We start from the raw sequence: 144179 nt of genomic DNA on the forward strand, positions 1-144179 counted from the left end.
CAATTCCTGGTTGGGGAACTAAGCGTGGTATGGCCAAAAAAATAAATAAATAAGATTAAAAGGTGGCACTGGGCTTCCCTGGTGGCACAGTGGTTGAGAGTCCGCCTGCCGATGCAGGGGACACGGGTTCGTGCCCTGGTCCAGGAGGATCCCACATGCCGCGGAGCGGCTGGGCCCGTGAGCCATGGCCGCTGAGCCTGCGCGTCCGGAGCCTGTGCTCCGCAACGGGAGAGGCCACAACAGTGAGAGGCCCGTGTACCGCAAAAAAAAAAAAAAAAAAAGGGTGGCCCTGATTTAGACTGTTGTGAAGGTCTGTAGGGTGTACTGGGCCAACTTTGGACATGGACATGGAGGACTTGGAGCGCCTGAGTGGCAAAAAAAAAAAAAGCTTAGGTAAAAGGGAGAAGACAAATTAATTACTTAACAAATCCTTACTCTCAGATGCCACAATGCAATAGATTCTTGCATAATGCAGTGTCCTTTCCCAGTAGCGCTGAGCATCCCTTCCTTTGCTTCTCTCTTGGTATTCCAACTTGTAGTTCCTCATACATTAGCACTGTGTTTGCAGCAGATAAATATAGTAGCTGAGGAACATTTGTAATAATGAACAATTCATATTACTAAATGTGTGGTTTAGACATAACATGTGTAAAACAGAAAACTGATTCTTTACATTGGCAACTAAATGGACACCGAATATTAGAATTATGAATAGTTTTATTTTTATAAAAATATGTTAAAAGATTTAAAGTTTTAGAAAACTGAATTGAAAATTCAGCTTTATTTAAACTTTTTTTTTTTTTTGTGGTACGCAAGCCTGTCACTGTTGTGGCCTCTCCCGTTGCGGAGCACAGGCTCCGGACGCGCAGGCTCAGCGGCCATGGCTCACGGGCCCAGCCGCTCCGCGGCATGTGGGATCTTCCCGGACCGGGGCACGAACCCGTGTCCCCTGCATCGGCAGGCGGACTCTCAACCACTGCGCCACCAGGGAAGCCCTATTTAAACATTTTTTGACTGAATACTCTGATATCCATTAATTGTAATTTATATATTGCCTTTTAATGTACTAAATACTTCTGAATATTTTAGTAGAAAAATACTTTTTTGAAAAACATACGTGAAATTTCATTTCAATTTTTCCTTTTACATGTATTTTAGTTTACTTTTAAAAAGAAAATACATTTAAGTTGTGTAAAGTCAATATATTACAGATTATTTTAAAATCTGGATCATTGAGAATGAATATAAGTCAAGGTCATTATAAATATAGAAAATATAAAAGTGGAGTTCGAAAACAAAAAAAAAGAGCTGAAAAGAAAAGAAAGTCTTTGAAAGAGGGAGTCTTCTTAAATTTTTTAAAATTGGAAACAATGAAAGCAGGAAGACTTCTATTGAAAATGACCCCCATGAGATTCTTGAATAGGAGATTACAATTTTTTATTTAATGGAGATTTGATAACTGATCCATGCAGTGCGCCTAGGAAGAAAATTATTCTCTTCAGATTCACAGCTTAAACAGGCCAAATGAATCTCTGAAATTTCACATTCTTTATTAATAAAGATTTAATGACTAGCTAAAGCAATTCAAATGAATAGAGAAAAATCAACAGGCTGAATGATCAAGAAAAAAGCCTGAGGCTTTTCAGTGTTTATTGAGCAATGATCCTGAAAAATGATCCTAGATAATCACACTCTTCTGTTTGAAATGAATGGTTATAATTTTTCATTTCTATTTTCACTTAGCAGAAAATGTAGTAATTCATTTTATACCAAAATGCTTTCAATTGAAATTTAGAAACTCTAGAAATAGTATTTTATATTTTAAGTTTAAAGAGTTAAGCTTTTTTTAAAAATTTATTTAGGCTGCACCGGGTCTTAGTTGTTGGAAGCAGGATCTTCATTGCGGCTTGTGGCATGTATGCGAGATGTAGTTCCCCGACCAGGGGTCGAACCTGGGCCGCCTGCATTGGGAACACGGAGTCTTACCCACTGGACCACCAGGGAAGTCCCTGTGTTTTATGTTTAAAGGCTATGTGTGTTTTTATACTGTAAGGCATCTCACAACCAATTTTCAAGGTCAGCTTTGACTAATGAAGGTATTTGTGACTGGAAATATTTAGGTTCCTGAATAAAAGAACAGAAATGTCACTGGCACATACAAAAACACACATGCTATTACTGGAACTGGAAAAAAAAAAAGGCTGAATAAACAGCAAATGGTGATAGCTTCACCATCAGAAGTAAACGCTGATGTAGGACGTTATTATAATACTCTTAAAGTAACATTATTTTAACAGCATAACATATCAGAGAATAGTGGAACATTTCTAGATTTAGAATAAATGATTTTGAAAGTTGAAGCTAGAATGGCTCAACATTTAAGACAGATAATGATCACTATCTAGGGTGGAAAATTAAATATAAGGTTATTAATATGGTGGTTAGCAAAGCGAGAGAAGAAAAAATATGTAAAAAACCCCGAATCTTTGTATTATCAACTTCAACTAGGTTGTACAAAGTCATGTTGAATAATTTTATATGCACGCACATTTGAACTACCAAAAAAAAAGTGGAAAATTAAGGAATGTTCCATTAGTATTACCCCGATATAAAAAAGTATAGGCTTTTGGCTTAAGTAAAGAACTAAAAAAAGATTTTATAATTTTTAGCACTGATTGAAAAGATTGCTGAAGGCAAGTCTTCTAAAAAACAAATCTGGCAGAAACTAACACAACAATGTAAAGCAAAGCAATTATACTACAATAAAGATGTTAAAAAAAAAAGAGCAAGTTAAAAAAAAAAGAAACAAATCTGGATGGTCCTGGAGGCATGTTTCTTTCCCTCATTTGGTAGGTTAGCAGAGGGCTGGCTCAGAGACACTGAGCCTGTTTGCAGAGGGACGGTTAGGCTGCCGCTGGTGCCAGTGTTCCTACAGGTAGAGCTTCAAGGCTCTTCTCAAGGCCGTCAGTATAACACCTCAGCCTTAGGTTTACACACTCCTTGTCACTCTTCCTGGGCTCCAAATCCCTTGTTATATTCTTGTTTCTTGGAGAAACTAGATATTCCCTACACTCTCTTAGTCCACTTGATAAATATGTAACGCAGAGAGGGGGCAGAGTCCTTTCTCCTTGAGTTCTGTTTGTGGCGTTTGTGCTGACTAACCCCTTGCCTCAGACAGGTGCCAGGGACTTTGACCAAGGTACATTGAGAACACCTATGCCAGGCCTGTGCTGTGGGGTAGTGAGAGTTCAGGGGACTGTGTATGCTCTACCAGTAAATCCTATGTTAATAGATGTACCATGTGGCACTAGTGGTGTAAGTCTATGACTGTGATCCCCTCCATGCATGATAAAGCCTATGATAAAGGTCCTGTAAAAATAAAGTGCACATGCCATAACTTAGCCCCAATCTGGAAACATTCATGAAACCACTTCTGAACTTTGTTCAAATCTGTTAGACTTAATCATGTCAACAGCAGTCATATTCTTTGGAACATATCAAAGATCACCTACAACGTTCTGGATCTGCCCAAACATTGAACATCTTGATGAAGCATATACAAAATCACTCTTGACCATGTGAGGAAAATGCTTCCTAAATTTTGTCAAACTAAATGCATTTAATTTAGACAAGATACAGATGCATTAGAAAAGTTAAACAAAATAATAGGTTTTGAGCAAAGAGCAACTTGTGGCCTTTGCAGGAAAATGAAATTTATTTTGAAGTTGCACTGGCCACAGTGATTTGGTATAAACTGTTCATTGTTATTACTAATATTAGCAAAAGCTTTACAAAAAACCCCTTACTTAGCTAAGTTTCACTTTTGAAAATAATAAATTTTTTAATTTTAGAGAAAATAGTTTTTCTAAATCAAAAGGTTTTTGACAAAGATGTCATTCAATAAAATATAAAGAAATTAGAGCAAAGAAACAAAGGTTTTACATAAATTTCATAAATAAGAAGATTCCTGTACAAATAAACATCAAACTAATTTCCATAGAACATGTTTTCTGGCCATGATAGATTAAGATATAGTTCAAGTGAAGAGCGATCTGAACAAATTGATTAGCATACTTCCAGTTTTGGTTTTCTTTGTAATATCCGAGCATTGAAAATTTGGAAGAAAAACTTAAGGAATATTCTAGGGACCTATGTTTCTCTAGAAATGTAGATAATGAAAATGGCAATATAACTGACAACTATTTATATGGTAAAATGAAAAATTTTGTAATATTTTTTGTTATAATAATTTATCATATGCATTATAATTTTTGAACATGATGGTATATCATTATAATGGTATATGAGGATAGAGATAAGAATAATGGTTACTCATAATGGAAAATAATATGAAAAAGAATATGTATATATATATAACTGAATATATATGTGTTTATGTATAACTGAATCACTTGGCTGTGTACCAGAAACTAACACAACATTGCAAATTAACTATACTACTTAGGTTTCCATCTAAATCTTCCAGACTCTATCCTTGAGGCTGCCTAACATTTTTGTCAGTTGCCTGGCTTAAGAAATTTAGGGCTGGCCCATTGGGATGCCATATAGATTTTTAAAAGTCTAAGGAGAGTACAGGAATATTTATATGAATTTATGACTAATACCTTTAAATTCTGCCATCATCATCTTTCAAGCAGAACTTGAGAACACAGATTCTAGAAATAGAAGGTCTGGATTCAAATGCTGATCTGCCACTTTTTAGCTGTAGGACACTGGGAAAGTTATTGGACTGATCTCTATGAGTTTTCTCATCTGTAAAATGGGAATAATTATAAACTTTATGTCTTAGGGTTACTTTGAAGATTAGTTGATTTAATACATGCAGAGTGCTTAGAACAGTGCCTGGCAGAAAGTAATTGGTCACTTATTCTTTGCTTAATGATGCAGAAATCTAGGACTTTGAGCCAAACCTTTTGAGCAAATCCAAAGCTATTATTTTACCCCCACCTGGAGTGAAGTACAAGTCAGTATTCTTAACTTGCATACTGGAATGTAAATCTTGCTCCCTAAATGCTCATTCATGAGGCTCTTCAAGGTCCTTGCCGTCTCACCATGAGTCCTGCTTCTGAGTTTTCACTCACGTTGTGAGCCTTGTTAAAACAACAGCAACAGCGACAAAACTGTCCTTTCCCATTGCAAAAGTAATACATCTGCATTGAGAAACTTTGGAAAATAACATTTGTCCATAATCTCAGCAGCCAGATATGCCAATTTTAATACTGCTGTTTATGTTCTCTTAATCTTTTTTCTATGCATATGTGTATATAATTACCAAACTATCATTACACTGTAAGTACTGATTTGTAATCAGTCTTTTCACTTAACAGTGTATTGAGAATATCTTTATATGTCATTAAATATTCTTTCATTACATCATTTAAATGGCTGCATTGTATTCCATTATATGGATGCACAGTTTCATAACTTACATTTTTGTGTGTGTGTGTGTGTTACGCGGGCCTCTCACTGTTGCGGCCTCTCCCGTTGCGGAGCACAGGCTCCGGACGCGCAGGCTCAGAGGCCATGGCTCACGGGCCCAGCCGCTCCGCGGCATGTGGGATCTTCCCGGACGGGGGCACGAACCTGCGTCCCCTGCATCGGCAGGCGGACTCCCAACCACTGTGCCACCAAGGAAGCCCCACTGTGCCACCAAGGGACAGCCCTTTAATCTGTCCCTTGTAATTAGACATTAAGAAAGAATAGTTTTTTTTTTTTTTTTTTGCTATTATAGTTGAGACAGAGGAAAAGAGGCCCTGGGTTGGTACTATCAGCTTATGATGTTAGTACTATCAGCACCTGATGTTGCTATAAGCTGGCCTGGCACAGCTAGGCCTTGGTGTTTTCCTGATGAACATAAATAATTTCATAGAACACTCACATCAGATAAGGCTACTATGTGATTGTGATAAATCAAAACAAAACAAGACCACTTCTTTTTTTAGGTTTTATTATTGTTTTCATTTATTTATTTTATTGAAGAATAATTCATTTACAATGTTGTGTTAGTTCCTTCTGTACATCAAAGTGATTCAGTTATACATATATATGTGTATATATATTCTTTTCCATTATGGTTTATTGTGGGATATTGAATGTAGTTCCCCATGCCATACAGTAGGAGCTTGTTGTTTATCTATTTTATATATAGTAGTTTGTACCTGCTAATCCGCAAATCCTAATTTATCCCTCCCTCTCCCCCTTTCCCCTTTGGTAACCATAAGTTTGTTTTCTATGTCTGTGAGTCTGTTTCTGTTTTGTAAGTAAGTTCGTTTGTATCATATTTTACATTCCACATAAAAGTAATATCATGTGATATTTGTCTTTTTCTGTCTGACTTCACTCGATATGACTATTTCTAGGTTCATCCATGTTGCTGCAAATGGCATTATTTCATTCTTTTTTATGCTTGAGTAGTATTCCATTGTATACATCTACCACACCTTCTTTATCCATTCATCTGTCGATGGACACTTAGGTTGTCTCCATGTCTTGGCTATTGTAAATAGGGCTGCTATGAACATTGGCGTGCATGTATATTTTCGAATCAGAGTTTTCTCTGGATATATGCCCAGGAGTGGGATTGCTGGATCATAGGGCAACTAAAACAAGAGCACTTCTTATTCATATCTGAACACAGACAAAACATGTACATTGTCCAAATCACAAAAATGACCAAACATCTCCCTATCCTGGTAAAATATGAGTGTTTGCTGCTTCTTTACCAATATAGCTTTAGCCTCATTCTAGTCTTCTCTACATCTAGATAAGGCTTATTAAGACAACTAATCATAATTGCTTCTGTCTCCTGATGTCATCTAATATTGTTCGACCATAGATTTCTGATGATCTTTTGGCTGGAGGGCATTGGGACAGTCATCTTAGTTTTTCAATTATTAGCTGTTTTGTATCTGCAAAAAATATTTCCTGTTAAAACAATAGGTATTTAAGTGGCACAACCTGGGAGAAATGTTAAACATTCATTTCTATAAATTCTGTAAGTTTTACCCCTATATCAATCAAATTATCATAAAGCAATATGTTTGGAGTGTATTACCCTGGGTTCTGTCGGAAATACATACCTTTTGTCTCATTTTACATTATATTTTGACTTTCTTAGGAGTCATATAAAAAGTCATGCTCAAAGGTAGTTTACCTTTGTATTTTTTATAAAATGTCTATAGAAGTATACATAAGGGACTTCCCTGGCAGTCCAGTGGTTAAGACTCCACACTCCTGATGCAGGGGGTGTGGGTTCGATCCCTGGTCGGGGAACTAAGATCCCACGTGCTGAGGCGCAGCCAAAAAAAAAAAAAGTATATATAATTATTTCATATCACAGTTAAGTGCTAGGGAAAAAAGTAGATCTCCCTTAGTGGTAGTCGTTCTCCATAGAAAGGCTCCAATGAACCATGCTTTCTGATATTCACATGTTTGTGTAGTAGACCCTCCCACAATGAATCCGGCTTGCCTGGGACTTGTGCTAACAAATAGCATATGGCAAAAGTGACACTGTGCTAATCCCAGGCCTACCCTTTAAGAAGACTGGCAGCTTCCACCTCTAGTTTTTTGGAATGCTTCTTTGGGGAGCTCTGAGCCCCCATGTCAGAAGTCCAGTTACCCTGCTGAAGAGGCCACGTGAAGAGACCAAGTGGAGAAGATCGATAGAGAGGGAGAGGCAGAGGCTCCGAGACTACATGGATAGAAAAAGAGCCCCAGCCCTTCCAGAATCCCAGCTGAGTCATTTTCTCAGCTGCCTGACAGGCTGTCAGAATTACGAGTGAATCATCTGGAACCTCTCCAGGCCAACTGAGCCCCCAGATGTAGAACACCAGAACCACCAGGTGATGAGCCTAGCTGACCCACAGAATCCTAAGAGTTAATAAAGTGGGTGTTGTTTAAAACCACTAAGTTTTTGGATGATCTGTTACACAGTAACAGATAACTGTATACACCCCCCTTATGATCTGGTAAGACTGTTGCCATTTCTTCTCCTTACCTTACCGTGAGAGCTATGGGATTCATGGAGATTTTCCTTTCCACCTTCTCTTCCAGAAAACTCAGAACCCTTTCGTATTCATTTTGAATGTCTTCTCTTTGTTGTTTTGTTTGTTTTTTGTTTTGGTATAATCATCTTCTTTACCTTCATCATCTCAACTGGCCACTGATTTCCCACTCCTGAGTTGAGTGTTTTTCTCCCTTGTACTTTGTGGCTGATATGCATCCTTGTATTATATTTCACTAAAAATTGTTTCAAATCCTTTGTCAAAGAGGTGAGGTAAAAGCTGGAGATAAATGTATATAGTGAATATGGGGAGGTGAATAGCATTTTGGATATAAGCATGAGTTTGGAGTGGAGATACACATGGCTCTGAATCTTGGCTTTACACCTTACCAGTTGTGAGATCTTGGGCGTGTCATTTAACTGCTCTCAACCTCAATTTTCTCATCTGTTAAATGGGAATAATAGCTACATGTTACAGTTGTACAAAATAAACTGAGACAATGTATGTAAGGCGCATCACAGTAGGCACTTGATAAATAATTATTAACAGGTAGAGCAAATTTCTTAAACAACTTAATCAGGATCTAAAAAGATGCAACAGCCCAGAACAACAGGCCAAATCTACTAAGGTAAAATTTGTAAGCATAAATTTGATACTAATTTTTGAATCCCAACTCTTCTTTTTATTATCTGTGGCCTAGGACAAGTTACTTAAACTTTTAAAGTTCCTCACACAATGGTATTTTAAAATAGGGCTTCTTGTTTCCATTTTATATGAGTCCCCCCAAAATGCTACCAACTATCCCAAATTCCAAAGTGATGGATAAGATCACCAAATCAGGAGCTGAAGAGGAGGTGGTTGAGCAGATTTCTCAACCTTAGCTGACCACACCCCTACCCCAAAGGGAAGGCTGGTAATTAGAAGAGGATGTTTGGAGAGAACAGTCATTGTCAGTATCCTGTGAGGTCTTACCCCCAGTGTGGGTCCCTCTCAGTCATTACATTTCATTTCATGTGTCTTTTTATTTTATTTTATTTATTTTTGGCTGTGTTGGGTGTTCGTTGCTGTGCACAGCCTTTCTCTAGTTGCAGGGAGCGGGGGATACTCTTAGGTGTGGTGAGCAGGCTTCTCATTGTGGTGGCTTCTCTTATTGCAGAGTACGGGCTCTAGGCGTGTGGTCTTCAGTAGTTGTGGCTCACGGGCTCAGTAGTTGTGGCTCGTGGGCTGTAGGGTTCAGGCTCAGTAGTTGTGGCTCATGGGCTCTAGAGCACAGGCTCGGTAGTTGTGGCGCACGGGCTTAGTTGCTCCGTGGCATGTGGTATCTTCCCGGACCAGGGCTCGAACCCGTGTCCCCTGCATTGGCAGGTGGATTCTTAACCACTGCACCACGAGGGAAGTCCTCATGTGTCTTTATTCTCCTTTAATCTGGCCAGTTCTTCAGCAGTTTTTGTCTTTCATGACCTTGACAACTTTTAAGGTTATAGGTCATTTATTTTGCATCACACCCCACAATTTGAGTTTATGGGACGTTTCCTCATGATTAGTTGAAAAATTTGCATTCTTAGCAGGAGTATTTCACCACTGATGCTGTGCTCTTCTTCATACACGACATCAAGAGGCACGTGGTGTCAGTTTGTCCCATTGTTGTTTATGTTAACTTTGATTGCTTGCATAAGGTGGTGTCTGCCAGATTTCTCCACTATAAAGTGACAATTTTCCCATTTGTAATGAATAACTATTTTGAAGGGAGCTATTTTTTTTTTTTTTTTTTGCGGTACGTGGGCCTCTCACTGTTGTGGCCTCTCCCGTTGCGGAGCACAGGCTCTGGACGCGCAGGCTCAGCGGCCATGGCTCACGGGCCCAGCCGCTCTGCGGCACGTGGGACCTTCCTGGACCGGGGCACGAACCTGTGTCCCCTGCATCGGCAGGCGGTCTCTCAACCACTGAGCCACCAAGGAAGCCCAAGGGAGCTATTTTGAGACACTATAAATCTCCTTCTCCTCATTAAACTTTCACCATCTATATTTAGCATCCACTGATGATTCTTGCCTGGATCAATTAGTGTTATAATGATTGCAAAGTGAAAAGTTGGAAGCCAATTTTATGTGGCACTGGATATTTTATTTACTGTACTAAGACTGTTTCAGAAGGCTAAAAAGTAGATTTCTTATTTTCTAAGAGTGACCACAAAAGTCACAGGATTTGCCTTAGATTTCATCCCTACAGAACCGGTTTGAATGGAACGTGGAGAAAAGAAAGATAGTAGTTTTTCCAATTATGATTTATGAAGTCCCACCTTATCAGTGTATCAGCCATACTCATATGTAACATGAAATAATAATAGTGCCTACTCCATACATTGTTGAGTCAAGTGAGATAATGCAAATAAAACAATAAGCACCTGCTGGTATACACACCTGTTTGTATGGTGACTTTGCTTCTCCTCCTAACAAGAAGTGAAGTCTGTTTATCTACCACCTTTAGTCTGAGCTGCCTTGTTTCTCATTTTGGCCAAGAGAATGTGGGAGAGCCGTCATTGTGGGAGTTCTGAGCCTAGGTTTTAAAAGGCCTTGCAGTTTCTGCTCTCGCTTTCTTGCTGTCCTGACGCTATTGGTAGTCTAGATCCCTTGGGGACAAGAGACTGTGTGGAGAGACCTGGAGCTGACAGCCAGGACAACTACTAGACACCTGAGTGAAGCCATCTTAGACCACCCAGCTCAGTAGAGCTGCCAGATGATCACAGCTGTGTGATTCCACGTATGCCCAGAAGAAGAATCACACAGCTGAGCTCAGCTCTTACTGTTGACCCTCAGAATTGATGGACCTTGGAAAAGAGAAGATGTGGCCAAGAGGCGTGGGGAGGTGAGGTGAAGGCTGTTGGGAGGGCACTTGAGGTGGAATGAAGAGTGATTATGTTTGAGGATATGGGCCTAAAGGGTAGGACTAGGGCCAAGAGGTAGATGGCACAGAAGTAAGATTTTTTTTTTTTTAATATACAGAAGAACTTTGAGCAGAATTTCCCTAAAATGATATAAACTTCCTTTGAAAGTTTTGAGTTTACTATCACTGGAGGGATTTTTTTAAAAAGATTGGATGACCTTTAGATGTCAGGGTGATGTAGAAGGGATAGAGTCAAGTCTCGCATGATTCCCTTACACCTTTATAGTTCTTGGATTCTGAGAAAATTTCTCTGCACATCAGTTTGGCCTGGTAGTTCTGAAAATGCTTTCCTTTTACTATTCACTGTGGTAACACTTTAACAGTTCTCTACAAGTTTACAGCAACAAAGATGATTCATTGCAAACATCTGTCAAAGCTATTGCTTTTTTGTCCTTTTGGTTTATAAAACTGCAGAGTTTGAGCTCCTGAACAAACTCCTGGCTTCTTCTGAGTCCCTTAGAATTTTATAAATTGTAATAATTAAAAAAATTCTAAGACACCCATTTTTTTCTACACATTAACATCTCTGAAATCAGGATGTGTCTGCATTCACCATCAGCCAGGTGGCAGTTATGACATAGATGTAATATCAGTAATTATGGTCATAGCTTTTCAAATTGTCATCACTTCAACTGAGTTAAAGGCATTGTTGGTACCATATGTATTGAATGTAATTGATGTAATTGATGTATAGACTGACAGAGTGGTAGAGAATCGCAGAGACAATTGGGAAGTGATTTTCTTTCATTGTAATTTATAAAATAATGACGGCAATTGACGGCATCAATTGATACTGATGAGATACAATAGCTATTAACTTAGCTAACCTGTATTGGTGCTTACTGTGTGTTGACTAGGCATGGTATGAAGGGTTTTACATGGATTATCTCAGTTTAGTCTTCACTAGAACTCTACAAGGTAGGTATGTTTATTATCCACATTTTTACAAATGAGGAAATTGAGGCTCAGAGAAACTAACGTTCCCAGGGTTTTGCCCTTACTAAGGGTTGGAGGCAGGATTCAAACAGGCAGTCTAGCCTTAGAGCAAGGGTTTTATTTATTTATTAATTTAATTTATTCATTTATTTAAGCCAAATCTATTTATTTATTATTTTTGGCTGCACTGGGTATTCATTGCTGCTCACTGGGGCCACTCTTTTTTTTTTTTTGATTGCGGTACGTGGGCCTCTCACTGTTGTGGCCTCTCCCGTTGCGGAGCACAGGCTCCGGACGCGCAGGCTCAGCAGCCGTGGCTCACGGGCCCAGCCGCTCCGCGGCATGTGGGATCCTCCCCGACCGGGGCACGAACCCATGTCCCCTGCATCGGCAGGCGGACTCTCAACCACTGCGCCACCAGGGAAGCCCTGGGGCTACTCTTTGTTGCGGTGTGCAGGCTTCTCATTGAGGTGGCTTCTCTTGTTGCGGAGCACAGGCTCTAGGTGCATGGGTTTCAGTAGTTGTGGCACACGGGCTCAGTAGTGGCACGCAGGCTCAGTAATTGCAGCGCATGGGCTCTAGAGCGCAGGCTCAGTAGTTGTGGGGCACGGGCTTAGTTGCTCCGTGGCCTGTGGGTTCTCCCCGGACCAGGGCTCGAACCTGTGTCCCCTGTGTTGGCAGGCAGATTCTTAACCACTGTGCCAGCAGGGAAGTCCCAGAGCAAGGGTTTTAAAGCACTACATTGAACTGCTTCACACTAGCAGTAACATTTTTTTTTTTTTTTTTGGCCCATTTCATATGCTCTCTTATTTTGAAATTTCTTTATGTGTTTTGTCTCCCCATCTAGACCTTAAGGATCATAAAGTCAAGAATCTTTTTTCTTTTTTATCTCACATTTGGGTCTTTAATATCCTGGCACTGGGCCTAGTTAATGCTTATTAAACGTCCAAGGGCAGGATAGAATTTTACACTCTGTGTTCAGACTTGGTCTTAGGTTACAGCCTTCCTCTGGGGGGTTATGTCAAGGCTAATTTAGTTGCAAAACACATAGACTATAGTGGAATTGTGTCTTTTTTGTTAGTGTAGTATCCAAGGCCTTCACCTGGGGAATCTCTCATGAGATGGCAGCTTTTGGGGAGTTCATGCTGTGTTCCCCTCCTTGGTTGCCCCAGAAGAGAGTTCTTTCCTCCCTAACACTTTGCAGCTGGAGCAGGTGGCCTTAGACTTGACCTTACAGCTTCTCCTACCTGCAGCCTTAAGTCTGCAGCAAACGATGCAAAGGTAAGAGGTCATTAAGTTTCATTAAGGGTACCTTCAGAGGCTAGCAGTGTTGCATAGTAGTGGTAAAGGGGTTCTGGCCAGACTATCCTTGTTAAAAGACAATTGTTGGGCCACTGGACATTCCAACGATGCCTCAGTCCCTATCCATCTTCTCAGTTTGGTTCTATAGCCTCTTTTCTATTCATTGAACCCCTGACATACTTCCTTTTTTTCCTTAAGATAATTACAGTTAGTTTCTGTTGTCTGCAGTCAAGAAATGCTACTGATCCCTTCAATCAAGATGGCTTCAGGCAAGGTAAATTTATTAGAGGGATACAGAGGTGTCTCATGAAACAATTCAGACGGGTCTTCCCTGACCACCCTGTATAAAATAGTTCCCATCCCCCTTGCCACTCTCCATCCTCTTATTTTGCTTTACTTTTCCTCGTAGCATTTACCATCTCCAGACATAGCATCCATTTGTTCATTGCTTTCACTGGACTGTCAGTCCATGAGAGCAGGGACTTTGATGGCTCACTGCTATTTCCCCAGCACCTGGCACATTGCTGAATGAATACTTAAATAAATGAAAGAGAACCGAGGCTCATAAGGGACTGCAGTTGAAAACTGGAAAACGATCGGGACCTGGGGCAGTTTCTCTCCTAAGGGTCAGTCTGTAGGGCCACATGTTTGTTCATCTTTACCTTTCTCTTCCCATCTGCTTTTTGGCTTCTCCCTACAGACTAAGATGGAGGGAGGGAGGAATAGAGAAACAAGATGGTTTAAACCAGAGGTTTCTAAACCTAGTGGCTCATTAGAATCATTACAGGATCATTTTAAAAACATTGATTCCTGGGTCTCACTCAAGACCCCCTGTATCAAAATTTCCACACATGAGGCTCTGAGATCTGTAGTTTTAACATCCATATTTAGACAGCTAGGCACTGAATTATAGATGGGTCTCTGAGAACCTCTGCTTTAAACAAATCAAGCTTTCCCCAAAATGTTTAGAGTTGACGTCTTCAACAAATGTTTACTGAGAATACCTAATAGGAGCCAGGCATTGGTGTAGGTGCTAAGAGTCTGTAGGAAAGAAAACTAAAGTCTCTGACTTTCTTGTGGTTAATCCCATACACAGGAAAAGTGAGGGAAATGTCTTCTTTCTTTATTTATTCCATTTCACAAGTATCTTGAAAACAGATTGGTACTATTATTGTAAGGGTAGGGTCCTAGTTGAGATATCAAAAGACCTAATTTCTAATCTTGCCTCTGCCACCTACAGGCTTTGTCTTCTTGGGCATGTCATGTCCCTACTCTGAGCCTTAGTTTCCTCAACAAAAAATTGGGATAGTATCCTCTCTGTGTACCTCTCGGAGAGTTATAACAATTAGAAGAAATAATGCAAAAATGTTTTGAAAATTACACAAATGTCAGCTACTGTGTTTTTTCCACAGATCGTATAGTTTCTATACATTGTTTAGAACACTTTGGTTGTGTGTTCCCAGCAGTCACAATAACAGAAGAATAGTGTTCCAAAGTTAATAATGTCCTTTTATGATTGGACTTATCTACCACCTGGTCTGAGTTAAGCACATTATAAACATTATATCACCTTGAATTTCTATAACACTTATTACTGGTATCATATTTGGTAATATCTATATTGCTCTTTAATGACTTTCCTTAAAACTTGTTTTTCCAGCCTCCTCATAAAATCATCAATCACGGGCCTGTTTTGTGCTTGCCATGTGTTCTCCAAGGAACCGGGTATAAAGATGGGAAGTTGGTGCTCCATGAATACCTGTTGATGGAATAACTGAATGGATAAGGTTATTTTTATGATAACAGAGTGTGTGCCCTGTTTGTTATCATCAGCCATAGGAGTAGGGAGGCAGGAAATGAGAGACTGTAGTTAATGCCTGCATTAAAGTCTTTTTCTTTGTTTCCTCCCTCTCACTTTTTATGGAATCCGAGAGAGATGGCTGACAGGATGTGGGTGGGAATAGATGGATCTGACAGGGACTAGCGTTTTAAGGCTGCATCTATCTGTTCTGCTAAAGGATTGATCTGAGTAGTGTACAATGGGGAAGGTATTGGAATATGTGAATTTTATAGTACATGTTAAAGTGGAACTTATGACAGACAAAACTCTTGGGATTGTAAGAATTAAAACGCAATAAAGTTGGGTAATGCTTAGACCAAAATATTAATACAACTCTGCATTATGTCACATCTTTTCTCTAAATTTGCAACGACTTACATCTTTTTTTTTTTTTTTTTTTTTTTTGCAGTACGCGGGCCTCTCACTGTTGTGGCTTCTCCCGTTGCAGATCTTCTCAGACTGGGGCACGAACCCATGTCCCCTGCATCAGCAGGTGGACTCTCAACCACTGTGCCACCAGGGAAGCCCGCAATGTCATACATCTCGATTGACAAGATCTCATAGTCTATTTGAGGAAGAGTAGGTAGAGAGATACCTAAATATTTTTTTAACGAATGGGTAAACTAAGTATAGCCAAGGAAAGTGGCTTAGTCCTTGGGATTTATCAAACATGGTTATTAAAAATTGAATCAATTTTATCTAATTTAGAATATTTGGAGGCTTTAATTTCTAAATCTAGCTGCTTATGTGGAAAAAATGTATAGTAATGAGCTTTGAATGCAATAGCATTCATAAATTCATTTGCTTTAATGGGGTAATTATTCTGAATTTTATAATAATGAACAAAATATAGGTAATTTTTGTGGTTAGGCAAGTTAGCAAAAAAAAAAAAAAAATAGATACTTGCACCTGTTGGTTGGTTAAAATCTATCTCCCTGGCTGTGAGCACCTGCTAGGAGATATAATGGTCATTATGATCTTGATAATTTGAATGCTCATCTTTGCATTTTTGCAGTTTACATTTGGGAGTTTAAATAAATAAGATCTGCTTTCTATAAAGGAAAGCCTAAATTTGAATTAGGCAAGATATGATGAGTTCTTGCTGGACTTGGATGTATTTATTCATTGGCAAGAGCAACCTGCGTTGTGCAATCAGTCAATGGTCACAGGACATGGCTTAGGGGCAGAGAATTAAAATACCTGTCTTGCATGTACACACTGCTATATTTAAAATAGATAACCAACTAGGAACTACTATACAGCACAGGGGACTCTGCTCAATACTCTGTAATAACCTAAATGGGAAAAGAATTTGAAAAAGAATGGATACATGTATATGTATAACTAAATCACTATGCTATACACCTGAAACTAACACAACATTATTAATCAACTATACTCCCATATACAATTAAAAAAAAAACTAAACATTATTTTTATTTTGATACAGGTTTTTCTACATACTGCTAAATGATATATATGTGTATATACATATACAAAGACACATTTAAATAAAAACATATCATATTGTATACAAAACAAACCCCAAAAAACCTGTCTTGGCCCAAACTCTTTATTATACTTTTCATTAGGAGCTTTTCCTGTGGTTAGCAGGCTCCTCTCACATTCCCCAACCCCAAAGAAGGGCAGGTTAGGGCCTCCCTTTTCTAGCCTGTCAGACTCCCCCAGACCAAACCCTTGGACCACTATGTGGAAAAATAGAACTGTCCACGAAGGGTCTGGTATATCACAGAAACAAATCACAATGTAGGAGGAGCAAAGATTCTGTTTACTTGAATGTACCCCTCAAAGCCCAGTGGAAGGTGCTTCCAGTTTTAGGCTTTCCCAACCATAGCGTCCTTCAGGGAGGCTCCCTTCATTTCTGACCTGTGTCTCTCCCTCCTGCTGTTCTCCATATTTCAAACTCTCAGGAAAGAGCCACCATTTCCCCACAGGTTTAGCCCAGAGTTTAGCTGATTACATTCTTTTGACTCTAGGTCTTCCTTTGACAGATGAGTGGGCGGAGTTTGGCAATACATCCCACTGCATCTAAGAAAAAGATTTCTAAGTTGTAAAGTGCTATAAAATATAACAATAATTATTACCTTCAACATTCCAAATTAATTTATTCTTTGTCTACCCAGATGTGAGATAGAAGGGAGGTGATGAAAAATCTTGAAAATAACAATAGATGAATCTTTTGGCCAGGGAAACGTCTATCAAACTGCAGTTATTAAATATATATGGTATCCAGAGATTTGTGTATGAGGCCAGTAGGAAGATTTATTTATTCATCGTATATTTACCGAGTGCCTTCTACCAGTGTCTGGAAACAGTGGATAGTAATGTGTTTATAATCTAATAGAGGAGGTTGCTTTAACATACATAAATATTAGATAACAAAATAGAATCTCACAGACAAATACATAACTATCTCCCCATCTTAAAACTTTGCGTGGCTCCTCAAATTAAGTAAAAGTTTCTTAGTTTGGCATTTAAGCCTTCTAAGTTTTTGCTCTCTCCTATCTTTCTGTTTGTCTGTTTGTTTGTTTGATGTATCTCTATAGAAGCATTGTCCAATAGGAATATAATGCAAGCCACATATGCAGTTTTATTTTTCTTTGTAGTCATATTTGAAAAGTAAAAAGAAACAAGTGGATTAATTTTAATAATGTATTTTATTTAACCAATATATCCAAAATATTATCATGTTAACATATAATCAGTATTTTAAAACTACAGAGATATTTTATGTTTTTTGTAGTAAATTTTCAAAATTTGGTGTGTATATTATACTTACGGCACATCTCAATTCAGACTAGCCACGCTGCAAGCTCTCAAAAGCCACATATGGGGCTTCCTTGGTGGCACAGTGGTTGAGAGTCCGCCTACCAATGCAGGGGACACGGGTTCGTGCCCCGGTCCGGGAAGATCCCATATGCCGCGGAGCGGCTGGGCCCGTGAGCTATGGCCGCTGAGCCTGCGCGTCCGGAGCCTGTGCTCCGCAGCGGGAGAGGCCACAACAGTGAGAGCCCCGCGTACCTCAAAAAAAAAAAAAAAAAAGCCACATATGGCTAGTGGCTACTGTACTGGACAGCTCAGGTAATCTGTATCCAGGTTATCCCATGTTTTGTATACATGACCTGTATTGCCTCTTTTCCTTTGTGCCTGCCTACCATGTGGACTTTTCCCACTCAGATAGAAATGTTTTTTCTCTACATATAATAGATACCACACTCTACTGTGGCTTCTTGTATATTTGTGTTCTCCCCCCTCTCCCTACCATAAGAGACTTCCCAGTCTCAATCCTCTCCCCATAGTGTTCCTCCTGTCTTAAGAGGTAGCCGTTAACCTCCTTTTTATGGTAACCATTTCCTTCCTCTTCTTTACTGTTTCAGCACCTAAGTATGCATTCTTTATTCATGTTTTTGAACTTTATAAAAATGGAATAATACATTATATATTCTTTTGAGAGTGGTTTCTTTTTAACATTATATTTTAAGATTCATCTATATTATTGCATGTAGTTTGTTCATTTCTCTGTTATATTCTATGTCTATTATTATATGACAATTTATCCATTTTGTTGTTGATAGAGGACATTGGGTTGTTTACAGTTTTTAGCTATAACAACGGTACTGCTGTTAACATTCTTGCACATGCATCTTGGTGCACATGAGCCTTTCTTAGGGTATATACCAGGAAGTGACATGCTTGGTCATGTACAGGCCTGTGTTCTTAGTCATGCACAGGCCTCTGTACTTTAGTAGATAAGGCCAAAGAATGTTTCCAAACTGCTCTATTAATTTACTCTCCCTATAGTAAAGTGAAAAATTCCTGTTGCTCTACTCTTAGTGAGAACACTTGTAATTGTCAGTCTCTTTCATTTTAGCCATTCTGGTCGGTGGTGTAGTGTTATCTCGCTGCGGTTCAAATTTCCCTGTTCTCTTATAAGATTGACGCTTTTTCACAGGTTTATTGGTTATTTGGATTTCTTCCCCAGTAATTTGCCTGTTCATTTCTTTTTCTTATGACTGTAGTTCTTTATATATCCTGGATACAAGACTTCTCTTGGTTCTATATACTGTAAATTTTTTTCAGCTTTATTGAGCGATAACTGACATACAGTTCTGTACAAATTTAAGGTGTACAGCATAATGCTGTAATTTCTTATTTGATTCTGAGGCTTGCTTTTTAGCTCTTTTAATGGCGTCATTTGATGAAACCAGGTCTTAGATATTAATGTAGTCAATTTATCAGTTTTTCTATTATAATTAGTGCTTTTGGATTAATTAAAAAAGTCTGTCCCCTACTCTTGAGGTCATGGATATTTGCTCCTATTTCATCTTCTAAAAGCTTTATTGTTTTGCCTTTCAAATTTATGTCTCATATCCACCTGGAATTGATTTTGGTGTGTAATGTAAAGAGCCCAATTTCATTTTTTTTCTTCCAAATGGAAATCTATTTGTCCCAGCACCAATTATTGAAAACCATCCTTTAGGCATTGCTCTGCATCCCCATCATGACAACGTAAATCAGACTTTCATGTACAGATGAGACTTTCTGGGCTCTTTATTCTTTTTTTTTTTTTAAAATATATCAGAGGTTGGCCGACTGCATCGGTCTCCTGGGGGAGGGGCTGGCGAGGCTCAGACCTATTGTTGGGAGCGGCTGTTGCTACTGAAGCCTTGGCACATCTCTGGGCTCTTCATTCTGTTTTATTGGTATATTGGTGCATCCTTGATCCAATACCACACTGCCTTAATGACTATGGCTTTATAATAAAGCTTGATATCTGGTTGCGCAAGTCTCCCTCCTCTTCCTCATATATACTTGTTTTATTTCCTCCTCTTCCTCATGTATACTTGTCTTTGCTCTTCCGTAAACTTAAATTAGCTCGTTAAGTTTCTCTTTCTCACACACACACACGCACACACAGAAATCTACTGAAATTTATCTGGAATTGCACTGGGTCTACAGATTAATTTGGGGAGGCTTGACATCTTTCAGTATGGAATCTTTCAATCTGTGAACGTGTTATTATCTCTTATTTGTTTAGGTCTTGTTCAATGTTTTTAAAATGTTTCCTTCATATAGGTCTTGCACTTCTTTGATTTATTCCTAGATATCTGATATTGGTTTGAGGGTATTGTAAGCTTCAAATTCTCTAACTTAAAGAAAATGCAATTCTCTTTTTTTCCTGGAATATAGAAATAAGTATTTTTTAAGAATACTATTTTTGTGTCTATTAACCTTGTTAAACTTATTAATTGTAACAATTTATCTGCAAATTCTTTTGGATTTGCCACGTACATAATATTGATATTATCTGTGAAAAACAACAATTTTGTTTCTTCCTGTTCAATCTTTAGTCGGTTATTTTTGCCTTACTCCGTTGGCTACGGACATTGGGGCAAAAACGGGCATTCTTGTCAGTAGTACACTTTTAATCATACTAAGCCCTTCTGCCTCAAGCCAACAGCGTGTTAACTGTTAGTTCCCAGCTGGAGGGTATGAGTGAGACGCCTACGCTCTCCTTTCAGCGTCCGCAGCGAATTAAGGCAGAGAGAACTCCTCCCTCAAGCTAAGCTCATCCGAAAAAGAAGCCTGCAGGCGCCTCTGGTTGCTGTGCAACGGCGTTGTCCTGACCCGGAGTAGGTGCCGACGGGTTAGAAACACGTGCCGCCTCTTCCGCCTTCCGGGACTACATCCCCCACAATGCCGCACGTCGCGGGCGGCTGGTGTCCGAAGTGGGGGAAGGGCCGGGCCAGGAGGCGGAGCGGAAGCGGAGTGTGAGGGACGAGAGGAGTAAAATCTCCACCAGCTGAGAACCAACCTTATCCTTGATTCCCAGCCCCGGCGTTTCTCCATCCCGACCTGGAGGCTGTTTCGCAGGCGCAGGAAGCTGTTGACGCCCGCTAATCGGCTTTCGCTGCGCCGCCCCGGCTTGGAAGCCCGTTGGCGTCGGCGACGGTGACGAGAAGCCCACAAACAAGGTAATGGGGAGAGGGCGAGAAGGAAGGCGTCTCCGCTCGCCCTGTCCGCGTCTCTGGCTGAGCCCCTCGGGCCGGCGGCCGCCCCTCCTCTGCCGCGCTCTGCACCGGTCCGCACGCCGCCCCATCGGGGCCGCTGCCGCCGGGCGTCCACGGAGCCCCGGCTCGGCCACTGGCCCGCAGCCCCCGGCCACGGCCGGGGAGGCTCTTTGTCCCTGCCCCTCCGGGTCTGACAGCCGCGCCCCCTTGGCCCCGGGGGGAGAACCGAGCGTGGCTCGGGCTGCGTGATCCGAGCAGGGCGGGCTCGGTCCCGTGGCCGCTGGCGCTGGGGAGCGACTGACCTGAGCTGGGGGTATGGAGAGCCCGCGAGCCAGCCGCCCTCACTTCTCTTTCAGTTTCTGACAGCTCAGTTCTCTTCTGCTTTGAGAGAGAAAGTCAAATGCCCTTTTTAGATTTCCTCTTCAAAACTCAGCTCCTGGGTGACTGGTAAGGATGAACTTAAACAGCTGTGTCGACTGCGGCTTATACTCTCGCAAGCCTTAAGACAGCCGGGGTTCCCATCCCGCTCGACGCACTGCCTGGCTTTAATGACCTTGGTTAATTAAAGGCTCTAAGCCTGAATTTTCTCACTAAATGGTGATAACAGTACACAGCTTTAAGATGCTAGAATAAGAAGTAATATGCTTACAACGCCATGAATTCTTCGCTTAACGAAAAAATTCTCTTGAGTATGATACATTAGCTATACTTAAGTGGCCCCTAGATTGGTGAGTTTTGTGTTTTTCCTTGTTTAATCGTTAGCACTCTAGGTTGTGTGTTCTTCACTTTATATGTACCTTGTTCACCTTAAACCTAAGCAAAGAATTCTTTAAAATATGCTGTTTCTCAATTTCCGCTGTTTTAAGATGGCTGAGAATGTTCTTAGGAAATTGATGACTTTGCTTTTCTGTGGATCAGCTTTAGGTTCAAGGACTTACCCCACCCCCAGCTGTGTCCTGTAGGGGATCCTTAGAGGAGCTTAAGTGTTTATTCTGGTAGAATAAGCATTTAGGTGTGCTGCAGTCCTGACGTGGGGCTTCACCATCTTTACCCTATGTCAACTTTTTTTCTTCCTCTCTCTACACTTTCCCACTGTTTAGTAATTTCCCATCTTTGGGATTTGTGTTTCCAAGTTGTAGTTTTTGGTCTCAGGATAAATTGAATGATTGCAATACATTTTATAAGGAATGACTTGAAACATTTTACATTAGTTCTTCTTCAGTTTCGATTGTTCTTGCAGTGTTTTCTCTGAACTTTAGTGACATAGGTGTTGAGTTTTTCTCCAGGGAAATCATTATGGTCCTTAGTTGAAATTGTTTTCAGTTAAAATGTCTGTTCTGTACTACTCTGAGTTCAAGCACTGTTGTGCAGTCTGTGAAATAGCATGTTCTGAGTAATGCTATGTAAAGGTACAGTGAGGAAAAGCCAGTGGAGCATGATGAATTTTGTGTAATGTCTTGAGTGACGCATGCATTAAAAAAATACCTTTACAAAGAAAAGGAGAAATCTAATGAATGTATTTCATAAGAATACCAGAGAACCACAGAGTAAATAAGTGAAAAATTTAAACTGTGGGAGATGGCATAATGCACATAAAGATTTCTGATTCATTTAAAAATGTGTGGCAGAAATACTCGTTTTGAGTAAAAATTTTTCTGTTGGTGATATTTAGTGCTGTTTAGGACAGAGAGTAATGGCTGTAGAAATAGGAGGCCTTGGTTCTTGTCCTACCTCTGTCACTATTTATACAACCTTAGTTTCCTTTGCGGTCCTCAATTTCCTTCTCTCTCAAATAGTGAATTGATCTGATTCCAAGGACTCTTCTAACTCAGACTTTGCAATGATAAGTTTTTTTAATGTGGAAAAAAAAATGATGTAAACCCTTTTAGTCATTTATTTGTGTCTTAGGTTTTTTTATTTTCCACTCACCTTGAGGAAGGGGATATACACGACAGAACTAGAAAGCTGCCATAAACAGGAATCTCTCCTGACCACTTCATCCCTCTTTCATGAGCTGCACATGTTTTCTCTGCATTTTTGACATGCTTAGTTGTCTTCCTCCCTACTACGTATCTTTTTTTTTTACTCATAGCCTCTTTATTATGCCTGCTTTTATATAACTTGAGTTTGTCAATCCCTAATTCAACTTCATTGTTTGTTTCTGTGATTTCTTTTACTTTTTGCTCCTACCCCCAACATATCGGTTTTTTTAGGGGCCAATTTTTGTTGGAGGCCTCAGGCAGAGGTGCCCAGTGCTAGTCTAGTTAGCTGTGAAAGGGGACATGGGGTCATGCGGCACAAAACATGATTGGCTGAGGCAGTGGGGAGGTCAGGTTCTGAGACGGAAATATCTAGTAGTGCGTAATATATTTTGGAGTAAACTTTTACTGTGACATAGTGATTGGGTAGTTTACCTTTTGCTCTAACATTCTCTTCTTAACCCTGACTTATTTTACCCATTTTCTTTTATCTGTCTTTATACTCTTCAATGTTGTTGTCTTCTCTTGCCTTTCCCCAATATGCCATCGCAAACTGATCTTATATGTTGAGATGTGATATTTCTGTATCTTAGCTGGAATTTTTTTTTTTTTTTTTTTTTTTTTGCGGTACGCAGGCCTCTCACTGTTGTGGCCTCTCCCGTTGCGGAGCATAGGCTCCAGACGCGCAGGCTCAGCGGCCATGGCTCATGGGCCCAGCCGCTCCGCGGCATGTGGGATCTTCCCGGACCGGGGCACAAACCCGCGTCCCCTGCATCGGCAGGCGGACTCTCAACCACTGTGCCACCAGGGAAGCCCCTTAGGTGGAATTTTAGTGTAGCTTCTCCCAAGGCAGTTCACATTTTAAATCTTAGACCTATTTAGGAGTGGATGCTGTGTCCTATGTTAAATTTTTTCCCCTAGATATTAGCCTTAGGCAATATTATGGAGAGAAAATAGAAAATATTTTAGGAATGAGCCTTTCCTCTGAAATTACATTCAAAGGCAAGTCTGTGGCGTACTTATGTCTTTTTTGGAGAGAACTCTCTGAACCTCTGCGCTCTAGTGAACATATTGTGTCTTTTTGTAATAAATATCTGCTTTTCCAGCTATAAATTCCTTAGGAGACCAATAGACAGTGATTCTTCTAGCACCTTTGGCTGAATGAGAGCTTCTGTGCTTGCTAGTTGCTGCTATCGCTGTCGATAGTTACTTTAGCTATAGTCAACGGCACAAAAAGTAGAGCACTGAATGAATGCAAAAATGGGATTTGAAGGAAAGATTTCCAAGGTAGTATTGGCCATCTATTAATTTTTTCAGCCTTGCTATTGCAACGTTTGCATAAAAATATCAATACAAGGAATTATTTCAAGATAGGCCGTGTGAAATGTAGTGTTTTTAATATTTTTGACTGCAACCTGTAGCAAGAGATCTTCTTACCTCAAGACTCCATAGATATGTAACTGTGTGTGCATATCTATGTATGAAAAAAATATATATAAAAAAATGAAAAAAGGTTCACAAAACAAAATCTGTATTGTGTACAACCTACTCTGATGGTTTCTGTTTCATCTTATTGTTTAAAAAGTGCCAGTTGAAAAGTAGATTCTTGTTCCTTGCTTTTGAAAAAACACTGGAGTCCTGGGCTGAGAGTTTGGATGCCTAATTTCCCCCAGTTTTTTGACATTGGGTAGTCATTATCCTCCTTGTGCTTCCCTTTCCTTGTCTTTAAAATGAGGGTGTTCTAGTTTAAATATTCACTGATTCTCCATCTTTACTTTTCCCTAGTAATAATGGTGTACTAACGTATTTGTCTTTAGGTCTTTGGCTAGGGAGAGACCACTGAAAAATTGCTCAGACATCTAGTTGCTTGCATGTTTGCTGTTTGGCACGTGGCATAGTAGAGCTTTGAACAGATCTTTGCTTATGTGTAAATCTTGTAAATGGGAGTGAATACATTAAGACCCGTAACACAGTAAATATACAAATTAAGAAAAAAATTTCCCCATGTTCTTTGTTTTACTACTTTTGTGTTTTTTAACAAGGAATATTTTAGAGTTTGAAAAATTGTATTTAAAATGCTTAATAACAATTGTAAAGTAACATGCCAGTGGATTGCTATATAGACTTTATTCCTGCCTCATCTTACCACCGCCCTTTTCATGGTAGAAAACGCCAAAAAGTATGTTTTTCTGTGTAAAGTCCACCATGTCAGGTCATTACTGTTCATATGTTACTGAACAGTGGAACTGTCATTTTCTTAAGAAAGGGGAATACAGAGCTTTCTTTGCTTGTGAGTTTCCTTTTGTTCACTTTGGACGATTTCTCCAAACCAGGCCATTCCATGTGGGGATTGGGATCCCTCTCATTCTCCTGTGTTTGTACTGAGGAGACTAGGAATGAGGAATTTACTCCTCCTCCCAAGATTCTGGTTGGAATTCTAATGGTTTTAGTTAGAAGGAAATTGGAACCAGACTTTGTACTTCCTCTTCTTTCTCAGATCAGACCTCCTTAGAGGGCCTTCCTTGACCTCATAGCTCATATAGACTCCTCACACATTCTCACATCACCCTGTTTATTTTTTCCATAGCAGTTTATCACAAGCTGCAATTGGCTTGTTTCTGTGTTTGCTTGTTAACCATCCCGCGCCTACTAAAGCGTGGTCTCCAGAATAGCAGGAATCCTGTCTCGTTTCATCTTTTACATTTCCTGTTTCTGGCACATAGTAGGTGCTTTAATAAATATTGTGAATGAATAAGTGAGCAAATGAATGAATAAATCAAGTTCTTTCATGCTTTAAATGAAACTGCACCTAGTAAAGGTTGTGTTTGAATATGGGTCTTTCTGCATACCCCCCACTCCGTTCCTTTTTTTTCTGGAAATGTGTTCTTTCTTGTCATTGTATTTATTGATCATGGTGAAGATATCTACATCCAGAAGACCTTGTATTTATCTTTGTTTTACTTCATATTTTTTCTATTGTAGTTTTTTGCCTATGTTTAAAAAAAAAAGAGATCGAAGATTTCTTAAATTCTTCTTGTAGCAACTTTGTAATACTTTGATTTATGTGAATCAACATATTTGAACTTTAATATGTGAACTTGATAATTTAAAGAACAAATTACACATCTTCAGAATTTTAGGATCATTGCCCTAAACCGCCATTACTGTTTTCTTGTTACGTTCCTTTAAAGCAAAAAAGAACAAGGTTCATTTAATATTACAATTCATTCAGTACTGACAAACGCAATCCTTCTAATGGAGGTACAGGAGGTAGTATAGAATAGAGAAAAACCTAAATACTGAGTCAGGACCTGTGTTCAGGACCAGTGCACTTTCTGCCACTAACTCATTGACTCATTTTAGGCAGGACAGTTAACATCTCTGGGCTTTAGTTCTTTCATCTGAAACGTGAGAATACTGAATTAGATTTCTTCTCAGGTCCTTCCAGCCTAGAAATGGATAATTGAAGAAACAGTTGTCTCTCGGTATCCGTAGGGCCTTGGTTCCAGGTCCGCCTCCACCTTTACCACCCCACAGCCATGGATACCAAAATCTATGGGATGCTCAAGTGCCTTATATAAAATGGCATATTATTTGCATATAACCTACACACGTCCTCCTGTGTACTTTAAACCATCTCTAGATTACTTATAATACCTAATACAATGTAAATGCTATGTAAATAGTTGCCGGTGCATGAAACATTCAAGTTTTGCTTTTTGAACTTTCTGGAATTGCTTTTTCTTAAATATTTTCTGTCTGCCGTTGGTTCGGTCTGTGGATGATATGCAACCCACCAACTGTAATTTTATCTTGAAATTTCCATCTCCTCTGCCCCTCACCCCCCAGAAACATTGCAGGGAGGTCACATTGGTGCTTGGGAGATGGTGGGGTTAGGCTCAGGGGTGTGCTTAAATATAAGGCATTTCTGCTGATTCTTCTCCAGGCTGTATGGGAGTTGTGGCTGCAGTGTAGGGCATGTTACTCTTGCCCTTAAAGGACCTGGGACTTAAAGGGACAAGGCTTACACATATGATAGAGTGATATGATGTGTAAAATCAGTTGGTATAAAGTAATGTGCTGTGAGATGTGAGAGAAGGCCAAAGTGGGCTAGACAAGGCTTACACACATGATAGAGTGATATGATGTGTAAAATCAGTTGGTATAAAGTAATGTGCTGTGAGATGTGAGAGAAGGCCAAAGTGGGCTAGAGTAAGGTTATGAGGTTTTGAAATCCTTCTGGCGCAGGTAGCATTTAAGCAGATACTCTAGTCTCATTTTAGGCTATATGGAAGAGGAACTGTTCTCATCAACAGCATGGTATTATGTCATCTTTTAGGACTGGGTAATTCTTCAGTGACTACTACCAATGCGGTATTTCATGTTGTACAAAAATTCTGCGAAGAAATTTTTTTCAAGACTGCAGCCTGACTGCTACTGACTGAATGAGAGGCTGTAAGGAAGCATGTCTGGTAAATAAAAATGTTATATAACCGTAGGTATTATTGTAAGTAGATAGGGTAGGGGGTCCCTGGAGGAAGAGAACCAGGCATGGCTTTCTTGACATGACAGAAGCCATTTTTGGCCTAAGACATTTTGTGATCTAAGCCTAGCCATAATGCTTGCCCTTGAACAAATCTCAGTAATTAATGATCTTAAGGGCACAGAAGAATGCAGAAACATTCAAGCAAAGATAATGATATCAGTTGTAAAGGCTCCAAGTTCTGTTTCAGTGGTGAAGATTAGCCTGAAGTGCTCAACTACCAGATCAGCTGGAACCTAAGGGATGACTTTGACCTTTTCTGATCCTTCTAACTTCAATCAAATAAAATGGCTGCCCAAGCCTCTTCCTGAATATGCATATACCCTTAGCTTAAAACTTCCCGGGCTTCCCTGGTGGCACAGTGGTTGAGAGTCCGCCTGCCGATGCAAGGGACACGGGTTCGTGCCCCGGTCCGGGAAGATCCCACATGCTGTGGAGCGGCTGGGCCCGTGAGCCATGGCCACTGAGCCTGTGCGTCCGGAGTCTGTGCTCCGCAACGGGAGAGGCCATAACAGAGGCCCACGTACCGAAAAAAAATAAAAATATAAATAAATAAATAAAAAAACTTCCCCAATTTTACTGTTCCGAGAGACACTGCTTTGGGAAAGATCCCTCCTTACCTGCTGCAAATAATAATAAATCCTTCCTTCTACTCTTCGGCCTGGTTGTGCCTTTTGGCTCAACACCCATCAAAAGGCGAACCCAGTTTTTGAGTAACATTATTATTGTTACTAAATGAGACAGAGACTGGCTTGATTGGGGGAGATATTTCTGTGATTAGTGGGAAATAAATTTTGTCTTTGGGGACTGGTTTCTGGGAGGGACATGAGAGCTAATCAGGAGTTTTATTTGGGTCTAGTAAAACATCCCCTGTATTAACTCAGGTTACTAAGATTCTTAAGAATTACTGGAATTGCTGTGTAAGTACCTGATACTAATAATAAATGTTAACATTTATTGACAGTAGTATGAGGTGTCATTTATCCTCACCAGTATTACATAGGTACTGTTGTCTCCATGATATAAGTGAGGACATTAGGGTATAGGGAGATAAAATAACTTGGTTAAGGTTTTAAAGATAGAATATAGTCACCCCTTTGTATCTGCGGGTTCTGCATCTGTGGATTCAACCGTGGATTGAAAATATTGGGAAAAAAATGCGAGGAAGTTCCAAAAAGCAAAACTTGAATTTGCTGCTATTTATATAACATTTACATTGTATTAGGTGTTATTAGTAATCTAGAAATGATTTAAAGTATATAGGAGGATGTGCATATGTAATATGCAAATACTATGCCACTTTATATGAGGGACTTGAGCATCTGTGGATTTTGGTATCTATTGGGGGTCTTGGAACCAGTCCCCTGCAGATACTGAGGGAGGATTGTACTGTACATAATTTTATATGGAGATTGATAGAGAGTTCTTTGAGGCTGGAGGTGGGGTAGCAGTGGGAGTGCTACTTTTTGAAGAGGTGACATTTTAGCTAAATACTAAAGGATGAAAAGGAATAAGCCATGGGGAGAGCATTTCAAGCAGGGCAATAGCAGTTGTATAGACCCTGAGTTCAGAAAGAATTTGGTGTGTTTCGCCTAGCTGGGCTGTAGCATAGTGAGCAAGGGGGAAAGTGGTGTGAGATTAGGACAGACAGAGATAAGGGTAGAAGTCAGCTCTGCGGAACCTTCGGGATTGTGGTCATATTGCTGAACACAAGTTTGTATGCCGGATGAACAGTGAGGCCAAACTAACCAATGTGAATTCAGAGCTAGGAAAGGTTTATTGCAAGGACCGTGCAAGGAGAATGGGCAGCTCCTGCTCAAAAACCCTGAACTCTGGAATCTTGTGCTTATTCCTGTTGTATCTTTTTTAAAAAAAATTATTTATTTTTGGCTGCTTTGGTTCTTCGTTGCTGTGTGTGGCTTTCTCTAGTTGTGGCAAGCAGGGGCTACTCTTTGTCGCAGTGCATGGGCTTCTCATTGTGGTGGCTTCTTGTTGCGGAGCACTGGCTCTATACACATGGGATTCAGTAGTTGTGGCATGCGGGATCTGTAGTTGTGACTCGCGGGCTCTAGAGTGAAGGCTCAATAGTTGTGGCGCATGGGCTTAGCTGCTTTGTGGCACGTGGGATTTTCTCAGACTGGGGCTCGAACCTGTGCCCCCTGCATTGGCAGGGGGATTCTTAACTACTGTACCACCAGGGAAGCCCGTCACTATTGTATCTTGACTGCTCCTCCTTTGTTTCTGCATTCCCTGCCTTTTGTGAGTATCTGTTTGAATCTCTCGTTTGGAACGCAGGGGAGGCCTAGGAGGCTGCAGCGTTTTCCCTACAAATAAGAAATGGGGGGGGGGGACATGGAAAGACATATGTACCCAGGAGGACCCCACAGGGTCCTGCTTGGTTTCAGTAAATAGTTTTAATTTTATTCTAAGTACAGTGGGAAACTCTTGAAGAGTTTTTTATTTTAATTAATTTTTATTGGAGTGTGGTTGATTTACAATGTTGTGTTAGTTTCTGCTGTACAGCAAAGTGAATCAGTTATACATATATCCACTCTTTTTTAGATTCTTTTCCCATGTAGATCATTACAGAGTATTGAGTAGAGTTCCCTGTGCTATATAGTAGGTTCTTATTAGTTACCTATTTTATACATAGTAGTGTGTATATGTCAATCCCAGTCTCCCAATTTATCCCTCCCCTCCTTTCCCCCTTGGTAACGGTAAGTTTGTTTCCTACATCTGTGACTCTATTTCTGTTTTGTAAATAAATTCACTTGTACCATTTTTTTAGTTTCCACATATAAGCAATACCACACGATATTTGTCTTTCTCGGTCTGACGGACTTCACTCAGTATGACAATCTCTAGGTCCATCTGTGTCACTGCAGATGGCGTTATTTCATTCTTTTTTTGTGTGGCTGAGTAATATTCCACTGTATATATGTACTACATCTTGATGGACATTTAGGTTGCTTCCATGTCCTGGCTATTGTAAATAGTGCTGCAATGAACATTGGGGTGCATGTATCTTTTTGAATTATGGTTTTCTCTGGATATATGCCCAAGAGTGGGATTGCTGGATCATATGGTAGTTCTATTTTTAGTTTTTTAAGGAACCTCCGTACTGTTCTCCATGGTGCATTGAAGGGTTGTGTATGGTAAAATATATAATATAAAATGTACCATTTTAACCATTTTTAAGTGTGCAGTTCAGTAGCATTAAGTACTTTCACGTTCTTGTGCAACCATTGATGTTGGCAGATGAGAGGACCTTGGTCCTTGTCCTCTTTGAAGAAAGAATTCCACAGAGAGACATTGTAAAGCAGGCACAGAGTTTATTGGAGGCACTGTATGTGCAAAGAGAACAAAGAAGCAGCTTATTTAGAGCAGGAGCAAAGTAGAAATACACACCCAGAGAAGAGTGTGGCTATCCTTCCTAATGAGGAGTGCACCAGAAAGATGATTTAAATTCCTTACATGGGGCAGTTCTTCAGGGTTTTTGTTGTCCTCTGGCCAATTATCTTGGCTATTTTCCCACATCTGACCTGTCCCAGGGCCCTATCCAATATGTGTGTGCATCTTTTAGCCAAGATGGGTTCCAGTGTGGAGGCCTCTGGGAAAATTTGACAACACATATTATGGGGGTAGTGCCCCCTCCCTTTTGACCCCTGAGGATCCTTCCTGTGCACGTGCAGCAGGGAGGTCTCCTTGACCTCAGTAGTGATAGATGTGGTCATCTTATCTCTTTACCCCAGCAGAGCTCAGCTTCTGCCATTAATTTTACCTTGAAGTGTCAGGGAAAACAAACTACAGTTTACTCCCCTTGACAAACTCCAGTGGCTCAGCCCAGGAGCCCATCTACCTCCTACCTCACCATCACTGCTGAACACCTCCAGAACCTTTTCTTCATCCCAAAGTAAAGCTCTGTACTCTAAACTTTATTTTTGTTTTCTTGTTTTTTGTGTTTTTTTAAATTAATTAATTAATTAATTTATTTTTGGCTGTGTTGGGTCTTCATTTCTGTGTGAGGGCTTTCTCTAGTTGCGGAAGCAGGGGCCTCTCTTCATTGCGGTGCGCGGGCCTCTCACTATCGCGGCCTCTCGTTGCGGAGCAAAGGCTCCAGATGCACAGGCTCAGTAGTTGTGCCTCACGGGCCTAGTTGCTCTGTGGCATGTGGGATCTTGCCAGACCAGGGCTCGAACCCGTGTCCCCTACATTGGCAGGCAGATTCTCAACCACTGCGCCACCAGGGAAACCCAGTTTTCTTGGGTTTTTTTTGTGCTGTGCCACGCGTCATGTGGGATCTTAGTTCCCTGACCAGGGATCCAGCCTGGTCCCCTGCAGTGGGAGTACGGAGTCATAACCACTGGACTGCCAGGGAAGTCCCTGTACTCTAAACTTTAAACCATAACTCTCCATTCTCTCATCCCCCTAGCCACTGGTATCTACCTTTCTACTTTCTATCTCTGTATCTAACTCTTCAGGGTACCTATGTAAGTGGCATCATATAATATTTGTCTTTTTGTGTCTAGCTTCTTTAACTTAGTATCAATATATATATATATTTTTTTTTTTTGCGGTATGCGGGCCTCTCACTGTTGTGGCCTCTCCCATTGTGGAGCACAGGCTCCGGACACACAGGCTCCGGACGCACAGGCTCAGCGGCCATTGCTCATGGGCCCAGCCACTCCGTGGCAGGTGGGGTCCTCCCGGACCGGGGCACGAACCCGTGTCCCCTGCATCGGCAGGTGGACTCTCAACCACTGCGCCACCAGGGAAGCCCTCAATATAATATCTTTAAGTTTCATCCATGTAGTAGCTTGTATCAGAATTTTATTATCTTTTAAAGCTGAATAGTATTTCATTTTGTTTATCCGTTAATCTGTTGTTTCCACCTTGCATTGTTGCAGTGAACATGGGTATACAAGTTCCGCTTTGAGTCCCTGCTTTTGAAACTGAGCAGGACCCTCTGGGGCCCACCTGGGTACAAAAGCCCTTCCATGTCCCCCTTTTCTTACTTGCGGGGTAAAGACTTCAGCCTCTTAGACTTCCTTGAATTTTGAAGGGCAGATTCAAACGGTGATCAGGGAAGTAAGAGTATGCAGAGACAAAGGAGAAACAATCAAGAAATGGTACTGCAGCGATTAAAGCAGTATCCTGGTTCCTCATTAAGGAATATACATAATATCTTTGAACTTTTCTGCAGGAACTAAGGTCCCCACCCAGGTGGCACACGGTTAACTTCAGGTTGAGCGCAAGATTCCTGGAACACCACCCTGTTAACCTCATCACCAACTGATCAGAAGAAAGTCACACACTCTGCAGCCCTCACCCCAAATTTTGTCTATAAAAACTTCTTCCTGAAAATCATCGGGCAGTTCAGGGTTTTTGAGCACTAGCCACCCATTCTCCTTGCTTGGCCCTATGATAAACGTTTCTCTGCTCCAAACTCCCACATTTCGGTTTGTTTGTCCTTGCTGTGCATTGGATACATGAACTTGGGTTCCATAACACTTTGAGTTCTTCTGTAGTTATACCCAGAAGTGGAATAGCTGGGTCAAATGGTAATTCTGTGTTTAATTTTTGTGTTTTTGTTTTTTGTTTTTTGGGGTTTTTTTTGCGGTACGCGGGCCTCTCATCACTGTGGCCTCTCCCCCTGTGGAGCACAGGCTCCAGACGCGCAGGCCCAGCGGCCATGCCCCACAGGCCCAGCCGCTCCACGGCATATGGGATCGTCCCAAACCGGGGCATGAACCCGTGTCCCCTGCATCGTCAGGCGGACCCTCAACCACTGCGCCACCAGGGAAGCCCTGTGTTTAATTTTTTTAAGAACTGCTATACTGTTCTCCACAGCATCTGCACCATTTTGTATTCCCAAAAGCAATGTGTAAGAGTTTCAATTTCTCCACAACTGTACTAAGAGTTGTTTTTGATTTTTTTTTTTTTTTTTTTCCTGTGGTACGCGGGCCTCTCACTGTTTTGTGGCCTCTCCCGCTGCGGAGCACAGGCTCCGGACGCGCAGGCTCAGCGGCCATGGCCCACGGGCCCAGCCGCTCCGCGGCATGTGGGATCTTCCCGGAGCGGGGCACGAGCCTGCGTCCCCTGCATCGGCAGGCGGACTCGCAACTACTGCGCCACCAGGGAAGCCCTGATTTTTTTAAATTTAATTTAATTTTATTATTATTTTTTTTACATCTTTATTGGAGTATAATTGCTTTACAATGGTGTGTTAGTTTCTGCTTTATAACAAAGTGAATCAGTTATACATATACATATATTCCCATACCTCTTCCCTCTTGTGTCTCCCTCCCTCCCACCCTCCCTATCCCACCCCTCTAGGTGGTCACAAAGCACCGAGCTGATCTCCCTGTGCTGTGCGGCTGCTTCCCACTAGCTATCTACCTTACATTTGGTAGTGTATATATGTCCATGCCTCTCTCTCGCTTTGTCACACCTTACCCTTCCTCCTCCACATATCCTCAAGTCCATTCTCCAGTAGGTCTAGTAGGACACAGTCTTTATTCCTGTCTTACCCCTAGGTTCTTCATGACAGTTTTTTTTCCTTAAATTCCATATATATGTGTTAGCATACGGTATTTGTCTCTCTCTATCTGATTTACTTCACTGTGTATGACAGACTCTAGGTCTATCCACCTCACTACAAATAGCTCAATTTCGTTTCTTTTTATGGCTGACTAATAGTCCATTGTATATATGTGCCACATCTTCTTTATCCATTCATCCGATGATGGACACTTAGGTTGTTTCCATCTCCGGGCTATTGTAAATAGAGCTGCAATGAACATTTTGATACATGACTCTTTTTCAATTACGGTTTTCTCAGGGTATATGCCCAGTAGTGGGATTGCTGGGTCATATGGTAGTTCTATTTGTAGTCTTTTAAGGAACCTCCATACTGTTCTCCACAGTGGCTGTATCAATTTACATTCCCACCAACAGTGCAGGAGGGTTCCCTTTTCTCCACACTCTCTCCAGCATTTACTGTTTGTAGATTTTTTGATGATGGCCATTCTGACCGGTGTGAGATGATACTTCATTGTAGTTTTGATTTGCATTTCTCTAATGATTAGTGCTGTTGAGCATTCTTTCATGTGTTTGTTGGCAGTCTGTATATCTTCTTTGGAGAAATGTCTATTTAGGTCTTCTGCCCATTTTTGGATTGGGTTGTTTGTTTTTTTGTTATTAAGCTGCATGAGCTGCTTATAAATTTTGGAGATTAATCCTTTGTCAGTTGCTTCATTTGCAAATATTTTCTCCCATTCTGAGGGTTGTCTTTTTGTCTTGTTTATGGTTTCCTTTGCTGTGCAAAAGCTTTTAAGTTTCATTAGGTCCGATTTGTTTATTTTTGTTTTTATTTCCATTTCTCTAGGAGGTGGGTCAAAAAGGATATTGCTGTGATTTATGTCATAGAGTGTCCTGCCTATGTTTTCCTCTAAGAGTTTGATAGTTTCTGGCCTTACATTTAGGTCTTTAATCCATTTTGAGCTTATTTTTGTGTGTGATGTTAGGGAGTGATCTAATCTAATACTTTTACATGTAGCTGTCCAGTTTTCCCAGCACCACTTATTGAAGAGGCTGTCCTTTCTCCACTGTACATTCCTGCCTCCTTTATCAAAGATAAGGTGACCATATGTGCGTGGGTTTATCTCTGGGCTTTCTATCCTGTTCCATTGATCTATCTTTCTGTTTTTGTGCCAGTACCATACTGTCTTGATTACTGTAGCTTTGTAGTATAGTCTGAAGTCAGGGAGCCTGATTCCTTCAGGTCGATTTTTCATTCTCAAGATTTCTTTGGCTATTTGGGGTCTTTTGTGTTTCCATACAAATTGTGAAATTTTTTGTTCTAGTTCTGTGAAAAATGCCAGTGGTAGTTTGATAGGGATTGCATTGAATCTGTAGATTGCTTTGGGTAGTAGAGTCATTTTCACAATGTTGATTCTTCCAATCCAAGAACATGGTATATCTCTCCATCTATTTGTATCATCTTTAATTTCTTTCATCAGTGTCTTATAATTTTCTGCATACAGGTCTTTTGTCTCCTTAGGTGGGTTGATTCCTAGATATTTTATTCTTTTTGTTGCAATGGTAAATGGGAGTGTTTTCTTGATTTCACTTTCAGATTTTTCATCATTAGTGTATAGGAATGCCAGAGATTTCTGTGCATTAATTTTGTATCCTGCTACTTTACCAAATTCATTGATTAGCTCTAGTAGTTTTCTGGTAGCATCTTTAGGATTCTCTATGTATAGTATCATGTCATCTGCAAAGAGTGACAGCTTTACTTTTTCTTTTCCGATTTGGATTCCTTTTATTTCCTTTTCTTCTCTGATTGCTGTGGCTAAAACTTCCAAAACTATGTTGAATAAGAGTGGTGAGAGTGGGCAACCTTGTCTTGTTCCTGATCTTAGTAGAAATGCTTTCAGTTTTTCACCATTGAAGTCGATGTTGGCTGTGGGTTTGTCATATATGGCCTTTATTATGTTGAGGAAAGTTCCCTCTATGCCTGCTTTCTGCAGGGTTTTTATCATAAATGGGTGTTGAATTTTGTCAAAAGCTTTCTCTGCATCTATTGAGATGATCATATGGTTTTTCTCCTTCAATTTGTTAATATGGTGTATCACGTTGATTGATTTGCGTATATTGAAGAATCCTTTCATTCCTGGAATAAACCCCACTTGATCATGGTGTATGATCCATTTAATGTGCTGTTGGATTCTGTTTGCTAGTATTTTGTTGAGGATTTTTGCATCTATGTTCATCAGTGATATTGGCCTGTAGTTTTCTTTCTTTGTGACATCCTTGTCTGGTTTTGGTATCAGGGTGATGGTGGCCTTGTAGAATGAGTTTGGGAGTGTTCCTCCCTCTGCTATATTTTGGAAGAGTTTGAGAAGGATAGGTGATAGCTCTTCTCTAAATGTTTGATAGAATTCGCCTGTGAAGCCATCTGGTCCTGGGCTTTTGCTTGTTGGAAGATTTTTAATCACAGTTTCAATTTCAGTGCTTGTGATTGGTCTGTTCATATTTTCTATTTCTTCCTGATTCAGTCTTGGCAGGTTGTGCCTTTCTAAGAATTTGTCCATTTCTTCCAGGTTGTCCATTTTATTGGCATAGAGTTGCTTGTAGTAATCTCTCATGATCTTTTGTATTTCTGCAGTGTCAGTTGTTACTTCTCCTTTTTCATTTCTAATTCTATTGATTTCAGTCTTCTCCCTTTTTTCTTGATGAGTCTGGCTAATGGTTTATCAATTTTGTTTATCTTCTCAAAGAACCAGCTTTTAGTTTTATTGATCTTTGCTATCATTTCCTTCATTTCTTTTTCATTTATTTCTGATCTGATTTTTATGATTTCTTTCCTTTTGCTAACTTTGGGGTTTTTTGTGTTCTTCTTTCTCTAATTGCTTTAGGTGCAAGGTTAGGTTGTTTATTCGAGATGTTTCCTGTTTCTTAAGGTAGGATTGGATTGCTATAAACTTCCCTCTTGGAACTGCTTTTGCTGCATCCCATAGGTTTTGGGTCATCATATCTCCATTGTCATTTTTTTCTAGGTAGTTTTTAATTTCCTCTTTGATTTCTTCAGTGATCACTTCGTTATTAAGTTGTGTATTGTTTAGTCTCCATGTGTTTGTATTTTTTACAGATCGTTTCCTGTAATTGATATCTAGTCTCATAGCATTGTGGTCGGAAAAGATACTTGATACAATTTCAATTTTCTTAAATTTAACACGGCTTGATTTGTGACCCAAGATATGATCTATTCTGAAGAATGTTCCATGAGCACTTGAGAAAAATGAGTATTCTGTTGTTTTTGGATGGAATGTCCTATAAATATCAATTAAGTCCATCTTGTTTAATGTATCATTTAAAGCTTGTGTTTCCTTATTTATTTTCATTTTGGATGATCTGTCCATTGGTACAAGTGGGTTGTTAAAGTCCTCTACTATGAATGTGTTACTGTCGATTTCCCCTTTTATGGCTGTTAGTATTTGCCTTATGTATTGAGGTGCTCCTATGTTGGGTGCATAAATATTTACAATTGTTATATCTTCTTCTTGGATCGATCCCTTGATCATTATGTAGTGTCCTCCTTTGTCTCTTCTAATAGTCTTTATTTTAAAGTCTATTTTGTCTGATATGAGAATTGCTACTCCAGCTTTCCTTTGGTTTCCATTTGCATGAAATATCTTTTTCCATCCCCTTACTTTCAGTCTGTATGTGTCTCTAGGTCTGAAGTGGGTCTCTTGTAGACAGCAAATATATGGGTCTTGTTTTTGTATCCATTCAGCCAATCTGTGTCTTTTGGTGGGAGCATTTAGTCCATTTACATTTAAGGTAATTATCAATATGTATGTTCCTATTCACATTTTCTTAATTGTTTTGGGTTCGTTATTGTAGGTCTTGTCCTTCTCTTGTGTTTCTTGCCTGAAAAGTTCCTTTAGCAGTTGTTGTAGAGCTGGTTTGGTGGTGCTGAACTCTCAGCTTTTGCTTGTCTGTAAAGGTTTTAATTTCTCCATCAAATCTGCATGAGATCCTTGCTGGGTAGAGTAATCTTGGTTGCAGGTTTTTCTCCTTCATCACTTTAAATATGTCCTGCTAGTCCTTTCTGGCTTGTAGAGTTTCTGCTGAAAGATCAGCTGTTAACCTTATGGGGGTTCCCTCGTGTGTTATTTGTTGTTTTTCCCTTGCTGCTTTTAATATGTTTTCTTTGTATTTAATTTTTGACAGTTTGATTAATATGTGTCTTGGCGTATTTCTCCTTGGATTTATCCTGTATGGGACTCTGTGTGCTTCCTGGACTTGATTATTTCCTTTCCCATATTAGGGAAGTTTTCAACTATAATTTCTTCAAATATTTTCTCAGTCCCTTTCTTTTTCTCTTCTTCTTCTGGAACCCCTATAATTCGAATGTTGGTGCGTTTAATGTTGTCCCAGAGGTCTCTGAGACTATCCTCAGTTCTTTTCATTCTTTTTTCTTTATTCTGCTCTGCAGTAGTTATTTCCACTATTTTATCTTCCAGGTCACTTATCCGTTCTTCTGCCTCAGTTATTTTGCTATTGATCCCATCTAGAGTATTTTTCATTTCATTTATTGTGTTGTTCATCATTGTTTGTTTCATCTTTAGTTCTTCTAGGTCCTTGTTAACTGATTCTTGCATTTTGTCTATTCTATTTCCAAGATTTTGGATCATCTTTACTATCATTATTCTGAATTCTTTTTCAGGTAGACTGCCTATTTCCTCTTCATTTGTTAGGTCTGGTGGGTTTTTATCTTGCTCCTTCATCTGCTGTGTGTTTTTCTGTCTTCTCATTCTGCTTATCTTACTGTGTTTTGGGTCTCCTTTTTGCAGGCTGCAGGTTCGTAGTTCCCGTTGTTTTTGGTGTCTGTACCCAGTGGCTGAGGTTGGTTCAGTGGGTTCTGTAGGCTTCCTGGTGGAGGGGACTAGTGCCCTGTGTTCAGGTGGATGAGGCTGGATCTTGTCTTTCTGGTGGGCAGGTCCACGTCTGGTGGTGTGTTTTGGGGTGTCTATGGACTTATTATGATTTTAGGCAGCCTCTCTGCTAATGGGTGGGTTGTATTCCTGTCTTACTACTTGTTTGGCATAGGATGTCCAGCACTGTAGTTTGCTGGTCGTTGAGTGAAGCTGGGTGCTGGTGTTGAGATGGAGATCTCTGGGAGATTTTCACCATTTGATATTATGTGAAGCTGGGAGGTCTCTTGTGGACCAGTGTCCTGAAGTTGGCTCTCCCACCTCAGAGGCACAGCACTGACTCCTGGCAGCAGCACCAAGAGCCTTTCATCCACACGGCTCAGAATAAAAGGGAGAAAAAGTAGAAAGAAAGAATTAGTAGAAGTAGAAAGAAAGAAAGAAAGGACGGAGGGAGGGAGGGAGGAAGGAAGGAACGAGGGAAGGAAAGAAAAAAAGATAAGGTAAAATAAAATAAGATAAAATATAATAAAGTTATTAAAATAGAAAAATAATTATTAAGAGAAAAAAAAACGGACTGATAGAACCCTAGGACAAATGGTGGAGGCAAAGCTATACAGACAAAGTCTCACACAGAAGCATACACATACACACTCACAAAAAGAGGAAAAGGGGAAAAAATCATAAATCTTGCTCTCAAAGTCCACCTCCTCAATTTGGGATGATTTGTTGTCTGTTCAGGTATTCCACAGATGCAGGGTACATCAAGTTGATTGTGGAGCTTTAATCCGCTGCTTCTGAGGCTGCTGGGAGAGATTTCCCTTTCTCTTCTTTGTTCTCACAGCTCCAGGGGCTCAGCTTTGGATTTGGCCCCGCCTCTGCGTGTAGGTCGCCGGAGGGCGTCTGTGTTTTGCTCAGATAGGACGGGGTTAAAGGAGCCGCTGATTCAGGGGCTCTGGCTCACTCAGGCCGGGAGAAGGGAGGGGTACGGAGTGCGGGGCGGTCCTGCGGCGGCAGAGGCCGGCGTGACGTTGCACCAGCCTGAGGCGCGCCGTGCGTTCTCCCGGGGAAGTTGTCCCTGGATCACGGGACCCTGGGAGTGGCAGGCTGCACAGACTCCCCGGAAGGGGCGTGTGGATAGTGACCTGTGCTCGCACTCAGGCTTCTTGGTGGCGGCAGCAGCGGCCTTAGCATCTCATGCCCGTCTCTGGGGTCTGCGCTGTTAGCCGTGGCTCGCCCCCTTTTTTTGGAGCTCCTTTAAGCAGCGCTCTTAATCCCCTCTCCTCGCACACCAGGAAACAGAGGGAAGAAAAAGTCTCTTGCGTCTTCGGCAGGTCCATACTTTTCCCCCGGACTCCCTCCTGGCCAGCCGTGGCGCACTAATCCCCTGCAGGCTGTGTTCACGCCGCCAACCCCAGTCCTCTCCCTGGGATCCGACCAAAGCCCGAGCCTCAGCTCCCAGCCCCACCCGCCCCGGCGGGTGAGCAGACAAGCCTCTTGGGCTGGTGAGTGCTGGTTGGCACCAATCCTCTGTGCGGGAATCTCTCCGCTTTGCCCTCCGCAACCCCTGTGGCTGCGCTCTCCTCCGCGGCTCCGAAGCTTCCCCCTCCGCCACCCACAGTCTCTGCCCGTGAAGGGGCTTCCTAGTGTGTGGAAACCTTTCCTCCTTCACAGCTCCCTCTCACTGGTGCAGGTCCTGTCCCTGTCCTCTTGTCTCTGTTTATTCTTTTTTCTTTTGCCCTACCCAGGTACGTGGCGTGTTTCTTGCCTTTAGGGAGGTCTGAGATCTTCTGCCAGCATTCAGTAGGTGCTCTGCAGGAGTTGCTCCACGTGTAGATGTATTTCTGGCGTATCTGTGGGGAGGAAGGCGATCTCCGCGTCCTACTCCTCCGCCATCTTCCCAGAAGCCTCGGCAATTTCTCTGATTTTGTTTTTTTTAATAATTGCTGTAGGGGAAGGAAAAAACCTTTTCATCTACCTTCTTAGGTTCAGTGCCCAGGGCTCTGCAAACTAAACTCACAAAAGATCGATCAACTGGAGAAAAAGGTTTTTTTCATGTGCAAATGGTGGGCATCACAGAAATGAAATGAAAGCGCCAAAGAAGTAGTTAGTGCTGAGAGCTTATATACCATTTAAACAAAGAGCCATAAATTGTGGAAATGTGACAAGACAAAGGAAAAGGAGTCTGAGCTTCTGGAGGTAGTAAATTGTGGGAAGGTGAATAAATGGGGGAAACTAATGGAAGATAAGGTTTCTTTTAGTAAGGTGTATTTGTTCAGATTTATCTCAGCATCTGTGCCTTGTCTCCTGTGATAAGAGTGTTCTCACCTTTCTCATAGGTAATTCATGCCTTGCTTTTAGGTAGAAAAGGGGAGTACCGGGAGGCCTTCCTGCATCTGTTATTTCTCAGTTACCTTCAGCTCAAAATAATCCTTATACCAAAGTGGCATATTTTGGGTTGGCATGTTCTGATGCCCTTCATAGCCATCCTGATGGGTGTGAAGTGGTATTTCATTGTGGTTTTAATTTGCATTTCCCTAAGGATTAGTGATTTGAGCATCTTTTCATGTGCTTATTGACAATTTGCATATCTCCTTTGGAGAAATTTAAATTGTGACTATTCAAATCATGACTTGTTTTGCTCTGAGGACAGTGGCTTGAAGTGGGGTTGGAGAGGAATCTGGGAAACCACTTGAGAAGTAGCTGCAGGAATTCAATTGGAGATGATGGTACTTGGACCACACTCTCTTGCCCTTCTTCAAATCTAGTGCTCTACAGATACTTCATTTTAAGTGTGTCTCCTCTCCTTAATTCTTCTACCTTTGGGCCACATGGTGTGTAATTTCTTTTTTTTTTTTTCCCCTTAAATATTTAGTAGGTATGTTACCTACTTGTTTTAATTTAATTAAATTATTATTTTTTTATTGGGGTATAGTTGTTTTACAATGTTGTGTTAGTTTCTACTGTACAGCAAAGTGGAGTTCCCTGTGCTATATGGTATGTTCTTATTAGTTACCTGTTTTATACATTTTAGTGTATATATGTCAATCCTAGTCTCCCAGTTCATCCCCCCCACCTCGCTTTTCCCTCTTGGTGTCCATACGTTTGTTCTCTACATCTGTGTCTCTATTTCGGTGTGTAATTTTCTTTTGTAATTTCTGCAGTTGGATTGATCTTGGATGGCCTTGGCCTACAGTGGCTTGAAGCAGGATTTCGGTTCCTGGCCAGAGATTGAGGTCAGGCAGCGGCAGTGAGAGTGCTGAATCCTAGCCACTGTACCACTAGGGACCAGTGGCCAGTGACAAGGCCCTGGCCTGTCAGCTGTGTAGAAATGAATTTCCCCATAGAGATGGAAAGTAGTGAAGCAAGTAAAGTGTTTATTAGGAGGAAAAAGAGTACAGTACGTGTGGATAGATGCATGGGTGGGCTCAGAGAGAGAGTCATGCCCTCGTGGCAGTTTGAATCACTTTTATGGGGCATTTCTTCTGGGTTTCCTTTGGCCAGTCATCTTGCTTTGCCTGGTTCTGAGTCCGTATTAGGTATATCTCAGGGTCATCCCATGTGTGATGCACATCTCTTAGCCAAGGTGGATTCTAGCTAAGAGGCCTATGGGTAGTTGATATCACTGTGGGGTGATGCCCCCTCCCTTTTTGACCTCCAAGGAGTCTTTCTGCTCATGTGTAGTCAGGGAGGTCTCCTTGACTTTGAGAATGAGGAATATATGGTCTTTCATCCCTTATCTGGGCAGGGCCCAGCCTCCTCCATCATCCTGCTTTTATGGAGTTTCTGTCCACAGGGGAGAAATTCTTCAGCCTGGGGTCCATCTGTCTCCCACCACAGGATGAGAAATTTCCCCTTGGAATCCTAAAAATATTCAGAAGTCTCTCTTAGGTCAAAATAATAATGATGATGAAGGTGATAAATTTACTGAACCAAAACTTGGGTCCGCCTGTGTGCAGTAAAGCCAAGCCAGTCTGCTGACACTGGGTTGTTGGAAGGGGAAGCACAGTGTTTATTGTAAGGCGCCATAGAAGGTGTCTGGGACAGCTAATACACAAAAAGCCTGTTTTCAGGGAGAAGTTTTTTTTTTTCTTTTTTTTTTTTTTTAAGGACATGGAGGAATTTTTTTTTAATTAATTAATTTATTTTTGGCTGTGTTGGGTCACCGTTGCAGTGCGTGGGCTTCTCATTGCTGTGGCTTCTCTTGTTGCCGAGCATGGGCTCTAGGCATGTGGGCTCAGTAGTTGTGGCTCGCGGGCTCTAGAGCGCGGACTCAGTAGCTGTGGTGCACGGGCTTAGTTGCTCCGCGGCATGTGGGATCTTCCCGGACCAGGGCTGGAACCCATGTCCCCTCCATTGACAGGGGATTCTTAACCACTGTGCCATCAGGGAAGCCCAGGGAGAAGTTTTTATAGGCAAAATTCAGGGTGAGAGCTGTGTGGTGTGTGACTGCCTTCTGATTGTTTGGGGGTGAGGTAACAGGGTGGTCTTTCACAAATTTTGTGCTCAGACTGAAGTTACTGTCTTCCAACTGGGTGGGGACTTTAGTTCCTGAAGAAGAACTCAGAGGTGTGTTACGTTCATTCCTTGGGGAGGAACCAGAACCTTGCCCTGTTACTGCACTATGGTTTCTTGACTGCTCCTTTGTTTCTGCATTCTCTCACTTCCCTAATTAGCGACTGTTTGAATATGTCCTTTGGAACTCAGGGAAGGTCTAGGAGGGTGAATGAAGCCTATTTCCTAAAAACAAGAAACGGGACACAGAAAGGATTTGTACCCAGGAGGCCCACACAGGGTCTTGCTCCATTTCAATAACGATTTTATTTTTGCCTTTAAAAACTCCAGTTGTTACTTGGGACATATTTGAAGTTTTATTTTTTTAAGTGATTAGTAGGAAATTAATATAGTGGCCTAGAAGTTAGGATTTAAAAATTTTTGGATTTTAGACTATTTTGGTAGAGGAAGAACTCTAATAAATAATCTGCTGGATGGTAGCCATAAGTTCTCAACGACAGTGTAGGCCTTTTAGGCTTCTAGTTATTGTCTCCATCCTGATCTAGGTGGCCTTCCAGGAGGTGGACCAGTACTTGAAACACAAAGAAAAACTGGGGAGGTTCAAAGTGCATGTTCTTTGCCATTTGCAACTTTGAACATTGCACAGAAAGGAGAGATAATGAACTTTCCCTTTTCTTTCTCCTTCCTAAAGATTGAGTCTAAGAATTATTTCTCTTTAAAAGCACTAAAGTACATTACCTTTAGTTGCTAAAGAATTCAAAAACTTCTTGTCTGCTTTTTTTCTATACGAAACCACAGAAATATCTCTTAGAGAACAGAACAGTATATTCATGTTAATCCTAGGGACTGAAGTGGTCCCAGTGGAAATTGCTTTCTATTCAGTCCACCCCCACCCCTGCCTAGAAAATGCAGGGCCTAGCCCACCCTGGCAGGAATGACTTGTGTTCCAGCAGAGATCCCTTGTTTTCTCTCTCTCTAACCCCTTCCCCTTCAAAGTCATTATAGGTAGGCACAGGTAGGAATCCTGTGTCATACCTGATGAACTGACTTGTAACATTGAAATTAGTGGCCCTTCCTGTAGCTGTCGTTGCTGTTTAATGAAGCAATTTGCGATTTGGACAAACTTTGCTATACATTGGAATAAAATAGGACTCTTCAAAAAATACTGATGCCTGGCTCTGAGCTCCAGGCATTCTAATTTAATTGATATGGGGTGTGACCCAGCATCGGGATTAAAAAAAAAAAAACACAACAAAACTCTCCACTCGGTTTTAATGTGAAACATTCCCTGAGAAGAGACCAAAGGCAGAATTGTATCCTTGTTGGAATTTTAGTCACCTCTGCTGGGCTTGCTTGGAATTGCTTGTGGAAGTGAACCCTTAGGTAGAACAGTTTTCAGGTTGTCTTGTGTCACAGCAGAGAATCCTCATGGGCCATTGAACTGCTCAGCTCTTTGTCAGGCATAAGCTGGCTCTGGGCCATCTTTTCAACTTAGAGAAGGCTTCAGGCTATCCTTTCTTCCTGGTAGCTCCCACACTCACTTTATTCCTTCGTGTCCTTTTGTAGTTCTGTAATATCGCATGGGGTTAATTGCTCCCAACTTCTCACCTCTTTGCTATTCCCAAAGACAAACCCTTTTATAGTAAATATTTTACTCATCTCCACAGAAAAACATATAAGGAACACAAGCAAGTTATTGATACAAAGCATATAAATTTCTTACTGTAGAGTCCCTGTAAAAGTTCCTGACTTCCTCCTGCGATGGCCTGCTTTAATTTTGTTGAGGGCAGTGCTGAGCAGACACATTCCATATAGAGTCAAGCCTATGAAGACCTTTCATGAAAGCCTCTTTTCTGAATCTGATGGTACAGTTGGGTAATATACAGTCAATATAGAGCAATAAGGGGCTCTTTATTTAATGTTTGCAGCTTAGATCTTTGGGTCCCTCACACTGAGAAACACTAGGTTTAAACTAGGCCTCCTTGTTCCCTGGGATTTATTACTTTGGGGGCATATCCTCCTCAGCTGTGCTTCTGCCTTGTCCACTACCAGTGTTTTCTCTCTGTGTCTGGTTTTGGTACTGCCACTCACACGTTAAGCAAAGTTTGTGTTCATAATGGTGAGCAGCCTGTCATTCTTAATCTTGTACCTACTTAGAAGGATTTTACCTCCTACCGTCAGGCTCCCTGTTTGACTATTTTCCTCCACTAGCCACCCCTGCTTCCTTACCCACGAATCTCCTGTTCTCTGCCTGATGCCATTTACAGTTTGGAGAGTTGTCACTTTATTGTAGAGTTTTGTAAAATCTAGGAGTTCTAATAGGACTGGGTTTAAGGACCCTTTTAAAGGAAAGGAGAGACCCTGAATGGAGATGGAGATTCCGAATTTGTGGACTTGTAGCCCTTGCCAGAGTTTGGGCAAGAGAAGTCAGTGGACCTGGCTAAAAATCTTAGGCAGGCTAACCACTCAAACAAAGCCTTAATTTAATCATCTCTAAAGTGGGAATAACAACAACATTTTTCTTCTGAGGTTATGCAAATATTAAATGAAGTAACCTTTGTGAAGTGTTTATTTCAGAGCTAGGCTCATGATAAGGACTCAGCCCTCGTTCACCGCTGCAGTTTGTGCTGCTCCTGTTTTATTGGCATTGCTGTAAAAGAGGGGCGGTGGTTAAGAGCCTGAGCTTTGAATCCTCTTTCTCAACGGTATCTAGTTGTTGGACCTTGGGCAAGTTATTTAGTGTCACTTCGCTTCAGTGTTTTCACCTGTTTAAGTGAGAATATTAGTGTGGGATGTTGTGAAGATTAAATAAGTTAATTCATGTAAGGAGCTTAGAGCAGAGTCTGGTAAAGTAAGTGATTGTAGTAATGATTGTTGATGTTATTTAATTGAAGTATGCTCTGTCCTTCTGGTTTTCAGTCTCTCCCTTTTTGGTCTTGGATAGGTATAGTAACCTAGAGCTTTCTCAGCTGTCATTTTAACCTTCATTTGCCAAAATACCTTCAAGTCTATGTTCTCGATTCTCTGGTGATGTCACTTTTCTGGCTTTGTTGTCATGCCACCTTTAGAACCCTGTTCCAACTGCTTCAGGACAGATTCCCAGTTGACTTTTACACTGAGTGCTGGGTCAGATAATCTAGCACTCAGGTCAAACTTGAAAAGACATAGGAGCCTGTAAAGATTTATAAAAGAATACATTTAACATACATTTATCCAAGAAGGTTTTAAAATTTTGCTTGAGAATCCAGAATTTCTACTTTCTGAACTCAAATGTAAAAATCTTTGTAGAAAAAGATATTAGGTAACGTTTACCTTACTTTGCTAAGCAAAGTTTAGTAAAATCCAGTATTGATATTAATGGTTTTGTTTCAATGAGATCTGAGGGGGTTTATTGTGTGCATGGTAACTAAAGAAAAAAGCAGGAGTGGAAGAAAATTAGAAAATGAGTTAATTCCTAATTTTTAATACTGTTATTAGTTTACCATAGTAATTAATATACCCAGTTAGTGGTGTAGTCATGCTTGTAGTGAGGTTTGGCAGGATGAGTACACTTCATCAAGAGTAGATTGGTGTTCTTCAGACCTTGGAGCTCCAGGATTTATTAGATGCGATTCGGGGACTAGGTAGCCGGGTGGGGGAAAGTAAGAGTGGTCATTTTCTGAACAAGAATTGGCAGGGCAGGAGATCCCCCACTTACACATACCTCAGCACACATGCATCTGCTAGAGAAGCTTTGATTGTATGTATTTTGTTTTGATATTTTGCATAAGATTATTGAGTAAATACTTTATTTTATTTAAAAAAAGGTTTGAAAGCACCTATGCTGGAAAGCAAATTTCTAGGGCAAAACATGGTTTTCCTACTGCCTAGCATATATGCTGACTCATAAATATGTGTTGAAAATGATTGAGTGCTTCACCTTTATTGATACTGTATTCATTTCTAGTCTTATTATCCTCAAACTAGATTTTTTTAGTTCACTGATTATACCCTATTAAGTGGGTTAGAATTAGTATGTTTTATTTGACCATACTACTCTAGGAAGTTAAAAAGTTCTTAAGATTATTTTCATTAGCTGTTAAATGCACTTTTGGACTCCAGGTATATTTATTCCTAACGAATTTTACTCCATTAGACGTAATTGAAGAGTTTTCTTCACTGGACACTTTGGTGATTCATGCACATTGTTACTGTCCAGGTGTTTGAAGATTCCTTGATGGTCATTACCTTTTTTTTTTTAAAAAACTGAAGTATATAACCTTTCAATTTTTCCTTAAATTATAAAAATTATAAATTTTATAAATTATAAAAATACCTGCATTATTTAAAATTTAGAATTGTAAATTGTAAATTTGGAAAGGTAAAAAAAAATTTCTACCTGTTTTAGCACTTGTCATGTCTGGTATAAACTTAAAAGTGTGAACTTAGAAATTACAACTTATTTTTCAACGTAAGATTGGATGCTTTTTAAGATTATCTCATTGCCATTAGTAGTATTTTCTAGTGACATTTTCAAATACTGGCATTCTTATTTATATTGTGGGTTTTGTTTTTGGTTTTGTTTTTTTTTTAAGTCAGACAGCCTTTTTCATCTTCCAGTCTGTTTCACCTTTCCTTATTTCTTACTTTCATTTTGGCATCAACCTCTTTTTTCTTTTTAAAGGAGGAGGAGGAGGAATTGCTTTTACACATTTAGGTTGGTGACCTGTATTTGAATGGGCTGAGATCTGCTATAAATCTTATATATCCATAGTTTTAGTTACAAATGATAAGAAGTCATTTAAAGAATTTTGTGACCATGGTGGCATTTCTTTCAGGTAGTTTTAATGAATTGACATTTATTTCTAGTTTAAATTGTTGAAGAGCTATGTAAATGGAGCTGATAAAAGACCCAGAAGCTTATTTAGTGGTAGAGAAAGTTATCAAAGAAGTTGATCCAGTTCCAAATAAAAACTGTTTATAGAATCTCTTCTTATCTATCATTGTCTATTCTGTTACTGATGCAGGTTAAGACTAATCACCTTTTTTCTTTTCAATTTTACAGAGTTAATTGAGAGTTGGAGGCAACCTTGCTGAAGATGAAGAATATACATTAGAGGAGAAGATTTTTTTCTTTTTTCTTTGAAAAGTCTTGATTGTTTGGTGGCTTGCCTCTAGTTACCGTTTTTCAGTTGAGTCTGTTTGCTTCATCAGAAATGATTTTTACAATCTCAAGAAAAAATATGTCCCAGAAATTGAGTTTACTGTTGCTTATATTTGGACTCATTTGGGGATTGATGTTACTGCACTATACTTTTCAACAACCAAGACATCAAAGCAGTGTCAAGTTACGTGAACAAATACTAGATTTAAGCAAAAGATACGTTAAAGCTCTAGCAGAGGAAAATAAGAACACAGTGGATGTCGAGAATGGCGCTTCTATGGCAGGATATGGTAAGATAATGGTAGAATATTCCTAGTTTTCTCCTCTTCATCCTGTCCCCATTTAAAGATAGTCATGGAAATCCAACTCACTACTTCATGCACAGGTGTTCCCAAAGTAACTTTATCTTGACTTATTATTAAAAATTTCAAATGTACTGAAAAATAGAAACATGATAAATACCCATATATCCATCACTTAGATTTTAACAATTTAAACATCTTGCAATATTTGTTTTCTCCAATTTTTGGAGACTATTTAAATTAAAAATTGTGACATTTCACTGCTAGATATTTCCATGTGTATCTCTAAAATAATGACTTTTTTCTACATAATTAGTATTTTTATTGATGTTTTATCATGTAGAAATGATTGAATCATTAGCCACTTGGTTGAACTCAATTTCCTGGTCTCCCCTGCCTCCCCCAACTGAAAAGCCCTAACCCTCTAATGGCAGGGTTGGTCTTTCTGACATGGCGAACCCCCATTCTGAGTTATCGCAGCACGAACTATCTAGGGGCCCACCATGAATAACAAAGACAATCAGTCAGGAACTTCCAGGCTTTTGGAGGCTACCTCCCAGGAACCTGGGACAAAGGCCAGCCAAATTCTTTATTACATAGTATCAGTGTCTATTTTTTGGGTATATATTAGTATATTTAGGTCTTTTCTCTTGGGCTGGTCAGATTCTCTAGAGAAGGACTTCCAGTCTCTTGCAGGAAGTATATGCCTCCAGGTGTGTGGGATCTGAATGGGAGGAAAAGGGTTGGGGAGGAGGGGTAGCCTCAGCACTCACTATGTGAATTTCACTTACTTCCCCAGTTTTCAGTTTGGTGCCCAGGCCCTTAAATGTTTTACTGGCTTCCAAAAACACATCTCAGATTTTCTGCAATGATGGAGGGGCTAGTTTGGAGTGGTAAAAAAAGTTTAGAAATCAAATTGCTTTATAGATAAATTTTCACCCATTCCTTCTGTTTTTGGTCCCCTTTTCACCCTATTTTCATTGGTACCTGGTGCAGCTGTTTCTGGGCCTTTTCGGGGTGGGCTTCTGTGGAGAAAAATGAATTGCTGTTTGATTTTTCTTATTTTTTCAGTTTCTTTTTGGTTTCTCTTTTAATATCCAAGTGTTTCAGGTCTGCTAAATCAGTTAACACTCATCCATATGCTTTCCAGCTTCTGGAGTTCTGTTGCTGTTGTCTCCTCTCTTGCTATCTTTGTTTTGGCCCCATAGATTTATGCTTTTTTAAAAAAAGAGAAAAAAACACCTTTACTATTTTGGTAGGGTAGCCACAGTCAGCAGAGGATAAGTGCCTTGGTTGAGTTTACCATCTTTATCTGGGAATGCACAAGACACTTTCTGTTTTTTCTTCTCCCACTTATGATGGTGTCCTTGAAGTGACGAGGGTTAGTTTGCATTGGCTCTTGAGGATCAAATATCGATGACTACAGATGAAGGAGTTGGTGTAAACGGAGATGGAGGTACTTGTGGCAGATACACATGTAGTAGATGTTGTACTGTTTTGCATTCTGCTTAGTCCAAGGACACTGATAGAAACAATGAAGAAGCAATTCTTTTGGAACAAGAGAAATACTTGGAAAAAAATTCTTTCTGCTTGAACAAAATAACTGTGATATTTTAAAAGGTAGCTGTTCTATGCTGCCCAGCTGTGTATAACAGCTCAGTTTTGAAAGCAAAATGAGACTCATATACACATGGTATCCTATAAACTGTATTTTAATATTTAATGTATGGTGGAGATATTTCAATATCAGTGAATATATGCCTGCATCATTTAATGGCCACACGGTATTTAACCAATTCCCTGAAATGTTTTTTGCTTATTTCTGATTATAAAAAAATTATTATAAGCATTCAAATATTATAGAAATGTACAACATAGATAAGTAAAAGTAGAGCAGAGAGAGAGAATGTCAGTTAATTTGGCATATATCGGGGATAGCACACTTTTTCTTATAGGGCTAAATAGTAAATATTTTCAGCTTTGTGGGTCATGTAGTCTCCTTTTCAATAAATGAACATGGCTATGTTCCAGTAAAACTTTTTTACAAAGACAGGCAGCCAACCAGCCGTAGTTTGCAGACACATTGTTCGTCAAGCACATTGTTTTATTTTGAAAATGGGATTGTACTACATATACTAGTTTGCAGCTTATTTGTTTTCACTTAATTGTTGTAGATATCTTTCCATGTTATTACAGATAGGTCTGTCTCATCTTTTTAATGACTTAACATTGTTTCATTTTATAAATATTCCTTTTTTTCTGCTTATTCTGTAGTAATGGATAATTTATTGGTAACCTTCTGTGCTGGATTTAGTGCTGTGATATATGTGTATCTGTGTATATGAAGTATATGTGTGAGTGATAAATGTGTGGACATTTTATGTTTGTGTGAATGTTTCAGAAGGATAGATTTCCTCAAGGTGGAATTTTTTGGCTGAAGGCATGTTAAATTTAATAGACACTTGTCAGATTGCCCTCCAGGGTGGCTCTACCGGCCCTACTAGCATTCTCCCAGCAGAGTGAAAGTGCCGGTTTCTTTCTTTCTTATTTTTTAATAGATTTATTTATTTATTTATATTTATTTATTTATTTATGGCTGCATTGGGTCTTCATTGCTGCGCTTGGGCTTTCTCTAGTTGTGGCGAACGGGGGCTACTCTTTGTTGCGGTGCGCAGGCTTCTCATTGCAGTGGCTTCTCTTGTTGGGGAGCTTGGGCTCTAGCCGTGCGGGCTTCAGTAGTTGTGGCTTGCGGGCTCTAGAATGCATGCTCAGTAGTTGTGGCGCACGGGCTTAGTTGCTCCGCAGCATGTGGGATCTTCCTGGCCCAGGGCTCAAACCCGTGTCCCCTGCATTGGCAGGTGGATTCTTAACCACTGCACCACCAGGGAAGTCCGAAAGTGCCAGTTTCTCCCCACTATACCCATTCTATTTAATTTTAAATGGCTTCTAATTGTTTGCTTTTGCATTTCTTTGTTTACAGGAGAGGTTGAAAGACTTTCTTGATTGTTAGCTATTTGTATTTCTTGTATGTGAGAATGAATTGTTTGTATCCTTTGTCAGTTTTTCTGCTGGGAAATTTGTTAATTGACTGATCTTTTATAAAGATATTCATGCTGTCAGTATATGTAGCAGATGTCTTTCCTCTGATTTTTCAGTTGTCTAACAACTTGGTATATTGTTTTTAAAAATCTGTGTGGTTAAACATGTACATCATTTTTTATGGTTTAGTTATATGCTTAAAATATTTCTTCCAAAACTTACGTTCTCATATATTACTTTTTTTTTTTTTAACATTTATGTCTGTAATATAGTTGAGATTTCTGATGGAAGCAGTAAGAGATGCAGGGTCATTTTTCCAAACTAGGTAGCCAGTTATTTTAGTTTCATTACTTAAATTCTGTCCTTTCCTCCATTAATTTGGAATGACAATAAGATGGGAATTTCATGAGTACTGGAGAACTTGAACTTTCAGCCATCTATAAAACCCATTTCTTTCGTTGCTACTATACAAAAAGGCTAGTCCATCAAAAATATTTATTGAATGGTCTTCCCTTGAGCTATTTAACCTGATTTTCCTTGTTGGTAAAATAAACATAAGCTAATATATTTTTAAAAATGCTAGTCTACAATGAATTGTTACTATTGCAAAGGCCATGAACAAATCAATTGAACTCTAAAGATTACTGTCTGTAAATCTTGAGCAGTAACTTGTGCTTTCTCTTTAAGATAACATTTCTAACTGTCTTATGTCTTATTCTCAGCATTCTTAGTTTTCCCTAAGAAAAGAAGATTTTTGTTTCTTCCCATGTAACATCTCTTTTGGATTCTGGGGTTTGTCTAGAACAATGAATTGGGGGTTCTTGTTCTGATGCCCAATGACTGTTATAGAACACGTTGCAGTTGACATGTGGTTTCCTACACCTGAATGTACAGCAACACCAGTCTTTTAACCCCTCAGGCTTTCCCAGCTGAAGTCTGACCCTGCTTTCTTTTAAGAGTTTTGGTTTTACTATCTACTGTGGTTGCTGAACACTTTAAAAAAAAGTGGACTCCAAAAATATTTTCAGAGAATTGGAGAGCAGTTCAGTATTAATATTTAAATGCTTTCTGAAAATTAAGAAATGCTACCAGACACAGATAAAAACAAAACAAGATAAAACAAATACTCCTACAGAAGTCTTTTCTCTATAGCCAAAGAAGGGGCAGCCTAGCAAGACAAAAAACTTTTAGACAGGAAACCATTCTCCTCCAGCCAGACACCTCAGAAAAAAGTTGGTGACTGTACCACCAACCACATGATCAAAGGCTAAGTGAGGAGCATAGACTTCCCCCTTGTGAGGCTATAATGAGGCATCCAAACTCCCCCCACACCACATGGTACCAGTGGAGACCACATGAGGAGCCAGGACTTCCACCCTTGCATGGCAGTAATGAAGTGCTCATCTCCCTCCCTCTGGGGGTGATGTCAGAGGAATCCTAGTGGAGAGTCAGGACTTCTACCATGGCCAGTGGTAAAGAGCATCCCCGTCACAATGTCAGTGAAGAGTACGTGGGCACCTGGAACTCCCACTTCCATCCAGCAGTGATGAGGAGCTCACAGGTAACAGTGGAGGCCAAGTGGGAACCTAGACTTTTGCCTCCACCTGGTAGTAACAAGGTGACAGCCCTCTGCCGTGCCACAGTGGTATCAGAGAAAACTACCTAAAATAGGAAGCTTAAATGAGATCTGGACTTTCATAACAAAATACATAAATGTCCAGGTTTTAAGTATAAATCACTTGTCATACCAAGAACCAGGAAAATCTCAAACTGAATGAAAAAAGACAACCAATGACAGATGTTATCTGAAAAAGGTTTTTAAGCAGTCGGCATTAAAAGTGCTTCAATGAGGAATTAATGAACACAAAGCAAGTGAAAGAACAGAAAGCATCAACAAAGAAATAGAAAGTCTCAGCAGATAAATAGAGCACATAAAGGAAAACCAAATGGAAAATTTTGAACTGAAAAATACAATGATTGAAATAAAATGTGTGAGTCAGCAGATTGACTCAAAAGCAGGAAGGAGAGGACAGAGGAAAGAATCAGTGAACTGGAGTGTAGAATAATGTAATTACACAATCTGAACAGCAGAGGGAAAATAGACTTAAAAAAAAAAATCCCAATGCTTTAGGGACCTGTGGGATTATAACAAAAGATTTTACATTTGTGTTGTCAGAGTTTTGGAAGGAGAAGAGAATGAGGGCAGAGCTGGAAAAGTACTCAAAAAAATAATGACTACCAACTTCCTAAATTTTGCAAGAGACATAGACCCTCAGATTCAGGAAGCTGAGTGAACCCCAAGTAGGATAAGTTCAAAAAAGTCCATGCCAATACACATTGTAATTAAGCTTCTGAAAACTTAAAAGGGCATCTGGAAAAGAAAAAATTTTTAAAGCACCTAGAGGGACTTCCCTGGTGGTCCAGTGGTTAGGAATCCACCTGCCAATGCAGGGGACACGGGTTCCAGTCCTGGTCTGGGAAGATCCCACATGCCGTGGAGCAACTAAGCCCGTGTGCCACAACTACTGAGCCTGTGCTCTAGAGCCTGCAAGCCACAACTACTGAAGCCCTAGTGCCTAGAGCCCGTGCTCCGCAACAAGAGAAGCCACCGCAATGAGAAGCCTGTGCACAGCAACAAAGACCCAATGCAGCCAAAAATAAAAATAAATAAACTTATTTTTAAAAAAAAGCACCTAGAGAAAAATGACACTTATAGTGACAAAACAATTCAAATGACAGTGGATTTCTCATCAGAAACCATCAAGGCCAGAAATAGGTGGCATATTTTGTTTTAAGTGCTTAAAGAAAAGAGCTATCATTCCAGAATTCTATACCTGGTGAAAATATCCTTTAGGAATTAAGGGAAATCAAAGATATTTCTTAGATGAAGGAAAAACATTGTCACCAGCAGACCTACCCTAAGAGAAGGCTAAAGGAAGTTCTCTCAACAGAAAAGAAATGATAAAAAGGAGGAACCTTGGAACAATGAGGAAGGAAAGAACACAGTAAGTAAAAATAAGGGTAGGTCAGTAGGTTCCTTTTCTCCTTGAGTTTTCTAAATTATGATAGTTGAAGCAAAAATTATAACATTGCCTTCTAAATGTATGAAGAAGAAATATTTAAGGCAGTATCTTATAAATGAAGTAGGGTAAAAGGATGGTGTATTAGGGTTTTTGATAGAAACAGAGCAGGGAGAGGGAGAGATGGACTTGAAGAAACTGGCTCATGCTGTTATGGGCCTGTTACGGCCTGTTATGGGCCTGTTATGGGCCTGTTCCCATATGGGCCTGTTATGGGAAGTCCAAGATCTGCAGGGCAGGCTGAAAATTCTGACAAGAGCCAGTGTTCCAGTCCTGAGTCTGAAGGCAGTCAGCCTGGGGGCAGAATTCTTTCCTGTTCCAGGAACCTTAGTCTTTTTTTTTTTTTTTTGGTTCGCGGGCCTCTCACTGTTGTGGCCTCTCCCGTTGCGGAGCACAGGCTCCGGACGCGCAGGCTCAGCGGCCATGGCTCACGGGCCCAGCTGCTCCGTGGCACATGGGATCTTCCCGGACTGGGGCATGAACCCGTGTCCCCTGCATCAGCAGGCGGACTGTCAACCACTGCACCACCAGGGAAGCCCCTTAGTCTTTTTTTTTTTAAGCTCTTCAGCTTATTAGATGAAGTCCACCCACATTATGGTAAATAATCTGCTTTACTGAAAGTCTACTGGTTTAAATGCTAATCACATCTAAAAACTACCTTCACAGCAACATCTAGACTGGTAGATTTGTCTAGGTACCATAGCCTAGCCAAGCTGACCCAAAATGAACCATCACAGATGGTAAAGAGAGGTAAAGCTCACTCAAATTGGTAAAATGACTGTGGCACATTATGTATATGATGTAATATCTAGAACAATAACTAAAACTATACAAAGAGAGACATTTAAAAACCCTACAGAAAAATAAGAATTCTAAAAAATATTCAAATAACCCATAGGAAGGCAGGAAAAAGAAAACAAGGAAGTGAAAAACAGAACCAACAAAACAAAAGATGAAATGTCAGACTTAAGTCCTAATATATCAAAATTACATTAATTATAAATGTTCTAAATACGCTAGTTAGAGGACATTGGCAGACTGAATTAAAAAACATGACCCAAGTATGTGCTGTCTACAAGAAAGTCACTTCAAATTTAATGATATTGGCTGGCTGAAAGTAAAAGGATGGGAAAAGATATGCAAACATTAATCAAAGGAAAGCAGGAGTGGCTGCATTAATAACAGGTAAAATAGACATCAGAGCAAAGAAAACTACCAGAGTCAGAGAATTAAATTATATAATCATAAAACAGTCAGCCCACCCAGAAGAAATAACAATCCTAAATGTATCTACAAAAATGATAGAACTGAAAGTAAAAATAGATAAATCCGCAATTATAGTTGAGAATTTAAAACACTCCTTGCTCAGGAACTGATAGAACTAGACAGAAAATGTGCAAAGATATAGAAGATCTGAAGAATGCAATCTAATCAGTGGAATCTTAGTTACATACACAGAAGCTCCATCAGCAACAGGAGGATATACATGTTTTTTAACAGTCCATGGAACATTCACCCAAATAGATACCCTTGGCCATAAAACAAATCTCAACAAATTTAAAAGAATTGAAATCATAAAGAGTGTATTCTGTGACTGCAGTGAACTCAAACTAGAAATTAATAACAGAGTGATAATAGGAAGATCTCCAAATAATTAGAAATTAAATAACACACTTCTAAATAATCTGTAAGTTAAAGAGGAAGCCTCAAGGGAAATTTTAAAAAATGCACTGATCTAAATGAAAACACAACATAAAAATTGTAGGACACAGCTAAAGTATGCTGAGAGGGAAGTTTACTTTAGAAAAGTACATACCTTAGAAAAGAGTGCATACTTTAGAAAAGAGGAAAAGTCTTAAATCCATAATCTAAGCTCCCACCTCAAGAACCTAGGTTCTTGAGGAAAACAAACCCAGATCAAAGCAGAAGGAAGGAAATGATAAAGGTAAGAACAGAAATAAATGAAATTGAAAGAAAAACAGAAAAAATCAGTGTAACAGCTTTTCTTTTGAAAGATGGGGGAAAAAACTGACAAACTTCTAGCAACACTGACCAAAAATAATTTGCCAATATCAGGAATGAAAAAGTGAGTGTCACTGCAGAACCTGCAGACATCAAAATCATAATAAGAGACTATTATGAACAGCTCTACATGTAAACACTATAACTTATATGAAAGGGGTCAGTTTCTCAAAAAACACAAACTAGCACACTCACCCAGTATGGAATAGATAATTTGAATAGCCGTATACAGGCATACCTCAGAGATACTCCGTTCCAGACTGCCGCAATAAAGGAAGTCACGTGAAGTTTTTGGTTTCCCAGCACATGTAAAAATTACGTTTACACTATAGTTTATTAAATGTGAAATAGTATTATGTCTAAAAAGCCAAATGTATCCACCTTAATTAAAAAGTTCTTTATTGCTAAAAAATGCTAACCATCATCTGAGCCTTCTGCAAGTCATAATTTTTATTTTATTTATTTATTTATTTTTACTGGTGGAGGGTCTTGCCTTGATATCCATGGCTGCTGAAGGGTGGGGAGGCTGTGGCAGTTTCTTAACATAAGACAGCAATGAAGTTTGCCACATCACTTGGCTCTTTGACAGATGATTTCTCTGTAGCATGCAATGCTGTTTGATGCAATGCTCTTGGATAGTGTTTTGCCCACCACAGAACTTCTTTCAGTATTAGAGTAACTCCTCAAAGCCTGCTGCTGCTTCATCAACTAAGATTATGTAATATTCTAAATCCTTTTTGTGTCATTTCAACTATCTTCACAGCATCTTCACCCGGAGTAGACTCCATGTCAGGAAACCACTTTTTTTGCTCATCCATGAGAAGCAACTCCTCATTCATTAAAGTTTTTTTTTTTTTATCATGAGATTGCATGATTTCAGTTACATCTTCAGTCTCCACTTCTAATTCTAGTTCTTTTGCTGTTTCTACCACATCTGCACATCTGATTGCAGATCACCATAACAAATACAGTAATAATGAAAAAGTTTAAATATTGCAAGAATTACCAAAATGTGACAAAGAGACATGAAGAGAGCAGATGCTGTTGGAAAAATGACACTGATAGACTCACTCGGCACAGGGTTGCCACAAACTGTCAGTTTGTAAAAAATGCAATATTTGCAAAGTGGAATAAAGCGAGATATGTCTGTAACTGTTAGGGAAATTGACTTATAGTTCAAGAACTTACAAAAAAGAAATCTTCAGGCCCAGATGGTTTCACTGGAGAAGTCTATCAGAAATTTTTTTTTTTTTTTTTTTTTTTTTTTTTTGCTGTACGCGGGCCTCTCACTGTTGTGGCCTCCCCCGTTGTGGAGCACAGGCTCCGGACGCGCAGGCTCAGCGGCCATGGCTCACAGGCCCAGCCGCTCCGCGGCATGTGGGATCTTCCCGGACCGGGGCACGAACCCGTGTCCCCTGCATCGGCAGGCGGACTCTCAACCACTGCGCCACCAGGGAAGCCCTATCAGAAATTTTAATAGGGGACATCCCTGGTGGCACAGTGGTTAAGAATCCACCTGCCAATGCAGGGGACACGGGTTTGATCCCTGGTCTGGGAAGATCCCACATGCCACAGAGCAACTAAGCCCATGCACCACAACTATTGAGCCTGTGCTCTAGGGCCCGTGGGCCACAACTACTGAGACCATGGGCCACAACTACTGAAGCCCATGCACTCTAGGGCCAATGTGCCACAACTACTGAAGCTTGCGCGCCTAGAGCCCGTGTTCTGCAACAAGAGAAACCACTGCAATGAGAAGCCTGCACACCGCAACAAAGAGTAGCCCCCACTCACCATAATTAGAGAAAGCCTGCGCGCAGCAACAAAGACCCAACGCAGCCAAAGATAAATTTTTTAAAAAAAATTTCATTAAAAAATTTTTTAATAGGAATTAGTATAAATACTACACAGTCATTTTCAGAAAATAGAAGGGGAGGGAACACTTTCCAGTTCAATTATGAAGCTAGTATTATCTTTACACCAAAACCAAAGACGGTATAGGTAATTAAAAACTACAGACCAATACCCCTCATGAATATATATGTGTAGATCCTCAGGAAAAACTTAGCAAACGGAATTCAACAACACATAAAAAGAATTAAGATGAGCCCTGACCCAAGGTGGCAGAGTAGAAGGAGGTCCTCTCCCTCTTGTGAGAACACCAGAATCACAACTAGCTGCTAGACAATCATCGACAGGAAGATACTGGAACTCACCAAAAAAGATACCCCACATCCAAAGACAAAGGAGAAGCCACAATGAGATGGTAGGGGGGCGCAATCACAGTAAAATCAAATCCCATAATTTCTGGTTGGGTGACTCACAAACTGGAGAACACTTATACGACAGAAGTCCACGCACTGGAGTGAATGTTCTGAGTCCCATGTCAGGCTTCCCAGCTGGGGGGTCTGGCAACAGGAGGAGGAATTCCTAGAGAATCAGACTTTGAAGGCTAGTGGGATTTGATTGCAGGACTTCAACAGGACTGGGGGAAACAGAGACTCCACTCTTGGAGGGCACACACAAAGTAGTGTGCACCTCGGGACCCAGGGGAAGGAGCAGTGACCCCATAGGAGACTGAACCAGACCTACCTGCTAGTGTTGGAGGATCTCCTGCAGAGGTGGTGGTGGGGCTGTGGCTCACCGTGGGGACAAGGACACTGGCAGCAGAAGTTCTGGGAAGTACTCCTTGGCGTGAGCACTCCCAGAGTCCGCCATTAGCCCCACCAAAGAGCCCAGGTAGGCTCCAGTGTTGGGTTGCCTCAAGCCAAACAACCAACAGGGAGGGAACGCAGCCCCATGCATCAGCAGTCAAGCAGGTTAAAGTTTTACTGAGCTCTGCCCAGGAGAGCAACAGCCAGCTGTACCCACCACCAGTCCCTCCCATCAGGAAACTTGCACAAGCCTCTTAGATAGCCTCATCCACCAGAGGGCAGACAGCAGAAGCAAGAGGAACTGCAATCCTGCAGCCTGTGGAACAAAAACCACATTCACAGAAAGATAGACGAAATGAAAAGGCAGAGGGCTATGTAGCAGATGAAGGAACAAGATAAAACCGAAGAAAAACAACTAAATGAAGTGGAGATAGGCAACCTTCCAGAAAAAGGATTCAGAATAATGATGGTGAAGATGATCCAGGACCTCAGAAAAAGAATGGAGGCAAAGATGGAGAAGATGCAAGAAATGTTTAACAAAGACCTAGAAGAATTAAAGAACAAAGAAACGGATGAATAATACAATAACTGAAGTGAAAGCTACACTAGAAGGAATCAATAGCAGAATAACTGAGGCAGAACAACACATAAGTGACCTGGAAGACAGAATGATGGAATTCACTGCTGCGGAACAGAATAAAGAAAAAAGAATGAAGAGGAATGAAGACAGCCTAAGAGACCTCTGGGACATTAAACGCAACAATATTCGCATTATAGGGGTCCCAGAAGGAGAAGAGAGACAGAAAGGACCAGAGAAAATATTTGAAGAGATTATAGTAGAAAACTTCCCTAATGTGGGAAAGGAAATAGCCACCCAAGTCCAGGAAGCACAGAGAGTCCCATACAGGATAAACCCAAGGAGAAACATGCCAAGACACATAGTAATCAAATTGGTAAAATTTAAAGACAAAGAAAAATTATTGAAAGCAGCAAGGGAGAAATGACAAATAACCAACAAGGGAACTCCCATAAGGTTAACAGCTGAGTTCTCAGCAGAAACTCTACAAGCCAGAAGGGAGTGGCATGATATACTTAAAGTGATGAAAGGGAAGAACCTACAACCAAGATTACTCTACCCAGCAAGGATCTCAATCAGATTCAACGGAGAAATCAAAAGCTTTACAGACAAGCAAAAGCTAACAGAATTCAGCACCACCAAACCAGCTCTACAACAAATGCTAAAGGAACTTCTCTAAGTGGGAAACACAAGAGAAGAAAAGGACCTACAAAAACAAACCCAAAACAATTAAGAAAATGGTCATAGGAACATACATATTGATAATTACGTTAAATGTGAATGGATTAAATGTTCCAACCAAAGTACACAGGCTTGCTGAATGGATACAAAAACAAGACCCGTCTATATGCTGTTTACAAGAGACCCACTTCAGACCTAGGGACATATACAGACTGAAAGTGAGGGGATGGAAAAACATATTGGAAATCAAAAGAAAGCTGGAATAGCAATACTCATATCAGATAAAATAGACTTTAAAATAAAGAATGTTATAAGTGACAAGTAAGGGCACTACATAATGATAAAAGGATCAATCCAAGAGGAAGATATAACAATTATATATGCACCCAGCATAGGAGCACCTCAATACTTAAGGCAACTACTATCAGCTATAAAAGGGGAAATCGACAGTAACAGAATAATAATGGGGGGACTTTAACACCTCACACCAATGGACAGATCATCCAAATTGAAAATAAATAAGGAAACAGAAGCTTTAAATGACACAATAGACCAGACAGATTTAATTGATATTTATAGGACATTTCATCTAAAAACAGGTTACACTTTCTTCTCCAGTGCGCATGGAACATTCTCCAGGATGGATCACATCTTGGGTCACAAATCAAGCCTCAGTAAATTTAAGAAAATTGAAATCATATCAAGCATCTTTTCTGACCACAAAGCTATGAGATGAGAAATGAATTACAGGGAAAAAAACGTAAAAAACATAACACGTGGAGGCTAAACAATACGTTACTAAATAACCAAGAGATCACTGAAGAAATCAAAGAGGAAATCAAAAAATACCTAGAGACAAATGACAATGAAAACAAAACGATCCAAAACCTAAGGGATGCAGCAAAAGCAGTGCTAAGAGGGAAGTTTATAGCCATACATGCCTACCTCAAGAAACAAGAAAAATCTCAAACAATCTAACCTTACACCTAAAGGAACTAGGGAAAGAAGAACAAACAAAACCCAAAGTTAGCAGAAGGAAAGAAATCATAAAGAACAGAGGAGAAATAAATAGCAACAAAGAAAACAATAGCAAAGATCAATAAAACTAAAAGCTGGTTCTTTGAGAATATAAACAAAATTGAAAATCCATTAGCCAGATCCATCAAGAAAAAGAGGGAGAGCACTCAAATCAATAAAATTAGAATTGAAAAAGAAGTTATAACAGACATGGCAGAAATACAAGCCATCCTAAGAGACTACTACAAGCAACTCTATGCCAATAAAATGGACAACCTGGAAGAAATGGATAAATTCTTAGAAAGGTATAACCTTCCAAGACTGAACCATGAAGAAATAGAAGATATGAACAGACGAATCACAAGTAATGAAATTGAAACTGTGATTAAAAATATTCCAGCAAATAAAAGTCCAGGACTAGATGGCTTCATAGATGAATTCTATCAAACACTCAGAGAAGACCTAACACCCATCCTTCTCAAACTCTTCCAAAAAATTGCAGAGGAAGGAACACTCCCAAACTCATTCCATGAGGCCACCATCACCCTGATGACAAAATCAGACAAAGATACTACAAAAAAAGAAAATTACAGGCCAATATCATGAATGAATTCTGATGAATATAGATGCCAAAATCCTCAACAAAATACTAGCAAACAGAATCCAACAACACATTAAAAGGATCATACACCATGATCAAGTGGGATTTATCCCAGGGATGCAAGGATTCCTCCATACATGCATATCAATCAATATGATATACCACTTTAACAAACTGAAGAATAAAAACCATATGATCATCTCTGTAGATGCAGAAAAAGCTTTTGACAAAATTCAACACCCATTTATGATAACTCTCCAGAAAGTTGGCATAGAGGGAACCTACCTCAACATAATAAAGGCCATATACGACAAACCCACAGCAAACATCATTTTCAATGGTGAAAAACTGAAAGCATTTCCTCTAAGATCAGGAACAAGACAAGGGTGTCCACTCTCACCACTATTATTCAACATAGTTTTGGAAGTCCTAGCCACAGCAGTCAGAGAAGAAAAAGAAATAAAAGGGATACAAATCGGAAAAGAAGAAGCAAAACTGTGTCACTCTTGGCAGATGACATGATATTATATGTAGAGAATCCTAAGTATGCCACCAGAAAGCAAGTAGAGCTAATCAATGAATTTGGTAAAGTTGCAGGATACAAAATTAATGCACAGAAAAATCTCTTGCATTCCTATACACTAATGATGAAAAATCTGAAAGAGGAATTAAGGAAACACTCTCATTTACCATTGCAACAAAAAGGATAAAATACCTGGGAATAAACCTTCCTAGGGAGGCAAAAGACCTGTATGCAGAAAACTATAAGACACTGATGAAAGAAATTAAAGATGATACCAACAGATGGAGAGATATACCATGTTCTTGGATTGGAAGAATCAACATTGTGAAAATGACTATACTACCCAAAGCAATCTACAGATTCAATGCGATCCCTATCAAATTACCAATGGAATTTTTCATGGAACTAGAACAAAAAAATCTTAAAATTTGTGTGGAGACACAAAAGACCCCGAATAGTCAAAGCAGTCTTGAAGGAAAGAAACGGAGCTGGAGGAATCAGACTCCCTGACTTTAGACTATATTACAGAACTACAATAATCAAGACAACATGGTACTGGCACCGAAATAGAAACATAGATCCATGGAACAAGATAGAAAGCCCAGAGATAAACCCACACATCTATGGTCAACTAATCTATGACAAAGGAAGCAAGGATATACAATGGAGAAAAGACAGTCTCTTCAATAAGTGGTGCTGGGAAAACTGGACAGCTGCATGTAAAAGAATGAAATTAGAACACTCTCTAACACCATACACAAAAATAAACTCAAAATGGATTAGAGACAATGTAAGAGTGGACACTATAAAACTCTTAGAGGAAAACATAGGAAGAACACACTTTTTTTTTTTTTTTTTTTTTTTGCAGTACACGGGCCTCTCACTGTTGTGGCCTCTTCTGTTGTGGAGCACAGGCTCCGCGGCCATGGCTCACGGGCCCAGCCGCTCGGCAGCATGTGAGATCTTCCCGGCCGGGGCACGAACCCATGTCCCCTGCATCGGCAGGCGGACTCTCAACCACTGCGCCACCAGGGAAGCCCGGAAGAACACTCTTTGACATAAATCACAGCAAGATCCTTTTTGACCCATCTCCTAGAGAAATGGAAATAAAACCGAAAATAAACAAATGGGACCTAATGAAACTTCAAAGCTTTTGCACAGCAAAGGAAAGTGTAAACAAGATGAAAATACAAGCTTCAGAATGGGAGTAAATATTTGCAAATGAATCAACGGACAAAGGATTAATCTCCAAAATATATAAAGAGCTCATGCAGCTCAATATTAAAAATACAAACAACCCAATCCAAAAATGGGCAGAAGACCTAAATAGACATTTCTCCAGCGAAGACCTACAGATGGCCAAGAAGCACATGAAAAGCTGTTCAGCCTCACTAATTATTAGAGAAATGCAAATCAAAAGTACAATGAAGCATCACCTCACACCTGTTAGAATGGGCATCATCAGAAAATCTACAAACAAATGCTGGAGAGGTTGTGGAGAAAAGGGAACCCTCTTGCACTGTTGATGGGAATGTAAATTGATACAGCCACTATGGAGAACAGTATGGAAGTTCCTTAAAAAACTAAAAATAGAATTACCATATGATCCAGCAATCCCACTACTGGGCATATACCCTGAGAAAACCATAATTCAAAAAGAGTCATGTAACCCCAGTATTCATTGTAGCACTATTTACATTAGCCAGGACATGGCAGCAACCTAAATGCCCATTGACAGACAAATGGATAAAGAAGATGTGGTACATATATACAATGGAATATTACTCAGCCATGAAAAGGAACGAAATTGGATCATTTGTAGAGACGTAGATGGACCTAGAGACTGTCATAGAGAGTGAAGTAAGTCAGAAATCAAATATCGTATATTAATTCATGTATGTGTAACCTAGAAAAATGGTACAGATGAACTGGTTTGCAGGGCACAAATTGAGACACAGATGTAGAGAACAAACGTATGGACACCAAGGGCGTGGGGGTGGTAGTGTGATGAATTGGGCGAGTGGGATTGACGTGTATACACTTATGTGTATAAAATTCATGACTAATAAGAATGTGCTATATAAAAAAAAGTAAAATGAAATTAAAAAGAATAAAATCAAAAAATCAGAAAACGAAAAAAAAACTAAATGGATTAAACTCCCCAATCAAAATACATAGATTGGCAGAATGGATTTTTTTAAAAAAACAGGATTTAATTATATGCTGTCTATAAGAGATTCACTGTGAGTATAATGACACACATAGAAGTTTGGGACCCTAATCAATAGGACTGGTGTCCTTATAGAAGAGAAATAGACACGAGATGCATGTACAGAAAAAAGGCCACATGAGCATACAGTGAGAAGATACCCATCTGCAAGCCAAGGAGAGACGCCTCTGGAGAAACTAAACCTGCCATAGCTTTGATCTTGGAATTCCTGTCTCCAGACTGTGGGAAAATAAATTTCTGTTGTTTAAGAAAAAAAGTAAGTATATGGCAAGTTATTTTATATTAGTTTCACATAAGTGATTAAAATGTTATATGTATGACCCTAAAAAAAAAAAGAAAAGAAAAAAGAAGAAATACCGTGACCAAGTGGCATTTATTCCAGGAATGCAAGGCTGGTTTAATTTTCAAAAATCAATCAGTGTAGGGACTTCCCTGGCAGTCCAGTGGTTAAGACTCCATGCTCCCAATGCAGGGGGCACAGGTTTGAGACCTGGTCAGGGAACTAAGATCCCACATGCCACATGGCAGGCGTAAAAAAAAAAAAAAAAAAAAAAAAATCGATCAGTGTATTCCATCATATTAACAGGCTAATGAGAGGGAGGATGGGGTTACTGTAAAAGGGCAACACAGGGATAGTTGTGGTGAAGGAAATATTCTGCATCTTGACTGTACCAGTGTCAGTACTGTAGCTGTGATGTATGTAGTTTTACAAGATGTCACTGTTGGGCAAAACTGGGTAAAGGGTATAGGAATTTCTGTATTTGTTATTTCTTGCAACTGGATGTAAATGTACAGTTATCTCAAAATAAGTTATTTACCAATTAAGAAAAAAAAAACCTAACAAACCTGTAAAATGCATAGTCCTTATATTCTAAACATGTTAGAGGGAAGTCAATCTCAGAATTCCTACTAGAAGTGGTTTTAATGTGGCTATTTAAAATGTAGATTATTTATGATTTGTATTATTTAGTCAAATCCATTATCTAGCTTTTGTTTTCTCACGTAAGAAAAAATTAGGCTTATTTTATGGTCCTAGGCATTTAATTTGTTTATAAAGTTTGATGAGAACATGTCGATCTACTCATGAGACCTAAACAGTGTGCCTTGCAGCCTTAAGTAGGGAAGTAATAAAATATTTGTTGAATGATATAATTTATTCAGCACTCAGTAGGAGAAGGTAGCTGTATTAAAAGTGTAAAAGACTAAACAATTAATGTACATTTAATTACAGAGTTTATGAGGCTTTTGAAACCACTTTTACCTAGCAATTTGCTCTGATATTTGAATTCGTTCATATTGTTTAGGAAGCATTCTTGTTTTATTGCTAGCTTCATAATAAAACTTTACAGTGAGTAATTCACTTTGATAATCAAGAAGTGACTTCTGAGTTTTCTCCCTTGTACAATTAAGCATATGTTAGTGGTGGTAAAGTATTAATATGAATTTGAAAAATATTAATAAGGAAAAGTTTTTGACTTAGATACTTTAAACACTTTAGTTTTGTTTTCTGGCTGCTTTGGGTCTTTGTTGCTGTGTGTGGGCTTTCTCTAGTTGTGGTGAGCGGGGGCTACCCTTCGTTGAGGTGTGCTGGCTTCTCACTGCGGTGACTTCTCTTGTTGTGGAGCACAAGCTCTAGGCACGTGGGTTTCAGTAGTTGTGGCATGCGGGCTCAGTAGTTGTGGCTCATGGGCTTAGTTACTCTGTGGCATGTGGGATCTTCCTGGACCAGGGATCAAACTTGTGTGCCCTGCATTGGCAGGTGGATTCTTAACCACTGTGCCACCAGAGAAGTCCCACACTTATGTATTTTATTTTCATTAGTCATTTTTGCGTTTTACTACTATTTTACTACTACTACATTTACTAAGAATTGAATTTCTTTTTTGTGTACACATGGCTATTTTTTTTTCACATGACTATTTTTATTTGTATCTGCCTCTCCACATTAAGAATACAAATAATAAAACCTATTGAGATATAAATAAGAGATAAATCAACAGAGACCTATAAGTATGCGGTGCACGAAGGCATGTGTACTTGGTGTTTGTGCTGGTCCTTTTCCTGGTTGCCTTCAGATTTGTTCCTTTACTTTTCTCTGTTTTGTATCTCAAGGGAGGGTGATTCTAGTAGGTGGCACTTTCTAAGTTCCTAAATCAACTAGCTACTGCCTGGGTTCAGCCAATGAGAAGTACTGGCAGGAGTTCGGAATGTAGGAGGAAAAGAGAGACTAGGGTATTTTTCGCCCTTTCTGCCTCAGGTGATGTCTCCTTTGTAGCGCCACCTTCTGCCAGACAGCCTCCTTGGCTCTGTTATTCCACTAGGTGTCCTTGGACTTGGGCTGTTGTAACATTACTGATTTTTCCCTCTGTTCCTTAGGCTCAGGATGATAGTGGCTTCCTGCTGTGCCTCACAATCTCTTGATTATGTTTATTGTAGCAAGAATCTTTTTATATCCAATATCTTTAGTATATTTAATAGCATTGTAACTTTTTTGTTATATTCATTCGTTTGTTTTATTTTTTAGATTCCATTATATCCTCCTTTTGATTTTTGTATACTGTGGAATAATTGGGCTAGGTGCTATTTTGATAGTATGTGTGTTCTTATGTGCCTTTGTTTTAGCCTGTTTTTTGTTATTTTTCCCTTAAACTATTTGATTTCTTCTCCCAGAATAGGGAAACTTAAAGCAGGAGCAGAACAACCTTAAAGGGTTTTATTTCCTAAGTCTGGTTCTTCATGTTAATCTCAACCATGATACCACCTACCAAGCATGAATCAGACATTCAGCAAATGTTCATTTCCAGCATTTGTTGACTGTCTACTATGTGATAAAGCATCAAGCTGGATGAGCTGAGTAAAAGGATATGGTATGGTCTCCAATTCCAGGTTGTTTTTAGGGGTTCTGAACCGGGTCCCGAGGTAGGAGTTCTTATTGCTAGCACTTTCAGTGATAGGGCTTTGTGGGGAAGTACTGTGGACTCCCATAGAGTGTAAATGTATAATTCCCATAACTATATAGTCACATGAAATGTAAACAGAAAATTGTAATGTGAATCTAGAGAAAGGGTGAGTTTTGCTATGTTCAAAGGGATCATTGTGGTTTTTCAACTAACTGATTTTATATCATTGAATAAGGTAATTTAGATTTCTTAGTCTTTTAAAATATTTTATTAAAACTATTGATTTTAGAGCTTCCCTGGTGGCGCAGTGGTTGAGAGTCCACCTGCCGATGCAGGGGACACGGGTTCGTGCCCCGGTCCGGGAAGATCTCACATGCCGCAGAGCGGCTGGGCCCATGAGCCATGGTTGCTGAGCCTGTGCGTCCGGAGCCTGTGCTCCATAACGGGAGAGGCCACAAGAGTGAGAGGCCTGCGTACTGCAAAACAAAACAAAACAAAACAACTGATTTTAGAAAATTTGAAAGGAGGATATGTGATAATTTAGAACATTGTTAAAGTAATATATAGTTTTTTCTGATTAAACCCAACTTTTCCTTTGAGTATTTTTTTGATGGAAAACTGATTACTTAACTTACAAATTATGTTTAAAATAAAATGAATTTTTCCAAAGAGAATTGGTGTAAGCATTTATCAAAGGCTGTGGACACCACTATTCTGCAGCATCGTAATAAAATATAAGCAGGAAGCTCAGATATATGCTACATGGATTTTAGATTGGAAACGTAGTGGCCTTTGTCACTGTTATAACCCAAATTATTTGTAATAAAAAAACCTGTGTGTGAAAAAAAAAGTGTATGCATGTAGAAAGTAATAACATAAAAGGAAAAAATTGTTGTGGTAGGCTGAAGATATATATACATTTCCTCTAAAGAAGCAATAGTCAAATGCAATGTGTAGATTTCATTTGAATTCTGATTCAAGCAAATCAACTGTAAGAAGACAATTTTCAGATAATCAGGAAAATCTGGGTATGGAACAGGTGTTAAACTACTTAAATTAAGAAATTACTATAAATTTTGTTAAGCATGATAATAGCACAATGGTTAAGTTCTTTAAAAGTTAAAGGTGCATTCCGAAGAATTTACAGTGAAATGACATGATGTCTGGGATTTGACCTAAAATAGTTTTGGAGAAAAAAGGTGGAAGAGGAGAGATGAACCAAGAATGGCAAAATATTGTTCACTGTGAAAGCCAAGTGATGAGAATTAGGTCCATGAGTACTCATTATACTATTCTATCTCTGCTTGTGTATGTTTGAAATTTTCCAAAATTAAAAAAATTGAAAATGTTAAAAAAAAATCATGAGATACAGTATATCTACTCATCATTTAGACACCATAGAGGTAAATATATATATATATATATACACACACACACATATATATATATATATATATATATACATATATATATATATATATTCTTTTTGCATCTGCATCGTAGTGGAAAACCCTGAATTTGGGGCCTTGGAAGCAAAAGACTGGGGTCTGAATTCTAGTTTTCCTACCTGCTAATAATGTTTACTTTTTTAAAAATAAATTTTATTTATTTTATTTTTGGCTGAGTTGGGTCTTCATTGCTGCACATGGGCTTTCTCTAGGGCAGCGAGTGGGGGCTACTCTTTGTTGCGGTGCACAGGCTTCTCATTGCAGTGGCTTCTCGTTGCGGAGCACGGACTCTAGGCACGTGGGCTTTAGTAGTTGTGGCACGCAGGCTCAGTAGTTGTGGCTCACGTGCTCTAGAGCGCAGGCTCAGTAGTTGTGGCGCACAGGCTTAGCTGCTCTGCGGCATGTGGGATCTTCCCAGCCCAGGGCTCATACCCGTTTCCCTTGCATTGGCAGGCGGATTCTTAACCACTGCGCCACCAGGGAAGCCCCTAAAATGTTTACTTTTTCAGTCTATTTTATACGGGAAAAAAATAGACATGTATACTGAATATTAAAATAACTAATAACAAGTAAGGTTTGTTGAGACTTTGTGTACCACACATTGAGCTAAGCCTTACGTATCATTTAATCCTTATTACTAATGAAAATATTAAATAATGTATGGAAAAAAACCCCCTGATGTGCACATATACATATATATGTATACAGACACACATATATATATAAAATACATATACATTACAATAAATTTGTTTGTATTTGATTTTAAAGAACCCCAACTTTTCCTTTAATTGCTTTTCCTAACTATAATCAGTGAGTAGGCTGTACCTTTATAATTCATGTCGCACTTCAGCTTGGTGTCAAACCTCTGAGGGCTTTAGCTTCATTTTATGTTAACATGATGGTAAGCTTCCCACCCCAGTCTGTTCTATGTAGCCTTCTCTGGCCTAGGTTGACTACTTCAAATATTATACATGAGGTGGCTGCCAGGGAAAAACAGATTCAGCAGTTAATCTTTTAATCTTGTTGCTGGAAGATTCTTTAAAATATATATATTTTAACTTACCAAATACTATTATAACTCTTGATTGAAAGGTCTTAATAAAGAAATGCCCCCTCTCCCTAATCTTTTTTTTTTTTTTTTGCGGTACGCGGGCCTCTCACTGCTGTGGCCTCTCCAGTTGCGGAGCACAGGCTCCGGATGCGCAGGCTCAGCGGCCATGGCTCACGGGCCAGGCCGCTCCGCGGCATGTGGGTCTTCCCGGACCGGGGCACGAACCCGTGTCCCCTGCATCGGCAGACGGACTCTCAACCACTGCGTCACCAGGGAAGCCCTCCCTAATCTTTTATTTTGAAAATTCTCAGTCTACAGAAAGTTAGGGAAAATTATGTGGTAAACATCATATATCTTTCCTCTAGATTCATCATTTACTAAAAATTTTTCTATATTTTTATCTTTCCTTCTCTATACAAATATATATGCTTTTAGGGGGTACCATTTGAAACAAGTTGTACATATCATGACATTTTATCCCTAAATACTTCTTATCAAAGAATTTTTCTTATACTTTTTTTTCTTGTGCATACCCACTAAACTAGAATATTTAAGTGTTCCCGATGAATGACGCCAAAAGATACACTGCTTGATTTCCTCCATCACTAGACTTTCTCCAAATAGTTTTTTCCCTCACTTTATATTACTTTGATTTTTTTGTTGATTTATTTCTAATCACTTTTTACAACCACCTGCTACCACTACTCTCACTACTCCTTTCTGAAATCTGTTTTTCTTTTTTCACTTTAAAAAAATTATGGTAAAATGTATGTAACATAAAATTTGCCATCTTGGGCTTCCCTGGTGGCGCAGTGGTTGAGAGTCCACCTGCTGACGCAGGGGACACGGGTTCGTGTCCCGGTCCGGGAAGATCCCACGTGCCGCGGAGCGGCTGGGCCCGTGAGCCATGGCTGCTCAGCCTGCGCGTCTGGAGCCTGTGCTCCACAACGGGAGAGGCCACAACAGTGAGAGGCCCACATACCGCCCAAAAAAAAAAAAAAAAAAAATTTGCCATCTTAACCATTTAAAAAAAATTTATTTTATTTGTTTATTTTTGGCTGCGTTGGGTCTTCGTTGCTGCACGCAGGCTTTCTCTCCTTGCAGTGAGCAGGGGCTACTCTTCGTTGTAGTGCGTGGGCTTCTCATTGCGGTGGCTTCTTTTGTTGCAGAGCACAGGCTCTAGGTCGCTGGCTTCAGTAGTTGTGGCTCGCGGGCTATATAGTGCAGGCTCAGTAGCTGTGGCGCACAGGCTTAGTTGCTCCACGGCATGTGGGATCTTCCCAGACCAGGGCTCGAACCTGTGTCCCCTGCATTGTCAGTTGGATTCTTAACCACTGCACCACCAGGGAAGCCCTGCCATCTTAACCATTTTTAGATGTACAGTCCAGTGGCATTAATTATATTCAATGTTGTACAGCCATCACTACTACCTAAAACTTGCATCACCCCGAACAAGAAACTCTGTAACCTTACCATTAAGCAGTAACTTGCCATTCCCCCCTTCCCCTGGTCTTTGGTAACCTCTAATCTACCTTCTGTCTCTACGTATTTTTCTATTCTAGGTAGTCCAAATAAGTGGAATCATACAGTATTTGTCCTTTTTTTGTCTGGCTTATTTCACTTTGCATAATGTCTTCAAGGTTCATCCATTTTGTATTATGTATCAGAACATCATTCCTTTTTATGGCTAAATAGTATTCCCTGTATGTTAATAACCACATTTTGTTGATCTTTTGATCTACTGATGGACACTTAGGTTGTTTCCACCTTTTGGCTATTGTGAATAATTCTGAAATAAACATTGGTGTACAAGTATCTCTTTGAGTCTCTGCTTTCACTTTTTGGGGTAGATACCTAGGAGTGGAATTACTGGGTCACATGGTCATTTTATGTTTAGCTCTTTGAGAAACTGCCGAACTGTTTTCTATGGTGGCTGTGCCATTCTATATTCCTACCAGCAGTGTATGAGGGTCCCAGTGTCTTCACATTTTTGCCAATGCTTATTTTCCCTTTGTTTGATTATAGCCATCCTAGTAGACGTAAAGTGGTATTTCATTGTGATGTTGGGTATCTTTTCATGTGCTTACTGTTCATTTGCTTATCTTCTTTGGAGAAATGTTTATTCAAGTCCTTTGATGATTTTAAAAATTGAGTGGTTTATATTTTTGTTGTTGGGTTTAGGAGTTCTTTATATGTTCTTGATACTAAGCCCTTGTCAGATATATGATTTGCATTATATATTTGCATTTTCTTCCATTCTCTAGATTGTCTTTTCACTTTCTGGGTAATATCTTTTGATGTCCAAAAGTTTTAAATTTTGATGAAGTCCAATTTATCTGTTTTTTCTTCTGCTTTTCCTGATAGCTTAGTAACAGAACCATCAGCAACTTTATGAGTTGTTGTTAAATTATTTTTCCCCTGATCACAGATTAGGGTTTGAGCTGCGTTTTTTGGTCCAGGACCAACAAAAAATAACAATATCAGTTGCCACTGACTGAATACATAATATGTGTTAGGTGCCATTGGGAAACCTGAGAAAAGAGGATTCTAGGGAAGCAAAGGGTCAAAATTTCATTCTTTCCAGGTAAATTCTACTAAAACCCTTTAACCTCCCAGAGAGATTAGAAGATACAGTCTTCCCCATCATTTTCTAGTCAGAACTAGTATCTGTACTGCACTGATTGGGTTCCTGGCATCTGCTCTGGATCCTAGGCTGCCCCTAAACTTCAGCCTGTGGAGGTTCCAGGTTTCTTGTTTCTACATTTCCTTGAATTTCTTAGTTAGCTCAGCTAGCTTTTTACCTTACCTGCCTAGTCCACAGTTGTCTTTTCAGACTAAGAAACTCAAAGTAAATGGGTTCCTTACAGAGAGACTAACATTTTAAACCAGGCTTTACATCTGTTTTATTGCACTAGAAAAGTAAGTTTCCCTACGTTTATAACTCTGAAATTCCGTTAGGAAGCTCTGTATGTGATGCTATTCATTAAAATAGGCTTTTTCTATGTGTGGTATGAGTGCTTTCCCTCTAGTATATTTCCTTTCGGATGACTTGATAATTGTTCACTTTTCCCCTCAAACTATGAAAACACAAATATTAAGTGCTCTATCAGTCTTTAATATGGTTTATTCTCATTTTTTTTCCCCTAGCTGATTTAAAAAGAACAATTGCTGTCCTTTTGGATGACATTTTACAACGTTTGGTAAAGCTGGAGAACAAAGTCGACTATATTGTTGTAAACGGCTCAGCAACCAACACTACCAATGGTACTAGTGGGAATCTGGTGCCTGTGACGACAAATAAAAGGATAAATGTATCAGGCAGCATTAGATAGCAGTTGAAGATCAGCTTGTGCTGCTACGTTCACCGTGGATTATATCCTATGGCAGAAAAGCTTTTATATCGCTGGCTAGCATAGAGTAATACTTTACAATAAAACCTCTATGCATTTTCAAGGAATATGCTGGATTCATGGAACTCTAATTCTGTATATAAATCTTAAAAGTTATTAGTTTGCTTTCAGGCACAACTCTTCAACGCTGTACTATATCCTTAAAGGGAACTTGGTAACATGGTTGATGTAGTAAGCAGGTAGGTGATCTTTGTATAAATCTTTGTGTTTGAGATCAAGTTGGAACAAAAACACTGAAAGACATGGATTCATTTCTATAAAATATTTATTTAAATATATGACTTGTTTTTCAGACAAGTGAAGAATATTGTTACTGAATCATTCTGTCATTTGTTATCAGTAGATGTGACTGTTTGACTAATACTATTAGAAAATGTGCTTACTTCCAGTACTTACTATATTTTGTTATTCAGATTATGAGCAGAGAGAAAGGAAGTATAATGTTGAAAATAATGTTTTGAAATCATGACCCAAAGAATGTCTTCATTTGCACTATCCCTTCAGAATAACTGGAGGTTAATTATTGTATAGTTTTAAAAATTACATTTATAAGAGTATAATCTTGAAATGGGTAGTAGCCACTGTTTGTAACCTATTCTAAACATTGGGACAATTAAATAACATTAAAATAGTAATTTCTAATCTCATACATAACATTTTCTTATATACTTATGTTCTGAAGAATAAAAGATTTTTATGATGAGATTAAAAGTAAGTATTAATTCATGATTTTCATATACATGAATGTTAATTTAAAAGTGTAACCCTTTGATTATGTTGTCAAGAAAGCACATTATTTCCATATTCCGGTAATTTTTGCTTATATTATATTGGCAAGGGAGAGAAAAACTGAGATATTTGTGAGACTGGGACTCTTAAGGACTTTAGCCAGATGTATATAATAAAAGTATTTGTGTTGCATTAAATTGCTTGGAAAATGGTAACATAGTACGTAGAATATCCTGCTTTATGAAATTTTGGATTTGTATAATAGATACGTTAGATATTCATTTTATATAATGAGCACTTAAAAATAATTAAGAACGTTTAAAATGTAATTTAAATTATGAAGATGGACTATCTTTTCAGGAAAACAGCTCTTCTATATAGCACAAGAGATCTTAATCTTGGGTAATTCTACTATAGAGAAAAGTACACCTTTATTTAAATTTACCTTGTAGCAAATTTAATTGCCATATGGTGCCCTATGTTTCATAGTATTTATTCTCTATAACAACTGCTTAAGTGCAGCTAGCTTCTAGATTTAGACTGTATTGAATTTAGTTTTGGATATTGTATTGTTCATTATTACAATGTGCTACCAGACATAGTAGCAATAATTATAATGTTTTATTAAAGTAAGTATGAGAAAATATTTCATGAAAGATATCTTTCCAGACTCTTCCCTGTACCCTACCTTTATGTGAAGGAATTATTTATATACCATTTCCGGGTAAAGTTTGGAATAATTGTTCAGTCTCATTAGATGCTGACATTTTTGTTTTTGTTTTCAGGGATGAAATAAAATGTATTATTTGTACTTTACAGTGTTATCATAAATTTTTTCTTTAATGGTGATTGTGCATTTAATAAATGGTAAATGATTAAAAGGAATCTTAGATAATTTGGGTTTTGTTCCATGAATTCCAGATAGCTGTTTCAAAAGAGAAAAATGGAAGATTGCCTTGTCCAGGTTAGGAGAGTCTGAGTTTAGGGACTGATGGGAACAAATCTGGGGATTGTGATTGGAGGTGGTTCCTAGACTTGAACTGTCAAGTCGAAGTTTACTGGTGAGTTTTTTTAATTTAAACTTAAATTTTTTAATTTTTATTTTATATTGGAGTATAGTTGATTAATAATGTTGTGTTAGTTTCAGGTGTACAGCAAAGTAATTCAGTTATACAAAACGTGTATCTATTCTTTTTCAACTTCTTTTCCCATTTAGGTTATTACAGAGTATTGAGCAGAGTTCCCTGTGCTATACAGTAGGTCCTTGTTGGTTATCTATTTTAATAGCAGTGTATACACGTCAATCCCAAACTCCCAGTCTGTCTCTACCCCCCACCCTTCCTTCCTGTTAACCATAAGTTTATTCTCTAAGTCTGTGAGTCTCTTTCTATTATGTAAATAAGTTCATTTGTATCTTTTTTTTTTTTTACGTGTTGCTTATAAGCTGATATCATATATTTATCTTTCTCTGACTTACTTCACTTAGTATGATAATCTCCAGGTCCATCTGTGTTGCGAAAATGGCATTATTGCATTCATTTTAATGGTTGAATAATATTCCATTGTATATATCTAACACACCTTCTTTATCCATTCTTCTGTTGATGGACATTTAGGTTGCTTCCATGTCTTGGCTGTTGTAAACATTGCTGCAATGAACATTGGGGTGCATGTATCCTTTCCTTTTTTTAAAAAATTAATTAATTAATTAGTTGATTTTTGGCTGCATTGTGTCTTTCTTGCTGCACGTGGGCTTTCTCTAGTGCAGCGAGCAGGGGCTACTTTTCGTTGTGATGCACGGGCTTCTCACTGTGGTGGCTTCTCTTGTTGTGGAGCACAGGTGCTTGGCGTGCAGGCTTCAGTAGTTCTGGCTCGTGGGCTCTAGAGCACAGGCTCAGTAGTTGTGGCGCACGGGCTTAGTTGCTCTGCGGCATGTGGGATCTTCCCGGACCAGGGCTTGAACCCGTGTCCCCTGTATTGGCAGGCAGATTCTTAACCACTGTGCCACCAGGGAAGTCCCACATGTATCCTTTCAAACCATGTTTTCCTCCAGATATATGCCCAGGAGTGGGATTGCTGGATCTTATGGTAGCTCTATTTTTAGTTTTTTAAGGAACCTCCATACTGTGGCTGCACCAGTTTACATTTCCACTAACAGTGTAGAGGGTTCCTTTTTCTCCACACTCTCTCCAGGATTTATTGTTTGTAGACTTTATGATGATGGCCATTCTGACTGGTGTGAGGTGATATCATAGTTTTGATTAGCATTTCTCTAATAATTAGCGGTGTTGAACATCTTTTCATGTGCCTCTTGGCCATTTGCATGTCTTCTTTGGAGAAATGTCTGTTTAGGTCTTCTACCCATTTTTTGATTGGATTGTTTGTTTTTTTCATATTGAGCTGCATGGGCTGTTTGTAAATTTTGCAGATATTAAATCCCTTGTCAGTTACATTGTTTGCAAATATTTTCTCCCATTCTGTGGGTTGTCTTTTTGTTTTGCTTATGGTTTCCTTTTGCTGTGCAAAAGCGTTTGAGTTTAATTAGGTCCCATTTGTTTAATTTTCTTTTTATTTTCATTACTCTAGGAGACAGATCAAAAAAAGATATGCTGTGATTTATGTCAGAGAGTGATCTGCCTATATATTCCTCTAAGAGTTTTATAGTATCCAGTCTTACATTTAGGTCTTTAATCCATTTGGAGTTTATTTTTGTGTGTGGTGTTAAAGAATGTTCTAATTTCATCTTTTTGCATGTAGCTATCCAGTTTTCCCAGTACCATTTATTGAAGAGACTATCTTTTCTCCATTGTATAGTCTTGCCTCCTTTGTTATAGATTAAATGACCATAGGTTTGTGGGTTTATTTCTGGGCTTTCTATCCTGTTCCATTGATCTATATTTCTGTTTTTTTGTGCCGGTACCATACTGTTTTGATGATTATAGCTTTGTAGTATAGTCTGAAGTCAGGGAGCGTGATTCCTCCAGCTCCGTTTTTCTTTCTCAAGATTGCTTTGGCTATTTGGGGTCTTTTGTGTCTCCATACAGATTTTAAGATTTTTTGTTCTAGTTCTGTGAAAAGTGCCATTGGTAATTTGATAGGGATTTTATTGAATCTGTTGATTGCCTTGGGTAGTATAGTCATTTTGACAATGTTGATTCCTGCAATCAAAGAACAGGGTATATCTTTCCATCTGTTCGTATCATCTTTGATTTCTTTTATCAGCATCTTACAGTTTTCGGAGTACAGGTTGTTTGCTTCCTCAGGTAAGTTTATTCCTAGGTGTTTTATTCTTTTTGATATGATGGTAAATGGGTTGTTTGTTTAATTTCTCTTTCTGATCTTTCGTTGTTAGTGTGTAGAAATTCAACCAGTTTCTGTGTATTAACACATTGTTGACTGGGGGATTTTTGCAGAAACTAACACCTGTGGCTGGCGATTTGTAATGTAAGTGAATATTGAAACACCCGCGTTTGAATAAATATCAACAACTTTTTTTGCACTTAATGTATTTATTTGAAACTTCATACATGTCATACTAAAGCATTCTAATATTTCATTAGAGTGTGATAGGCAGTATAGCAGGCACCTCTGTTCAGGGGAACAGAACATCTATTACAAATATACTGTGTTTCACTGCACTTTCCCCTGGAAGAGCAGACTCTATACTTTCCGGTGGCATTTTTTGTTAGTCCTGTGGGTATTATTTCCTCTAGAATATGTTCTTTTATTTTACCTGATAGTCAACAAGGTGGATCTTTGTTGGGAGCTCTTTTAGAAACACCACAAGAAGGACCAGCTGCGGGACTAACACTGTATTCACCAGAATGGTCAGTTACCCATTCTCTAGCTACTGCTAACAAAATTTGCTTGTAAGTCATTTTGTTCTGTACATTAAGGCTACAGTAAGTTTTAAATGGCTCTAGGTGTGCGTGCTTCAGTAGTTGCGGCGCACGGGCTTAGTTGCTCCATGGCACGTGGGATCTTCCCAGACCAGGGCTTGAACCCGTGTCCCCTGCATTGGCATGTGAATTCTTAACCACTGTGCCACCAGGGAATTCCTCCTTTTTCATTTCTAATTTTATTGATTTGAGCCCTCTCTTTCTTTTTCTTGATGAGTCTGGCTAAAGATTTATCAATTTTGTTTATCTTTTCAAAGAACCGGCTGTTAGTTTCATTGATCTTTTCTATTGTTTTCTTCATTTCTATTTCATTTATTTCTGCTCTTATCTTTATGATTTCTTTCCTTCTACTAACTTTGGGTTTTGTTTGTTCTTCTGTCTCTAGTTGCTGTAGGTGTAAGTTTAGGTTGTTTATTTGATATTTTTCTCGTTTCCTGAGGTAAGATTGTATTGCTGTAAACTTCCCTCTTAGAACTGCTTTTGCTGTGTCCCATAGGTTTTTGAGTGAATTAGAGTCTAATTCACTGATATAACCTGGGCATATACAATTGTGTACACATATACATTATGTGCCTGGCACCTAATAGGTGCCTGATAAATATTTGTTAATGCAAGTTCCTCAGCCATTTTACACTTTTTGCTTTGTGCATCTGTACCTTTATATTAAAAAAAGACATTCTTTTTGTACAACATATCATGAACTTATTTCCAAGTCAGTAAGTATATAACTTTCATGGTTATTTCATTGTGTGAAATGAATATCACAGTTGATATATCTTTCACTCAATTATTGGGCATTTTGGTTGCATATAAAAGATTTAAACCTTGGTGTGGGACAAATCTAAAGCCTGCCCTCTTTCCATTATTCCTTGTTGTCTAGATGCTAGAGGGTAACCTAATAAAGTGTGGTTAATATCCATTTGGGGGAGACAAAATAAAGTGTTGAAATATCTCTACTGGAAGAACAGAGAAAATCCAAAACTGGCTCTGTTTTATATCATGAGCAGCAGGCTAGAACCATTTTGCGAAGTAGGGAAAAGACTGAGAATAAAATGTACGGTGGCTAATCCATAATTGGGTTAGAGCACTGGGAGGGGATTGGTTAGTAGTCAGACTTGTGCTTAATCAGATCAGGTTTGTCATTTTATAGCTTTTGGCTTAAAACGAATCAGTAATATGAGTGCGTATTTAGGTAAGGAAGTTAAGCCATAAAGATTTTTTTAAATTATTGTGTTTTTTTTTAGATTTTATCCATGTTAGTATCTTTCAGACATCTTTCCTGAATGAGTTTAGGACCTCCATTGAGTCCTTATTAGGTCAAGTGTAACTTCACATTGCTTCTAAGTGTTGATTAGCATCATCATTCATTTAAATAAATCATTATTTTTCATTTAGCTTTCTCAGGTGCTTAATTCTTCCACCCACCCACTCTTTCTTTACTATCTCATACCAATTAGACATTAATAGTTAACACTGATTTTTTTCAGGCAAAGAAGTAAACTATGGTTCTGAGGATTGTTTTTAAGTGGGATGGTGATATGAGATATAATAAGAAAGCTTGAGGAGAGGAAACATTTTGAACCACTGGTGTTTGGAAATTGACCCATAACAGATTATGTTCAATTTTGAGGTAAATGTGTTTTTTGTTTGCTTGTTTGTTTTTCATCTTCATGAGTTTGAAAAGGAGGAAAAAATCCTCTGTTATTTTTTTCTTCAAATCTGAACTAGGAGTTTCAGGCCCCAAACCTTGAGTGGATGATTGAATCAGGAGAGGCCAGAAAGGGGCCCTCTGCCAGGTGAGAGGGGCCACGGGCCCCTGCTTCCTGAAAGAGACTCTATACCTTGTATATTAAAACTGTTCAAAACCACAAAATGCTCTGGGAGGAAGGATTTAGAGCAGGAAGGATTTGGAGAATTTATTTTTAATAATATCCCTCATGTAATGAGATCATTACAGTAACAGTTACGGAGCATTTACTAAGGGCTGTGCCCTGCACTGTGCTCATCATGTACAATGTCTTGTTTTAATATGCAGAACAGCTTTGTGAGGTAGGTTCTGGTACCCCCATTTTCACACATCTTTTAAGCTGCACAGCAGAGATTCAGACCCAGAAGGAGTCTGTGCTCTTGACCACCGTGCCTTACCAGCGGTTCTGCCAATCTGGGCTTAAATAAGCTCAAGCATTCCCCTTCCCTCCCCTAATCTTGTCCCCAAGACTTACAAACTTCTCTGCTCTGATCCAAGAGAGATCTTCTCACTGTGTCCTCAACGGCCTGGGTCAGCAGAGCGCACAGAGTCTGCAAAGGCATCACACGGTATGTATTGGGCCCACAGGCATTGGTGGTAACCCCACCCAGGCTGATGGCCCAGGATGGCTGGGTTTGGGGGTGACGGGAGATGAACACATGCCATGGTATTTGGGAGCTTATGAACACGCCTGCCACGATAGCGGCTGTTACATCCTTTCTTGGAATAAAGGGAAACAAGGAATCGGCTTAGTGCATATTCTCCAGGGTGAAGAGAATCTTCTCAGTCTCCTCATTAAGGCCATTTTTTTGTATCCAGCATGGGATTCAGGGCACTGTCAACTCACCTATGGCAGTTCTCCATCAATGTCAAGTCTAGTACTAAGATATTATTTGCAAGGCTTAGGTTAGGGACTTTCTGGGGCCAAAATATTTCCACTTATTGGAGAACAGAGTGGGATTCAGGACCACATTCTTGGTCTATTATTTTGCCCTTTGTAATCTCTTTGGGTTTCACACATGTATCATTTGATGACTTTAAAGGAACCTCAGATTGTCTTGATATTGACTTGATATGTCTGACCTAAGCGTTTCACAGAATATCTCTGAGTTTTCTAGAATACCGTCTGAGCCTTAAAAACCTCTAGCCATTTCTCCAAAGCTTCCGTGTTGATTTGAGAGCATCTTAAATTGCAGAAGCTCTGGGTCCATCTTTTTTCTTTATCTGGAAGACTGCTGCCTACTGCACATGGTCCATGCACTGATAATCAGACTGGAATTGATCTCTCCATGTAGAACCGAGGAAAAACTTTCATGGAAATCCTCTTTTTAGCATCTTCTTTATTACTTGTCCTGTATAATAAAAGGGCAACTCTTCCTCTGGTCTTCCCCTGAAGCTGATGTATTTAAAAATAGAATGAATGTAAAGAATGCTTGTTGTGAACTGTAAGAGTGTGTTTTAGCTAAAAATGGCCTTCTCCTTTTAGCTTCCAGGCAAAGACACAGTTTGGAGGAGAAGGGCAGGCAGAAGTTGGGGGTTGGAGGGTTGACATATTAATATAGTTTGTTTTCTTTTTCTCTGCTGGCTGCTGTCATTTTCTGCCTTGGAAAGTACCTAAGTGGTGCTTGGAAATAAACTCTCCTAGGGAAGGTGGTATGAATATTGATAGTTTTAATTAAAAATCACTTTCTGTCTCTTTGCATGATTTAATTCTTCTTACCTTTTTTCCTAAATATCATGTGTTAAAAACAATATTGAGTTTAAATACAGTGCTAAATAACCATGGTTAACAGCAGAAGACAGGTAGCTCTTTCTTTGATTAAAACAAGTGACTTCTAACAGAGCCTCAGCTGAGGGGCTTGGAGACTGCATAAGTGGTCACTCTGCCTTCTGTTTCTAGAAATAAATTTTTCCTAAGGCTAAAAAAGGAGGCCAAGGCCACAGCTCTGAAAGGGGGAAGTTTTCCTTACTGTTGATTAGTGCTCAGTTAACTTTATCAGGGAAGTAATGAGCTTGGGAAAGACTTTAAGTTATACCTTCTACACCTTTCTTCAGAGAGTCTTCACTTCACATACACTGATGCTAAGGTGGGGAGAATTGGCTTCTTCACAACGCAGAAGGCTAGATGGAAAGTATTCTTTGCCTCTGCAAAACCAAGATAGCTGGTATTTCTTGCTGATGATAAGGCATGAGGGCTGGCTGCATAGAAGTAGTGTCCCAACTCTAGGCACAGCTGGGACCCTTTGCCGTCTTACAACGTCCTGTTGGAATTCCAAGCAGATGAAGCCGAGCCCAGAAGGAGTCACAACTATGAAACAATCCTATTGTCAGGCTTTGGCTGCCCTATTTTATATCATGTAGTTCAGATTTGTTCTTTTCCATTTCCTTGCCTGGAATGCCTTTCTCTTACTCTCTTTGGTTTGAGTACGATTAGTTTTTCCAATGTGTTTCTCAAGTTTTACCTACTTAGGATTACAAGTTTTCCGTTCCCAGCCTTAAGAGATCGCCCTTTTCTCTGGAATCCCGTTTTGACTTGTCCCTGCTTCATGCATTTAGTCCTTCATTCACACTGTGCCCTCTGTCCGATTACGCTTCTCCCAGGTCTTTGCACGAGTGGCTTTTTCTTGAGAAATTCTTCAAGTCTGAACTGAATGCCACTTCTACAGAGAGACCTTCTCTCACTACCATTCTAAAGTAGGAGGCCTTTCTGTATATTCAGAGACCGTCAGGTTCGTAGTACCCAGCCCAGTAACTAGCACATAGTAAATGTTTGTTGAATGAATTAACAAATGAATTTATTTGTTAGTTCAATTTAATGTGTAATGATTTTCAGCTTAAGAACAAAAACTTTGGGAGTAAATTCAAACTATGCATTGGAAAGAATTGAAATCTTTAAAATACTGAGTCTTTCATTCCGCAAATATGGTAACTCTCAGAATTTATTAAGGTCTTCTTTAAAGTTTCTCAGTAAACTTTTGTAAGTTTCCTTGCAGAGGCTTTATATGTGTTTTGTTGTATTGGGTTGGCCAAAAGGTTCATTCGGGTTTTTCCCTAAGATGGTTCTCGTAGCGCTTAGTTGTCTTTAACTTCATTCGAAACAGTTTTTTTAGATTGTATTGTGACGGCTATCATATCAGCGTGCATTGAAAAAAAAAACTTACCAAAATTGGTGAATTTTTTTTTTTTTTTTTTTTTTTTTTTTTTTTGCGGTACGCGGGCCTCTCACTGCTGTGGCCTCTCCCATTGCGGAGCACAGGCTCCGGACGCGCAGGCTTAGTGGCCATGGCTCACGGGCCCAGCCGGTCCGTGGCATGTGGGATCTTCCTGTACTGGGGCACGAACCCGTGTCCCCTGCATCGGCAGGCGGACTCTCAACCACTGCGCCACCAGGGAAGCCCAAAATTGGTGAATTTTTGTGTGGCCATTTTAATATTGAAGATGGAAGAAAAAACAACATTTTTGGCATATTATTTCACGAAAGGGGAAAGCACAACTGAAACGCAAAAAAAGATTTTGTGCAATGTGTGGAGAAGGTGCTGTGACTGATTGAACATGTCAAAAGTGGTTTGTGAAGTTTTGTGCTGGAGATTTCTCTCTGGACGATTCTCCACGGTCGGGTAGACCAGTTGAAGTTGATAGCGATCAAATTGAGACATTAATTGAGAGCAATCAACATTATACCACGTGGGAGATAGCCGACATACTCAAAATACCCAAATCAAGCGTTGAAAATCATTTGCACCAGCTTGGTTATGTTCATTGCTTTAACGTTTGGGTTCCATATAAGTTAAGCGAAAAAACCTTCTTGACGGTACTTCCACATGCAATTCTCTACTTCAGCGTAAGGAAACATTCCGTTTTTAAAACAAATTGTGATGCGTGATGAAAACTGGATACCGTACAATAACGTGGAATGGAAGAGATCGTAGGGAAGTGAAATGAACAACCACCAACGACACCAAAGGCCGGCCTTCATCCAAAGAAGGTGATGTATATATGATGGGATTGGAAAGGTGTCCTCTACTATGAGCTCCTTCCAGAAAACCAAACAATTAATTTCAACAAATGCTGCTCCCAATTAGACCAACTGAAAGTAGCACTCAACGAAAAGTTCCGGAATTAGTCAATAGAAAGTGCATAATCTTCCATCTGGGTAACGTAAGACCACATGTTTCTTTGATGACCAAGCAAAAATTGTTACAGCTGGGAAGTTCTGATTCATCCGTTGTATTCACCAGACATTGCACCTTTGGATTTCCATTTATTTCAGTCTTTACAAAATTCTCATAATGGAAAAAAATTTCAATTCCCTGGAAGGCTGTAAAAGGCACCTGGAACAGTTCTTTGCTCAAAAAGATTAAAAGTTTTGGGAAGATGGAATTATGAAGTTGCCTGAAAAATGGCAGAAGGTAGTGGAACAAAACGGTGAATGTGTTCAATAACTAGTTCCTGGTGAAAATGAAAAGTGTGTCTTTTATTTTTATTTAAAAACCGAAGGAACTTTTTGGCCTGCCCAATATTTATTACTAGATGTAATTTATAAATAGTATCTATTTACATTTAGTTTTTATTACTTGCATATAGAAAAATAAAAAGAACAAAAACTTTGGTAACTCCTAGAATTGAGACATAAACAGAAGAGATGCGACGCATGTCTGCTTGTGTAAGGAACTAAGAAGTTTTCTGCAAAGTAATTCATGCTAGTAGATGAAATCTGTGGGATGCCAGGGTATGTTTCAAGGGTAGTAGTACAAGTAAACAGGAATGACTCTGCATGTTCTGCTCATATTCTCTGTGGTGTTCTCCTAGTTTTTCCTCTGGGGATCTTGAGAAAAAATTTTTTTTTTATCTTTAAACAGTGTTTAATGCACATCTGACTGTATTATGATAGATGGATATAATTTAAATAAGACATGATCAAACTTTTAATCTAGTTATTTCTATGCAAAAAAGTCATTATTTTAATATAGAAAATAAATATGATTTTTGAAGTTGATTTTTAAAAATACTCTAGCAATTTAAAGTTGAAGTTGAGAAAATTTGTTTCTTAACTTCCATTACTTTAATAGTATGACTTCTGGCAAATATGTGATTTCTGACTCAGTCAGTGCCTTCAACTCCAAAGCATTGATGATGCCTATCCTTTGTGACCCCATGGGGTTTTGTTACAATAAACAGAGTATATCTAAAACCCTTTGAGTTCTTAGGAAGGAAATATATAAAAGAAGTATAATGAAATTGTTCATCTCAAGTTCCTAGCACGAGGCCTTGCACAGAGTTGGTTCAATACATATTTAATTATCACGAGAAAAGGAGTCTGTGGAATAGCACTTATAAAGCAATAGAAAGATATTTTACATTTCTTAGATTGTGTCACAATGCAGTCCACATCCAGGACTTAGAGTTTTCTAAAAAACTCTGTTACATGGTACAGTATTTCAATAGGATATCAATTTAATGGGTTATGACTAGCATTTTGAAGTAATGGAATAAAATGGAAATAAATATCAGATGGCATCATAAATAATAACAGTATTTCCTGAAACTTTTGATTCATATATCTGTGTGTGTGTGTGTTTCCTGGGTCATGATGTAAAATATATTTCTTTGGTAGGTTGAGGTTAAAAAAAGTTTTGAAGGGCTTCCCTGGTGGCACAGTGGTTGGGAGTCCGCCTGCTGATGCAGGGGACGCGGGTTCGTGCCCCGGTCCGGGAGGATCCCACGTGCCGTTGAGCGGCTGGGCCCATGGGCCATGGCCGCTGGGCCTGCGCGTCCGGAGCCTGTGCTCCGTGACGGGAGAGGTCACAACAGTGAGAGGCCCGCGTACCGCAAAAAAAAAGAAAAAAAAAAAAAGAAAAAAAAAAAAAGTTTTGAAGGCCACCGATATAATTATACAGATTATAATTTACACAGACCTGTTCTCATTTTGCTTGATTTAAGAAGACAAATAATTGGAACAGAATTGTAGTTTGCTGCTAAGCAGCAAGGAAATAACAGAATTCTATGCCAGAAAAGCTGTATAGGACTCCCCCCACTGCAACCCCGGTTGGGGGGGGTAATTAGAAGAAACTAAAATACATCTGCTTTACTAATCAAGTCATGTCCTGGGAGGTCCTTGGTCAATTTTTTTTTTTTTCCTTTGGCCATGCCGCATAGCATGCGGGATCTTAGTTCCCTGACCGGGGATCGAACCCGTGCCCCCTGCCGTGGAAGCATGGAGCCCTAACCACTGAACCGCCAGGGAATTTCCCGGTCAAATTTTTCTTTATAAGCTTCCCTCCTCTCATACTGTGCAATTAATGATTTTCTCATTTCTTATAGGAAACAAATGGCACTGTCAAATTATGACTATCAACTGATGTTTTTAAGTCACACCAAGAACTGTGCACATGCTATCATGAAGACAAATTTTACATATTGCTTAAAAGGAATGAAAATTTATATTGTTCACATTCCTGTAACAAGTCCCTCTCTTTCTTCAAATTATGCTTGCTACTTAATATATCTACCTGAGGAAAGCTTCCTCACTGAACCTATTTCAAACGAGGTGACAGAGCTTTACATTTGTTTTACTATGAAAAGTTCATCCATACAGCAAGGTTGAAAGGATATGCCCACCATCTTGATTCTACCATTAATTCTTTTGTTATACTCTGCCACATCTATCAATTAAACCATTTTATTTTTTTATGCTCTTTGAAACAAATTACAGTTTTCAGCCACTTTTCCCTAAGTACTATAACACGCATGTCATTAACTCAAGTTTAGTATTTAAAACTTCTTCCCTAGATGTAAAGTTTATATACAATGAAATGCACACATTTTTAGCATACATTAGCTGAGTTTTGACAAATTCATTAGCCTGCTCCCCAAACTTCTGTTAATATTTAGAACACTACCATCCCACCAAAAAGGCCCCTTATATGGTCCCTAGTCAAATCATACCCCACCCCAAGGCAGTTTTTTCCACCATAGATTAATTTTGCCTATTCTAGAATTTCATATAAATGGAACCATACAGTGTGTGCTCTTGTTTCTGGCTGCTTTCATTCATCATAATGTTTCTGATTTTCATTTATGTTGTTGCGTATGTAATTTGTTTAATGCTGAGTAGTATTTCATCATATGAACGTAACACAGTTTGTATATTTCTTCTCCTATTGATAAACATTTGGGCTCTTTCTAGTTTAGGGCTATTATGATAAAACTGCCGTGAATGTTCTTTTTAAAAAATATTTATTTATTTATTTATTTGGCTGCATTGGGTCTTAGTTGCTGCACGTGGGATTCATTGTTGCAGTGTGCCAGCTCAGTAGTTGCAGCGCGCCAGCTCAGTAGTTGCAGCACACGGGCTCTAGAGTGCATGGGCTCGGTAGTTGTGGCACGTGGGCTTAGCTGCCCCGCAGCGTGTGGGATCTTAGTTCTCTGACCAGGGATTGAACCCACGTCCCCTGCATTGGAAGACGGATTCTTAGCCACTGCGCCACCAGGAATTCCCATGAACATTCTTATAGAAGTCTTTTTTGTGAACATAAATTTTCATTTCTTTTGGATAGATACCTAGGAGTGACATTACTGGGTCGTATGGTAAGTGTGTTAAGAAATACACTGTGTCTTCCAAAGTGATTGTGCATTTGGCACTCTCAGTGGCAGTAGAGTTTTGATTAGATGTCTCCATGTTTGCCCACACTCAGGGAGGTAATAGCAGGGCCATAACACCTCACTCCTTTGACACAGTTGCTCCGTTGTGCCCACAGGACATAGTTGTAGATGGTGAGCAAACACGTAACGTTGTGTGAGTGGAGGTCCCGAACTGTTCATGCACACACGGGAAAAAAGAAAGTTCTACCAGCAGAAGGATGAAAAAGCATTGTCTTCAAGACAGAGAATAAAGGGACTAATAGAAGGACCCTTGGACCAGTCTCTGTCTGTTGGTGTCCCCAAACGTATCTCATTGCTAATTTAAAGAAAGTGAGGCCTAGCCCAGAGGAGAGAGTAACTCTGGCAATATTCTAAACCAAGTTGCTACCTATTTCCCTGGGAATAATTGTGTGTGTGTGTGTGTGTGTGTGTGTGTGTGTGCGTGTGTATAATTGTTTTCTTGTACTGTAGATTTACTGCACAGCTCTCAGGTACCTGTAGAATGGGTTTTTAATTTCTATTCCATATTCCTGTCAGTTTGCATGTTTTTCTTTATTCTGTTAATATGGTGAATTGCATTGATTGATTTTCAAATATTAAACTAACATTGCATTAAATGTTGTAATGTGTTATTTATTTTTTATGTTATTGGATTCAATTTGCTACTATTTTGTTTTAGGGGTTTTTAAATCAGTAGATTTATGAGATTTATGAAAAAAATTGGTCTGTAATTTTCTGTCCTTGTAAGTCCTTCAGTTTTGGTATTGAGTTTATTCGGATATCATAAGACAACTTGAAAAGTATTCTCTATAAGAGCATGCGTAAGATTGATATTATTTCTTTGTTAATTTAGAAGTCACTAGTGAAGTGATATGGCCTGGAGATTTCTTTTGGGGAAGGTCTTTAATTATGGGTTCATTTTCTTTCATAGGTATAGGGTTATTTAGATTTACTTTTAATTTTTGTGTTAGTTTTAGTAAGTTGGTTTTTCTCTGTTTTTCTTGTCTATTTAAATTTTCAAGTTTATTGGCATAAAATTGTTGGTAATATCTTATTGTCCTTTTTATATCTACTGCATGGTTTGTAATGATGTTGCCTTTCATTTATATTAGTTTTTGCTTTGCTCTTCAATTATTTCTTAGATAAAAGGTAGCATTTTTGGGCTTCCCTCGTGGCGCAGTGGTTGGGAGTCTGCCTGCCGATGCAGGGGACACGGGTTCGTGACCCGGTCTGGGAGGATCCCACATGCCGCGGAGCGGCTGGGCCCGTGAGCCATGGCCACTGAGCCTGCACATCCGTAGCCTATGCTCCGCAAGGGGAGAGGCTGCAACAGTGAGGCCCACGTACTGCAAAAAAAAAAAAAAAAAAAAAGGTAGCATTTTATGCCCACTGTCTGACATGATTTATACATTTAAAAATATATTCTGGAGATCACTTCATAGCAGTATTCAAGAGTCTTTCTCATTTTTAAATGTTGCACAGGACTTCATTGTGTGGCTGTTCATGCCTCCAGTCCCCTTTTAATGAATATTTGGTTTGTTTTCAGTCTTTTTACTGTAACAAATAGTGCTGAAGGGAATACCTTTGTATGTATGTATTAAAACAAACTTGCTGGTTATGATCTCATTTATATGTGGAATCTCAAACAAAAACAAAAACCAAGTTCATAGATAGAACAGATTGGTGGTTGCTAGAGGCGGGAGTTGGAGGGTGGGCAGATGGGTAAAGGGGGTCGAAAGGTACAAATTTCCATTTATAAAATAAATAAGTTGTGGTGATGTAGCATACAGCATGGCGAGTATAGTTAATAATACTGTATTGCATGTTTGAAAATCCCTAGGGGAGTAGTAAATGATCAAAGCTCATGTCACGAAAAAAATTCCATAACTATGTATGGTGATGTATGTTAACTAGAGTTGCTGTGGTGATCATTTCATAGTGTATACAAATATCGAATCATTATGTTATGTACCTAAGTTGTATGTAATGTACCTAACATATAAGTTGTATGTCAGTTATACCTCAATAAAAAATTAATTAAAAAAATTTTTTGCTAGTGTTATCTTTGGGATAGATTTCTAGAAATGGGATTTCCTAAAAATGGGGGAGGGGCAATAACTATAGATTAAATTTAAGAGCTTTAACAACCAAATACGGTAGATGATCCTTGATTGGATCCTGCTATGAAAAAGTGAGCTATAAATAACACTGAGGATGTGGGTAAATTTAAATATAGAATGGGTGTGAGTTGAAACCAGAGAGCTATTTTCATGTTGGGGAGGCAATACCATTGTATTTAGATAGAATTTTTTTTTTCTTTTAGAAGTGTAAAGTATTTTGGCATAAAATGTCATAATGTGTGACACTTACTTTGAAACAACTCAACCAGAATAATAATAAATGAAATAGATTGATAAATCAATAAAGCTATTATGACAGAATGTTAACAGTGGCTGAATCTCAGTGGATTTATAGGCGTTCATTGTACTATTTTTTTCTACTTTTGTATATGTTTGTAAATTTCATAATAAGTAAAATAATTAAATTATACAAGCATATATATTATGTATCTAGTGAGTTATTCTTGCATTATTTTATCTTTACATGTGACTTTATCCATAGTAAGGATTATTTCTTAGAAACATTTTGTCTGATACTAATATAATTATCTCATAATCCTCTTACATAGTATCTCAAGATACTGGTGTAATTTCTTTTGGTTAATATTTGCTTGGAAGTCGGTCCAGAGGTTGCAGCTGCAGGGGAACCACCGAAGGAGAGCTGCAAAGATGCTGTCTGGACATGTGGCCTTGGGCTGTGGCTTGCACCCTCCCTTGGCAGGCCAGACTGGTCTTCAGAATGCTTTGGGATCATCCTTCATTGCCACAGGGAACCTCCATGCCTCTTAACACTTGTCTTCAGACGACTGGCACTGCTGAGGTATCCTCTGTTCTTGAAGAGCGTAATCTTGGAGCCAAAACCTCTGTTGACTGTGAAGAAACAGGTGTGTCTCAAGTATTGGTGATAGTATTGGTTGAATACATGGGCTGAGGAATGATCAAGCAGACGAAATGGTAGTGTTTTCTTCAGGCTTAAAGGGTATGTTTCAACTTGGGAACTGACAATGTTGGTTTTGTTGTGTTTGGACATGATAAACTAATTAAGGAAGGAGATACTGTGAAGAGGACGGGAGCCATTGTGAATATTCTAGTTGGTGAGAAGCTACTGGGTTGTATAGTAGATGCCCTTGGTAATGTCACTGATGGCAAGGATCCAGTTGGTTCCAAGACCCAATGGTGAGTTGGCCTGAAAGCCCCTGGCATCATTTCTCCAATCTCTGTGCAGAAACCAGTGCAGACTGGCATTAATGCTGTGGATAGCTTGGTGCTGATTGGTTGTGGTCAGTACAGGCTGACGATTGGTGACTGACAGACTGGCAGAACATCAATGATTGACATAATTATTAACCAGAAACATTTCAGTGATGGATATGATGGAAAGAAGAAGCTATACTATATCTACACTGCTGTCGGTCAGAAGAGATCCACTGTTGCCCAGTTGGTGAAAACACGTACAGATGTGGATGCCACGAAGAACACCAGTGTGGTTTCAACCACTGCTGCTGACACTGCCCTCCATCAGTGCCTGACTCCTTATTCTTGCTGTGCTGTGGGAGAGCATTTTAGGGATAATGGCAAACATGCTTTGATCATCTGTGATGAATTATCCAAGCAGGCTGGTGCCTCTGCTGGTCTGCAGACCACTCAGCTACTCGTGAGGTCCAGCCTGATGGTGTGTTCTACTTACACTCCCGTCTACAGGAGAGCAGACATAATGGACGATTCTTTTGGTGGTGGCTCCTTGACTTCTTTACCAGAAACACAAGCTGGTGATGTGTCTGCTTACATTCCAACGAATATCGTTCCTATCAGTGATGGACAGATCTTCTTGGAAACAGAATTGTTCTACAAAGGTATCTGCCCTACCATTTACATTGTTTTTTCTGTGTCCTACGTCAGAAATGCTGCCCACACCAGGTCTGTGTAGCAGGGCCAGGCACCATGAAGTCGAAATTGGCTCCTTTGGTGAGGTTGCTGAGTTTGCCCAGTTCAGTTCTGACCTCCATGCTTCTACTCGACAACTCTTGAGTCGTGGTGAGTATCTGAGTTGCTGAAGCAGGGACAATATTCTATGTCTGTTGAAGAACTCGCAGCTCTTACGCTGGGGTAAGTGAGTATCTTGGTAACTGGAGCTGTTTCTATTTGTGTGTGTGTGTTTTGTTTTTGGTTTTGCTGAAGTATTTAAAAGCAAACCTTAGATGGCATGCTATTTTACCCAGCCACTTCATTATGCTTTGAAAGACAAAATTTTTTTCCTTAGGTAACCGCAAATCCATTTTTACATCTAACAAAGGAAATAAAACATTTCTGAGGTTTTAATATAAACTATTAACATTTCTCCAATTGTCTCAAGAAATGCCTTTTTACAATTATGTTTTTCAGATCAGAGTCCAAACAAGGTCCACATCTTGAATTTGGTTCTTAGGGTCTCTAGGATCTCTTTTCATCTGGAGGACTGCTCCTTTTCCCCTCCCTTATTCCATTTACTCCATTTTTTTTTTTTTGTAGTACGTGGGCCTCTCACTGTTGTGGCCTCTCCCGCTGCGGAGCACAGGCTCCGGACGCGCAGGCTCAGCGGCCATGGCTCACGGGCCCAGCCACTCCGCGGCATGTGGGATCTTCCCGGACCGGGGCACGAACCCGTGTCCCCTGCATCGGCAGGCAGACTCTCAACCACTGTGCCACCAGGGAAGCCCCTCCATTTACTTCTTGAAGAAAGTGGGTCAGTCCTGCTGTCTAGAAGTGAGATCTAAAGACTCGATTAAATTCAGTTTCAAGTTTTGACGAGACTAGCTGTAGGTGATGTTACAGACTTTATATTGTTTCATCACCTGGAGAACCACATAGTGTCAGGTTGTCTCACGTTTGTAGTAATGCTTAATTCAGGTGGTGACAGCGTAGTTCCTTCATTGTGAAGTTTCCCAGCAGTCTTTTAACTAATGATTTTAATATCTATTGATGACTATTGTCTGATTCATTTTGAAATAGGGGTTGCAAGATGGTGATTTTCTAATTTGATCATTACTTCTACATTTATTAGCTAGAAGTCTTCTGTATAGCAAAACTTTTCTGCATCCTTTAGGCTTATTTGGTTACCCTGAAATACTGTTCATACCGAAAAGACAGGAAAGATCTTTAATTATTTCCTTTAAATTATCCAATTTCGGAGTAATGTGTTGGTTACCTAGCAACCTCCATGCTGTCCAAAGAATCTCTCTCTCTGTCTTTTTCCTTTTTTGCATGTCTTTCCTTTTTTGCATGTCTACGAACTCATGGCTTTACACATTCAATGTATTTCTATCAGTTGCAGTTGTTTGATACTCACATTATTCTATTTTGGCCACAAGGGGGAACATTTTGATATTTTCTGTATTTATTTAATATGGCAATATTAGCTTTTGATAGCTTCCTTGCTTTCTATCATAATGTGGTATTCCAAGCTCAACTGGTACATTTCCTGGAATTGACTGTTGAGAAAAAACCCTGAGTCCTTTTAGTGTGTGAAGGTGTTTTGAGACCAGAGTATGGAATTCTTGTTGCTACTTGATTATCATTGTTTCTTGGCCCTTCAGTGGACAGTTAGAAAATAAGTACCTTTTTAAAAATAAAGTTACAAGTTTATACTGATATTTACAACCACAATTTAAAATTACAAGGTTTTTTAACTGACATTTTGATGCTGAACATTAGTCCTTAGCAGCTTTAACATAGTTTCTTAGTTGTATTATGTTAAAATATATTCATGTTAATAATAATACAATTGTTACTATTAACAATAAGAATACTAAGTGACATTAGGTATTTTAAGATTTGTTTGCCCTTTTAATATTTTTGTCCTAGGAATGTATTGCACTAAAAACTGTATAGTCAGAATATTTTGTTCTAAGATCAATTGGAATAATTCTTTTCTCTGCGTGATTTTGTTACCAAACTGATATACCATTAGGTTCATTTGTTTCAGTTAGTTTTCAACTTCTAGGCATTGGTTTTTATTTTCTTAAATTTAGTTTTGTGTTTTGTGTACTACCTCCTTCTTGAAGCAGTTCTTTAAAAAATTTTTTTATTGACATATAGTTGGATTTACAATGTTGTGTTAGTTTCAGGTGTACAGCAAAGTGATTCAGTTATACATATATGTACATATATATATTCTTTTTAAGATTCTTTTCCATTATAGGTTATTACAGGATATTGAGTATCGTTCCCTGTGCTATATCGAATATTACTATATTTGTATATAATAATATATATTGCTATACTGAAATACTTCCTCTACTTTTCTTCTGGGACACTACTTTTTCTTACATTTTATTTTTTTTCTGTCTCACTTGGGGCTTCGATTAAGTCTCCTTTCCTGGTTCTTCCTCCTCTTCCTGCTCTTAACTTTGGAGTGTACCAGGACCTCTCCTCTGTTTATATTCATTTCCTAGTGGATGCATCTTGTCCCATGCTTTTAAATCCCACCTATTTTCTGATCACTCACAAATTTATATCTCTGCCTGGGCTTCTTCCTTGAATTGCAGATCTAGGTATACAACTTTTTATTCACTATTGGCACTTGAATGTCTAGTAGGACGTCTAGACTTAGCATATCCAAAGATGAACCCTCAATTTCCATCCAGCTGTTCCTCTGGCAGTCTCCCCTGTTTCAGTAAATGGCAACTCTATCACCTTGCTCAGGCCTAATACCTTGAAGTCATCTCTGATTCTTTTTTCTCAAATCCTGTACCCAATTCACCAATATATCCTGTCAGCTTCTACCTTTGAAATATATTAAGAATCCAGTCAATCCTCCATTTCTCACCAAGTCCACTGCCATCACCCCCAACTAAGCTGCTGTAAATTCACCTGGATTATTGTAATGGCCTCATAACAGGTCTTCCTGTTTCCATCCATGCTTCTTTACAAGGTATTCTCTACTTGGCAGTCAGAGTAAGCTGTTAAAAGTCGTTCCTTTGTTCAAAACTCTCCAGTAGAGTCCTTCAAAATAATCTAGGTTTGGGGGAGGTGGATAGAGGTATAGATGGCCATGTATTGCTAATCGTTGAAACTGAGCGATGGCAACTTTAAATTCATTATATTGTTCTTTTATTTTCGTATACATTTGATACATAAAACAAAATCCAAACTCTTCAAAGGCTTTACAATTGTCTATAACTGCACCAATATGGTAGCCACTAGCCACATGTGGTTACTGAGCACTTGAAATGTGCTAGACTGAATGTAGATGTGCTGTGAGTATAAAATACACAATGGATTTTAAAGACTTCTTAAGAAGGAAAAAACGTAAAATACCTCATTAATATTTTGTTATATTGATTATGTATCGAAATCATATTTTGGATATGGTGCTTCCAATAAAATACAGTATTAAAATTAATTTCATTTCGGACTTCCCTGGTGGTCTAGTGGTTTGGACTTGGTGCTTTCACTGCTGTGGCCCCGGGTTCAATCCCTGGTCGAGGAAGATCCCACAAGCTGAGTGGCGTGGCAAAAAAAAAATTGTTTCTTTGTATTTTTAAAAATATGGCTGCTAGAAGATCTTTGTATGTGGCTCACATCATCTTTCCATTGGATCTGTGGCCATGCTTTCTCTCTGAACTTATCTCCTACGTTTTTCTCTCTCCTTATTTTTTTTTGGCCACGCGGCTTGTGGGATTTTAGTTCCCTGACCAGGGATTGAACCTGGGCCCTCGGCAGTGGAAGCGCAGAGTCCTAACCAGTAGACCTCCAGGGAGGTGCCTTTTCCTCTCCTTAGCTCACACCACTCCAACCACACCGATCTCTCTGCTTAGAACAAGCAGAATACATTTCTGTCTCGGGACCTTTGCACTTGCTAACCTGTCTGCCTGGAGGTCCCTTTCTCAGTGTCCTGTGACTCACTCTCTTGTTTCCTTCAGAGATACTTACCTGATCTGTATAACACCTCATCCCCTTCCCTCTCTATTCCCCTTAATCTGCTTTCTTTTTCTTTGTAATACTTATCACTACTGACTTGTGTTTTATTAATTTGTATTCCTGTATCCTGAGCACCTAGCATAATGCTTATACAGCGTAGGGCTTTTGGTAACAATTTGTGGAATGGTTGTCTATAGATTGTGCAAGTAATTATGTTAAGTTCAGTACTGATTTCTTCTGCAATAAGGTTCAGGTTTCCTAAATATATAAAGGGTAAAAATTATTAGAGTAAAATAAACTTTAATTATAACTACATGAAATTCCCTGCATGAGGAAACAGATGCTTTATAAAATGATATAAGATAGCTATTTTATTCCCTTCAAAGGAATTAAGGTAAAATAACCTTATACTAAATAATTTTTATGTATTTGTATAATTAGTAAGATGGAGAGTTTAGAGATACTTAGGAGATATTCGAGAAAGTAAACAAAATACAGACCAAGACTTACTTAAGGGTCAGAAATGTTTTTTATCCAGTAGATAATATCCAGTTTCTCCAAGGAGTTTTCCAAATTCTCTTATTAGTCTGGCATTTTTATTGTATTCATGGTAACCCAGTAAAGTGGGCTATGTCAAGGAGCTTAGAAATTTTTTTGGATACACTGAAATTTTTCTTGTGTTAGTAATTATAACTTGCTCTGTTTATAAAATAACTTTTGAAGGCAGCCATTGTTTTTTATTTAAAATTAAAACTATGAAGGAGGGAAAGGAACCAAAAAAAGGAGAAATGAGAAAGGAATATTTTTAATTTATTGTCTTCATTTTAAAATATAAGATGACTAAATGTACCAATGAAATAATTTAAAAGCAAGGGTATCTTTTCCTTATCTGAATATACTTGCAAATTCTATTTTAATTTTAAACAGTCTTGGTCACAGCATCCCTTCAACTGTAACAGGAAAAAATGAAATGACACCAACAAGGTATGTGACAACTTGAGTTGTGAAATTTCAATAGGCAAAACTGACGAATCAGGGCTAGCATTATATTAAAGACGTTTAACTAAGACGTTTGAAGTACATCCTCAGTGATTTTTTTGTTTTTGTTTTTTCCTCAGTGATATTTTGGAATATTATTTTGTGCTTGTTTAACAAACATTTACTAACTGTATATTGTATGTCAACACTGTACCAACTACCCAAGTTTACAAAACTATACTTTCAGAGTGGCTGTCCTTCACTGAGTGCTAATTAAATGTCAAGTAAGTTTACAGAGATTATTTTAGTTAATCCTCACAAAAGGTAATTTTATTACTCTCAGTATTCCAATGAGGGAATAGAGGCTTTCCAAAGAGTTCTGTTTTCAAAAAGTTTGCCATCTAGAGCGATGAGAATAGCAGTAGATAGAATATAAAGTGCTAAATGCTACAATAAAGAAAGGGTGCAGAGGAAGGGTTGCCTTTGGAGTTGGGAATGAGGAAAGCCTTCCAGAGAACAGGGTACTTGTTCTGAATTTGAAAGGTAGGGAGGAGTTTGCATGGTGAAGAGTGGAGAATATTGCCAGCATATGCAAAGACATTGAACTCTGAAATGATTTGAGCATTAGTGAGAACTTTTCTATAAGCCTTTGATTTATTCATCATCTACCACACATTCTGTATTTCCATATTCAAACAAAGATCTGGCTTAGGCAATGAGGAATCATCTGATTGAGTTATTATCAAGGGCTGGAGTGCCGGCAGGGCTTGTTCGGATTAGCATATGGGTTAGAACTTCACGTCCTAGGCTTGGGCCTTAACTTGGCAGGTCTCCTGGGGGTAGATTCCACACTGAATAGCAGAATGGCTAAGAAAACAAATTCTTGTGCCAGACTGGGTTTAAATCGCAGCTCTGCCACTTCTAACCAGCGGATGTGACCCTGGGTATATTACCAGACATTTTTATGCCTCAGTATCTTCATTTGGAAAATGAGAACAATAATGACAGAACCTACTTCATCATAGGATTGTTACGAGGATAAAAGAAGTTAATAGATACAAAGCTCTGAGAATAGTGCCTGGTACATAGGAAGCTCTGTATAAGTACTAAGTACTAGTATTACTTGAGACTAGTATTTAAACAAAAATGCTACTTTGTTCATTTAGAGTGAACTTTGTTCTTTTCTCATGGTGCTAAGAGTCTCCTAGGTCCTACTTTTTTGGTATTAAGATGCCTGAGATGCTAAATTTTGAATCAGAAAGTTGTTTGCTGGGAATCGGCATAGAATATTTGTCCTAGGTCCTGGTAAAGGCCAGTGAGATATCTCTCCACCATAACAGAAACATTCTCTGTTCGTTGGGTTACATCTCCCAGAATCATTATCTTACTCCTTTGTTGCTATCTGCCAGGCCAGATATAGCTAGTGGGTTCAGAGTCAAATGGAGATAAGACTTGGAAAGAACCCCTGAAGTGCTAGTTGTTAAGCCAGGATCTTTTTGATAAGACACGCAGGGTGACCTATCTGAGGCACTGCTGTCGACTCTACAGCCCCTGTGGTGGAAAATGGCTGGGGTTTCCCTGACTTGGAAGGACTTGGAGCAATTCCTGTAGTTCCTTGATTATTACAATGTCCCTGATAGACTAGAGACAAGGAAGGCTTTTTTACAGAACTCTTGATGCATTCTTTAGAACCCTCAGCTAAGTAAACTAGCTCAGGACTTTGCTTGGAGCTCTCAAAGACATGTTTCAACTTTGCTGAATTCATTTATTAGTTCTAACAGTTTTGGGGGTGAGTTTTTAGGGTTTTCTATATATAATATCGCGTCATCTGCAAACAGAGACAGTTTCACTTCTTCCTTTCTGATTTGGATCCTTATTATGTCTTTTTATTGCCTAATTGCTCTGGCTAGTACTTCTGGTACTATGTTTAATGAAAGTGGCAAGAGTGGGCATGTGTGTTTTGCTCCTGATCTTAGAGGAAAAACTTTCTTACCACTGAGTATGATGTTAGCTGTGGGCTTATCATATATGACCTTTCTTATGTTGAGAAACATTCTCTCTGTGCCTAGTTTGTTGACAGTTTTTATCATGAATGGATTTCAGATTTTGTCAAGTGCTTTTTCTGCATCTGTTGAGATGATCATACAATTTTTAACCTTCATTTTGTTATGTGATGTATCATATTAATCTCCTTTGACTGTTGTTGCAGGTGTGTGCTTCTGGCCACATCTTGCCTGTTCTATATATCTATATATAATTATATATATTTGAATGAAACCCATCACATATACAGATGCCATGTGCACATAACCATAATAATAATTGGCAAGGTTAAGCCAGAGGAGGCCTGATCCTCAGAGAGTTGTGGAGTTGGTTAATAGAACACAGTTCCTTTAGGAGTGAAATGGATGGACAATAACAAAGGAATTTACTCAATATGTATCATTAAAATAAATCCACCTCAGGAGGCTGAGAGGAGTTGCTCCAATAAAGTCACGCTCTCTTGTTCTGTTTCCAAACTTGAGTCAGTTTCTCAACCCAGAAACCATTGACTGAGGAAAAGTTATGTCCCCAGGAGAAGGACACTGCAACACATGTCAAATACATGTGGTAATGATTCCCCTAGTCCTTCCCCAAAGGGACTTACCTCCAGGTATTTGAGTAATTGCACTGGGGAAAAGGGTAAGAATAACCCAATATTTGTTGGATGCAGGGTCTGAATTCACAGTGATACCTGGGGTCCAAAGCACCTTGTATAATGGATGCATATGGCAGCCGGGTAATAAATGGAGTCCTGGCCAAGGTTTGGCTCACAGTGGGTCAACAATGTCATTTGTTGAGCCTCTGAATATTTTATTAGAGCGAATACTTAGTACTTCATAAAATCCCTCGCGTTGTGTTTCTGACCTACAGGACAAGAATCATAGTGGGAGAGACAAAAAAAGAAAGAAAGAAAGAAGGAAGAGAGAAGAGAAGAAAAGGAAAAGAAAAGGAAAACACCAAGTAAGTGGTAATCTCTGAAACTGCCTCTATCCCTCAGCCAAATAATAAATCAAAAACACTATCTTAACCTGGGGTGGTGGTGGAGGAGATTAGTGAGCCTGTTAAGTATCTAAAAGATGGTTGATTCCCATCATCTGGGTTGTAAAGAATGACAGCAGACTGCCACAAACTGCACTAAGTCATAGGCTCAACTGCAGTTGAAGTGCCAGGTGTGGTGTCCTTTCCATTGCACATGAATATACTCCCAAGTACCTGGTAGGCAGACATTGATTGGGTAGATGCATAATTTCCATCCCTGTTAGGAAAATAAAAGATCAGAAACAGTGTATTCACAGGGAAAAGATGATGGTAGTTTTACCTCAGGGCTATTTAAACTTTCTTGTCCTTTGTCATCCAGTAAGTTGAAGAGGATGCCATAGAGAACATCACATTAATACATTATATCAATGGTAACATATTTATTGGACGATATGAGCAAGAGGTCGCTAACATATTGGAAACTTTGATAAGACGCTCCCTAGAGGGTGAGAGAGATACCGTAAGAAGATTCAGGGACCTTGTCATATCAGTAATATTTTTAGAGTTCCATTGGTCAGGGGCATTCCAGGACATGCCATCCAAAGTAAAGGACAAATTATTGCACCCTGAACTTCCTAAACATGAAAAAGGAAGGATAATGCCTAGTAGGCCTCTTCAGATCTTGGAGGCAGTATATTCCAACTGGGAATACTGCTTCCACCCAGTGGCATGAAAGGCTGCCAGCTATGAGCAGAAAAGGGCTCTGCAGTCATGTAACCAGGCAGGTTCAAAGGTTCTAGACATCAGTGGTAGGAAAGTTGCAGTTTATGGCCACCGTCAATAGGGAATCACAACCGAGGCCCTGGGGGTTTTAGGATAAGGCCATGCCATCTTCAGTGGAGAATTATATACTTTATGAAAAATGAAGCTAGTTTGTTGTATGAGATGATGATGTATGAGAGATGAGTTACCTGACCATGGAGCAAAATCACCATGTGGTTACAACTGGCAATCTTGAGCTGGGGTTCTATCAGAACCATCCAGTCATAACTTGCAGCAGGTGCAGCAGTAATCCATGGTAAGATGGAACTGGTACATACAGGGTTGAGCAAAAGCAGGACCCGAGGGTTCATGGGAATTGCACGAGCAGGCAGCCCAGACCCCCATGTCACACCTACAGGTGTATGGGCCATCTTTTAAGACCAGATGTAAAAAGGAGGAAAAACCCAAACTTGGTTCATGGACTAGTTGCTTCTGTGGTTGCAAGCTGAAAATAGATAGCACCCTCCGTACAGCTCCACTCAGGGGTGGTACTGAAAGCCAGTCACAAGGGAAAATCTTCCCAATGGGCAGAGCTTCAAGAGGTGAAGCTTGAAGTCACCCCCTTTGTGTGGAGAGAGAAGTGGCCTGAGTTCAGAATATATGTGAACTCTTCTTGGGCAGTGAGAAATGACTGGCTGTTAAGTGATTTGTGGAGAGACAGATTGGAAGATTACATGTAAGGGGTAGAGGCACGTGGCATATGGGAGTGGGCATGGAGTGTGAGCATCTCCATATCATACATTAATACCACCCTAATGCTGACACGATGGGTACATAAGAAAAAGGGCTACGGTGGCAGGGATGAAAGCCATGTATGGGCTTAATGGTATGGGCTCCTATTCACTTAAGTTGATCTAGTGTTTCTGCTTTTGCCTGAAGTTCAACTTGCCAGAAACAGCGACCAACACTGAGCTCCTGATATGGCACAATCCCTCCAGGAGACCAGCCTGGCACATGATGACAAGTTGATCACGCTAGGCACAGTAACAGACATATTCCAGGTAGGAGATTGTCTTTCTTGCTCATGCCATCACTTTTTGAGGATTTGATTTATTGGCATGGAATCATACATAATTTCATGTTACACCAGGGGATTGACTTTATGGCGAAGGTGTTGGGAGTGTGCCCACGGTCAGGTGGTCCACGGTCTTAACTCATATAGAATCACCCAGAAGCTTCCTAAATGATAGAGTATCGGAATGGCCTGTTAAAGGCACAGCTGTAGCATTAGCTTGGAGGTGATATTTTTGAGGATGGGGTATCAACCTAGGATGCAGGATACACTTTTGAGTTCAAAACATTTATATGGTGCTATGTCTCTGATAAAAGAATACATGGGTCTGGGAACCAACAGGTGGAAGCACAGTGTCCCTACTTGCCATTATTATTCCTGTGTCCCTGTTGTAATTTGTGCTTCCCATTTTAGCAATTCCTGTTGAATTATAAGCTGCAATTACCACCTAGCCCCTTTGGGTTCCTTGTTCCAAGAGACCAGCAGACAAGGAGTCACCATCCTGGTAGGAGTAATTGATTTGATCCATCTTTAATAAAGAACGTGCTGCCCCAGCTGCTGGGAGTACAGGCAGTAGACAGCTTACAGCTGTCAGCTCCTGAAGGAATTCTCATCTGCAGAGCCTCGTTGCCTGGTCATGCCCCATCTGAGTGGTCATTGAACCGTTCAGTGATTTACCAGTCAGCTTCACCTAGCAACTGCGAGATTCTTGTGGGGCCAACTATGTCCAAAGGCAGTCGTTAGAAAACATCCTACATGCTAAACTCCATCATAGAGTTTACTTCCTGTGGGAACCCAACCTGTGATGAGTTGCCATTACAACTCAGTTTTTATACTGTTTGAAAGTGCTAAGACAAGGTAAAGGAAAAGATTTTATGGGATTACTATTAGGGGTAACTAATGTAGTCTTTGGGACCTCAAAGAGTTTTTGAAAAACAACCAACCACTTAATTTGTCCCTTCAAAGTTAAAGATGTTTGTTAACAGTAAGAGAAGGAACTGCTTTTGAAATGGTCACGATATGAGAGCATTTTGAAAATGGCTATTTGTCTGTTGTTACATGAGTTTACTACTGAAAATGATGTCATTATAAGAACCCTCATACTTATAAATGGAATTTTCTGTCCTGCGTAAAAATCTTCCAAGGGGTTTTTTGTTTAAAACATAAATGCACGTATGCACTATAAAGGATATTTCAGTGATCCTCCTTTAAGTACTGGCATGAACAATAAAACTTAATTTTAGTTGACAGTGTGTTCATATAATATTCATTGGCACTAATTTTTATTGTGAACCATCTACCGGTGAGAGTTGAAATTTTCCTGATATTTGAATTTTCTCTTCTCTAAATTATTGAATCGCCAAGTCACTGATCAAAGGCAATCTGCATGTTTCAAAACATATCTAGTTCATTGCCATCCTTTCCCTTTCCTTTCTTGATACCAAATTAGGGATTAAAGAGTCATTTTTGGAAGAAATTATTTCCAAAGGTAAATAAGAACAGTGGAAAAATTATTTCACTCCATATGCTAGCCTGGTTAAGTTTTTCCCTCATGGCTTCTACTTATCTCCACAAATAACCTAACTCCTCAGTGCCAACACCCTAGCATGGTCCACCTTAGTTCACCCTCATGTGTCAATGTTTCTGGTAATAATGATTTCCAGAACTCAGACACTGAAATACAGTTTTTCCTTTCTGTATGAAAATTAGGTTTTTAAAAGCAATATTATCATGGAAATCTGTTTTAATAGACAATAGATATAACTAGAATATCTAAATTTATAATGCTAAATTTTGATATTCTCAAAATTTCCCTTGAAATTAGTTTTCACTGACATAAAGCAAACTTATTATTCATAATAGTTCTTAGAAAACAATTATGAACATAGTATGCAAAATGAGTCACAATTTATTCTAGTTTTTCTAGAATATTCAATTCTGTAGAAAAATGCAATCACCTTTATTGTTAATATTTACATTTCATTCTGTAAACAAAATTGGCAAAACCTCACCCCCAAAACTAAGAATTTTTATACATATTCTTAAAAATTTCAAGAATATGATCTTCATTGCTTCTGAAAGGTATTTATTTTTTTAAATCTAAAAACCAGAAAATGTAGAAGTTGAAGGGGAAGAGAAAAACACTGATAAGAGATTTGAGTTTTCCTCTTCCCAAATATCTAAAACATCACATATACCACTGTTTTCAGTGTAGCTTGTGAAACCCAAAAATTCTGACTTTTCTTCACTGGTTTGAAATAAGTCCAGTAGAGACTGTACTGATGAGCTACAAATTCTGTTTTCTTCCTGTGTAGTAAGAAATTCAGTTCTTTTCTTATCTAACTCCACATTTGGTTCCAGGTTTTCTTTTTTATTTCTTCTTAATAGTATTTTCACTTTCCGATGGATTTTACCAGAAGGTAAACTATCCATATTCTTGATGTCACATGGGTTGGGTTCCTCAGTAGGGCTTTGGGATGGAGCCTTTGCCTGAATTGTTAGGTGCTTCTGTGAACTGTTTATTGCTAACAGATCAGAATCACGATGAAATACTGAACGAAGGTCCTTTTCCTTCATATCCTTTGCTGGAAAAAGTACAGTATCTGACTTTTGTTTTGGTTGAGATGCACTATTATCCGTACTGAAATGAGAAACTTGTACAGATGCCTGTTGCCTATGTGGACAGTGATCCACCCTTACCTCTAAGTCATTTTCATTTATGATTAATTTATGTTTAGGAACATTAAGAATGCATTCCTGTTTATTTTTATGTGGAGATAGAGATATAAAATTTAGAGATATAAAATTTTCTTTTATGTCATTTTCAGCTGGATTTAACATGGAACATTTATTAGATGTTTTATCATCATGTCCTCTTAATTCACTTGAAGGGTGTGGGATGTGTTCTGAAGTAGACATAAACTTTTGTTCAGGTTCCTGGGTTTCTTTATCCAGGAAACCGTGCTCCATCACCTGTACATTTTCCCTGGAGTTTTTCTGAGAAGTATGTTGTAATTCCATCTTTTCTTTACGTTCAAACTTTTTCAAAACATTTGCAGTAATAGGAGAAAGGGAACCAACACTGTATTTTATTCTTTAGAGGAAAAAGAAAAGAAAAAAAATTAAAATTGCTATTAAAAATTCCTGAGTATTTAAAAACTAAATTAGTAAAAATCTTTAAAAATTGTGTATAAAACTTATTTAACTTAGAAAACACTACAAAAATACAGAACTTTTACTATTTAGCCACATTTACTTTAGATGCCTTTATTTTTTTGGCCGTGCCGTGTGGCATGCAGGATCTTAGTTCCCCGACCAGGGGTCAAACCCATGCCCCCTGCGGTGGAAGTGGGGAGTCTTAACCAATGGACTGCCAGGGAAGTCCACTTTAGATGTTTTTAAAATAATAAAACTTTACAGATATAGCTAAAAACTCTAGTGTACCATTCCTCATCCACATTCTTCCACTTGCTCCCAGAGGTAAGCAGTTTCTTGACTTTGGTATTTAAAACTACTTTGATCATATAAATCAAAGAAAGATGATAGTAAAGGGATTTGGGTCTGTTCTTAATTTTTTCACTATCCTGAAAAATTTCTTAATTTCTGTGCTTTGATTTACATTAATGTTGACTTAGCATGTGGAGAATGAGTATTGGGAAACCTAAGGCAGAAATGGATATTTATTTATATTTAAAAATAAACAATCCAATATTATAGTAAGCCGGAAACCTTATATCATTATACTTCTAAAGATGACAAGTCAGTAATCCTTAAGTTTCACACACATATTTGACTTAAAACTCTCTTCTTCATGGAGTCTCTTAATACCCTTGGGATGCTAGTTTGTATTAGACAATCCTAAATTACTTACAAAGAGAAAAAAACTTAACGGCTCACATTATATTTTATGTTATACATGTCACAGATAATGAAGAGAAATATAGAATTCCACCTGCCCCTTCAAAACCAGAATGGTTACTTTTCTATTTATTTTGTTGATACTTTCACTTAAGACTCCTCTTGAACAAATGGAGGATATAAAATGTAAAAACACTAGTCCAACATCACTCTTCTTTAAAGTCCAGAGATATTTAAGTGACTTGTCTATAGAGATAAAAATTGTGCAGATGATAAGATAATTAAGGAATAAACCAGTTTATATATAAGTACTAGTTCAGAATTTTGCTGCAGAACGAGTTTTTAGGGAATTCTAAATTCTTACAGTAGCCCATATAAGTTTTAATAGTTGGAAATATGCTTCCTCTCCAAATATTACATCAGTCATGAACAATCATTCTGAATGTTACAGAAATAAGAGGTTTAGGAACTGTTCTACCCAGATATAGCCAAAAAACTTTCTAGTTAATTTTCAGGAGTTGTAGCTTGGTATCATTTTATAGTCTTCTTTATGCCTTAAGATTGGTCTAAAAACAGATATAAGGACTAAACAACCTATTGAGTTATTACCAATTCTAGGGTATATTCATATGAAAGCATTTCTTTTTATTTTAGATTTATGGGAATAATCTTAATGAGGCTCATTTTGTCAATGTACAGTTACTGTATACTGAACATCACTGTATTCACACTTTATACAGCTCGGGCCAAATCTAGTCTGCCATCTATTTATTTTTTGTGGTTCACAAAGCCTAAAATATTAACTATGTGGTTCTTTATAGAAAAAGTTTGCCAACTCCCCTTTTAGACTATGTTAAGAAGAGAGCCTTAAAAGTAATAATAAGGTAAGCGTTTTTGGTGGCGGTGGAGGAGGGAGAGAAAAGAAGCAATCAGTTCTTAACCATATTTCTATGCTGAAAATATAATCCTTCTAAGAACAGAAAACATTGGATTTATTTTTAGTTTAATGGTTTAATATTCTTGTAAAATTTAAAACTTGGGTTGATAATTACCTTTTATTTTTAGGCATGTCCCTTTCATATTCCACAAAGTCAAAAACTAACTTAGATACAATGTCATCAACAAGTTGATAGTGATTACTCTGTGCAAAGTTTCTGTGTTGCTCACTTAGAAGATGCTAAAATAAAACAAAAAAGTACATAAATCATAATTGTATTTTAAAAGTAATACATACATTTTCTAATATTCTCATGCCCCTAAAATTAAGTATCTAATAACTACTCCAAAGAAATATCCTTTATCAGAACTTAAGTAGAATAAAAGTAACTGCTGAGAAACCACTAAAAGTACTTTGGTTTTTAGTCTTCTGTTTTTCAATCAGAAAAGTCAAGTACTAATTAATTAGTAGTTTAAGGGAACTGAAAACCAATGAGCTACATCAGAAAATGAAGATAAAGCTGAAGAAAAACAACCGTAACATATAGCATTTAGTGTGCTAATATTTTTGAAAACACTTCTCTTTACTACTTTATCCTTATGCAATTACCACTAAGTAATAAGTAAGGTAGGGCTTATAAAATATTAAATACATGAAATGTTATGTAACATACAAGAATCTAAAACAAGAATCTAGAAGAGGGATTAAGTAAAAAAAGATGAAGTACAACTAATGCTGGGAAGAATAAAAAAAATTTTGAGAATGAGGGAATAAATGATCTCAATTACCCAGTGCTTATGACTGAGTACCGAGAAGCTTTTCTCAATCTTAAGGGTGGTTAAGAACAAAAGTCAACAAGTTCAGTGTATTGGGATAAAACTCAGAGGAAACAAAGTTCCTTCTGAATAGGTGGAATCTCCAGGCTAATTCTATCATTTGTCTATCAGCTGATCAGGGAATTGTAACTAGAAGCCTGTATCAAGGTGATCATGGAACAACCTCATTTCTGTTTCCCTAGTTTCATATCATTTTAACTTTTTTTTTGGTTATCCATTTTATTTCATTATTTTTTAACATCTTTATTAAAAACATCGGAACACTTCACGAATTTGCGTGTCATCCTTGCGCAGGGGCCATGCTAATCTTCTCTGTATCGTTCCAATTTTAGTATATGTGCTGCCGAAGCAAGCACTAATTTTAACTTGCGATGATTTGATTTTAATTCCAAAAACGAAATTCTTCACTGGTCACAAAAAATACAGTATTCTGGAATATAAACGTATTCCTTCCTTGCTTGCAAAATTTACCATATACAAATTATGTATGCTCAGTAATGTTAAAACTAATGAGAAACGAAACATTAACTTTGTAAGTTCAGATTCTGTTTATTCATGTTCTTGGAAGGAAAAATTACTAACTGAACTAAGAAAAACGACTTCCAACTTTTGTGTAGCTCCTCTCTACCTCCACCTAACTCTTTTTTTTATCCTTTAAGTCTTGATTTAAATGTCACTTTCTCAGTTGAGCCTTCCTTGTCCCTCATTCTACATTCAGTACTCTATTTATTACCACTGCACTTCATACTTCACTTTTCATCCTATTTGCAAATACATGTTTCATATCTATTTCCTCTGTCAGACCGTAAGATGGTAAAAGGGTAGGGAATATATCTGCCTTGTTTGCTGCTTAATTTCCTGTGATCAAATTTGTTAAATGAATGCCTCGACACAGGTGGAACTGAATCACTGTGAAATCAAAGTTTCAAAAAACAAAATATTTCCTATATTCTTAGTGACTAGGGATCATATACATGAAAAACTGTAAAAAAAAAAAAAAAAAAAAAAAATTAAAAATTAAAAAATATCCATCACAGCCTCTACTTTGATTTTCCTTTCTTGTGGTTGATTTTGAGCCCCAACATCCTCTGAGCATCAAATTAGGATCCACAAACTGATATTAAGGAAAACATCCATTTTAGATTAATTTATTGCAACAGCAAAGTAAAATTTCAGGACCAATCTACAATTTAAATTTTCAAAATGATTTTTGGGAAGGGCAAATATTTCTGAGAAAGTTCAGCTTATGATTAAAAATAATTTTAAACTAACTTTAAAATAAACTATTTTTCTACTTTATTATATAAACTGAACACAAAAAACTGACACAAACTTTCAGTTACAAAACAAACTTCCAATTTAGAAACTGAAGACAGAGGTAGTTTATGGATCAGATATTTTCAAATATTTTTTCTCAACTTTCCCACCATCTTCTACCAAAACCAAGCACCAAAACAGACTGTCCCAGTATTTTAAAAATTAACAATTCAAACAATAACAGCTAATATTTAATAAGCACAGCGCCAGGTACTGTCCAAAGTCTCATAGACAGACAGGAAGCCAGGATTCAACCTTGGGCTAGCCTGGATCCAAAGCTCTTGCTCTTTTTATCAGTTTACAAATTGTAATTGTTCCCATTTTTTAAACTTTCTCTTCATCCCATATATATTTTCAACAATTTCTTTTTCTGCTATTTCAAAGAACTGTCTCCACTTTCTTCTCATCCTTCCATTAGTAAATCACTTGCCCATTTTTTAATTGTTAAGGCCTGAAGCATGCAGTGACCCATGACCCACCCTCTCTCCCTCCCAACATCCAATCCACTGCACATCCTCTTGGCCCCGCCTTTACAATCATATCCGCAAGCTGACTTCTACCACCATTGCTCAGTCCACCAACATCTGTTCTTTGATCCTGGCAATCAGTTTCATTTAGCACTTCTGCATTGCTTATTTCAACATTCACAAGTCTTGTTCCCTCAAATTCTCTCAGGTCTCTACTCAAATACCACCTCATCAGTTAGGTATTCCTTGTCTAGTCTAAATAAATAGCAACAACACCTTCATTCCTGCTTTATTTTCTCATAGCACTGATCTAATGTTCTCTCTATATACTTCACTATTCTCTTATCCTGTGGTTAGCTCTCTCTCCTCGCCTTCCACAGTATGTAATCTTCACAAGGGTTGTGAATTGGTCGCTTTTGTTCAATGCTGTTCACCCAGAGCAGTAATTGGTACACAGCAGGTGCTCAATAAATACTTGCTGAATGGATAAAAATGATTTTTCAATACACATTTCCCCACTTTGGGTTCTTAAAATTCAAGATAATTCTATCAAAAAGAAGTATCTACTACTTAATAATTACCAAGTTGTAAACCACAATCAAAAGAATAAACTAAAATTTAAACAGCAAATATTATTCATAGTTTTAGAAATATCAACCCTCTAAATACAAAATCACATTTACAGTATCGAGATCTTCGTATTTCTGCAAGCAACATTCACAATATCCCTTTTTTTTCTTCTCTTTTAACTGGAGTTGAACTGGGATTCCACCACATTTATCACCATCTGTTTGGATCCTGATAGAAATATATGGTAAAAGATTAACCGCTGAACGTAAGGAATAATTTTAAAAAATTTACTCCTCAACTATCAAACAGCATCTGCCATAATTTGCAGAGATTTATATAAACAAATACTTTTAGCCATTTTTCTTTTCAAGAAATTGAGAAGCAAACTGAGAATGTAACGATTATTCTGGAGAATATCTCAGATCACTGAAAAGAAACAACACATTTGAATTATTTGCAAATATTTTTAAGCTCCCCTCCAGAGCCCCCATCTAAAGTGGCTAAATGTGACATACTTGAAAAAGAGATTCAGACTTTAAATCTAGCAAAGGGGCATTAAAAATATCCAGGGGAGAAAGCACAACAGTGATTAGACAGACAGACACACACAAACCAACACACACACACACACCCACACACCCACACACACACCCCATGGCGTTAAATGAATTATTTCAAATATTTGTTTAAAAAGATAAAAATTACTTGATGGTTAAACCAACCTTAGTTTAACCTGAGTTTCCTTTTGGGTGGTAGATGGCTTATCTACATCAAATGGACTGGAGGGCTTCTGAACAGAATAGTTTATAAAAGGCATATTGGTCAGCTGAAGATAAAATGGCCTATAAAGCCTAAAAGAATAAAAAGACAAATACATGAGAATCTTTATGATGAAAGAAAACATGTTTGAAGTCTTATATTTCAAAATCATGTAATTCACCTGGAATCTGAAATAAACAATAGGAATCAGTTAAAATTTACTATTTACTATTCTTAAGTGCACAGTTCAGCTGTATTAAGTATATTCAATGTTTTACAACTATTAACACCTGTCCATATCTAGAGCTCTTTTCATCTTTCAAAATTGAAACTTTGTACCCACATATAAACTTCCCCACCAGCCCCTGACAACCACCATTCTACCTTGTTTCCATGAATTTGACTACTCTGGGTACCTCATTAGGTGGAATCATGTAGTATTTTCCTCTTATTTCATTAAGCATAATGTCCTCAAGGTTGATCCATGTTGTGGTGTCAAAATTTCATTCCTTTTTAAAGTTGAATAATATCCCATTGTATGTATATACCATATTATCCATTCATCTGTTGATGAACATCTGGGTTGCTTCTGCCTCTTGGCTATTGTGAATAGTGCTGCTATGAACATGCATGTACAAGTGCTTCTTCTAAACCCTGTTTTCAGTTCTTTTGGATATATACTCAGAAGTGGAGTTGCTGGATCATACAGCAAGCAGTTCAAAATTTTTGAGGACTCTCCATATGGTTTTCCATAGTGGTTACACCATTTTTTATTCCCACAAACTGTGCATAAGAGTTCCAATATCTCCACACCCTCACCAACACTTTTTTCTTTTTAAAATAGTACCCATCCTAATGGTTGTGAGGTAATAGATTTCTCATTGTGGTTTTGATTTGCATTTCTCTGATGATGAGTAAGGTTGAACATCTTTTCATATGCTTGTTGGCAATTTGGGTATGTTTGGAGCAGTGTCAAGTCCTTTGCCCATTTTTTAATTGGGTCATTTGATTTTCTGTTGTTGAGTTCTTCATATTACCATCTTATTAGATACATAACTTGCAACTATCTTCTCCCATTCTGTGGTTGCCTTCTGTGTTATGTCTTTTGTGCACAGAAATTTATAATTTTGATGTAATCCAATTTAGTTCTTTTATCTTTTTGCTTCTGCTTTTAGTGTCATATCCAAGAAATGACTGCCAATTCCAATGTCATATAGCTTCCCCCTATGTTTTTTTCCCCAAGAGTTGTATAGTTTTAGGTCTCTGACTCATTTTGAGTTAATTTTATATATTGTATAAAGTAAGGGTCCAACTACATTCTTTTGCATGTGGCTATCTAGTTTTCCCAATACTGTTTATTATTATTACTTTTTTTTTTTTTTTTGCGGTACGCGGGCCTCTCACTGTTGTGGACTCTCCCATTGTGGAGCACAGGCTCCAGACACGCAGGCTCAGTGGCCATGGCTCATGGGCCTAGCCGCTCTGCGGCATGTGGGATCTTCCCGGACCGGGGCACGAACCCATGTCCCCTGCATCGGCAGGTGGACTCTCAACCACTGTGCCACCAGGGAAGCCCCCAATACTGTTTATTAAAAAGACTGTCCTTTCCCTACTGAATGTTCTTGGCATCCTTGTCAGCAATCATTTGATCATATATATAAAGATTTACTTCTGGGCTCTTTATTCTATTCCATTGGTCTATATATCTGTCTTTATGTCAGTACCAAACTTTTGATTACTACAGCTTTGTAGTAAGTTTTAACATTGGTTAAGTGTAGACCTCCAACTTTGTTCTTCATTTTCAAAATTACTTTGGGTGTTCAGCATCCCTTGAAATTCCATATGAATTTTAGGACAGATTTTTCTCTTTTTGCAACAGAAGTCATTGGGATTTTATAGGGATTGCTTTAAATCTGTAGATCACTTTGGGTAGTACTCACATCTTAAAATATGAAGTCTTCCAATCCATGAATATGGGCTGTCTTTCCACTTATTGATGCTTCTCTAGGCCTAGTTTTATTTTTTTAAATATTTATTTTTATGGCTGTGTCGGGTCTTAGTCGTGGCACGTGGGCTCTTTGTTGCGGCATGCAGGCTTTCTCTTCTCTAGTTGTGGTGCGTGGGCTCCAGAGCATGTAGGCTCTAGTTTGCAGCACACGGGCTCTATAGTTGAGGTGCGAGGGCTTAGCTGCCCGCGGCATGTGGGATCTTAGTTCTCTAACCAGGGACTGAACCTGTGTCCCCTGCATGGGAAGGAGGGTTCTTTACCACTGGGCCACCAGGGAAGTCCCTCCAGGCCTAATTTTAAATTGTACTTTTTTTTTCTTACAGTAGCACATTTAAAAAAAAGAAGCGTTCAACACATCTTTGTCACCTCATTGCGCACCCAAGAGAATTAATCACACATGTCTAAATGAGTAACTAGAATGTGTAGGGAAAGAAATCTAATTCTCCCATGCCAAATTAGTCTACTTATATCTGTAGTCTTCATTAAGATTATTCTATAGAGCTTCAGAATGAGTTTGCGAAAACTACCAAATTAGATGTTATACTCAGATTTTGTATTTCCAAGTAGTAACTAATAATTTCTTTTTTACAAATGTAGATGCAGTCTTTAAGTAGTAGTTCTAAATCATATGGTATTACCTTTAGCCAGAGAATGGTTATTTGAAATACTGAAAAATGAGCTGGTCTCGTGATTGCTCTAAACTAGATTTTCAAGGAATTATTATCTAAAACCTACTGAAACTTAATTCAGTCCTTGAGCACAAAGTAATGCTACTTTTTGAAACTGTGCCACATGCATATTAATATCATATAAATCTAACGTAAAGGGACCTAACAGTATTAGCGGGAACAGTTTAATTAGTTAGATTTTCTCCTTTAATATTGTATTTAAATCATACAGATTGAATTTAGGATACTTACTGGCTTATATCTTCCACCTTTACAAAAGGCTTTTTGAGTCTACCTGCTTGGGAATATACAAAACATGATATTAGATGCTTACAAATCCAGAATTTTTTTTTTTTAAATAAAACTACTCTGGCTAAAATAATCCAACTATGTATCCATTATCCATTTCATTTCAATTTGAAGTTTTTAGCCTCAGGTAAGGTATCCTGCAATTATAAATCCATTTCCAAAATGACAGAAGCTCTGTCTATATTCTGTGATTCTTAAATGGAATGGATCTCCTAAAGGATCTATAAGCAGAATTCCGGAGGATTTTGAGCTAGAACAGGAAAAAAAATTTCACTTTTATGTTCACTAATCTCTAACTGAAATGTAACATGTCCTTCAATTTTGCATATAAGCAAAAGAATCACAGTAGTATTAGCAGTGCTTGTAATTTTTATTTATTTATTTATTTTACTTATTTACTTTTGGCTGTGTTGGGTCTCCCTTGCTGTGCACAGGCTTTCTCTAGCTGCGGCGAGCAGGGGCTACTCTTTGTTGCAGTGCGTGGGCTTCTCATTGCAGTGGCTTCTCTTGCTGCGGAGCATGGGCTCTTGGCGTGCGGGCTTCAGTAGTTGCAGCACGCGGGCTCAGTAGTTGTGGCTAACGGGCTCTAGAGCACAGGCTTAGTAGTTGTGGCGCACAGGCTTAGTAGTTGTGGCGCACAGGCTTAGTTGCTCCGCGGCATGTGGGATCTTCCTAGACCAGGGCTCGAACCCGTGTCCCCTGCATTGGCAGGTGGATTCTAAACCACTGTGCCACCAGGGAGGCCCAGTGCTTGTAATTTTGATATCAGTTGAAACATATTTTCATATCATATTAGTTACTACAAATATCTCAAAGCATCATTTATACTCATCACTTCAAAACAAAATTACAGTAGCAATTATAATCACTGCTAGAACTTTTTAATGCGTAATAAAAACAAGTATATAACTATTTTGTACTGAAAAATATTCTGATAACTGAATTTCAATATAATTGATTTTCTTAGTGATATAATGATAAGAAAAAATGTTTTAAAAAACATTATTCTAACAAAGGTCCATAGACTTTACCAGACTGCCATAGGGGTCAATGTTCTAAAGAAAAAAAAAAAAGGCTAAGAACCACTGAAAAAGTCATTTAAAGGGTTGGTTACATGATATGTTAGAAGATTTTTATATGTTTTATTCTATTTTCTAAAAGCAAAACAAACACACATAAGGAAATCAAAATACTTACTTCTTGCTTTCTGTGTGCCAATACTTACTCTTTTCCCCTAAAAAAAATAAAAGTATATATATATATATATATATATATATATATACATAAACATATACATGGTAAAAACACTGGGCTTGAAAGTACAGTGAAAACAGCTATTGCAATTGCTCAATATCCTCAAGATTAAAAAATCATATAGGAAAACAACTAAATAAAGGAAGGGTGATTAGCAGTTTCATGGGGAAAAAAGAGAAAAAGCTGCTTTTCAAAATCAACTCAACCAAAGAAATGAAAGGAAACAAAGATCATTCAGGAATTAAAGATTTTATCCAGTGGTATGGAACTTAGTAATACAAGCTCACTTTTACAATACCCCCAACAAACATTTTGCATTTTAGCTATGTCTTCACAGAAAGAAATCAACCAATAGAGAAAAGGCATGGTTAGTAAAATAATCTAAAAATAGTCATGTAAGTTATTTTTATGCCGTCATTCAGCAAAACCTTTGTGATAAACTCATCAAAGGTGGAACAACTTTTACCTCATGAGTAAAATGATATGCAACAATTTATTCAAATGACAGAAACATGCATATAGTACACAGGATTACCCCTAGGATATTCTGGCAGTAATATTTTCCACTTGGCAAAAAAATTTATAGATACATAAATAAAAACCAAGCTTACCATTTTCTTTAATTAGTTTAAAAATTAAGGAAAATAACATACCCCATCTCTTACGGAAGTACTTGATTTCTTGAGTAAATACAATTCTTTTTTCTTTTGTTCAATGTAGTATCTAATGTCTTTATTAAAAGAAAGAAGGGTTTAAGATTAGCATTTTTACCTTTGGAGTTAAATGCTGCTATTTTCTTATAATTGTAGTAAATTTAGATGAAAGAATTACCCTTAGAGGTATCTCTTGCTATCAGAATTCTATCTAAAATTAGGAATGAAGAGACAGAATTCTATCTAAAATTAGGAATGAAGAGACACTTATAACAAATATGTCAAAAGCAATAATAAAATCCTTACCATCAATATGAAGAATTTTTACTCCCCATGATAAGGCGTTTGATAATATACTGTTTGAAGGAATAAAATCCTGTTAAAAAAAAAGTTTGATTGTTTTTTCTAGGAAATTACTCTTTTAAATGAGCTAAATTAAAAATATTATCTGAAGCTTAATGTCACTGAGATGGTTATTCAGAACAGACCCTATACAGTTACAATAGCATTGAGGACATCAGTTTTTTTCTTCTGAAATTTCTAAAACCATTTCTGTTTAATATACCCCCATATTCTTTTTTTTTTTTTTTTTCAGTACGTGGGCCTCTCACTCTTGTGGCCTCTCCCGTTGCGGAGCACAGGCTCCAGATGCGCAGGCTCAGCGGCCATGGCTCACGGGCCTAGCCGCTCCACGGCATGTGGGATCTTCCCGGACCAGGGCACAAACCCGTGTCCTCGGCATTGGCAGGTAGACTCCCAACCACTGCGCCACCAGGGAAGCCCTACTCCCATATTCTTGACAATTAATGTACCCTGTAGCCTTACAGTTAATAGTTTCAAGAAATTATTTCTTTTAAAGACACAAAAATGCCACAGGCTTCAGAAGTGGCCAGTAATATTTTAAAAGGCCACAAGATGGAGGCGTTTCTTCATGAAAAGCAGATTCTGTTCTTTATGAGATACATGCTGATATTTAGGCTTTTCCTATTAAAAATGAGGAAAAGATTTCAAGAACATCTCTATTTTAAATTTAAGTTTTTAGTAATAGAATATACACTGTGAATTTTTTTTTTTTTTTTTTTTTTTTTTGCGGTACGCGGGCCTCTCTGACTGTTGTGGCCTCTCCCGTTGCGGAGCACAGGCTCCGGACCCGCAGGCTCAGCGGCCATGGCTCACGGGCCCAGCTGCTCCGCGGCATGTGGGATCTTCCCAGACCGGGGCACGAACCCATGTCCCCTGCATCGGCAGGCGGACTCTCAACCACTGTGCCACCAGGGAAGCCCTACACTGTGAATTTTTTAAATTCCTACTTACATGGTCCTTGATAGCTTTTTCAACTAATAATTTTCCTCTGCTCAAACACACCTATAAAAAGACCAGAGAACAATAGTTATAACATAGTGCCTCATTGGAAAAAATTTTAAAAAGATAAAATAGCTAAAGCAAGTAGATAAAATTTAAAGATGGATTTTAATATAAATATGAAATTTAATATAAAGTTTATTTGTACAAGTCTTAATGACCATCAACATAATAAATGTACAGTAAAAAGTGATTTCCTTAGGGTCTTTGTTTGTAATAAGATCTATTAAAAAGTTTGTTTTTTTGGTAGAGCCTAAACTCAGCTTAAGAAAAAAAAGGTCAGTTCTGTAGTAAATGTTATTCAACATGAAAAACAAAATAGGTTGATCTGAAATTCTATCTAATTAAATAGTAAGTTTACATTTTAATTTCCTATTTAACCAAAGATCTAAGGATATGAGTAAACCATATATACTGTTTTTACATAGGATTTCACTTTTTAAACAAAACAGTAGGAAAAGCAGTTGAAATGCTAATAGCAGCATTTAATTTGGAACTAGTCACTGGTGTACAACCGTGTTCCTCCAAAAAAGCATTAACTGAAAGAATGTATGAGGCTTCCTTGGTCTCTTCTTCTTTGACGTTTTTTCTTCTTTGTATTTGTCTCTTTTTTTTCAAGAGGTATCTTTTATGTAACAATCATTTCTTTTACCTGTTCTCCCCCGCTCCCATTTTTCCCTGTTTTCCAAACGGCTGCAGTAGATAAGTCGGGGAGGATATTTTTAAAATATATTTTAAAAATTTATTTATTTATTATTTATTTTTGGCTGCATTCAGTCTTTGTTGCGTTGCGTGGGCTTCTCACTATGGTGGCTTCTCTTTCTGCAGAGCACAGGCTCTAGGCGCGCGGGCTCAGTAGTGTGGCTCGCGGGCTCTAGAGTGCAGGCTCAGCAGTTGTGGAGCATGGGCTTAGCTGCTCCGTGGCATGTGGGATCTTCCTGGACCAGGGATTTAACCCATGTCCCCTGCAATGGCAGGCGGATTCTTAACCACTGTACCACCAGGGAAGCCCCGGGGAGGATAATTTTAAATAATTAATTTCAATCTAAAAATGAGATAAACACTATTTTTCAACCTCTTGCCCTTTTCATACCCAATTAAATCAATTTAATTTATCCTTCACTGTATCTTACAACTTACTGGCAACTGAGTGGTAGGGATATGATGTTAGTAATCCTAGTACAGGGGCTGGCAAACTTTTTCTTTAAAGGGCCAGATAGTACATGTTTATATGGCTCTGCAGGCCATATAGTCTCTGTTGCAACTATCCCATTCTGCCTTTATAGCAGTAAAGCAACCAGTCAATATGTAAATGAATGGTATGTCTCTGTTCCAATAAAAGTTTACTCATGGACAATGAAATTTGAATTTCACATAATTGCCACTTGTCACAAAGTATTCTTTGAATTCTTCCCCAACCACCTGAAAATGTAAAATCCATGCTTAGCTCGCAGGCTGTAAAAAACAGGCGGCAGGCTTGGGGCTTCCCTGGTGGCGCAGTGGTTGAATCCGCCTGCTGATGCAGGGGACGTGGGTTCGTGCCCCGGTCCGGGAGGATCCCACATGCCGCGGAGCGGCTGGGCCCGTGAGCCATGGCCGCTGGGCCTGTGCTCCGCAGCGGGAGAGGCCACAACAGTGAGAGGCCCGCGTGCCGCAAAGAAAAAAAAAAACAGGCGGCAGGCTGGATTTGGCCCATGGGCCATAGTTTGCTTACCCCTGCTCTGAAACAAACAAAAGGTTTCTATTCCTTCTTTAAAAAATGATCTGCTGTCACTCTTTAGTTGTAAATTACTCTAAAAATAAAAGCCATCACTAAATGCAAGGGCATATTTTAGCAATCAGTGTGACTACACAAGCACTATTAGGAGAAAAATCACCTTTCTATATACAACAGCAACCTTATTAACGACTGGAAAGCCACACTTAGTGTAGATATTATTCTACCTAAGTGAACTCTGCTATCAGCCCACTCTTGAAAATTATAAAATCCTATAGCCTTTCCCAGAGTCTCAAACCATATTTCAGAGACTTACTGTATCTGGAGACTTAAATGAACTTCCATCATGGCTGGGATGAGGTGATGTGGTTTCTGCAGTATATGCAGATTCTGGACTTGGTACAGGAGAAATTTGTCCCAAGGTTTGTGCAAATTTAGCTTCCTTTTTATTTGAAATAAGATAACTGATATCTTTGCTGAGAAATTCTTCAACTCGCTAAAGGAAAACAAAGTATTTTTAAGTAAGTCATATAAACCATAAACTGTTTCATATTCTAGGCACAGTAGAAAATGCCAATTTGATGCATTTTAATATTCTAAATTTCTATACTGTATTATTCTGAACCTAGAGTTGAGAAAGTACAATGAGAATTCTAATAACACAACAACAGCATGTAGTTTATATATCGTAATTAGTTTAATCCACATGACAACCCATAATACTAATATTATCCTTATTTTGTGGAGAAGAAAACAGAAGTTAAGTGACTTGCCTTGAGGGTTACACCAGTAGTAAGAGAATTTGAACACAGGTACTCTTTTTTTTTTTTTACCTTAATTTTTTCTTAATTGAAGTATAGTTGATTTACAACGTTGTGTGAACATAGGTATTGTTTCATATCCATGCTCTAAAGCACTACTGTCCAATAGAACTCACTGTAATGATGGAAATGTTCTTTATCAGCATTGTCCAATATGGTAACAACTGCCACATGTGACTGCTGAGTACGTGAAGTGTAATTAATGTGACTGAGCAACAATTTTAAACTTAATTTTAATTAACTTAAATTTCAATAGGCACATGTAGTGAATGGCTATAATACTGGATAGCACAATTCAAACTTATAAAGTTATAACATCTTTCCTTAAGACTTAAACTATTAAAAGGTAGGAAACCCTTACTTTTAAGAGTGTATGACTGAGACTTCCCTGGTGGCGCAGTGGTTAAGAATCTGCCTGCCAATGCAGGGGACACGGGTTCGATCCCTGTCCGGGAGGATCCCACATGCTGCGGAGCAGCTGAGCCTGAGTGCCACAACTACCAACGCTGGGGGCCCTAGAGCCCGTGCGCCACAACTACTGAAGCCCGAGGGCTCTCAGGCCCCCGTACTGCAACTACTGAGCGTGCTGCAACTACTGAAGCCTGCATGCAGCAATGAAGACCCAACATAGCACCCCCCCCCAAAAAAAGTGTATGACTGTTTTGAAGAGAATTTCCCTAGTTTGAAAACCACTGCTTAAATGTCTGAATTTATAAACACATGTACCAAAGTCAATAAGTCAGTGTTGAAAATCACTGCCATCCAAAGGCAGGAAAATTAAACTAAGTAGAAAAAATACTACTTATCATTAACTATTTGCATAAATGAGAGACTCAAAGTATTTTAAGCAGCTGTATCTAATTTCTGTAGGGTCTCACAACATAAATGAAGATAATAAAAAATGAAGCAAAGTATGTAATTAGTTAATTTCATCTAAGCATTAAGCACAATTTGTTGCTAAGACCACCAGCTGCCTTGGTTAAATGCAAATCACTAGTTCCTTTTTTTCTGAGTAACATTTTCATCCACCAGTAAATAAAGTACATTTATATATTCTAAGGATGACAGACTCAAATGCCTACAAGGGCCAGCAAGAATACGAATGAACGATTACATGTCAAATACTCTTTTCATCTTCATAAATATGTGGCCCCAGCACTGACAGAGCTTCCAGTTTTTCAAGAGAAGCCCAATCTCCCAACCATTAAAAAAAAAAAAAATTGTGATAAAATACGTAACATAAAATTTACCATTTAAACCATTTTTGAGTGTACAATTCAGTGGCATTAAGTATATTCACAATGTTGTATAACCCTCCCCACTATCCATTTCCAGAAGTTTTTCATCATTCTAAGCTGAAACTGTACCCATTAAACAATAACTCCCCATTTTCCCCTCTTGCCAGCCCTTTTCTTTTTTTTTTAAAGTAAATTTATTTATTTGTTTAGTTTTGGCTGCACTGGGTCTTTGTTGCTGTGCGCGGGCTTTCTCTAGTTGTGGCGAGCGGGTACTACTCTTGGTTGCGGTATGCGGGCTTCTCATTGCGGTGGCTTTTCTTGTTGCAGAGCATGGGCTCTAGGTGCACAGACTTCAGTAGTTGTGGCACACAGGCTCAGTAGTTGTGGCTCGCAGGCTCTAGAGTGCAGGCTCAGTAGTTGTGGCGCACGGGCTTAGTTGCTCTGTGGCACATGTGATCTTCCCAGATCAGGGCTTGAACCTGTGTCCCTTGCATTGGCAGATGGATTCTTAACCACTGCGCTACCAGGGGAGTCCCTTGCCAGCCCCTTTTGATGCTTACTTTCTGTTTCTATGGATTTGATAATTCTAGGTACTTCATATAAGTGGAATCCTGTATTTGTCCTTTTGTGTCTGGTTTATTTCATTTAGTACAATGTTTTCAAGGTTCACTCATGATGTAGCATGGATCAGAATTCCATTCCTTTTCAAGGTTGAGTAATATTCCACTGTACGTATAAACCACGTTTTGTTTATCCATTCACCTGCTGATTAACATCTGGGTTGTTTCCACCTTTTGGTTATTGTGAATAATGCTGCTATGACCATGGGTATACAAGTATCTCTTCCAGACCCTGCTTTCAGTTCTTTTGGGTATATACCCAGAAGTGGAATTGCTTGATCATATGGTAATTCCACTTTTAATTTTTTGAGGAAACTACATAATGTTTTCCATAGCAGTTGCACCATTTTACAATCTCACCAACAGTTCACGAGGGTTCCAGTTTCTCTACATCCTCACCAACACCTATGTTGATAGTGGCCATTCTAACAGATGTCAGATGGTACCTCAGTGTGTGTTTTTTTTTAATTGAAATATAGTTAATTTACAATGTGTGTCTGGTGTACAGCAAAGTGACTCAGTTATACATATATATACATATTCTTTTTCATATTCTTTTCCATTATAGTTTATTACAAGATATGGAATATAGTGCCCTATGCTATACAGTAGGACCTTGTTTACCTATTTTGTATATAGTAGTTTCTATCTGCTCATCTCTAACTCCTAATTTACATCCTCCCCCCACTCTCCCCTTTGGTGACCATAAGTTGGTTTTCTATGTCTGTCTCTATGTTTTTGATTTGTATTTCCCAGTGATTAGTGATGCTGCACATCTTTTCATGTGCTTATTGGCCATCTGTATGTATATATCTTCTTTGGAGAAATGTCTATTCAAGTCCTTTGCTCATTTTTTAATCGGATTGTTTTTTGTTGAGTTGTAGTAGTTCTTTATATTCTAGATATTAATCCCTTATCAGATGTATGATTTGCAAATATTTTTTTCTCATTATGTGGGTTGTCTTTTCACCCTCTTGATAGTGTCCTTTGATACACAAAATCTTCTCATTTTTACTAAGTCCAATTTATCTATTTTTTCATTTGCTGTCTGTGCTTTTGGTGTCATAGTCAAGGACTCAATGCCAAATCTAACATCATGAAGATTCTCCCCAATACTTTCCTCTATGGGTTTTAGCTCTTACATTTTAGATCTTGATCCATTTTTAATTAATTGTAGCACATAATGTACAGTAAGGTTACAACTTCGTTCTTTTCCATGTTGATATTCAGTTTTCCTAGCATCAGTTGTTAAAAAGGTTATCCTTTCCCCACTGAATGGTCTTGGTGCCCCTGTTGAAAATCAACTTACTATATGAGAGGATTTCTGGGTTCTCTCTTCTATTGCATTGGTCTGTATGTTTGTCCTTATGCTAATATGACACATTTCCCTTGGTTTTCCATTTCCTGTACCTCGAGTTATAAGTCTTTAATAATGAAAAATATCTTTTACAATCTGGTCCCAATGTAACACTGTTTCTTGCCATATCCCCCATCTAAATCCCAAGCTCAAGTCATACTCTTAATATTAGCAGTTGCTCAAACAAACCACACAGACCTATATTTTAAATATGTTCTTTCCTCTATTTAGTTTGTTCATTTAACCTGGTATATTCCTACTAGGCTTTCAAGACTCAGCTCAAATTTTATTCCTGCTATAAATCCAAAAGGCAGAGTTAATATTTCCACTTCTATATTCTAATGGCAATTTCTACATAACTTCTGTTAAAGCACTGACAATGCTATACTGTAATTTATTGATTTAGGTGTCTAATGTTCCCATAGACTGAGAATTCCTAGAGGATTAAACTACATCTTATTTTTGCATTCCCCAGCATCTAAAATAGTGCTAGCATATGGGAGACACTGGTGGAATAATTTCTGAATGAATTTCCATATGCCCAAATCATAACCATTCTTCAAAGCTGAGTTCAACTTGTGTCTGTACAATGGCCTCCAAGATTCCTTAGTTGGAAGCAATCTTTCCCTCTTATAACATTCTATATTACAATTAATTGTACCAATGCCATCTCTGCTTAGATTAGAAATTGAGGATGGGATGGACATCAGATTCATTTTTGAATCTACCAAAGTACTTAATACTGTGTCCTGTAGAGTTAGTTTTATCATGGCCTTTAATTTATTAGCTACTGTGGAATCTAGGTCTTTAAAAGAGTAAACTCAAAACTTATTTTCTGATGACTCAAGGTCACACTGAACATCCAAAACAAGTAATTCTGTCCTCAAGTTCATGAGGACAGAACTATGCCAAGGTATCTGACCCTACATCTCTTTTCTTCTCCAGCTGTCTTATTTTAGCCCAAACTGTTTAGATAAGGGCTTAAGTATGGTTGGTTTTACAACAGCAACCTTTCTTGCCACTATTAGAGATATTCCCCCATTATGTCAGCACTTCACTGATGTGCTCTCAGTGGCTGAATCTTCAGAAGTGTACTCTCCAAATAAAAGGTGTATTTAGATGTTTTCATTCAGACTAGAGAAAGCAAATGCATAAAATGGACAGTTCAAAAAAAGATGACACTGTTAATAACCTGAGGCAAAATAAATTACAAATGGTTAAAGGATCTAAGTAATCCTAAAAATTAAGTAATAAGCACAGTCCTTTTGAGGAAGATCTATCAATATTTAACTACACGTTTCTTAAAGTTGAATCTTAAAACTTAAATTAGTGTATAGAAATCAAAGTTCCTTTATAGCTCCCATACGAGATTTTCGTAACAGTCTTTTTCAGTGATAGAAATAGTACTGTGCTAGAGACAGAAACCATGACATCATGAATTATTGGAAAGATAGTGTGGGGGGAGATCAGAATTTGATAAAAAATCTTAGGAGAAATTAAAAGAATAAAGTCAATAAATCAAATTCAGTTGAAAATCCACAGCTTTGGGGAAAAATTTGGAAACTTATGACATTAATATGCTCATTTCATTGACCTACTTCAAAAAAATTTGAAGAGTATAAAACCAACTTTCAGCTCTTTCTCAGCTATTATCTAACACATAAGTGAATTCAAAATTTGTTTCTTGCAAGTGCCTCAGGAACTGCTATGGGGATGAAAGAAGAGAGAAAAAGGGGGTAGGGCAGGCAGTCCCTGTACTAGCTTCTATACTGCTGTTTTAGCTACAGCAATTCCCTTTTTATTGGCTTTACACATTGGACTTCTGAACATGATTTTGTTTGAAGGGTTCTACTGCTAAAAGCACAAATCTAAAATTACTGATTTAGATTAGAAGGGTTAATAAGTTTTTCCATTATATTTAAGAAAGCTCTCAAACCATATCAGATAGCTACTTTGTAGCCACTGATTGCTAGAGGAACAGAATGGTGCAGTAGCATGAGTCCAGGTATTAGGCTGATTCTACCCTGGGTCAGTCACTTACTTCTCTGGACACTTAAGTACTTAATTTTTAAAATAAGGGATCTTTACTCAATGATGGCAGGTTATAAAACATGAACTTTAGTAATGCAGTCATATGGTCATAATGGTACATGCTACTACTATGACAAATGTGTGACAATGTTTTATTTTAAGAAAATGAATAGCAAAAAAGTAGAATAGCTTTTCAAAGACAGTTAAGTAAAATATATCAAAAAATGATTCCAAAAAACTTGTTACATGTTCTGCAAATTTCTATTCCAGTAATGGCAGGATTTGTTCATATTATTCAAAAAATGTTAACCATGACAAAGTGCAGCAGAAATCTTTGAAATAGGAATAATCAGGAAATAAATGAATAAAATCTTAACCTTGCTAAAATTTACCCAGTACTACCCTTAATCCTAAGAAAGTCTTAGAATTTTACCCAAATTTTCTAATTTCCTAATCATTTACTCAATGTATAAGGTAGGAAAGAAGCACGTTTTCCATATTTATAATCCAAAATCGTTCCCTTAATGACATTCATTCTGTTGAGACTGTATCAGTCAAGAGAAATTTTAACTCTTTGTGGTTTGAACAGGTTTTCCTTGTTCTGTAAATAACATCTTACTTTCATGTAGCTTCCCAATAATCATAATCAAGGAGTTTCTGCCATCTGAAGGACATCCCAACATTACCATGAGAAGGCAATCAGCAGTTCCTTCAGGACAAGGGAGTCTCATTTCTCACACTTGTGAACTTCACACCAGACTAATAATCGCAGAAACCTGAAAGTTTTGTCAGCCTACAAAAGGTTAAAACAAATGACTGTTCATTAATGATAAACAGCTGTTAAAAATGTTAAGCTTGGTGCTTATAAAAGTTTTTTCCAAAAGGAAAATGTTAAATGATTACAAATTAGCAAGTTTTCCTTTTTTGTTACAGTGTATGGTTTTGACTTACCCCTCCCAGATCCTTAATGTCCTTTTGCAGTTTTTCAGATATGGTGACAGAAGGTAAGTCAATGTAAAATACTTTACCCCAGAGTGGCTCATATTTGGATTTTTCTTGTTTGTTATCAGTTTTCAGAGATTTCAAAGACGGTCGGTTTTTTTCATTTTTGACTTGGATTCCACCTATTGTTTAAAAAATTTAGAATTAGATCATGTTTTACGCAGACAGAAAATTTCTACTGTTTTAAAAATATTTGTTTATATGATAATATCACAGAGAGAAAAATCTTTATAATCCTACTAATATAGCAGTCATTAACATTTTAATATATTTCTTTGTGGTATCACTTAGGATAAAGGCAAAATACTCTATTTTAACAGATATTATATGTCGCAAAACGACTATTGTTCACAGTCAACAGTTGACTCTGCAAGAAATATTCATGTGTTTATTCGTGTTTTATGCATTAAGGCAGTGAACTATGTAAAACCAATTTGAAAGAGTTTTCCTAGTATGTAAACTGCATGGAGTATTTACTCAACAAATACTCATGGAGCGTCTGCCATTCTGTTGAACACTCACAACTGGTACTTAAAATGTTGAACATTTAATAATGCAAGAAACCTGTGACTCAGAATGACCTAGACCTCAAAGGTTCCTGACTGCTCAAGGTTGAGTTTCACATAGAGTCAGTGTGTATATTAAGAAGAACTCGGCGGTCCATTTGAAGAACCAAATCACCATTCATTTCATTCTTTCCTTTGAAAACATATCAGATCCAAACAGCTGCTTAAAAATTAACTTTAAGAACTCAATCTGTTCATAAGTAGGAGACCATATATACACACTATACATATCAATATATACCCACACACACTATACATGTTAAAAAGAAAAACAGGCTGGAATGCTTTACCAAATAGAAGTGATTGAAAATGAAAGTTTGCTCTTGTTTGTCTGTAATGTTGAAAACAGCAACGGTGTGTTTGAAATACAAACACCTTCCCTCAACTTCATGAGTAAGACCAAAAATCCACCCATAATCACCCAGTTTAATCAGGAAGCGAAAAGCCCCGAGCACATCTGCATTTAAATCGAGGCTCAAGCGGCAGCCTCAAAGGGTCGCAGCATCTGTGGGAGCCCCGGCGGGTTCCCGGTCCCGCATTGTCTTCTAGTTTTATAACCGACAGCGCTACGGGGAATTTGCGGCCGAGGCTGGAGCGTGGAGAGCGCCAGGGGCCGGGCCGGGATCCGTTCCCTTCCTGCGGCAAAACCCTGAAGCAAGCCCTCCTTCAGGCCAGAGCAGGATGCACGTGTCAGAAGAGAAAAGCAGAGACCCAGCGCGAGAACTCTGAAGAATCAATTATGGAACCATGAGGGAAGGAAAGGATTAAAGGGACTGCAGCCGGAGGAGGGGCTTCGTACCCTGGAAATGTCCTCTGCTGTGGGTCCTCATGGCTCTGGAGTTCATGGCAGCCGCCCGGCACCTACATGCTGGGTCCGGAGAAGGTGTCGCGCCGTGCGGCCGCGGAAACACGGCTCCTCAAGGCCCGTTGACCGGCCGGTAGCTTCTCCGCTTCCGCGGGCCACCACACCCACGCAGAAGAGATGCCGCGTCTGCCCGCCGAGTTTCCGGGGGCGGAATGCGGCCTCCGGGCGCGAAGGAGGAAGTGGCAAAGCACAAACGAGTGGGCTGCGGCGGTTGAAGATTTGAAAACGCGTCACGCGGCCGCGGCGCCGATACGCGCGCCCCGCCCCGTCTCACGCCGCGCGCCCCGCCCCCTCTCACGCCGCGCGCCCCGCCCCCTCTCACGCCGCGCGCCCCGCCTCGCGCTCTCCCCCACGTGCTCGCGTCGCGCGCCCAGCCCCTTGGTGCCGCCTCCTCGCGCTGCGCATCGGGCCCCTCACACCCCGCCTCCTCGCGCCTGCGCCCCGCCCCCACGGGCCGCGTCTCCGCCTCTGCGCCTTACCCACTGCTACGCCTTCTCGCCCTCAGATCCGCCCCGGGTTCTCGTCGCCGGTGTACTGTACCGTGTACTGGCTGGAAGAGTCTTTGTGGCCCCGAGGTGGCCAAAGGGAGTGAATGCAGTTAGCGCCGCCAGCCAGACCAACTCGCCTCCGAGGTCATTCCCACCTTCTAAGGTTGCCGGGACCGCCTGCCCTCCAGCCGTTTCCTCCACCAGGTACGCTTGCTCCCCCCGGGTCGGCTGTCCCGGCGGCTGGAGGCGCGGCGGCTACGGCCGAGCCGGGACGCAGATTGGGGTGGGGCGGTTGGCGGCGGCGGCAGCCTCTACCCAGCGCGCCCCGAGTCTCAGAGCGCCGTTTTCCCGCGGTCACCGGGCTGGCTGGAGGCAGGCCGCAGAGGGTCTTGGCGGGGAAAGAGTGGCCGGGGGGCGTCGGAGCGAGGGTTGGGCAAGGAGGACCCCGGCCTAGAGCGCGTCCAGGATGCCTTGTGCTTTCTAGTACTTGCGTGCGCTGCTCCGTTGACCTCTGTTGTGCACACCCGAGATTTCGTTTTATTGTGTAGAAGTTTATTTCAACAATAACAGGAAACGGAATTTGAAATCTCAAGTCTAGGGTTTAGGGTCTGGACCTTGCACCGACCAGCTGTAAAACTTGGGTTAAATTACCTAATCCCTTTGAATATCATGTTTTTTCATCTCTAAAATGGGATTTGTAGTAAGGATTACATTTAAATGTTTTGGAAAGTAAATTAATTTTGTTTGGTAAGTGGGAAACGCTTCACACACAAAAAATGGATTTTGGTGTGTTTTTTTCTCGTAAACTTCGTAAGGAGTAAAAGCGTTGAATCTTGTACTATGCTTTACATTCCTTACCTCCTGGACACGATAGTGTCTCGTTGTTTGATGGTTGATTTTTTTTTTAATTTATTTATTTTTTTGGCTGTGTTGGGTCTTCGTTTCTGTGAGAGGGCTTTCTCTAGTTGCGGCAAGCGGGGGCCACTCTTCATCGCGGTGCGCGGGCCTCTCACTATCGTGGCCTCTCTAGTTGCGGAGCACAGGCTCCAGACGCGCAGGCTCAGTAGTTGTGGCTCACGGGCCCAGTTGCTCCGCGGCATGTGGGATCCTCCCAGACCAGGGCTCGAACCCGTGTCTGCTGCATTGGCAGGCAGATTCTCAACCACTGCGCCACCAGGGAAGCCCCTGATGGTTGATTTTTAACTTAGTAGCTAAGGGAAGTTAGTGCCAGTGTTGCCGTTTCACAGATAGGTACCTTAAAAGCATAGAAAAGGGTAGATTGTAATACCTTTAGCCAAAATGGAGAACACAAAGAGGTGGTTCAGGTTTGGTAAGGGAAATGAGTTTTGCTGTGGATGATCTTAGTTTGGGGAGACGATAATGGATCTATTTTTATTAGACACCAGGTAATATTTGTAATTCAGGAGAGATGTCTGGGAGAGAGTGGGGATGGTCAGGAGAGGGAAGACTGATTTGAGAGACGTCATACAGACCAGTCGCTGATTCTCAGTCATGGGGTGATGCCTAAGAGGTTATCAGATCTTAAAAGGCAGGAGGTGTAGTTGGAACAACACTAGAATTAATTGGGAAAAACAATCTTTTCAAAATGTAAGCTACCAAAAGAGCACATGATTTTTATGTTTATAAAAAGTCTTAAAAGATTGAGAAACACTAGTGTAGAAGGTAGTTAAAGCCACGGGAGGAAATGGAAATTGCCCAGGAGAGCATGTGAAATAAGAGAGTTAGTGGTGAGCGGAGGATGATGAGCTAGTGAAGGAGACGGAGAAAAGGCCACAGAGTTAGGAAGAGAACTGGGAACTAATCTTCAAATGTCACAGAATTACAAACTTTGGGATCGTGCAGGCTTCACTAACTATATGGTTTTGGGTAATTTTGATCCTAAATTTTAATATCTGAAAATGGAGGTAATAAACACTTCTCAGACGTTGTGAGAATTAATTGAAACATTTTTGGAACCTTAATTAGTACAGTGCCTGGCACAGAGTGAGAGCTGAGTTAGTGCTGTCTTTCTGGTGAACTCTATATATCAGCCTCTCTCCATCTTCAAGCGTTCCAAAAGGCTAAGACTTGAAAAATAGGCCTTCGATTCTTGGTGTTTAAGATGTCATTGGTTCCTTATTGAGAATTTCAGGAGATGGCTAAGGTAAGTACTAGATAAAAATGATAGGCTTGAAGTGGAGATGGGTTGACTATACTCTTGCAAAAAATTTGTCAGTGTAGGAAATTATCATGATAGGAAGGGAAGATAGGGTCTTTGGAAGGTTTAGGGGATATGGGAAAGATAGGTTTCTGTTGAAGAAAATAAAAACAGGAAGCCCATTTTATGTTCCAGTGAAAGATGAGGTACCTTTCTTATTTACTACAATGAGGAAGGACAGTAACATAGTGGCACCCTAGGCTTTTAGACACACCCTTGACTGCACTGCAGGAGATAATGTCAAGCTGTGAATAAGCAGAAAGTTTGTTTTGCTGGACAGTGTTAGAAATTTTCTGATCTGTAACCCAAGGACAATTTAAAAAAAATTATTATTGGAACTCAAATCTTGTAGTAGCCACCAGAAGAAGGATGTGGTCATATATCTATGGCCTGTAAACATAGAAACCTCCTTACTATCATGCAAATAATCAGGGCTATTGGTCAAAGAATAAGATTTATTTAAAGTATGTCTTGAGATGTGCTTCAGGTGAAAGGTATACATGCAAGAAGAAATAAATGGGGGCAGCGTTACTTGTGAAAAGTTGCTTCAAGAATTCTATTAAACAAAGTTGGAAAACATTGAGTAGAATCATGGTCTAAGTAAATGAATGTTTGACTGTGAATCAAGAGAAAATGAATTTCATTCAGTACTGGCTCTATTCCTAGGTAGTTTTATGACCTTGGGCAAATACTAACCTTGCCATACTACAATATCCTCATCTGTAAATGAAAATAATGTGCTCTGTCTGCTCCACAACTTTCTGTAATTATCCAATGAGGCCTTAATTTGCTTTTTCAGACTGCCTCATGAATATACAAGTATAATTTTTATTCTAGAGTCTAGACAAATGGATTTATTCATTTTTCTGCAATACCACTTTCCTTATTTCTTTTCCTTAAGCCTCTCTACCTGGCTCACAGGTGTTCCTCTTTCCTTTTCATAACAAACCTGACTTAGCCTTTATCTCCTGCTCATTTGGGGACTTCAGTAATAGTCCAGTTTGATTTATTTGCCAGCTCTTGATATATTATTTCCTGGAATGTGTTCTGTTGCTATTGTTATTAATTAATTTTCATATTTTAGAGTCTCATTACCCTGGTGAATTGGAGGGCCTAAGGTTTTTCTGAGATTAAGTTCTTAGTTTTGCAAGCTAAGCATATGAAGGGATAGAGTTGGTTAGTGGCTGTGGTGCTGGAGTCCGTGTCTCAGGTGAGGCTGGGCTGGGAAACCAAGGAAAATTCAGCATATCAAGTCCCTGAACATAACCTAAGAGAAGGGTCAAAAATGGAGAATAAGCAAGACAGGAAAATTCAAAATTTGAGAGTGAATCACGTTGAGACAGTATAATTCAGAGGCTGCTGTGGTACCTGTCGGAGCTGTTAAGGATACTGAGTTGGTTCATAGGTTGTATTACATTCTGAACTAGATTGTAAATTCCTTTAGGATATTACACAATACATATTTGGCAGTGATTTTTTTCTGACTTTTTTGGGTCTTCATTGCTGTGTGTGGGCTTTCTTTAGTTGCGGCGAGCGGGGGCTACTCTTCAGTGTGCGGCTTCTCATTGCGGTGGCTTCTTGTTGCAGAGCACGGGCTCTAGAGCGCAGGCTCAGTAGTTGTGGCACACGGGTTTAGTTGCTCCGTGGCATGTGGGATCTTCCCGGACCAGGGATCAAATCCGTTTCCCCTGCATTGGCAGGCGGATTCTTAACCACTGCACCACGAGGGAACTCCCAGCTATGGTTATAAAACAATCTACCTTCCTAGCCCACTTTTTTCTTTCCTTTTATATTGATTGAGCACGTGCAGTGGGCTAGGCCCAGTGAGACTTGTTTACTTTAAGACTCCCATTGAAGTCTCATCATGTAAGTTTTAAAAATTTCTAGTATGTTTTATAATCCACATACAATAAAGTGCACCCATTTTAAGCGTACGGATTGATGAGTTCTAACAAATATGTATATCCATGTAATTACCAACCCCCATCAAAATAAAGAACATTTCTGTCACCACAGAAAGTTATTTCACTCCTTGTTCCAATCTCCCTTCACCAGTGGTAACCACTCTTCTGATTTCTAATATCATAAATAATTTTTCCTGTATTTCAACTTCATATAAATGGAATCATGTAATTTATATGCTTTGCATCTCCATTATTTTGCATAACATATTTTCATGATTCATCCATGTTGCTACATGTATCAGTGGTCCATTCCTTTTTATTGTTGAGTAGCATTCCATTCTGTGAATATACCACAGTTTACCCATCCCCTCTTGATGGATATTTGGGTTATTTCTAATTTGGGGCTATTACGAATAATGCTGCTATGAACATTTGTATATAGGTCTTTTTGTGGACATAGGCTTTTATTTGTCTTGGAATTGATAGATCATATGTTTACTGAATGTTTAACATGGTGAGAAACTACAGAAGTTTTTAGTAACTGTTCCTTGCAGCAATGTATGAGAGTCCCAGTTGTTAAACATCCTTGTCACTCACTGGGTGTGAACTGGTTATCTCATGTAGTTTTTTAAAAAATTGAGATGAAATTCCCTAACATAAAATTCATTTCAACTATCTTGAAGTGTATAATTCAGTGACTTTCAGTGTATTCACAGTGTTGTGCAACGATCACCACCATATAATTCCAGACATTTTCAATACTTCAAAAAGAAACCCAGTACTCATTAGGCGGTCATTCCTTATCCCCCCCCACCCCCCAACCTGTGGCAACTACTAATCTGCTTTCTGTTTCTATGGATTTGCCAATTATGGACATTTCATATTGATATAAATGGCATAATAAAATAAGTGTTTTTTTATGCCTGGCTTCTTTCATTTTCAGGAACTGCCAAGCTTTTCCACAGTGGCTGCATCATTGTACATTACCACCAGCAGTGTAAAAGGTTGCCTATTTCTCCACATCCTCACCTACACTTGTTATATTTCCTTTTTGTTTTTTAATTATAGCTTTCCTAATGGCTGTGAAGTGGTATCTCATTGTGGTTTTAATTTGCATTTCTCCAATGATCAGTGATGTTGAGCATCTTTTCATGTGTTACTTGGCCATTAGTATATCTTCTTTGAATAAGTGTCTTTTCAGGTCCTTTGCCCATTTTTTAATTGGGCTCTTGTCTTTTTGTTGTTGAGTTGTAAGTGTTCTTAAAGATTTTGTAGGGCTTCCCAGGTGGCGCAGTGGTTGAGAGTCCGCCTGCCGATGCAGGGAACGTGGCCATTATATACTAGACTCTTATCAGATAGATATGCAAAAATTTTCTCCAATCCTGTGGCTTGTCTTTTCACTTTATTGGCAGTGTCCTGTGATACACAAAAGTTTTAATTTTGATAAAATTCAATTTTATGTTTTTCTTTTGTTTCTTGTACTTTTAGTGTCATATTTAGGAAACTATTGCCAAATCCAAGGTCATTTGGCTTTACTTCATCTTCTAAGAGTTTTGTAGTAGCTTAGGTCTTTGACCCATTTTAAGTTAATTTGTGTATATTGTGTGAGCTAAGGGTCCAGCTTCATTCTTTTGCATGTGGATATCCATTTGTCCCAGCACCATTTCTTGAAAAGACTGTTGAAAATCAGTTGACCATAGATGTATGAGGTTGTTTGGGACTATCAGTTCTATTCCATGATCTATATGTTTAAGCTGCTTCCACACTGCTTTGATTACTGGTAGCCTTATAGTAAGTTTTGAAATTGGGAAGCCTGAGTCCTTCAAATTTGTTCTCCTTTTTCAGGATTGTTTTGGTTATTGAAAGGGTCTTGAAATTTCATATGAATTTTAGAGTCAGCTTATTCATTTCTACAAAAGAGCAGTTGGAATTTTGAGAGTGATTGCATTGAATTTGTATAGTATTGCCATCTTAACAGTATTATGGGTTCCTATCCATGAACACAGGATGTTTTCCCCCTTACTTAGGTCCGCTTTAGTTTGTTTCAGCAATGTTCCGTAATTTTCATTGTACACACGTTTGAACTGTGCAGGTCCACTTATATGTGGATTTTTTTTTCATTAAATATGTACTGCAGTACTACATGGTCTGCAGTTGTTTGAATCCAAGGAAGCTCAGATACAGGAGGCCAGAGGGCATAACTATAAAGTTATGCTCAGGTGCTTTCTAACTGGAATTGTTTTCTTAGTTTCATTTCCAGATTGTTAATTGCTATATAGAATTACAATTGATTATTATATGCTGATTTTGTTTGCTGAATTTATTTATTAGCTCTGATAGGTTTTTTTGGTGGATTCTTAGGAGTTTTCAAGATATAAAATCTAGTCATCTGTGAATAGAGATAGTTTTACTTCTTTCTTTCAAGTCTGGATGTCTTTGTTTTTATTGCTTAATTGCCGTTAGCTGGAACTTCCATGATTAGCAAGAAAGCAGACGTCGCTGTCTTTTTCCTAATGTTAGGGGGAAAGCTTTCAGTCTTTCTCCATTAAGTATGATGTTATATGTGGGTTTTTCTTAGGTGCCCTTTATCATGTTGATGAAATTCCCTTCTTTTCCTACATTTTTGAGCGTTTGTATCATGAAAAGATGTTGGATTTTTTTTTTCAATTTTTACTGTAATAACAGTTCATCATGTGGTTCTGTTTATCTCATTAGTATGGTGAATTCCATTGATTGATTTTCGTAAGTTGGACCACCTTTGCATGTTTGGGGTTAAATCCAGCTTGGTCACGGTGTAAATTGTTTTAATATAAGGCTGGATTTAGTTTACTAGTATTTTGTGGAGAACTTTTGCCTCTATGTGAAACTGCACAACTCAGATGGGACTCGAACCCAGCCAAAACTCAGATTGGGACTTGAACCCACAGGCTGAGACTTTTGCTCAGCCAAAACTCAGTCAGACTGGGACTGGAACCCACTGTCTTCTGATTGAGATCACACACCTGGTCTCAGGACTTAATGAAGCTCAGGTTCTTTCTGTCTCGTAGCAGAAAGATTTCAGTGAGAGACAAAGTTATAGATAAGAAGTGGATTTATTTAGAGAGATACACATTCCATAGACAGAATGAGGTCTGTCTCAAAAGGTGAGAGTGGCTGGGGAGGTTAGTTTTTACGGGCCGGGTAATTTCATAGGATTATTCCAACTATTTCGGGGAAGGGGCGGGGATTTCTAGGAATTGGGCTGCCACCCACTTTTTGTCCTTTTATGGTCAGCCTCGGAACTGTCATGACACCCGTGGGTGTGTCATTTAGCATGCTAATGTATTACAATGACAGTATGATGAGGCTCAAGGTCTATTGGAAGTGGAATCTTCCACCATCTTGGACCTAGTTGGTTTTAACCAGTTTATGTTGTATCCTCAACGGCTCTGTAATTTTTTTTTTTTTTTTTTGCGATACGCGGGCCTCTCATTGTTGTGGCCTCTCCCGTTGCGGAGCCTGTGCTCCGGACGCACAGGCTCAGCGGCCATGGCTCACGGGCCTAGCCACTCCGCGGCATGTGGGATCTTCCCGGACCAGGGCACGAACCCGTGTGCCCTGCATCGGCAGGCGGACTCTCAACCACTGTGCCACCAGGGAAGCCCTCTGTGATTCTTTAAGAGTTGTGCCCTGCCCTCTTCCCTCCTGTTTCATATGATACATTATTAGTCTGTAGTTTTCAACTGATGTCTTTTTATGGCTTTGGTATCAGAGTAATATTTGTTTTATAGAATGAGTTAGAAAGTATTCCCTTTCTTCTTGAATCACTTTTGGTACTTTGTATGTTTCTAGGAATTTGTTTATTTCATCTAGGTTAAATGATTTGTTGACAGATACTTGTTTGTAATATTCTCCTATAATAATTTTTATTTCTGTAAAGCTGGTGGTAATATCTTTACTTTCATGCCTGATTTTACTAATTTGAGTCTTCTCATTTTTCTTGGTCAGTTTAGCTAAATGTTAACTTTGGTGATCCTTTTAAAGAAGCAACTTTTGGTTTCATTGATTCTCTATGGTTTTTCTTCTATTTTGTTTATTCACATTCTAATCTATACTATTTCTTTCCTCTTCTTGCTTTGAGTTTAGGTAACTCTTCTTTTTGGGGGTTCCATAAGGGGGATTTTAGGCCATTGATTTGAGAGATCTTTTTTTTTAATGTAGGCTTTTACAACTATAAATTTCCCTCTTAGCACTGCATTCGTTGCATTCCTTACGTTTTGATATGTTGTATTTTCATTCATTTCAAGGTGTTTTCTAATTTACCTTGTAATGGATTCTTTGACCTATTGGTTATTTAAGAGTGTATTGTTTCATTCAACATTTTTTAATTTTCCAAATTTCTTTTTGATACTGATTTCTTATTCTACTGTGGTCAGAGAAGATGCTTTGTATTATTTTAGTCTTTTTAAACTTCTTGAAACTTTTTTTGTGCCCTAACGTACGATCTATCATGGAGAATATTCCATGTTCACCTGAGAAGAATGTGTATTTTTCTCGTTTGGTGGAGTATTCTGTGTGTTGTTAGGTCTAGTTGGTTTATAGTATTTGTAAGGCCAACTGGCCGGAGGCAGGGGGGAACACAATCAGATTCACAGGTTGCATCAGACCGAAATTCTCCGGACCACCCAGTTCCAGAAACTGCCCTGGAGACATTCCGGACCACCCAGTTCCGGGAACTGACCTGGGGACTTTGAACCCAGCCCAGCCATCCCGCCTTTCGAGGGGCGGGACTAACGGTCCCCCAGGATACCCGAAAAGACCACCAAATAAGGAATACCCTGCGCCCTCCCAGATTCACCACACCCCTTTACCTTCTTCCCCTATAAAATCTTGCCCAACCCTCGCCCAGGTGCGACTTCTCTGGCCCCTTTCTCTCGGACCAGTGAACCTTGCCCGGGAGCGCTCCCTAATAAAGCTCACTTGAAGCTTTCCTCTGTTTCGCGGTGCCGTTTGTTAAGATCCGACCTTACAGTATTGTTTTAAGTTTTCTAGTTCCTTGTTTATCTTTTGTCTAGTTCTGTTCATTATTGAAAGTGAAATATATTGAAGCTTCCAACTATTGTTGGGTCATCTTCTGGTCAGTTTTTGCTTCATATAATTTGGGGCTCTGTTGTTAGGTGTTATATATGTTTATAATTTTTTTTATCTTGATAGATTGACTCTTATATCATCATATAACATTCTTCTTTGTCTGTTTTAACAATTTTTGTCTTAAAATTTATTTTGTCTGATATTAGTATTGTCACTCTAGCTCTCTTTTGGTTACCACTTTCATAACATCTTTTACACTTTTATTTTCGACCTATTTGTGTATTTGGTACTAAAATGAGTTTCTTGTAGACAGCATATAGTTAGATCACTTTTTATATTTAACCTTCCAGTCTCTGTCTCTTAGAGAGTTTAATCCATTTATCTTTAATGAAATTATTCAAACAGAAGGCTTGCATTGCCATTTTGCTCTGTTTTCTGTATGTCATATGTTTTTGTTACTCAGTTCCTTCACTGCCTTCTTTTGTGTTAGACGTTCTAGTGTACTGTTTTGATTGCATTCTCATTTTTTCTGTATATATTTTAGTTATGTTTTTAGTGGTTGTCTTGAGGATTACAATTCACATTTATAACAGTGATTTCAGATTAATAACAACTTGTTTTTAATAGTATACAAAAACTTCACTCCTGTATAACTCCATTCCCCCAACCCCCTTACATTGTTATTGTTATAAATGACATATTGTTACTGTTGTATGTATAACATATATAATGTATGCAATATGTATAAGCACATATATAATGTGCATTTAAATGTGTATATTATAAATATGTAATAAATATAAGTATTATATTTGTATATGTTATGTTGATATATATAGTAAACATATAACATATAAATAAATATGCAATGTTAATGACATTGTATGTTACAAATAACAATGTTATAAATGGCAGTGATTAACATAGATTTTTAATTTTTTAAAAAAATTAATTTATTTTTGGCCACATTGGGTGTTTGTTGCTGCGCACGGGCTTTCTCTAGTTGCGGTGAGCGGGGGCTGCTCTTGGTTGTGGCGTGCGGGCTTCTCATTGCCGTGGCTTGTCTTGTTGCAGAGCACGGGCTCTAGGTGCGTCGGCTCAGTAGTTGTGGCACGCAGGCTCAGTAGTTGTGGCTCACGGGCTCTAGAGCACAGGCTCAGTAGTTGTGGCACATGGGCTTAGATGCTCCACGGCATGTGGGATCTTCCCGGACCAGGGCTCGAACCCATGTCCCCTGTGTTGGCAGGCAGATTCTTAACCACTGTGCCACCAGGGAAGCCCTTAATTATTGTTTTATATAATTGTATTTTAAGTCATTAGAAGGGAAAAAGAGGAATTACTAACCAAAAATCCATTAATGCAGACTTTTATGTTTATGTATGTAGTTGCCTTTACTTATGTACTATTCTTTTACTTTCAATCTTTTTGTGTTTGAATATAAAATAGGTCTCTTATAGATAGGGTATACTTTGATTTTTTCAAAATTCTGCCAATTTTTGCCCTTTATTGGATTGTTTAATCCATTTTACATTTAAAAGGATTTATGTCTGCCATTTTTCTATTTGTTTCTGTACATTTGTATAGTCACATTCTTCCTTTATTACTGCCTTCACTTGTTTTAAATAGATGTTTTCTCATATACCATTTCAGTTTTCTTGTCTCTTCTATTATATTTTTTTGAGTTATTTTCTTAGTGTTTGCCTAGGGAATTATAATTAGTATTTTAATTTATAACAATCTGGTTCAGATTAGTATGATTTTAACTTCAACAGTATATGGCTCCATTCCCTTCCCCCTTCCTTTGTGCTATTGTTGTCATACAAATTACATCTTTATAATATTGAATGCCTATCAATAAAGATTTATTTTATTGCTTTATCCAGTTTTCTTTTATATTCATCTATGTTGTTACCTTTGCCAGTGCTCTTTGTTTCATCATATGAATTCCAGTTACTACCTAGTGGTGTGTTTCATTTTATCCTGACTGGATTCCTCCTAGTATTTCTTGTAGGACAAGATCAGTAGTGACAAGTTCTATCTGATTTTGTTTATCTGGGAATATCTTAACTTTTTTCTCAATTTTGGAGGATAATTTTGCTAGGTATAGAATTCTTCATTAAGTCTTTTGTTCACTGCTTGAAAATGGTATTCCACTGCCTTCTGGTCTCCATGGTTTTAGATATGAAATCAGCTTTTAATCATTGAAGATCCTTTTAATATAATGAATTGCTCCTCTCCCTGCTTTCAGAATTCTCATTGTATTTGGCTTTTGGCTGTTTGATTATAAGGTTCTCAGTGTGGCTTTCTTTCAGTTTATCCTACCAGGAATTTGGTGAGCCTCTTGGATGTATAGTTTCTTTTTCTTCTCCCCCCCAGCCCCCCCCCCCCCCCCATTAATCAAAGTTGGGAAGTTTTTGGCTTGTATTCTTTCCCTTTCTATCCTCTCCTGGGACTCTCATTATGTGTAGGTTGGTATGCTTGATAATGTCACACAGGTCTCTGAGACCGTTCATTTTTCTTCATTCTTTTTCTTTTTATTTCTCAGATTGAGTGATCTCAATTGATCTTTCTTCAGGTTTGCTGATTCTTTCTTCTGCCCCCTCATATATGCTATTGAATCTCTCTAGTGAATTGTTACAGTTTTTAGTTTAATTGTTTCTTTCTGCTTTTTTTGGTTTTAATTTGCTCTTTTTCTGGTTTCTTAGGGGAGGTGCTTAGATCATTGGTTTTTAGATTTTTTCTAATATAAGCATATAATGCTATAAATTTCCTTGTAAGCGCTGCTTTAGCGCATTTCACAATTTTTGGCAATTCTTGTCATTTTCTACTTCCATATAGGTTTGGGGAAGTATTTTATCAAATCCACAAATGAAAAAAAATTGGGGATTTTAGTTGTGATTCCTGTGAATTTATAATCTGGAAGAATTGATATATTCATAGCATTCATTATTTCAGTTCATGAAGTGGTATTTTTTTTAATTAATTAATTTATTTTTGGCTGTGTTGGGTCTTTGTTGCTGCACGCGGGCTTTCTCTAGTTGTGGTGAGCGGGGGCTGCTCTTTGTTGAGGTGCGCGGTCTTCTCATCACGGTGGCTTCTCTTGTTGTAGAGCATGGGCTCTAGGTGCGCGGGCTTTAGTAGTTGTGGCATGTGGGCTCAGTAGTTGTGGCTTGTGGGCTCTAGAGCACAGGCTCAGTAGTTGTGGTACATGGGCTTAGTTGCTCCATGGCATGTGAGATCTTCCCGGACTGGGGCTTGAACCTGTGTCCCCTGCATTGGCAGGCGGATTCTTAACCACTGAGCCACCACGGAAGTCCGAAATCGTATTTTTTTTTATATTAAGACTTCTTAACAAAATTTTACTTTTTTAATTGAAGTAGAGTTGATTTACAGTGTTGTGCTAATCTCTGCTGTATAGCGAAGTGACTCAGTTATACACATAGACGTTCTTTTTTTTTTTTTTTTTTTTGCGGTACGCGGGCCTCTCACTGTTGTGGCCTCTCCCATTGCGAAGCGCAGGCTCAGCAGCCATGGCTCACGGGCCCAGCCGCTCCACGGCATGTGGGATCTTCCCGGACCGGGGTATGAACCCGTGTCCCCTGCATTGGCAGGTGCACTCTCAACCACTGCGCCACCAGGCAAGCCCCGTTCTTTTTTTTATATTCTTTTCCATTATGGTTTATCACAGGATATTGAATATAGTTCCCTGTGCTATACAGTAGGACCTTGTTTATCCATCCCATATATAATAGTTTACATCTGTTTATCCCAAACTCCCAGTCCTTCCCTCCACCACCCACTTCCCCCTTGGCAACCACAAGTCTGTTGTCTATGTACGTGAGCGTGTTTCTGTTTTGTAGATAGGTTCATTTGTGCCATATTTTATTTTATTTTTTATTTTATTTTATTTTTTTTTGCGGTACGCGGGCCTCTCACGCTGCAGAGCACAGGCTCCGGACGCGCAGGCTCAGCGGCCATGGCTCACAGGCCCAGCCGCTCTGCGGCATGTGGGATCTTCCCAGACCGGGGCACGAACCCGTCCCCTGCATCGGTAGGCGGACTCTGAACCACTGCGCCACCTGGGAAGCCCTTATTTTATTTTTTTTAAAGATTTTTTTTTTTTGAGGTGGACCATTTTTTAAAGTCTTTATTGAATTTGTTATAGTATTGCTTCTGTTTTTATGTTTTGGTGTTTTTGGCTGCAAGGCATGTGGGATCTTAGATCCCTGACCAGGGATCGAACCCACAGCCCCTGCATTGGAAGGTGAAGTCTTAACCACTGGACCACCAGGGAAGTCCCTGTGCCATATTTTAGATTACACAGGTAAGTGATACATGATATTAGTCTTTCTCTTTCTGACTTACTTCACTTAATACGATCATCTCTAGTTGCATCCATGTTGCTGCAAATGGCGTTATTTCGTTCGTTTTTATGGCTGAGTAGCATTCCATTGTATGTATGTACCACATCTTCTTTATCCATTCATCTGTTGATGGACATTTAGGTTGTTTGCATGTTTTGGCTATTGTGAATAGTGCTGCTATGAACATAGGGGTGCATGTATCTTTTCGAATTATAAATACTTTTAAATTGGTTAAATTTTATATATATTTTTTACAGATGTCTTGAGAATATGTTGTGAGATTTATTGCCAGAGTACATGAAATTCTTCCATGCTCCTGTACATGCTGTTTATTTTAAATTTAATTTGCTATGTGTTACAGGTATATAGAAATGTATTTAACTTAGCATATTGGTTTTTATAGCTAGCAACACTGCTAACTTATTCGTTTTAATAATTCAATGATGGGCTTAAATTTTCTGTGTTCACAATTATGTCATCTGCAAATATTGATTTTTTTTCTCTTTGTAAACTTTATATATACTTTTTGCTTTACCTAGATGGCTAGAAAAACTTTAATAAAATATTAAATATGTGTAGCGGTAATGTGTATTTTTATCATGTGCTTGATGTCAAAAGGAAACCTTCAACACTTAATTATTTTTTTAAATATTCATTTATTTATTTATTTGGCTGCATTGAGTCTTAGTTGTGGCATGCGGGATCTTCGTTGCAGCATGTGGGATCTTTCATTGCGACGCATGGGGTCTTCGTTGCAGCGTGTGGGCTTCTCCCTAGTTGTGGTGTGTGGGCTTCAGAGGGTGTGGACTCAGTAGTTGTGGAGTGCAGGCTCTCTAGTTGTGGTGTGCAGGCTCCAGAGCACACGGGCTTAGTTGCCCTGTGGTATGTGGGATCTTACTTCCCTGACCGGGGATCAAACCCACGTCCCCTGCATTGGAAGGTGGATTCTTAACCACTGGTCCACCAGGGAAGTCCCCTCAACACTTCATTATTATGTGTAAGAATGCTTTTTGATTTCTACTTTGACCCATGAGATATTTAGAGGTGTGCTATTCAGCTTCCCAGTATTTAGGGATTTCCGGATACCTTTCTGTTTTTGTTTTCTAGTTTAATTCCATTGTTGTCACAGAACATACTTTATATGACTTAAAACCTGTTAAATTCATTGAGACTTTTCTCGTGGCCCAGATTGAAGCCTATCTTGGTAAATTGGTTTTGTGTGTGTCTGATTTTCCCAGTAGCAAGAGTAGTTTCGTACTTGAGGGTGTTTTAAAGAATGAATGTTAGATAGCCCGTCCAAAATTCCCTATGGAAGTAGCTACTACCAAATAGAGAGTTATTTATGCATTTAAACTTTTCAGTGATTTGTGGAATCGAATACTTGTGGCTATGAGAAACTCATGTATATAGTGAATAATATTGTATCTCTTATGTTACAGTGGTTAGTTTACATTGTAGTGACTCAAATGACCAAAAATTATAAAACTCAATGAAGATTTCTCTTCTTCTTTGGTTTAGTATATGTTATTATATTTTTGTGGTAAGGTTGGTGATTGTTTATGTACAAAATAATCATAGCCTTTTCATCACCAAAAAAATGCATGGATTTTTCTGAGTATCTGTTTAACAAATAATAAAATTATGCATATTTTGAAAACACAAAATAAAATTCACAGATACAGTTATAATTAACAGTTATAGTCTATCAAATATTTAAGGATCAAATAATCCCAACCTTACAGACTCTTCTAAAGGAAAATATTCTCCACCTAATTTTATGAGATTAGCATAGCCTTGATACTAAAACCCAATAGGTATGATATAAGAAATACCAGAAAGTTAGAAAATATTTTGAACAGAATAAAAATGACAACACAATATATCCAGATTTGTGAGATGCAATATAAACAGTGCTTGAAAGGGAATTTTTAGCCCTACAAAGCCTATCTTAAAAAGAAGAAAGATATTAAATCAATAATGTCCACAAACCCAAGGTAAAAAGTAAAGAAATAAAGATGATGTGAGAAAGCAGTGGTATAGAAAACAAAAACAATGGAGGAAATGAGATCAAAATTTCGTTTTCTGCGAAGGTCAATAAAATTTACAACTCTCTTGCCAGATAGATCAGGAAAGAAAGAGGAGATGCAAATTAACTAATATAAAGAAAGAGAGGCAAAATAACTACAGAGCCTATAGCCATTAAATGGACAATAAAGCAATATTATGAACAACCTTATGCTCATATGCTCATATGTTTAACAACTTAAATGGACAAATTCCTTGAAATACACAAACTGCCAACACTTACACAAGAAGAAAGAAATAACCCAAATCTCCTAAAGAAAACCCCAGGCTCAATTCTGTCCAATATTAATCAAAATAAGACAAAAACAATACAAGAAAAGAAAATTATGCACCAGTGGACTTCCCTGGTGGCGCAGTGGTTAAGAATCCGCCTGCCAATGCAGGGGACACGGGTTCGAGCCCTGGTCCAGGAGGATCCCACATGCTGCAGAGCGACTAAGCGCGTGTGCGACAACTGCTGAGCCTGCGCTCTGTAGCCTGCGAGCCACAACTGCTGAAGCCCGTGCATCTACAACCCATGCTCCGCAACAAGAGAAGCAACCACAATGAGAAGCCCCTGCACCACAACGAAGAGTAGCCCCTGCTCGCTGCAACTAGAGAAAGCCTGCACGCAGCAACAAAGACCCAAAACAGCTAAAAATAAAAATAAATTAATAAAAAAAATTATGCACCAGTATCCCTCATGAACATGATACTAAAATTCTTAGCAAAAATTTAACAAGTCAAAACTAATGC

At 38.8% G+C, this 144179-nt stretch overlaps 3 protein-coding genes, 1 long non-coding RNA gene, 1 other non-coding gene and 1 pseudogene across 14 annotated transcripts in view; 4 read left to right on the top strand and 2 right to left on the bottom strand.

Moving 5' to 3' along the window:
• The first annotated feature begins 20521 nt into the window (after positions 1–20521).
• On the top strand, positions 20522–75778 carry CCDC126 (coiled-coil domain containing 126). Of its 2 annotated transcripts, XM_049714908.1 has the most exons (4): positions 20522–20696; positions 20897–21038; positions 48597–48985; positions 73971–75778. In XM_049714908.1, exons 3-4 carry the CDS (start codon positions 48748–48750, stop codon positions 74153–74155), a joined length of 423 nt encoding a protein of 140 aa, XP_049570865.1. In that variant the 5' UTR covers positions 20522–20696; positions 20897–21038; positions 48597–48747; the 3' UTR covers positions 74156–75778. The 2 variants fall into 2 exon arrangements, with proteins under 2 accessions (XP_049570865.1, XP_004263479.1); XM_004263431.4 differs by lacking the exon at positions 20522–20696 and having other exon boundaries at positions 20779–21038.
• Positions 75779–91038: 15260 nt separating this feature from the next.
• LOC101280183 (ATP synthase subunit alpha, mitochondrial-like) lies at positions 91039–93084 on the top strand (annotated as a pseudogene).
• Positions 93085–99905: 6821 nt separating this feature from the next.
• On the top strand, positions 99906–125886 carry LOC125965419 (uncharacterized). Its single transcript, XR_007479274.1, has 3 exons — positions 99906–100248; positions 101968–102089; positions 125816–125886. It is a non-coding gene; the product is annotated as an uncharacterized LOC125965419 (long non-coding RNA).
• Positions 104032–127388, bottom strand: DBF4 (DBF4 zinc finger). Of its 6 annotated transcripts, none has more exons than XM_049714893.1 (12): positions 127250–127388; positions 125834–126006; positions 119132–119311; positions 117051–117101; positions 116043–116112; positions 115737–115813; positions 115027–115063; positions 113773–113815; positions 110808–110936; positions 110199–110313; positions 107011–107135; positions 104032–105194 (listed from the first exon to the last, which is right to left on the bottom strand). In XM_049714893.1, the coding sequence occupies exons 1-12, from the start codon at positions 127293–127295 to the stop codon at positions 104201–104203; spliced, it is 2040 nt and encodes a 679-aa protein (XP_049570850.1). In that variant the 5' UTR covers positions 127296–127388; the 3' UTR covers positions 104032–104200. The 6 variants fall into 6 exon arrangements, with proteins under 6 accessions (XP_049570850.1, XP_049570849.1, XP_049570851.1 ...); XM_049714892.1 differs by having other exon boundaries at positions 113773–113818; XM_049714894.1 differs by lacking the exon at positions 117051–117101 and having other exon boundaries at positions 113773–113818.
• Positions 107981–108087, bottom strand: LOC117195508 (U6 spliceosomal RNA). The gene has a single exon (XR_004475231.1). It is a non-coding gene; the product is annotated as a U6 spliceosomal RNA (small nuclear RNA).
• Positions 127389–127783: 395 nt separating the features above from the next.
• SLC25A40 (solute carrier family 25 member 40) overlaps positions 127784–144179 on the top strand; it is a 65082-nt gene continuing 48686 nt past the window's right edge. Inside the window, exon 1 of one of the 4 annotated variants that reach the window (XM_033440274.2) lies at positions 127784–128007. In XM_033440274.2, the coding sequence (XP_033296165.1) occupies positions 127908–128007 (100 nt within the window). In that variant the 5' untranslated portion in view covers positions 127784–127907. The remainder of the gene's footprint in view (positions 128008–144179) is intronic. The other 3 variants (XM_033440268.2, XM_033440297.2, XM_004263430.3) reach the window with 3 other exon arrangements.

This window comes from Orcinus orca, chromosome 9, assembly GCF_937001465.1.
Source record: "Orcinus orca chromosome 9, mOrcOrc1.1, whole genome shotgun sequence".
In the NCBI taxonomy this organism is placed as follows: Eukaryota; Metazoa; Chordata; class Mammalia; order Artiodactyla; family Delphinidae; genus Orcinus; species Orcinus orca.

What these genes read in the sequence shown, in the direction of transcription:
- CCDC126 (XM_049714908.1), top strand. Translation starts at nt 48,748, where the DNA reads ATGATTTTTACAATCTCAAGAAAAAATATGTCCCAGAAATTGAGTTTA. An exon ending in CGCTTCTATGGCAGGATATG is followed by an intron (nt 48,986 to 73,970) that starts GTAAGATAATGG and finishes TTTTTCCCCTAG; the next exon opens with CTGATTTAAAAAGAACAATT.
- DBF4 (XM_049714892.1), bottom strand. Translation starts at nt 127,295, where the DNA reads ATGAACTCCAGAGCCATGAGGACCCACAGCAGAGGACATTTCCAGG. An exon ending in AAAAATTCTTCATATTGATG is followed by an intron (nt 115,814 to 116,042) that starts GTAAGGATTTTA and finishes CTTTTAATAAAG; the next exon opens with ACATTAGATACTACATTGAA. An exon ending in TGGCACACAGAAAGCAAGAA is followed by an intron (nt 113,819 to 115,026) that starts GTAAGTATTTTG and finishes TATATTCCCAAG; the next exon opens with CAGGTAGACTCAAAAAGCCT.